This window comes from Anomaloglossus baeobatrachus, chromosome 5 (genome assembly GCF_048569485.1).
Source record: "Anomaloglossus baeobatrachus isolate aAnoBae1 chromosome 5, aAnoBae1.hap1, whole genome shotgun sequence".
Taxonomy (NCBI): domain Eukaryota; kingdom Metazoa; phylum Chordata; class Amphibia; order Anura; family Aromobatidae; genus Anomaloglossus; species Anomaloglossus baeobatrachus.
Genome location: NC_134357.1, coordinates 50,331,151 through 50,453,046, shown reverse-complemented (window position 1 = coordinate 50,453,046; position 121,896 = coordinate 50,331,151). Strand labels below are relative to the sequence as shown.

General features: G+C 46.8%; 1 protein-coding gene across 1 annotated transcript; it reads right to left on the bottom strand.

Annotated features, from left to right (window-relative positions):
* Nucleotides 1-4,002: 4,002 nt before the first annotated feature.
* On the bottom strand, nt 4,003-90,064 carry PPP2R2D (protein phosphatase 2 regulatory subunit Bdelta). Its single transcript, XM_075352259.1, has 10 exons — nt 89,874-90,064; nt 89,718-89,792; nt 60,458-60,555; nt 58,174-58,339; nt 49,458-49,570; nt 41,620-41,797; nt 32,850-33,014; nt 30,109-30,278; nt 29,458-29,549; nt 4,003-5,235 (listed from the first exon to the last, which is right to left on the bottom strand). The coding sequence occupies exons 1-10, from the start codon at nt 89,878-89,880 to the stop codon at nt 4,956-4,958; spliced, it is 1,344 nt and encodes a 447-aa protein (XP_075208374.1). The 5' UTR covers nt 89,881-90,064; the 3' UTR covers nt 4,003-4,955.
* Nucleotides 90,065-121,896: the final 31,832 nt, after the last annotated feature.

Here is a 121,896-nt window from a genome sequence, read left to right as displayed (position 1 = left end):
GCATTCATGGCGTAGGACGCAAACGCCGACGCCTGAGAGGTTAAGGACACAACCTGCGGAGTAGAGGCACGTGTAACTGCACTAATCTCAGACTGACAAGTTGAGATAGCTTGGAGTGCCCATACGGCTGCAAATGCCGGAGCAAAAGACGCGCCTATAGCCTCATAGATGGATTTCATCAGGAGCTCTGCCTGTCAGTGGCATCCTTGAGTGATGCACCATCTGCCACTGGAACTATGGATCTAGCCGCCAGTCTGGAGACTGGAGGATCCACCTTGGGACACTGAGCCCAACCCTTGACTACGTCAGGGGGAAAGGGATAACGTGTGTCATTAAGGTGCTTAGTAAAGCGCTTATCTGGAAAAGCTCGGTGTTTCTGGACTGTATGTCTGAAGTCGGAGTGATCAAGAAATGCACTCCGTGCTCGTTTAGGAAACCTAAAATGGAATTTCTCCTGCTGAGAAGCTGACTCCTCAATCTGAGGAGTTGGAGGAGAAAGATCTAACACCTGATTGATGGACGCTATAAGGTCATTTACTATGGCGTCCCCTTCAGGTGTATCAAGGTTGAGAGCGGCGTCAGAATCAGAGCCCTGATCTGCCACCTCCGCTTCATCTTCCAGAGATTCCTCATGCTGAGACCCTGAACACTGTGATGAAGTCGAGGGAAGCTCCCGGCGAGCCCGCTTAGCTGGCCTGGGACTGCGGTCCGTGTCATAGTCCTCACGGTGGGAGCTATGAGTCGCCCCAGGAGCACTTTGCTGCTCCAACCTAGGGGGGCCTGGGGACAATGATTCAACAGTGCCCGGGATCTGTGTTACTAGTCTGGACTGCAAAGCCTCTAGAATCTTAGCAGACCATCTATTCATAGACTCAGAAAGTTTGTCAGCAAATACTGCAAACTCTGTCCCTGTCACCTGGACAGTTGCAGCCGACTGTTCTACCTGGGCCGAGGGTCCCACCAGTGGCAAAGGCTCCGGCTGAGTGAGTGTCACAGGGGCCGAGCATTGCACACAATGAGGATAGGTGGAACCTGCAGGTGGCATAGCCGCACATTAGGTACAGGTTGCAAAGTAAACCTGTGCCCTGGCACCCTTGCTTTTTTCGGACGACATGCTGTTGTCTCCTTTTAGAGCAATCAGAGAGGGTATATAGCCAAGGCAACAGTGCGGCCGTACAGAGTAAATGTATACAAAATAAGGATATAAATATACACTTCTGCACCCAGGGGAGCAAGCACCTAGTAACAGGTGCTGCTTACCGACCGCCCTCAGCGTTTGTGTGACCACCAGATTCCCTGCCTGGGCTCCCAGCGCTGTTGGAGCTCGTCTCTGAAGATCCCCAGCGTCAGCCGTGCTGCTAGTAATGGCTGCTAGCGTTCTGAGAGGAAGAGGGAGCCGTGGGCGTGCACTAAAAAGTGCGGGAATCTGGTGCCCCACTGTGCACAGTGAGGGGGGAGGAGGATACAAAGTATGCTCCTGCCCTCAGCGCTGACGTTCCGTGCAGCGTCCCGCCCTTACTCCTGACTGGCAGGCCCGGGGGCGGGAATATGCGGCACTAGGCCGCAAAAGCCGGGGACTCGAGTTATAAGCGCGGCCGGCAAACAAGCGCGGCCAGCGCGGTAGTCCCGGCGCACCAACACACCCAGCAGCTGCTGCAGCGTGTATCAAACAGGCGCTCTATGCGCCGTCCCCAAGGGGACACAGAGTACCTCAGAGTAGCAGGGCCATGTCCCTGACGATACCCGGGCTCCTGTCCAGCAGATTCCCCCAGGGGCTGCGGAGGGAGCGCAGTCCCAGTGCCTGGAGACCGTTTAGGATCCCACTTCACCCAGAGCCCTGTAAGGGATGGGGAAGGAAAACGGCATGTGGCTCCTGCCTGTGTACCCGCAATGGGTACCTCAACCTTAACAGCACCGCCGACTCAGAGTGGGGTGAGAAGGGAGCATGCCGGGAGCCCTGTAATGGGCCCTCTTTTCTTCCATCCGATATAGTCAGCAGCTGCTGCCGACTAACTTGTGGAGCTTGCGTGCATGTGTGCCTCCTTCAACACAAAGCATAAAAACTGATGGGCCCGTGATGCACGGGAGGGTGTATAGCAGAGGGGAGGGGTTACACTTTTTAAAGTGTAATACTTTGTGTGGCCTCCGGAGGCAGAAGCTATACACCCAATTGTCTGGGTCTCCCAATGGAGCGACAAAGAAAATACGGTAACTAGTAACCTGAATACCGTGCGAATAGTAACAATTACACTTTCTCATCATTAAACAGGAGCCAACCATTAGGCTTAGTGGCCAGTGTGAAAAGGTTTTTTTTTTTTATCATTTATTGGTTATAGAACAATTGGTCATTTCTGACAACTCATTCCCTTTTAAAAAGTAAACTAAACTAATATATATATAAAAAAAAAAAGTTACCACATCGAAACAAGTTCAGGTAAACATTTAAAATTTATTAAACTTTTTTGGTCAAAATAATTGAACAAATATATACAATCCTGTTGTATAGGCCTATTTGCGTTCTTTTAATGTACGTGGTCAGATTTTATGGCCAGGAGAAAAGAAAAAAAAAAAAAAAAAAATATTCCGCAATTTTGCATTTGAACAGTGTCACAACCAATATACAAGATTTTTACCCCCCTTTAAAATCATACTTTTAATGATTTTTTTTTTTTTAATTTAAAGACTGAATTTCAGGTTTTATTGACGAGTGGCACTCTATTGACAATAATTAGGGATGAGGTACATATTTTGTTCTTGCATATTACCATAACCGACCACTGATTCCATCACAAAGACTGCAGGTCAACCCCATCATCTCATCATCATGGAGGAACTTGCTACCAAGTCCATGTTTCCCGCTACTAAAAACTGAATTTACGACTTAGTTTTAGGAAACAGACTTGAGCGTTAAGCTTTCTCATAACCGTGAAACCCATTTGTTCATTGAGGCTAATTTTTGATGTTTTAAGAAATATAGGAAGATTGAAAAAAAAAAAGGAAAAGAAAAAAAAAAATAGTTTGGCATTTGCAAAATTAAAAAAAAGAGAAACATTGAGTTGAAGTGCAATGACAGAAAAAGACATGAAAAATATATATAAAAAAACGAACAAAAACCTAGAAAAATATATAAATCATAAAATAATGCACATTAGGTATGATTAGTCAATTATGGTCATGTTATAACCTTTCTGCATAATACTGTGCAAATTCCCTGTATTTTTTCTCATTTATCAGGGCCCAAGTTCACAGGAATAACCATTGTTTTCTACAAAAACAAAAAAAAAAAAACCTTTAAATTTGATGTAGCTGACCATGCAGCATCAAGTATTTAGTTAAATATTCTAGAGAAGGTGAATGCCATAAAGGAGAAACTTTCCTTCATACTTCAACTGTGCATTTGGAATAAATGCATCATGCAAAAAAAAAAAAAAAAAATCCTAAAAATTGCACAAATATGCAATTGTTTAGCTGTGACCATGGAGCGAGCAAAGAAAAAAAAAAAAATAAAATAAAGACTGAATACGCAAGATCAAATTTTAAAACACTTTTTTCATACCTTGTCATTTTATTAAGTGGTTGCCACAAGGAAATGTGGTTATTGATACAGTAAATACACGGGAGAAAAAAAAATAAAAAAATAATGAGATCCAAGAACTGTTTAGACACAAGCCCAGTTTTTATATGTGCCAAAATATCTAAGGCCTGTAGAGAGGAGCGAATAGATTTGCGGCACCGTGGTTCAGTGGTCATGTCAGTATACTGGTGTCGCCGGATGGGAGTCCTGCAAACCTCCTACCCACTGGCATCACCAGCTTCTCTTGACTAGCTGACCTGGCATCACATTGTGTGGGTTCGGCTAGTTTCACACATCCGGCTTTTCGCCGGATTGACGGATCCGGCGCACTCCATTACAATGTGATACAGTACAATGGCAGCGCGACAACTTCCAAGTCACATGACAGCATGTGACGGGAGCTTGTCGCGCTGCCATTGTACTGTATGACACTGTACTGGAGTGCACCGGATCCGTCAATCCGGCGAAAAGCCGGATGTGTGAAACTAGCCTTACGCTGCAACAATGACCCAAGAATTGAGAAAAGGCGCTGGGGATTCCGGCAGGTAGGAGGTTTACAGGACTCCCGTCCGGTAGCCATGGAACCTAGAGTCCTGCAAATCGATCCGCAGGACCGTGGTTCAGTGGTCACATCGCTATTCCGGTGTTGCCGGATGGGAGTCCTGAAACCTTCTCCTACCCGCTGGCATCCCCAGCCTCTTTTGACTAGCCGGCTTGGCACGACATGATACAATGACCCAAGAAATCAGAAAAGGTGCTGGGATTCCAGCAGGTAGGTTTGCAGGACTCCCATCCGGTAGCCATGGAACACTGGCCTGGCCGCTAGACCAGGGTCCTGCACATCGATTTGCTCACCTCTAAAAGCCAGAGAAGGAATGTTGCAGACATTTACACAATGCACCTTTTTTTTTTTTTTTTTTTAGGAAATCCAAATAATGTAAAGCAGATAAATAAAAAAAAAAAAAAAAAAAAAAAAATTGTAGATAAGAAATTCTGATTTCCCTGTGGTAACGGTTTTGGTCTATGAAATGGTATTAAGGCTAAAAAAAAAACCAAAAAAACAAAAAAAAAAACCATTGAGCACCAGCCTCAATCGGATAAGCTCATACCAGGTTAGCACTTTGGGAAATGGATGTAGGGCCCTCTCCTGCACCCCACTGATAACAGTGCTGGCTTGAAATAAAACCCAGGTTATTTTTTTTTTTTGTTTTATTTTCTACAGAGGGAAGTGCATCCACGTTCTTTACCGGGAGGACTGTGAGGTCCAATGTCTTACTGGGTTTAACTATGCAAGAACAAGACTTTGTCCTCCAAAAAAAAATAATAAAAAAAAAAATTGGAAGAAAAAAAAAAAAAAAAAAAAGAAAAAAAAATGCCATCTTTAATTAAGTTTGTCCTGAAATATATACAAATTATTGGTGGCAGCAACAGCGATAATATTCTCTTTTGGGTGCCATGCAGTATGTAGAATCTTTTTGTTGAAATCTAGGCTGTCGACGTTGATCTCGTCTTTCTTCCTCTTACCGCCGGTACAGACTTTCCTTGGCTTTAAAATGGCACGTGGTTTGCTGCTCTCCCTCGATGCTTCCAAGGTGATATCCCGACGCGTGTTTCTGTCAAACATTCTGAAGAAGTTGTTGTAAGAGCCAGTCATAATAGCGCTGGGGAAAAGAAAAAAAAAAAAAGTATATCATTAAACAATCTTTTAAAGAGCTAATCCAAAACCTATAAATGCCCACAGCTTCCATCACTCACACTGCATCTATCACCGCCCCCTGATGACTGTTTCAGGCAAAGAGAAGGCAGTGGACTGAAGATGTGCTCACTTTGCGATCACCTTTAGTGAATCAGGGGACATAAAGCCAATTACGAAAGTGGTTGGGGCTTAAAGATGAGCTTTTTTTTAATAAAAAAGGCTTTACTGGTATTGGACCACCCCTTTAAGGGACGCATTCTAGTCTATGATCCTTTTCATATGCAAATTTTGGAGGGTTGTGGGAGTGATGCATCAAACAATACAAAACTCAAAATTTCAACAGAATGCATGAAAAAAAACAAAAATAAAAAACCCAAAACAATTTGAAGCCTTCTGTGTTGCATCCTATTGCGGTCCGTTTTTCCCTCACTGGATGGTAGAACAAGACGCTTGGAAATCTCCAAAGTTTTTCCATGTGAGGAGAACGGTTAAGACACAGATGGTGAAAACTATATCCAGCTGACTGATGAAAGAAGGGAATTTTGTTTACTTACCGAAAATTCCTTTTCTTCTAGCTCCTATTGGGAGACCCAGACAATTGGGTGTATAGCTTCTGCCTCCGGAGGCCACACAAAGTATTACACTCAAAAGTGTAACCCCTCCCCTCTGCCTATACACCCTCCCGTGCATCACGGGCTCCTCAGTTTTGGTGCAAAAGCAGGAAGGAGGAAACTTATAAATTGGTTTAAGGTAAATTCAATCCGAAGGATGTTCGGAGAACTGAAAACCATGAAACAATTGAACATGAACAACATGTGTACACAAAAGAACAACTAGCCCGAAGGGAACAGGGGCGGGTGCTGGGTCTCCCAATAGGAGCTAGAAGAAAAGGAATTTACGGTAAGTAAACAAAATTCCCTTCTTTGTCGCTCCATTGGGAGACCCAGACAATTGGGACGTCCAAAAGCAGTCCCTGGGTGGGTAAAGAATACCTCGATAACAAGAGCCGCAGCGGCTCAAAAGGCGGTTTCTGAAGAGCCCGTAGAACCCTGTTAAGGTCCCAGGGTTCAAGCGGGCGCTTGTAAGGTGGGACTATGTGGCAAACTCCCTGCAGGAACGTGCGGACCTGCGGAAGCTTGGCCAGGCGCTTTTGAAAGAATATTGAGAGTGCCGAAACTTGCCCTTTGAGAGAACTAAGTGACAACCCCTTATCCATTCCGGATTGAAGGAAGGAAAGAAAAGTGGGTAAGGCAAAGGGCCAGGGAGTAAAACCTTTATCAGAACACCAGGACAAGAAAATCCGCCAAGTCCTGTGATAGATCTTGGCGGACGTCGGTTTCCTGGCCTGTCTCATAGTGGCAATGACATCCTGAGACAACCCTGAAGACGCTAGGAGCCAGGACTCAATGGCCACACAGTCAGGTTGAGGGCCGCAGAATTCAGATGGAAAAACGGCCCTTGCGACAGCAAGTCTGGGCGGTCTGGCAGCGCCCACGGCTGACCCACCGTGAGATGCCACAGATCCGGGTACCATGACCGCCTCAACCAGTCTGGAGCGACGAGAATGGCGCGACGGCAGTCGGACCTGATCTTGCATAGTACTCTGGGCAGCATTGCCAGAGGAGGAAATACATAAGGCAGTCGAAACTGCGACCAATCCTGAACTAATGCGTCCGCCGCCAGAGCTCTGTGATCTTGAGATCGTGCCATGAAGGCCGGGAGTTTGTTGTTGTGCCGTGACGCCATGAGATCGACGTCCGGCGTTCTCCAGCGGCGACAGATCTCTCGAAACACTTCTGGGTGCAGGGACCATTCCCCCGCATCCATGTCCTGACGACTGAGAAAATCTGCTTCCCAGTTTTCTACGCCCGGTATGTGAACTGCGGAGATGGTGGATGCTGTGGCTTCCACCCACTGCAGAATTCGCTGGACTTCTTGGAAGGCTTGACGACTCCGCGTGCCGCCTTGGTGGTTGATGTATGCGACGGCAGTGGCGTTGTCCGACTGGATACGGATCTGCCTGCCCTCCAGCAACTGCTGGAAAGCCAATAGGGCCAGATACACTGCCCTTATCTCCAGGACATTGATCTGAAGGGAAGACTATCGGAGTCCAGGTTCCCTGAGCCCTGTGATGGAGGAACACCGCTCCCCACCCTGACAGGCTCGCGTCCGTGGTGACCACAGCCCAGGTTGGGGGCAGGAAGGATTTTCCCTGTGATAGAGAAGTGGGAAGAAGCCACCACTGAAGAGACGTCTTTGTTGCAAGGGAAAGAGAGACGTTCCTGTCGAGAGAGTTCGACCTCCTGTCCCATTTGTGGAGAATGTCCCACTGGAGCGGACGCAGATGGAATTGCGAAGGGCACTGCTTCCATCGCTGCCACCATCTTCCCCAGGAAGTGCATGAGGCGTCTCAAGGGGTGTGACCGAGTCTGAATCAGAGATTGCACCCCTGCCTGCAGTGACAGCTGTTTGTCTAGTGGTAGCTTGACTACCGCTGACTGTGTATGAAACTCCATCCCTAGATAGGTCAGAGATTGGGTCGGTGTCAACTTGGATTTTGGGAAGTTGATGAGCCACCCGAACTGCTGGAGGGTCTCCAGAGCGACGGTAAGGCTGTGTTGACACGCCGCCCGAGAAGGTGCCCTGACTAGGAGATCGTCTAAGTAGGGAATCACCGAGTGCCCCTGAGAATGCAGGACCGCCACAACGGATGCCATGACCTTGGTGAAAACCCGTGGGGCTGTCGCCAGGCCGAAGGGCAATGCCACGAACTGAAGGTGTTCGTCCCCGATGGCGAAACGCAAAAAGCGTTGATGTTCTGGTGCGATCGGCACATGGAGATAGGCATCCTTGATGTCGATCGATGCGAGGAAGTCTCCTTGTGACATCGAGGCGATGACCGAGCGGAGAGATTCCATCCGGAATCGTCTGGTGCTCACGTGTTTGTTGAGCAATTTGAGGTCCAGAACGGGACGGAATGATCCGTCTTTCTTTGGCACCACGAATAAGTTGGAGTAAAAACCATGACCCTGTTCCTGAGTGGGAACAGGGGTCACGACCCCTTCTTTTTTCAGAGCGCCCACTGCTTGAAAAAGTGCGTCTGCTCGCGCGGGGGGCGGGGATGTTCTGAAGAAACGAGTCGGAGGACGAGAGCTGAACTCTATCCTGTAACCGTGAGACAGGATGTCTCTCACCCATCGGTCTTGAACATGTGGCCACCAGGCGTCGCGAAAGCGGGAGAGCCTGCCACCGACCGAGGATGCGGTTCGGGGATGCCGTGAGTCATGAGGAGGCCGCCTTGGAAGCAGTGCCTCCGGCGGTCTTTTGGGGGCGTGACTTAGACCGCCACGCATAGGAGTTCCTCTGGCCTTTGTCCTGTCTATTGGACGAAGAGGACTGTGGCTTGGCGGAGGGACGAAAGGACCGAAACCTCGATTGTATTTTTCGTTGCTGAGGTCTCTTAGGTTTGGACTGGGGTAAGGAGGAGTCCTTTCCCTTGGATTCCTTAATAATCTCATCCAATCGTTCGCCAAACAATCGGTCGCCAGAAAACGGCAAACCGGTTAAGAACCTCTTGGAAGCAGAGTCTGCCTTCCATTCGCGCAGCCACATGGCCCTGCGGACTGCAACAGAATTAGCGGATGCCACCGCTGTACGGCTAGCAGAGTCTAGGACTGCGTTCATGGCGTAGGAAGAAAACGCCGACGCCTGAGAGGTTAAAGATGCAACCTGCGGGGCAGACGTACGTGTGACCGCATTAATCTCAGCCAGACAAGCTGAGATAGCTTGGAGTTCCCACACAGCTGCAAAAGCCGGGGCAAAAGACGCTCCCGTGGCCTCATAGATGGATTTCACCAGGAGTTCTATCTGCCTGTCAGTGGCATCCTTTAGTGATGAGCCATCTGCAACCGAAACCACAGATCTAGCCGCCAATCGGGAGACTGGGGGATCCACCTTAGGACATTGAGCCCAACCCTTAACTACGTCAGTGGGGAAGGGGTAACGTGTGTCAGTAAGGCGCTTAGTAAAGCGCTTGTCCGGAACCGCTCTGGGCTTCTGGATGGCATCCCTGAAGTTAGAGTGATCAAAAAATGCACTCCGTGTATGTTTGGGAAACCGAAACTGGTGTTTCTCCTGCTGAGAGGCCGACTCCTCTATAGGTGGAGGCGGGGGAGATAGATCCAACACCTGATTGATGGACGAGATAAGATCATTTACTAAGGCGTCCCCTTCAGGTGTATCAAGATTGAGAGCAACATCAGGGTCCGAGCCCTGAGCTGCAACCTCCGCCTCGTCCTCCAGAGAGTCCTCAAGCTGGGAACCCGAGCAGCGTGAAGAAGTCGGGGAAGATTCCAAGCGAGCCCGCTTAGCTGGTCTGGGACTGTGGTCCGTGGAGGAGTCCTCCACGTGAGACCTAGGGCCCACCCCGGCCGGGGTGTACCGAGAGGGACCTGGAGGCGCCGATCTAACAGGGTCCGGGGCCTGTGTTATTGACCGGTCTGGACTGCAGGGTTTCCAGCAACTTGGCAGACCATTTGTCCATAGACTGAGCCATGGATTGTGAGAGTGACTCAGAGCTTTTCAGCAAAAACTGCAAACTCTGCCGCTGCCACCTGGACAGTGGAAGCAGGGGGGTCTGCCTGAGCCGAGGGGCCCACTAGTGACCGAGGCTCCGGCTGAGCAAGCGTAACAGGGGTCGAGCATTGCTCACAGTGAGGGTAGGTGGAACCCGCAGGTAACATGGCCCTACAAGAGGTACATGTCGCAAAAAAAACCCTGTGCTTTAGTGCCCTTGCTCCTTGTGGCCGACATGCTGTTGTGTCCTAGGAGCGTGATCACTGAGGGTATATAGAAAAAAGGGTATACAGCCCGGCCGAACAGAAATAAGTATATATATACGTATCTATACCGGCACCCAAGGGGACCAACACCGAGTGACCGGTGCGGCTTACCGACCGCTAAAAAGCGGGGTGTGTGTGCTCCAGATTCCCTGCCTTGGTCTCCCAGAGCTGCAGAGCTGTTTTCTGTGATTCTCCACCGACAGAATGTCCTAAAGATGGCTGCCGGAGCTCTCAGGGGAGGAGTGAAGCCATGGGCGGCGTTAGGAAAAGTGCGGGAATCTGGGGTCCCCACAGTGATCAGTGAGGGGGGAGGGAGCATACAGGATGCCCCGGCCCTCACATCCGACGTCAGGTCGGCTGTCCCGCCCCTATCTCTGATAGACAGGCCTGGGGGCGGGCGTTTTGCCACTAGGCCGCGATGAAGCCGGGGACTAAATTTAATACCGCGGCCGACAAGCAGGCGCGGTCGGCGCGGTAGTCCCCAGTCTTCACAATTCAGCAGTCAGTTGCGGCGTCCGGAAACCAGGCGCTCCATACACCGTCCCCATGGGGACGCAGAGTACCTCGTGGATGCAGGGCCCTGTCCCTGAGGATAGATAAGCTCCTGTCCAGCAGATTCCCTCAGGGGCTGCGGAGGGAGCACGGTCCCAGAACCTGGATGACCGCTTCGGATCCCACTTCTACCAGAGCCCTCAGGGATGGAGAAGGAAACACGGCATGAGGCTCCGGCCGTCGTACCCGCAATGGGTACCTCAACCTTAACAGCACCGCCGACTTAGTGGGGTGAGAAGGGAGCATGTCGGGGGCCCCGTGGGGGCCCTCTTTTCTTCCAACCGATACAATCAGCAGCTGCTGCTGACTAAAATGGAGATGTGTGAGTGGATGTGTGCCTCCTTCCACACAAAGCATAAAACTGAGGAGCCCGTGATGCACGGGAGGGTGTATAGGCAGAGGGGAGGGGTTACACTTTTGAGTGTAATACTTTGTGTGGCCTCCGGAGGCAGAAGCTATACACCCAATTGTCTGGGTCTCCCAATGGAGCGACAAAGAAAACACATTTTTTTGGGGATATTTACTAGCGCAAAAAAACAAGCAAAAATCAAAAACACAAACTTGTGAATTTAGCCTTCTAGCTAGAACAGGCCTTAAACACTAGAAGTCCCAGAAATTTCGAGCTCCCCACTGAAGTCCTGAAAGAGGGTCAAATGACCCTTAGCCCAAACTGAATAGAACTAACTAGAAATTAAATGGCTAAACTCAATGGAAAACAACATCCTCCTGTGGTGCGACAGTAATGGCCTTAATTACAGAACAAAAGTCGGTGATTATAGGATGTTAGCTAAAATCCTTCAGGTCATTTGACCCGTCTCTGGGTTCCAAAGGTAGAAATGTTAAATGACCCCTCTCTGGGACTTCTAGTGTTAAGGGAAGGTGCATGGCAGTGCACTAGCATTTCTCCAGTCTGCAACCATCATTAAACAATAAAAGTTGGATTGCCACACTGTAGAAGGTTCTCACATAAAAAAAATAAAAAATACACCACAGCAGTAATCCTATAACCAGCACAGTTTCTGCAGTACGATAGCGTTGCGGTTTGGCAGTAGATTCCATTCGTCTATAACAATTGCACAATGAACAGCAGGTAGGTTAGTGCTACATAGTGAAATGTGATGCACTAAAGTATTTCCACAGCACTGCTGTGCAACCATTTCTGAGCTTTGATTTTGCAGAAAATTCAACACCTTTTGAAATATTTGTGACAGTATCATTTCATCCAGTGTTGCGCAACACATGTAGCCCTAGCCTTAGGGCCCTTTCGCACTGCGTTATGAACTATGTTCACTGGTTCCATCGGGGCTTCCATCCTAACTCCCCCCCCCCCCCCCCCAAAACTGGTTTCGGACGCATGCGCCGTCAGGGACATCATAGGGTTGCTCTACGGTTTCCTGATGTTGAATGGTGGGGACGCCCAAAACAGTTATTGTGTCATACCCTCCATTGATAGGCCCTAGAGGTCCCTACCTATCAGGGTCAGTTTCTTGAGGATTTTTTTTTTTTGAGTACCTATCTTATGAGTGGTATCACCAAATCTGAAAACTATTCAGGAAAAACGACTTTTTTCAGTGGGATTACAGCGATGGATCATTAGTGTCCTTCCCCTGCTACTACCTTATTGATCGCATTTACTACATCAAAAGTGACGGCCCCTTGACCTATTTAGGTACCTACTATCCAATTTTAAATTTGTGTGTCCTTGTTGGGCTTTTTAATTATATCTATTAAGTTAAATTTTAAAAAAGGGGTTTTTTTTGGGTGCTTTTGAGGTCTTTTGACTATATTTACCCTGTTGCAAATTTGCTGCAGCTGTGGTTTTTGACTTATTTCTGCCAATAACTGAAGTATTTTTTGGCACATAAGGCTGCTTTCACACTAATTTTTTAACATCCGTCATGAACTTTTTTTAACGCAAAAAAGGAACAAGTGCAAATGAGTTTTCATTTCAATGCATTTGCAATGGACTCGTGTCAACATGCGTTCACCTGCGTTTGCGTGCGTTATAGTGAGGATCCAGCGACTTGCAGTTTTTTTTTAACATTTTTCAAAAACGCTACTTGTAGCGTTTTTGAGCTGCATCCAAATACTGCAAATTGCTGCATCCTGACTATACTGCACGCAAACGTATGACAGGATCCTGCTTGCTCTACTGAGCATGCCCAGAAACCAGCCTTGGGTGATCAGGCCCACTCTCCTCTCTGCCCACTCTCCTCTCTGCCCACTCTCCTCTCTGCCCACTCTCCTCTCTGCCCACTCTCCTCTCTGCCCACTCTCCTCTCTGCCCACTCTCCTCTCTGCCCACTCTCCTCTCTGCCCACTCTCCTCTCTGCCCACTCTCCTCTCTGCCCACTCTCCTCTCTGCCCACTCTCCTCTCTGCCCACTCTCCTCTCTGCCCACTCTCCTCTCTGCCCACTCTCCTCTCTGCCCACTCTCCTCTCTGCCCACTCTCCTCTCTGCCCACTCTCCTCTCTGCCCACTCTCCTCTCTGCCCACTCTCCTCTCTGCCCACTCTCCTCTCTGCCCACTCTCCTCTCTGCCCACTCTCCTCTCTGCCCACTCTCCTCTCTGCCCACTCTCCTCTCTGCCCACTCTCCTCTCTGCCCACTCTCCTCTCTGCCCACTCTCCTCTCTGCCCACTCTCCTCTCTGCCCACTCTCCTCTCTGCCCACTCTCCTCTCTGCCCACTCTCCTCTCTGCCTGAGAGCTGCGGACACTTGTAACCAAGCAAAGCGCTTCTCTTAGTTACCCGATGTTTACATTGGTTACGTGTGCAGGCAGCCCGGCTCCTAGCACCTGCGGATGCTCGTAACCAATGTAAATATCGGGTATCCAAGCAAGTTACCCGATGTTTACCTTGGTTACAAGCCTCCGCAACTGTCAGATGTCGGTTCCCAGTCTATCACGTTCAGTTCCCCTCACTCCCGATCACATGACTCCAATGCCCACCCATAAACTTAAAGTGACAGGATCCTGCAAAGTAACACATGCGTTTGCATGCGTTTTTTTGCTGTAAAAGCAGGATCCGCTTTTACAGCAAAAAAACGTTCATGACGCATGTTAAAAAAACGTAGTGTGAAAGTTGCCTTACATTACATATTAAAAAGGGAACCTGTCCGGTCCCGGTGTTCTCCAACGCAGCAGCATTCACATCCCTATGACAAAACTCCCCGCCTAACCAGCCCTGTATGTTATTCACCAAAATCAATATTTAAAATAAGGATTTGTAAATTCCACTGTTCTTATGCTAATTAGGGTCTTGACTAGTGGATGGGGCATTAGTGGCCCAGACTACTTGGCCCTCTTTCCATGTCGGTTTGATAACTAATGAGTGAGCGTCAGATGCTCTGACGGGCTCAACTCGAGTAACGAGTATAATGGAAGTCAATTATTGGGCAGTCTGGTTTTCTGCCCACACACAGCCAGCCATGAACACAGCATTTCCGAGGGAAAAAAAATTAATTTTTTTTAATTTAAAACACGACATCCAAACATTTTAACCCCAGTGAGAGCCATTTAGAGACTGAACCCCAATGAGAGCCGCTTGCAGTCTCTGAATGGCTCTCACTGGGGTGCCGGCTCTTATTCACTCAAGAGATCCAGCTCTCCGTGTTGGATCGTGCACGAACGACACATCCGAGCACCCACGATACTCAGCCGAGTAACGAAAGTACACAAGCACCCCGATGCTCGATCGTGTATTGAGCACGCTCGCCCATCACATTAGTGATATGATTGCCACAAGCCAAAGTCACCGCAGCTCCTGGAAAATCTTGTGCATGCTCGTGGCTTTGAAATCGGGTGTATGACCCCCAGCGTCAGAGAGGCGCACTGCACGAGATCAGCTTCTGCTTTCCTGATCATGCACAATGCACCTCTCTGAAGCTGGTAAAATAGAAAAAATTCCAGCAACCGATCTTCTAAAAATCCAGATCCTATATTTTCAACATATTAAAATCACAGGGATGGTAGTACAGTAATACCAGACAGCCATGGTATCAGAAAAACAGACGCGTTTCGGAAAATTTCGTCAATCATCGTTTGTCAGAAACAATGATTAAGGACAATCTTCCGAAACGCGTCCGTTTTTCCGATACCATGGCTGTCTGGTATTATTGTACTACCATCCCTGTGATTTTAATATACTGAAAATAAAGGATCTAGATTTTTAGAAGATCGGTTGCTGGAATTGTTTTCTATTTTACCATATATCTCTGTTCGGCATTGCAGCATCAGAGCAAAAGATCTTCAAAGGGGTAAGGTCTCTCTTATCTCTGAAGCCGGGACTCATACACCTGGCTTCAGAGGCTCAATGTGAGCGAGCAAAGTCATGCGGATGAGCGAGATTTCCAAGAGGCGGCGATGAAGCCAGCTCGTGGATATCATGTTATCAAGCCCACCAGGGTGTGAACATGGAAAGAAGACCGACTAGTCACAGGCCCAATTAGCATAGGAGCTTTTAAATCCTTTTTTTAAACATGGATATTAGTGAATAACATTACACATTACAGATGTGAATGCTGCTGAGTTGGAGGGCACCGGGGACCTCACAGGTTCCCTTTAAGACACTGCTTTTTGTTAAGCCAAGCTCCTTTTCTATCCAAATCATCTACTCTTACCGAGTGAGGTGTAAAAGTGTCAAACACCTACGGCATATAAGTCTTTTTTTGGGGAGGGGAGACAAGCTGTAGTCCTGGTGCACATAGTTTAGTGAACCTCCCCAATATGTTTTGCGCAGAGTATGTAACATATCACCAAACTGGAAGCAAGTAGTAAGACAAGACCAGAGTCCATGTTCAGGCCGATCTAAAACATTATAATTGTATAGTATCATTTTGAACACAAGTGCATGCCCTAAACATTGCATGAGCCACAAACACCATTCTGTAAAAACGTACAAAATGCTCCCAAACTGGAGCAACTCCATTAACGCTGTGCAAGGTTTCCCTCTTCAGCCATATAATGGAGAGAAACAAGGGATCTCCGCCACAGCATTGGGACGGACAACAAAAGTGATGGGGCGTATAGGAAAGATTTAAAGGGAACCTGTCACCGGTTTTTCAGCATATAAGCTGCGGCCACCACCGGGCTCTTATATACAGTATATTAGAATCCTGTATATAAGAGCCAAGACCGCTATGTAGAACATAAAAAACACTTTATAATACTCACCTAACGGTCGCTGCGGTGGAGTTGGCTCTTTTCTCCAGTGTCGGCGCCGCCTCTTTCACCATCTTCATTCTCCTTCTGAAGTCTGTGTGCATGGCGCGTCCTACGTCATAAACACTCAACGGTGCACTACAATACTCTGATTTGCCTTGCTCAGGACAGATTGAAGTGCGCCTGCGCATGACCTCAATGCCGGCGAGTGTGGATGACGTAGGACGCGTCATGCACCCCGGCTACAGAAGGAGAACGAAGATGGCAGAAAGAAGCGGCGCCGGGCAACGGAGACACCCATATGGCCCAACTTCACTGCAGCAAGACCATTAGGTAAGTGTTTTTTTTATGTTCTACACAGTGGCCTGGGCTCTTGTATACAGCATGTTAGAACACTGTATATAAGAGCCTGGTGGTGGTGGCCGCAGCTTATATGCCAAAAAACGGTGACCGGTTCCCTTTAAATAAAAATATTGAGGCTTGAACATTCTCAGGAGTTACTAAGCATGTGGGTGAAAAAGGATGGCAATGGTGGCATTTCTGAAACCATTTATGCCACTTTTATGGTGTAAAAAGAAAAAAAGAGAATTTTGTTACTTACCGTAAATTCTTTTTCTTATAGTTCCGTATTGGGAGACCCAGACATTGGGTGTATAGCTTCTGCCTCCGGAGGACACACAAAGTACTACACTCAAAAGTGTAGCTCCTCCCTCTGAGCTTATACACCCCCTGGAGAGCAGACCCAGCCAGTTTAGTGCAAAAGCTGAAGGAGAATAGCCACCCACAAGTAGAACCGAGTAAGAACCGGAACAACCGGAGACTCTGTCCACGACAACAGCCGGTGATAACACACGGAACAAGAAAATTGCGAACAGGCAACAGGGAGGGTGCTGGGTCTCCCAATACGGAACTATAAGAAAAAGAATTTACGGTAAGTAACAAAATTCTCTTTTTCTTTATCGTTCCTTTGGGAGACCCATACCATGGGACCTTCCAAAGCTGTCCCTGGGTGGGAATAAACAGAAAAAACTAAGAAGTAGGCGGAGCCTAACTTCACAAGTGGGCGACAGCCGCCTGAAGGATGCGTCTGCCCAAGCTCGCATCTGCCGAAGCATGAGCATGTACTTGGTAGTGCTTCGAAAAGGTATGCAGGCTAGTCCAAGTGGCAGCCTGACAGACTTGTTGAGCCGTAGCCTGGTGCCTATAAGCCCAAGAGGCACCGACAGCTCTGGTCGAGTGTGCTTTGATCCCCGGCGGGGGAGGCACCTGAGTACTCTGGTAGGCGTCCGAAATGGTCGATCTAATCCAACGGGCCAAGGTCGGCTTAGAAGCAGAGAGACCCTTGCGCCGACCTGTGGTTAGCACAAAAAGAGGTGCACCGCCTAAGCGCAGCGGTGCGAGACACATAGATCTGGAGAGCACGCACCAGATCTAGAGTATGCAGCGCTTTCTCAAAGCGATGAACAGGGGCCGGACAGAAGGAAGGCAAGGAAATATCCTGGTTAAGGTGGAAGGGAGAGACCACCTTAGGAAGAAAGTCCGGGGTCGGACGGAGAACTACCTTGTCTTGGTGAAAAACCAAAAAAGGTGACTCCGAGGAGAGCGCAGCCAAATCAGAGACTCTCCTGAGAGAAGTTATGGCAACTAGAAAGGCCACCTTTTGAGAAAGACGATACAAAGAAACCTCCTTAAGGGGCTCGAAAGGGGGTTTCTGCAATACCGTGAGGACCAAGTTAAGGTCCCAGGGATCCAAGGGCCGCCGATAAGGCGGAATGATGTGAGACGCACCTTGCATGAAGGTGCGGACCTGAGCCAGCCGGGCGAGACGCCGCTGGAACAGCACTGATAGAGCTGAGACTTGTCCCTTGAGAGAGTTGAGGAACAGTCCTAGCTGCAGACCGGACTGTAAAAAAAAAAAAAAAGACAGAAGGGTCGGCAACAAGAATGGCCAAGGAGAATGGCCGGAAGAGCGACACCAGGACAGGAAAATTTTCCAAGTCCTGTGATAGATCTTGACGGAGGAAGACTTACGGGCCCGAGTCATAGTGGAGATGACTTCAGGAGGAGTACCAGAAGTCGTCAAAATCCAGGACTCAAGAGCCACGCCGTCATTTTGAGTGCCGCAGAATTCGGGCGGAAAAACGGACCTTGCGAGAGCAGGTCTGGACGGTCCGGAAGATGCCACGGCATCTCCACGGACAGTTGGAGCAGGTCCGGATACCAAGCTCGCCTGGGCCAGTCCGGTGCAATGAGGATGACTCGACGGCCCTCCATTCTGATCTTGCGCAGAACTCTGGGCAAGAGAGCTAAAAGGGGAAACACGTAGGACAGACGAAACTGGGACCAGTCTTGAACCCGAGCGTCCGCGGCGAAGGCCTGAGGATCGTGGGAGCGAGCCACGTAAACCGGAACCTTGTTGTTGTGACGGGATGCCATTAGGTCCACGTCCGGAGTGCCCCACTTGCGGCAGATTGACTGAAACACTGCCGGGTGCAGGGACCACTCGCCACCGTCCACGGATTGACGGCTGAGATAATCTGCCTCCCAGTTTTCTACGCCAGGGATGTGGACTGAGGATATGGTGGACTTGGAGTCCTCCGCCCATTGAAGAATGCGTTGGATCTCCAACATTGCCAGGCGGCTACGTGTCCCGCCTTGGTGATTGATGTAGGCAACCGCTGTCGCGTTGTCTGACTGGACTCGAATGTGCCTGCCTGCCAACAGGTGGTGAAAGGCTAGGAGAGCTAGAAGCACAGCTCTGGTTTCCAGCACATTGATTGAAAGGTCTGACTCGGACGGAGTCCAAGTGCCCTGTGCTCTGAGGTGGAGATGTACCGCTCCCCAGCCGGATAGGCTGGCATCCGTGGTGAGAATCACCCAGGACGGAGTCAGGAAGGAGCGCCCTTGGGACAGGGAGAGGGGGTCGAAGCCACCACTGAAGAGAGCTCCTGGTCCGTGGCGACAGAGCCACTAACCTCTGTAAGGAGGAAGGCCGCTTGTCCCAACAGCGGAGAATGTCCAGCTGCAGAGGACGCAGATGGAACTGGGCAAAGGGAACCGCCTCCATGGAGGCCATCATTTGACCCAGCACCTGCATCAGACGCCTGAGGGTATAACGGCGGGGCCTCAGGAGAGAGCGCACCGCCAACCGGAGTGACAGCTGTTTGTCTAAGGGCAACTTCACAAGTGCCGGCAAAGTCTCGAACTGCATCCCTAGGTACGTGAGACTCTGGGTCGGAGTCAGAGTGGATTTGGGAAGATTGACAATCCACCCGAATTGGGCTAGGGTGGCGAGAGTGAGCGAAACACTCCGCTAACAGTCTGCGCTGGATGTACCCTTGACTAGAAGGTCGTCCAGGTAAGGAATCACTGCCAACCCCTGGAGGTGCAGGACCGCAATCACTGCCGCCATGACCTTGGTGAATACCCGAGGGGCCGTGGCTAACCCGAAGGGGAGAGCCACGAATTGGAAATGATCCTCTCCTATCGCAAAACGTAACAAACGCTGATGTGACACTGCGATTGGCACATGTAGATAGGCATCTCTGATGTCGATGGACGCCAGGAACTCCCCTTGGGTCATAGAGGCAATGACTGATCGCAGAGACTCCATGCGAAAATGCCGCACCCGGACATGCTTGTTGAGAAGCTTGAGATCCAGGATGGGCCGGAAGGTACCGTCCTTTTTTGGAACTAGGAAGAGATTTGAGTAAAAACCTCTGAACCGTTCCTGAGCGGGAACTGGGACAATCACTCCGTTTGCCTGCAAGGACGCCACGGCCTGCGAGAAGGCGGCGGCCTTGGAGCAGGGGGGAGTTGAGAGAAAAAATCTGTTTGGTGGGCTGGAAGAGAATTCTATCCTGTAGCCGTGAGATATGATGTCTCTCACCCACTGATCGGAGACTTGCTTTAACCAAGCGTCGCCAAAGTGGGAGAGCCTGCCGACTAAGGACGTGGCTGGAGCGGGCCGAGAGTCATGAGGAAGCTGCCTTAGTGGCAGAACCTCCTGCGGTCTTCTGCGGACACGCTTTTGGGCGCCAGTTGGATTTCTGATCCTTGGCTGAGTTAGCGGGCGAGGCGGAAGGCTTAGAGGACGACCAGTTGGAGGAACGAAAGGAACGAAACCTCGATTGATTCCTACCCTGGGCGGGTTTCCTGGTCTTGGTTTGTGGCATGGAAGTACTCTTCCCGCCAGTAGCTTCTTTAATGATTTCATCCAGCTGTTCACCAAACAGCCGTGATCCAGCAAAAGGGAGCCCAGCAAGAAACTTCTTGGAAGAAGAATCTGCCTTCCACTCTCGAAGCCACAAAATCCTGCGGATAACAAGAGAATTAGCTGAAGCCACCGCAGTGCGGTGAGCAGCCTCTAGCATGGCAGACATGGCATAGGATGAAAAAGCTGAAGCCTGAGCAGTTAAGGCAACCATCTCAGGCATAGATTCCTTGGTGAGGGAATGCATCTCCTCTAGAGAAGCAGAGATGGCTTTGAGAGCCCACACTGCTGCAAAAGTCGGGGAAGAAGGGAATTTTGTTTACTTACCGTAAATTCCTTTTCTTCTAGCTCCAATTGGGAGACCCAGACAATTGGGTGTATAGCTATTGCCTCTGGAGGCCACACAAAGTATTACACTTAAAAGTGTAAGGCCCCTCCCCTTCTGGCTATACACCCCCAGTGGGATCACTGGCTCACCAGTTTTAGTGCCAAAGCAAGAAGGAGGAAAGCCAATAACTGGTTTAAAGACCAATTCAATCCGAGGAAACATCGGAGAACTGAACCATACCACATGAACAACATGTGTACCCGAAAAAACAGAAAAACCCCGAGAAAACAGGGCGGGTGCTGGGTCTCCCAATTGGAGCTAGAAGAAAAGGAATTTACGGTAAGTAAACAAAATTCCCTTCTTCTTTGTCGCTCCATTGGGAGACCCAGACAATTGGGATGTCCAAAAGCAATCCCTGGGTGGGTAAAAGAATACCTCATGATAGGGCCGTCAAACGGCCCTCTCCTACAGGTGGCCAACCGCCGCCTGAATGACTTATCTACCTAGGCTGGCGTCTGCCGAAGCGTAGGTATGCATCTGATAATGCTTGGTAAAAGTAAGTAGACTCGACCAGGTGGGTGCCTGACACACCTGCTGAGCCGTAGCCTGGTGCCGTAATGCCCAGGATGCACCCACGGCTCTGGTAGAATGGGCCTTCGGCCTTGAGAGAACCAGAAGCCCAGTAGAACTGTAGGTTTCAAGAATTGGTTCCTCGAGCCCCCGAGCAAGGGTGGATCTGGAAGCTTGCGACTGTTTACGCCGACCAGCGACAAGGACAAAGAGTGCATCCGGGTGGCGCAGGAGCGCCATGCGGGAAGTAGAACCTGAGTGCTCTCACCAGAACCAACAGATGCAAATCTTTCTGAAATTGATGGACTGGACGAGGACACAAAGAAGGTGAGGTGATATCCTGATTGATATGAAAATGGGATACCACCTTAGGGAGAAATTCCGGAACCGGACGCAGAACTACCCTGTCCTGGTGAAGGACCAGGAAGGGAGTTTGTATGAGAGCGTTGCTAGCTCGGAAACTCTCCTAAGAGACGAGACCGTTACTAGAAGGCCACTTCCCGTGAAAAACGGGAAGGGAGACATCCTTCAAAGGCTCGAAAGGCGGCATCTGGAGAGCAATTAGAACCTTGTTCAGATCTCAGGGCTCTAACGGCCGCTTGTACGGAGTGCTGAGAAGACAAACTCCCCGTAGGAACGTGCGTACCTGAGGAAGTCGTCGTTTCTGAAAAAATACAGATAGCGCTGAGACTTGTCCCTAAAGGGAACTGAGCGACAACCCATTTTCCTACCTAGATTGCAGGAAGGAAGGAAACATAGACGATGCAACCGGCCAGGGAGAAACACCCTGCGCCGAGCACCGAGATAAGAACATCTTCCACGTCCTGTGGTCAATCTTGGCGGACGTTGGTATGTTAGCCTGTCTCATGGTGGCAACCACGTCCTGAGGTAATCCTGACGACACTAGGTTCCAGGACTCAATGCCACACCATCCGGTTGAGGGCCGTAGAATTCAAATGGAAGAATGGCCCTTGAGACAGCCAGTCTGATTGGTCTGGTAGTGCCCCCGGTTAGCCTACCGTGAGGCACCACAGAACCGAGTACCACAACATCCTCGGCCAATTTGTAGCGACGAGGATGGCGCGGCCGCAGTCGGTCTTGATCTAGCGCAGTACTCTGGGCAACAATGCCAGAGGTGGCACCTAAGGTAGCTGGAACTGCGACCAATGCTGAACTAAGGCGTTTGCCGCCAGAGCTCGATGATTGTGAAACCGTGCCATGAAGCTGGCACATTGTTGTTGTGCCGTGACGCCATTAGATCGACGTCCGGCCTCTGTCAGCGGCGCCAGATCTCCTGAAACCCGTCCGGGTGAGGAGACCATACTCTTTCGGCCACACCTCAGCGACTTAGGAAGTCAGCTTCCTAGTTTCCACACTTGGGATGTGAATTGTGGATATGGTGGATGCCGTGTCTTCCACCCACATCAGAACCTGCCGGACTTCCTGGAAGGCTTGCCGGTTGCGCGTTCTTCCTTGGTGGTTGATGTATGCCACCGCTGTGGAGCTGTCCGACTGAAGTCGGATATGCTTGCTTTCCAGCCGCTGTTGGAAGGATTGTAGGGCAAGATACACTGCTCTGTGTTCAAGAACATTGATCTGAAGAGTGGACTCTTGCTGAGTCCACGTACCCTGAGCGCTGTAGTGGAGAAAAACTGCTCCCCACCCTGATAGACTCGCGTCTGGACCTTCTTTTTGACCAAGAGGTGAGAAGAAGCCACCACCGTAGAGATTCCTTGGCCGCCTGAGAAAGAACGACGACTCTGTTGAGGGACGTCGACTCCTCGTCCCATTGGCGGAGAATGTCCCATTGTAGTGGACGCAGTAAAACTGCGCGAAAGGAACTGCCTCCATTGCTACCATCTTACGTAGGAAGTGCATGAGGCGTCTCAATGTGTGCGACTGGTTCTTAAAGAAGAGCTTGCAGCCCGTAGTGAATGCTGTTTGTCTAGCGGCAGCTTCACTATCGCTGAGAGAGTAAGAAACTCTATGCCTAGATATGTTATCGATAGGGTCGGGGTCGGATCTGACTTTAAAAAGTTGATGATCCACCCAAAACTCTAGAGAGTCTCCAGCGCAACGTTCGGGCAGTGTTGGCATGTTTCCTAAGAGAGTGCCTTGACAAGTAGATCGTCTAAATACGGGACCACAGAGTGACCCTGAGAGTGCAGGACTGTGACTACTGCTGCCCTGACCTTGGCGAAGACCAGTTGGACTGTCGCTAGCCGGAAGGTAGAGCTACGAACAGAGGGTGTTCGTCTGCTATAACGAAGCGTAGAAACGCTAGTGCTCTGGATCAATCGGCACGTGTGGATAAGCATCCTTGATGCCTAATGATGCTAGGAAATATCCTTGGGACCTTGAGGCGATGACATGGCGGAGGGATTCCATCCGGAACCGCCTGGTGTCCACGAGCTTGCTGAGCATTTTTAGATCCAGAACGGGACGGAACGGCCCGTTGTTATAGGTACCGCAAAGAATTTGGGGTAAAAACCGTGACCTTGTTCCTGAAGAGGAACGGGGGTCATCACTCTTTCTGCCTATAGAGTGCACCCTGTTTGCAGAAGAGCAGCGGCCCGGCCGGGAGGTGGAGAAATTCTGAAGAATCGAGTTGGAGGACGAGAAGTGAGCTCTATCCTGTACCCGTGAGACAGAATGTCTCACACTCAATGGTCATTGACCTATGGCAGCTAAATATCGCCAAGGCGGGAGAGCCTGCTACCGACCGAGGCTGCAAGTCATGAGGAAGCCGCCTTGGAAGCGGGTTTTCAGACTGTCGCTTTTTTGGGCGAGACTGAGCCCGCTAAGAATCTTAGCTCCTCTGATCCTTTTGAGTCCACATTGGACGAGGAAAATGGGACCTGCCCGAGCCTCGAAAAGGCCGAAAACCCCGACTGCCTCTTGCTCTGTTGGGGTTTGTTGTGTCCGGGCTGAGGAAAGGATGAATCCTTACCCCTGGACTGTTTGATGGTTACATCCAACGCTCACCAAACAGTCGGTCAGCAGAAAAAGGCAACTGGTTAGGCAACCTTTTTTGGAAGCAGAATCTGCCTTCCATTCACTTAACGAGCAGACCAGGCTCTGCTTAAAAACACGGAGTAGCGGAGGCTACCGCCGCACGGTTCGCAGAGTCCAGGACAACCTGAATCGCGTAAGAAACAAATGCAGACAGTTGAGAGGTTAAGGATGCCACCTGCGGCACAGATGTACGTGTAACCGTGTCAATCTGTGTAAGACAAGCTGAAATAGCTTGGAGTGCCCCAAGGGAGAGAATGCCGGAGCCAACGGTGCGCCGACAGCCTCATAGATGGCTTTCGACCAGAGATCCATCTGTCTGTCAGTGGCATCTTTGAGTTTGCAGTTCCATCTCCCACTGCAACTATGGATCTAGCTACAAGCCTGGAGATTGGAGGATGCCGCTCGGGACATTGGGTCCAGTCCTTGACCAAGTCAAGGGACAGGGATAACGTGTATCCTAAGCCGTTTGGAGAAGCGCATATCTGGATAAGCGTGGTGTTCCTGGACTGCCTCTCTGAAGGCAGAGTGGTCCAGAAAAATACGTGAAGCTGACTCCTCCACTGGAGGAGCTGTGAGAAATAACCCACATTCTATAGATGGACGCTATAAGATTATTTACTATGGCGTCACAATCAGGTGTATCCAGATTGAGAGCGGTCTCAGGATCAGAATCCTGAGCCGCTACTTCCGCCTCATTACACAGCGAGTCCTTCTGTTAGGACCCTGATGAAACCGAGGCCGCTCATAGCGAGCCCACTTAGGCTGTCTGGGACTGACGTCCGTGCAGAGCCGTGACTCTGGGATGCGTGTGACATTCCCGGAGCTGTTAGTTATTCACACTGAGGGGGGCCATGGATCAATGATTCAACAGTGCCCATATTGTGAGAGACATGTCCGGACTGCTAGACTTCTAGTATCATAGCCATAGTATCAGAAAAACTGTCAGTAAATACTGCAGACACCGTCCTCATCCCCTGGCCATTAGTGCATAGAATGGGAGTCTATGTACCTGCCGGCCGTATAGCCGTACATGCTGTACCAGCTGTATAGAAAAACATGTGGTTCTGCACCTTTGTTTTACACAGAGAATATGCTGATAACTCCTCCGCATAATCCAGGAGGGTATATACAACGTGCGACCAAACAGTGCAATGTATATAGTACAAGCATATCTATAAGTGCACTTCTGCACTAGTGGGGTTAGCACCACAGGTGCTGCTTAACGCCTGTTACAGCGATTGTGTGACTATCAGAATGCCAGGGTCTTCCACACTTGTCTCTGTATCGTACAGAAACTGACACTAATGGCTGCCAGTGTCCTTGTAGAGAAGGAAGCCGTGGGCGTGCCTGAGAAAGTGCGGGAATCCGGATTCACAGTGCACACAGTGAGAGGGGTGGAGTATGCAAAACATACTCCAGCTCTCAGCTCTGCTCTATGCAGCGTCACGCCCCTACCCTGACTGTCAGGGCTGTGGGCGGTAACGAAGGGAGACTAGGCCCAGAAGCCGGGGACTCGAGTTAACAGCGCGGCCGCCGTAAAAGCGCGGGCCGCGCTGAAGTCCCCGGCGCACCACAAGTGCCAGCCGCGCCGCAGTTCCAGCGGCCGGCGCAACCGATTCCTAGAAGTGGCCAGCGTCCCGCCCCTCTCCTGACTGGCAGGTCTGGGGGCGGGAACGAACGGAAGCAGGCCGCAAAAGCCGGGGACTCTAGTTATCAGCGCGGCCGCCGTAAAAGCGCGGGCCGCGCTGAAGTCCCCGGCGCACCACAAGTGCCAGCCGCGCCGCTGCCAGCGGCCGGCGCGACCGATTCCTGGAAGTGGCCAGCGTCCCGCCCCTCTCCTGACTGGCAGGTCTGGGGGCGGGAACGAACGGAAGCAGGCCGCAAAAGCCGGGGACTCTAGTTATCAGCGCGGCCGCCGTAAAAGCGCAGGCCGCGCTGAAGTCCCCGGCGCACTACAAGTGCCAGCCGCGCCGCAGTCCCAGCGGCCGGCGCGACCAATTCCCATAAGTGAGCCTGCTTCAGCAAAGCTGAATGAGGCCATGGCACAGGCGCCGCAGCGCTGATGTCCCCCGGCGCACTACAACACCCAGCATGCTGCGGTGTGAGCGCCAAATGCACGGGGACACAGAGTACCTTGAGGAAGCAGGGCCATGTCCCTGATGTACTCCGCTCCATCCAGCATCTTCTCCAGGGGCTGTAGATGGAGCACGGTCTCAGTGCCTGGAGACCGGTAAATCCCACTTCACCCAGAGCCCTGTAAAAAGGGATGGGGAAGGAATCAGCATGTGGGCTCCTGCCGCCGTACCCGCAATGGGTACCTCAACCTTACAAACACCTCCGACATACAGTGGGGTGAGAAGGGAGCATGCTGGGGACACTATATGTGTCCTCTTTTCTTCCATCCGACATAGTCAGCAGCTGCTGCTGACTAAAAAGTGGAGCTATGCGTGGATGTGTTGCCTCCTTCGCACAAAGCACAAAACTGGTGAGCCAGTGATCCCACTGGGGGTGTATAGCCAGAAGGGGAGGGGCCTTACACTTTTAAGTGTAATACTTTGTGTGGCCTCCAGAGGCAATAGCTATACACCCAATTGTCTGGGTCTCCCAATGGAGCGACAAAGAAAACGCGGCCCCCGCAGCTTCATACACAGATTTGGCCAGAAGGTCAATCTGACGGTCAGTGGAATCCTTAAGTGAGGTGCCGTCAGCCACCGACACAACGGTCCGGGCTGAGAGCCTAGACACCGGAGGGTCTACCTTTGGGGAGTGAGACCACTCCTTGACCACCTCAGGTGGAAATGGAAACCGGTCATCAGAACCATGCTTTGGAAAGAGTTGGTCAGGGCAGGCCCTGGGTTTGGTCACAGCGGTCTGAAAACTGGAGTGGTTGAAGAACACTCTTCACTCTCATAGGCGAGGTAAACTGATGTTTTTCTGCCAAAGAGAGTTGCTCCTCTGACACTGGCGGATTGAGATCCAGCACAGAATTAATAGAAGCAATCAAATCACTAAGATCTGAGTCACCCTCAGAGAAATCGAAGGGATACATAGCCTCCGAGCCCCCAGTGAGGGCATCCTCCTCATCTTGAGAGTCAGCTCTTGAGACAGAGCCGTGGGATGGGGAGGGGGAGGAAACCCTGCGCCTTCTCTTAGAAGGACGGGGTCTGGGATCAGATGATGAATCCTCCGTGAGCTCCGATGGACGGAGGTCAGAGGATAGGAGTCCTCTGTCAAGAGTATTAGAGGCACCCTGTGAGGGGGGCTGATGCATATTCATCGTTGTCCTGGACAAAAGTCCCATGGACTCAGCAAATGACTGGGATATGGACCTAGAAAAGGACTCTACCCAGGCCAGGGGTTCAATCACAGGTGCAGCAGCAGCCTGAGAGACCACTGGGGGTGAGACTCCAGGCTGTGGCACCGCCAAGTTAGAGCAGACATCACAATGTGGAAAGGTGCTCGGCTCAGGCAGCAGGAGCTTACATGCAGAATAAAGCTTTGGAGCCTTGCTCCTTGTGTGAGACATGCTGCTGGAGTGGGGGCTTTGCAGAGAATGAACCCCAGGGAGAATATACAGAGGTCCACAACCGGAGACCGGCTGTGGCTTACCAGACCGCTGAGCGCGGTGTTGTGTGCCCTCCAGATCCCGAAGCCCGGTCCCCCAGAGCGCAGCACCTCAGCAGAGATGCAGAATGCAGGATGTCCCAGAGCAGAGTGAACTCTGCCTGAGAAGAGGGCGTTCCTATAAAAGAGCGGGAACTGGAGGGCTATAGAGACATGCAGGGAAGGAGGGACGCCCCAGCAGTGGGGAGTGTCCCTCCCCTGTGTAGAACGGCCGCCAGGAGGAGCCGAACCTGTCCCTCTGCATGAGTGACATGCGAGGGCAGGAAAATGAAACTAAGCCTCCGGCGAAGCCGGGGCCTAAATTTAAGCGGCGAGGCCGACAAGCAGGCACCATCGTCGCGGTTCTCAGGCAAAAGCTAGAGAACCCGCCGGAAAAGTTAAAACAATTACATACAGCATACTCTCCCCTTACAATAAAGAACCGGGACCCCCAACATAAACGTCTCAGGTACTTAGCTGCTGAGACGCAGGGCCATGTCCCTGGGGATGAGTGCTCCGGTCCAACAGAATCCTCAAGGGGCTGTGGATGGAGACCGGACTCCTGCCAGGCATGGAGACCGTGCTGGCTCCCACTTCAAGCCAGAGCCCAGAAGGGATGGTGAAGGAGCGCGGCATGTAAGGCTGCAGCCTTGTAAATCAACCTTAACAACACCACCGACACAGTGGGGTAAGAAGGGACATGCCGGGAGTCCAGACATGGACCCGCTTTTCTTCAAACTCTTTCCAAAAGTCAAACAAATCAGATGAGAATGCATGTGTGGATGTATGCCTCCTGACACAAAGCAATAAACTGGCTAGGACTGGCTACCAGGGGGTGTATAAGCTCAGAGGGAGGAGCTACACTTTTAAGTGTAGTACTTTGTGTGTCCTCCGGAGGCAGAAGCTAAACACCCATGGTCTGGGTCTCCCAAAGAACGATAAAGAAAAGAAAATTATATCTTACATAACTATGGTGAACACTGTATATGCAAAAGGATCCCTTCCCTACATCTTTTAACGCTTTTCCATGTGGCAATAACTCGTTGGGTCTTAGGGGTACTTCTCACATAGCGAGATCACTGCTGAGTCACGGTTTTTGTGACGCAGCAGTGACCTCATTAGCGATCTCGCTGTGTGTGACACGGAGCAGCGATCTGGCCCCTGCTGTGAGATCGCTGCTCGTTACACACAGCCCTGGTTCATTTTTTGGACGTTGCTCTCCCGCTGTGACGCACACATCGCTGTGTTTGACAGCGAGAGCAACGATCTTAATGTGCAGGGAGCCGGCTTCTGGCAGCCTGCGGTGAGCTGTAACCAAGGTAAATATCATGTAACCAAGCGAAGTGCTTTGCATGGTTACCCAATATTTACCTTAGTTACTAGCGTCCACCACTCTCAGGCTGCCAGTGCCGGCTCCCTGCACACGTAGCCAGAGTACACATCGGGTAAATAAGCAAAGCGGTTTGCTTATTAACCCGATGTGTACTCTGGCTAGCATTGCAGGGAGCCAGCGCTAAGCGGTGTGCGCTGGTAACCAAGGTAAATATCGGGTAACCAAGCACTTTGTTACTTGATATTTACCTTAGTTACCAAGCGCAGCATCGCTTCCATGCGTCGCTGCTGGCTGGGGGCTGGTCGCTGGTGAGATCTGCCTGATTGACAGCTCACCAGCGACGCACCAGCGATCCTGACCAGGTCAGATCGCTGGTGGGATCGCTGGAGCGTCGCTAAAGTGTGACAGTACCTTTAGTGGAGGGGCTGACCAAACAATTGCACTGGTGTAAGCTGAGAGCAGGGCAAAAGGTTGGCGAACATCTACCTCTGACAATACATAAAGAAAAGCCAAAAATAACTTTGTAAGTAGTGGGCAGAATCAGTTCTGGAGAAAATGTGCATTAACTAACCTGTCCGACCCATTCCAGCAGCATTCAAACTTGTCAAAGATGCAGTCGTTTTCATAGAGGGAGCAAAGCTTGCTTCGAAGATATTCATGAACCTGGGGAGCGCAGGAAAGATTAGCATCAATGAGTATGAATCAATTACAGGGGCTTCCCGCTTATTTACATATAGAAAGGTTGCCCCAATTACAAAAAGGGGTCACAGCAGGTCTGGTTTCTGTGTGTGAAGAGATTTGGCTACTGATTTTAATATATAAGCCAGCCCCCTTCTTTGTCTATGGATCAGCTCTGACTTAGAAGGGGGCTGGCTTATGTAAAATGCCATGGAATAGATGGCATAATATTAATAATAATTTATTATTATTATTATTATTATTATTATTATTATTATTAATGTAGTGAAGTGTTGCAATTGAATTGTGCAATCAATCCCCAACCCACACAGCTCCAATAAAGTGGTGACAGAGGGATCCCACTATCCTGCTTCAAGCATAAGCCAAAAATGGAACGGACGATCTTGCACTGATATTTTCAGATCAAACTATTACATAATAAAAATTATATCTAATATGTAAAACATTTTTTCTTCTATAGAAAAGAACAACAAAAAAAAACCCAACAAAAACCCATACAAACAATATCTGAATGAGTACAGACCTGATATGTTTCTACTGGTCGGCTCTCCATGTTGAGGTCCCACACTTTGACAGACAAGTAATCTCTCGTCATCATGTAGCGACCGCTGTTACTGAACTTGACATCCGATATCGAAGAGATGATTTCAGAGAAAAATGATCTGCTGCTCGGGTCCTCAGGTTCCTCAAAAACTGAAGAACAATATAAAAAAAAATAAATCAAAACCATCAGAACTGAACTACGGCTTAAGATTAAAATTTCCCATAGATTACTGCTCCATTGTTATATCCCATGTGTTAGCAAAGATTGAGATATATACAGTGCCTTGTGAAAAGTATTCGCCCCCCTTGAATTTTTCAAACTTTTCCCACATTTCAGGCTTCAAACAAAAGGTAAAAATGTTAATGTTCTGGTGAAGAATCAACAACAAGTGGGACACAATTGTGAAGTTGAACGAAATTTATTGCTTATTTTGTAACTTTTGTAAAAAATAAACTGAAAATCGGGGCATGCAATATTATTCATCCCCTTTACTTTCAGTGCAGCAAACTCACTCCAGAAGTTCATTGAGGATCTCTGAATGATCCAATGTTGTCCTAAATGACTGAATGATAAATATAAGCCACCGGTGTGTAATCAAGTCTCCGTATAAATGCAGCTGCTCTGTGATAGTCTCAGTGTTCTGTTTAAAGCGCAGATAGCATCATGAAGACCAAGGAACACAACAGGCAGGTCCGTGATACTGTTGTGGAGAAGTTGAAAGCCGGATTTGGTTACAAAAAGATTTCCAAAACTTTAAACATTCCAAGGAGCACTGTGCAAGTGATCATATTGAAATGGAAGGAGTATCATACCACTGCAAATCTACCAAGACCCGGCCGTCCATCCAAACTTTCATCTTAAACAAGAAGACTGATTAGAGATGCAGCCAAGAGGCCCATGATCACTCTGGATGAACTGCAGAGATCTACAGCTGAGGTGGGAGACTCTGTCCATAGGACAACAATCAGTCGTACACTGCACAAATCTGGCCTTTATGGAAGAGTGGCAAGGAGAAAGCTATTCCTCAAAGATATCCATAAAAAGTGTTTAAAGTTTGCCACAAGCCACCTGGGAGACACCAAACATGTGGAAGAAAGTGCTCTGGTTGGATGAAATCAAAAACTTTTTGTGCACAATGCCAAATGATATGTTTGGCGTAAAAGTAACAGCTCATCACCCTGAACACACCATTCCCACTGTCAAACATAGTGGTGGCAGCATCATGGTTTGGGCCTGCTTTTCTTCAAAAGGGACAGAGAAGATAGTTAAAATTTATGGGAAGATGGATGGAGCCAAATACAGGACCATTCTTGAAGAAAACCTGTTGGAGTCTGCAAAAGACCTAAGACTTGGATGGAGATTTGTCCTTCAACAAGACAATGATCCAAAACAAAGCAAAATCTACAAAGGAATGGTTCACAAATAAACGTATCCAGGTGTTAGAATGGCCAAGTCACAGTCCGGACCTGAACCCAAATCGAGAATCTGTTGAAAGAGCTGAAAACTGCTGTTCGCAAGCACTCTCCATCCAACCTCACTCGGCTCCAGCTGTTTGCAAAAGGAAGAATGGGCAAGAATTTCAGTCTCTCGGTGTGCAAAACTGATGGACACATATCCCAAGCGACTGCAGCTGTAATCGCAGCAAAAGGTGGCGCTACAAAGTATTAACTTAAAGGGGACTGAGGCTCTGTGCGCACTAGTGCGTTTTACCCTCGGATTTACCCGCGGATTTGCCGCGGAAATTTCTTGAGAAATGTCTGCAATCTTTGTGCAGACATTTCCCAGCAAATTCTATGAGAAAAAGAAATAGCTGTGCGCACACTGCAGATTTTTCTCAAGAAATTTCCTTGAGAAGAATTTCTCGAGAAAATGAGCATGTCAATTCTTTTCCGCAGGTACCCTGCGGATTTCGGCAGTACAGCCTGCAAAATCCACAGGGAACCACCCGCGGGAAAATCGCGGCAAATTCGCGGCTATTCCGCGGCAAATCCGCATGCGGATTTGGTGCGGATTTTTTCCGGAGGTCCGGAAATCTTTCACTCCCAGAAGTTTCTCAAGAAATTTTCTTGAGAAAATTCACATTTCTAGTGCGCACATAGCCTAATAATATTGCACGCCCCAATTTTCAGTTTGTTTGTTTTTTAAAGTGTAAAATAAGCAATAAATTTAGGTCAACTTCACAATTGTGTCCCACTTGTTGTTGATTCTTCACCATAAACATTAAAATTTTTATCTTTAAAGCCTGAAATGTGGAGATGGAGATCTATATCTATTTACGCACACATATGTGTAATATAAAATTATTATATTATATATATACATACATACATACATACATATACATACACATACATATATATATACACATACATATATATATATATACACACACACACACATATACATACATTATATATATATATATATATATATATATATATATATATATATACATACATATATATATATATATATATATATATATATATATATATATATATATATATATATATATATATATATATATATACATATACACATATACACATATATATATATATACACATATATATATACATACACATACGTATATATACACAAACACACACATATATAACAGTATATACACATACATACAGTATACATATAATTTTATATATACATATATTACACACACACAGTAAAACAAAATCTAATTTTATCAGGAACTATGAACTTACATTTTGAATGTCTATCGCAGAGCGCAGAATCCCGCATATCACAAAGTCTAATTGTTCCTTTGCTACTGCTGTAGACGAACACGTTACATTGGTGCGGGTGGAATTCAGCAGCGGTGATGACTTCTGTCAATTCCTCCATATTAGCAGGCTTAATATCTACAATGTCTGACAATATGGTTAAGGGCTTCTCTCATAAGAATACAAAAATAAATACACACATTAATGCAGGTATAAATTGCACCAGGCAGGAGAGTTAAAAACCAAACCCTTTGGAATTCACTCCCTATCATACAGGTAAGGCAGAGTCATCTATTGTCACTATTGGGGTGCTTTCAATGTCTTTTCAGCTTAGGGGCAGAACATTGTATAGTATCTGAAGGAGGCTAAAGCTTTGGGAGAAGCAAATTACAAATTTGTTACTACTGAAGAGATCCTACAGCTCTAAGTCTCCGTTCACACTAGCATGATCACCATTATGATCTTAAGAGATTGTACCAAGATCACAAGTTTCTTTGCTGGTAAGGCGGTAAGTGTCTGAATGCTCGGTCCCTTTCCAAATCACATGAATTGTGGTCAGAGTGTACAGGGATGATTGAGATAGCCAGTGCGGCACTCGCCTGTCAAAAATGGAGCAACAATGTACGTGATCTATCACTGTTCCACAAACAAGGACCGCAAGTAAGTGACCTCTGCCCAAAAGGATCAGACTCCCATCTGCTATTTTGTGAGAAGGTTGCAATCTTGTAAATTAAATACTATATAGAGCCCAGATCTATTAGAAGGGAAAAAAGTAACAATATTCTGGCCGGAAAGGAAACATACTGAGATCTCGGCCATTATGATCTTTTTTGTATTCATACAGAGCAATGAAAACCTTGGTCTCAAGCATATAGCCACAAGCAGTTCATTTGCGTCAGTCGAAAATGAGACATTTTTCAGGGGAAAACTGCTTCAGGAAATGCGCCTATGCAGAGTCTCCTTAGAGCTTGTTTTTTTTTTTTTATCCTGAATCATTCTTTTGATATAGAATTATAAACCTTTTAGCATTTCTTTCTGGTGGATGATAATAAAATATTATAATTATATATATATATATATATATATATATATATATATATATATATATATATATATATATATATATATATATAATGTCCAAAGACGGACTTTAGATTGTGAGCCCCAATGGGGACAGTGTTCCTGATGTATGTAAAGCGCTGCGGAATGTTAGCGCTATATACAGATGATATTTTTTTTATTTGAGAAAATATATTATAACATTATATATATATATATATATATATATATATTTATTTTTTTTGGAGACTACTCTAGAGCAGCTTTACTAATAATAAAAAAATTGTTTGGACAACTTTCTATGAAGTTAAATTGAAAAGCAATCTGGTTTTCAGAAATTCCAAGCACTTAAAAGACCTGAGCTTTTTTTCCCTTCTTAGGCATTTTTGCTTCATAAATTGGTAGTGTTCTGTCGATTTTCCGTAAAGATTAAGGTATTTTTCGCTTTATAAGACGCACTTTTCCTCCCAAATATTTGATTCCTCTTTGAAGGAAAATGGGGGGTGCGTCTTATAAAGCAAATATAGCAGTACCTGGGGGTCCTGTCTGTGCGGTGATTGGGCGGCCGGGTGCCTGTGGCTGCGTGCAAGTGGCCGGGTACCTGTGCTTGCGTGCGGTGGCAGCCGGGTACCCGTGGCTGTGTGCGGGCGGCAGCCGGGTGCTGTGTGCGGGCAGCGGCCGGGTGCTGTATGTGCGCGGCGGCTGTGTGCTGTGTGTAGGCGGCGGTCGGCGGCCGGGTGCTGTGTGCGGGCGGCGGCTGTGTCCAGGCAGCGGTCGGGTGGTGTGTGCGGGCGGCGGCTGTGTCCAGGCAGCGGTCGGCGGCTGGGTGCTGTGTGCAGGCGGCGGCTGTGTGCGGGCGGCGGCTGTGTGCAGGCGGCGGCTGTGTGCAGGCGGCGGCCGGGTGCCTGTGCGGGCGGCAAATGGCAGGTACCCGGCCGCTTGCATGCAGGGTGGGCGGCCAGCCTGCTGGCTGCCACTCTGTGCTTGCGGGGCGGGCGGCTGTGCAGCAACTTACCCGGTTTGTCCGCGGTCCCAGTTTCAAATGGTGGCAGCGGGCGCGTGCGCAGATGGAGCCCTTGGATGAGAGCTCCATCTGCGCAGGCGCCATTATTTGAACCAGGACTGCGGACACTGGGACACTCACTGCAGCGGCCTGCTGCATGACTCACCCGCCGACGCTGCTGCTGCCGCCACCACCACCACCACCACCACGGGCCCCGCGGCTCCTACCACCATGGATCCCCCGGCTCCTGCCACCCCGGACGCCGCTGCCACTGACCCGCCGTGCCTGCCAGCAAATCCGCTGCCTCCTGTGACCCCGCTTCACCACCACTGCTGCCCCCCTCTGGTAAGAGAACACCGGATTATAAGATGGACCCCATTTTTCTTTTTTTATGTCTAAGTTTGGGGTGCGTCTTATAATCCGGTGCGTCTTAGAAAGCGAAAAATACGGTATATATCTATACAGTCATATGAAAAGGTTTGGGCACCCCTATTAATATTAACCTTTTTTCTTTATAACAAATTGTGTTTTTGCAACAGCTATTTCAGTTTCATATATCTAATAACTGATGGACTCAGTAATATTTCTGGATTGAAATGAGGTTTATTGTACTAACAGAAAATGTGCAATCCGCTTTTAAACAAAATTTGACTGTTGCATAAGTATGGGCACCCTTATCAATTTCTTGATTTGAACACTCCTAACTACTTTTTACTGACTTACTAAAGCACTAAATTGGTTTTGTAACCTCATTGAGCTTTGAACTTCATAGGCAGGTGTATCCAATCATGAGAAAAGGTATTTAAGGAGGCCACTTGCAAGTTGTTCTCCTATTTGAATCTCCTATGAAGAGTGGCATCATGGGCTCCTCAAAACAACTCTCAAATGATGTGAAAGAAGGGAATTTTGTTTACTTACCGTAAATTCCTTTTCTTCTAGCTCCTATTGGGAGACCCAGACAATTGGGTGTATAGCTTCTGCCTCCGGAGGCCACACAAAGTATTACACTTTAAAAAGTGTAACCCCTCCCCTCTGCTATACACCCTCCCATGCATCACGGGCCCATCAGTTTTGGTGCCAAAGCAGGAAGGAGGAAACTTATAAATTGGTCTAAGGTAAATTCAATCCGAAGGATGTTCGGAGAACTGAAACCATGAACCAAAAGAACAATTCAACATGAACAACATGTGTACACAAAAGAACAACAGCCCGAAGGGAACAGGGGCGGGTGCTGGGTCTCCCAATAGGAGCTAGAAGAAAAGGAATTTACGGTAAGTAAACAAAATTCCCTTCTTTGTCGCTCCATTGGGAGACCCAGACAATTGGGATGTCCAAAAGCAATCCCTGGGTGGGTAAAAGAACACCTCGATAAAAAGAGCCGAAAAACGGCCCCCTCTTACAGGTGGGCAACCGCCGCCTGAAGGACTCGCCTACCTAGGCTGGCATCTGCCGAAGCATATGCATGCACCTGATAGTGTTTCGTGAAAGTGTGCAGACTCGACCAGGTAGCCGCCTGACACACCTGCTGAGCCGTAGCCTGGTGCCGCAATGCCCAGGATGCACCTACGGCTCTGGTAGAATGGGCTTTCAGCCCTGAAGGAATCGGAAGCCCAGAAGAACGGTAGGCTTCAAGAATCGGTTCCTTGATCCACCGAGCCAAGGTTGACTTGGAAGCCTGCGACCCCTTACGCTGGCCAGCGACAAGGACAAAGAGCGCATCCGAACGGCGCAGGGGCGCCGTGCGAGAAATGTAGAGCCGGAGTGCTCTCACCAGATCTAACAAGTGCAAATCCTTTTCACATTGGTGAACTGGATGAGGGCAAAAAGAAGGTAAGGAGATATCCTGATTGAGATGAAAAGGGGATACCACCTTAGGGAGAAATTCCGGGACCGGACGCAGAACCACCTTATCCTGGTGAAACACCAGGAAGGGGGCTTTGCATGACAGCGCTGCTAGCTCAGACACTCTCCGAAGTGATGTGACTGCCACTAGGAAGGCCACCTTCTGCGAAAGGCGTGATAGAGAGACATCTCGCATCGGCTCGAAAGGTGGTTTCTGAAGAGCCGTTAGCACCTTGTTAAGATCCCAGGGTTCCAGCGGACGCTTGTAAGGTGGGACTATGTGGCAAACTCCCTGCAGGAACGTGCGGACCTGCGGAAGCCTGGCTAGACGCTTTTGAAAAAACACGGAAAGTGCCGATACTTGTCCCTTGAGAGAGCCGAGAGACAAACCCTTGTCCATTCCGGATTGAAGGAAAGAAAGAAAAGTGGGTAAGGCAAACTGCCAGGGGGTAAAACCCCGATCAGCGCACCAGGATAAGAAGATCCTCCAAGCCCTGTGATAGATCTTGGCGGACGTTGGTTTCCTGGCCTGTCTCATGGTGGATGACATCTTGAGATAACTCTGAGGACGCTAGGAGCCAGGACTCAATGGCCACACAGTCAGGTTGAGGGCCGCAGAATTCAGATGGAAAAATGGCCCTTGAGACAGCAAGTCTGGACGGTCTGGGAGTGCCCACGGTTGACCCACCGTGAGGTGCCACAGATCCGGGTACCACGACCTCCTCGGCCAGTCTGGAGCGACGAGGATGGCGCGGCGGCAGTCGGACCTGATCTTGCGTAACACTCTGGGCAGCAGTGCCAGAGGAGGAAATACATAAGGCAGTCGAAACTGCGACCAATCCTGAACTAATGCGTCCTCCGCCAGAGCTCTGTGATCTTGAGACCGTGCCATGAATGCCGGGACTTTGTTGTTGTGCCGAGACGCCATGAGGTCGACGTCCGGCGTTCCCCAGCGGCAACAGATCTCTTGAAACACGTCCGCCTCCTTCAACACAAAGCATAAAACTGATGGGCCTGTGATGCACGGGAGGGTGTATAGGCAGAGGGGAGGGGTTACACTTTTTAAAGTGTAATACTTTGTGTGGCCTCCGGAGGCAGAAGCTATACACCCAATTGTCTGGGTCTCCCAATGGAGCGACAAAGAAACAAAGATTATTCAACATAGTTGTTCAGGGGAAGGTACAAAAAGTTGTCTCAGAGATTTAAACTGTCAGTTTCCACTGTGAGGAACATTGTAAAGAAATGGAAGAACACAGGTACAGTTCTTGTTAAGCCCAGAAGTGGCAGGCCAAGAAAAATATCAGAAAGGCAGAGAAGAAGAATGGTGAGAACAGTCAAGGACAATCCACAGACCACCTCCACAGACCTGCAGCATCATCTTGCTGCAGATGGTGTCAATGTGCATCGGTCAACAATACAGCGCACTTTGCACAAGGAGAAGCCGTATGGGAGAGTGATGCGAAAGAAGCCGTTTCTGCAAGCACGCCACAAACAGTCGCCTGAGGTATGCAAAAGCACATTTGGACAAGCCAGTTACATTTTGGAAGAAGATCCTGTGGACTGATGAAACAAAGATTGAGTTGTTTGGTCATACAAAAAGGCGTTATGCATGGAGGCAAAAAAACACGGCATTCCAAGAAAAGCACTTGCTACCCACAGTAAAATTTGGTGGCGGTTCCATCATGATTTGGGGCTGTGTGGCCAATGCCGGCACCGGAAATCTTGTTAAAGTTTAGGGTCGCATGGATTCAACTCAGTATCAGCAGATTCTTGACAATAATGTGCAAGAATCAGTGACGAAGTTGAAGTTACGCAGGGGATGGATATTTCAGCAAGACAATGATCCAAAACACCGCTCCAAATCTACTCAGCCATTCATGCAGAGGAACAATTACAATGTTCTGGAATCCCAGTCCCCAGACCTGAATATCATTGAACATCTGTGGGATGATTTGAAGCGGCTGTCCATGCTCGGCGACCATCAAACTTAACTGAACTGGAATTGTTTTGTAAACAGGAATGGTCAAATCTACCTTCATCCAGGAACTCATTAAAAGCTATAGAAAGCGACTAGAGGCTGTGATTTTTGCAAAAGGAGGATCTACAAAATATTAATGGCACTTTTATGTTGAGGTGCCCATACTTATGCGCCTGTCAAATTTAGTTTAAATGCAGATTGCACATTTTCTGTTAGTACAATAAACCTCATTTCAATTCAGAAATATTACTGAGTCCATCATTTATTAGATATATGAAACTGAAATAGCTGTTGCAAAAACCCAAATTGTTATAAAGAAAAAAGGTTAACATTAATAGGGGTGCCCAAACTTTTTCATATGACATATATTCACATAAAAAAAATATAAAAGACTACCACATACTCTATTTGGGGTACTTTGCTTTCAGGTGTACTTTCAGGATGAAGCTAAAATGCCCTCTAACCTCTTTGGGTGACCTTAATGTGTCCAACTGTTCAGTGTTTCAGTACATTTTGCTGTTCTCTGACATGGAGCTTAGTAGCAAAATTCACACCAATTGTTTGATCCATTAATACATTTCAGGGTTCAATTGTTCACATTTTGAAGTCACGTATACAAGATGACACCTAACAATTGATCACCAGTCCCGCGCCATTGCGAGGCTTCAAGTTGGATGTTCACAGACACAAGTGGCCACTGAGCTTAGGGTGTCAAACCGGTTGTACAGAGATACAGAGAGACTTGAAGAGTCACAAAAGTGGATGCCCTTTGGCCACATCCCACACTGATTGACAATGCCCTTCGGAGATGGATGATGAATGCCAGACAACGCCACGCACATTTAAGGGAGGTGAGAGGCACCAAGTGTCATGTCAGACCATTCAGAAACATTTACATCAGTGTGATCTGTGTACTAGACAACCTGCAAGGGTATCCCACCACACCATCAGGCACAGGCGTCCTCTACACTGCCTGGACAAGGGACCGATGGGCATCAATGCTGTTCACCAATTGAGTCTATTCAGAAATGATGGCCGCCGAGGTTGGAAACATTTAGGAAAGTGCTATACAATCAGCCACTCGTCACCAAATGAGCCTTTGGTGGTGGTGATGTTACAGTGTGGGCAGGTGTGTCTAGTCAATACAGAACTGCTCTACACTGTGTGAATGGTACAGTAACAAGCCCCTAATACTGGAATAATATCAATAATCCAGTCATTATGCCTCTGCATGTACAACACAAGCCTAATTTCATCTTCATGGATGACAATGCCCCAGTTCATCGAGGTCACATCATTAGGGAACGGCTGCTGGAGACTGGAAGACCTCAAATGGAGCGGATGCACTTTCTCCAGACCTGAATCCCATAGAAAACCTATGGCATCAGCCGAGCCGTTGTGTAGAGGCTGTAACTCTATACCCAAGAACCTCAATGACCTTAGGCCGGCCTTCAAGAAGAGTGGGATGCCATGCCTCCGCAGAGAATACCTCCAGCTCTGACCAGCAGGAGACTTAGTTGTCAGCAGTAATTGATGCTCTAGGCCAGGGGTGGGGAACCTTTTTTCTGTCGGGGGCCATTTGGAAATTTCTACCAACCTTCGGGGGCCGCACAAAATTATCAATGTTTAAATGACCCTGCTATATTGGGCGAAGCAATTAATTAACTGGGGGCATGGGGCTGGGGGCACAGACACCACTGGAGGGGCTGGGGGTGCACACAGGACATTGGGGGAGGGGCGCACACAGGACATTGGGGGAGGGGTGCACACAGGACATTGGGGGAGGGGTGCACACAGGACATTGGGGGGCACACTGCGCTGAGAGTTTTATGCAACTCTGGGGGAGAAGGTTTACAGAACTGGTGTGGGGAGGCACAAAGCATTGGGCAGGGCACATAGCAGCAGAGGGTCGGCGCTGGACTCACAGCAGCATTGCATTCACATCACCGGAGTGCAGGAGCCGGACACACTGCATCAGAAGAAGGCAGGTACTGATCTCCGGAGGGCAGGAGGCGGACACACAAGGGTGGAAGCTGTGAGGCTGCTGTGGACCCGCCCACAATTGGCACTGGTCGACGGGAGAACACATTGCAGCACAAACAGCAATGTGTGGATTTAAAGGGCTGGCGGCAGCAAGACCGCGGTGACAGCGCCAGCACTGCCTCCCCCGGGGCCACCCCTGCTCTAGGCCACATGACAAGTTATTGAGACATTGACAATTTGGGGGGTATACCCACTACTCTTGTTGGCTTTTGGTTCAATAAATTTTGATATGAGGAATTGCATGCCTCACCTTAAATGATCTACTTTCATGATAAAATATCACTATAGTGTGAACTTACATTTTCAATAAATTTCACCCAAAAGTCAAATGCAAATGAGTGTTAGGCTATGTGCGCACGTAGCGTTCTGTCTCTGCAGAAATTTCTGCAGCGATTTGAACAGCACACGTGCGCTTCAAATCGCTGCAGAATAATGGAAAAAAAAAAAAAAAAAAAGCTGATTCCATGCGCTCTAAGTGCAGCCCCTCCCGTAGACAGAGCGGGGGCTGCATGCAGAGCGCAGGAAAGAAGTGACATGTCACTTCTTAGAACGCGCGCTTCGGGCAGCAGCCGAAGCGCTGCGCTCTAATACGCCACGTGCGCATGTCTCCTGCATAATCTTCATACATTATGCTGGGGACGCAGGACGCATGCAGATCGCAGCGTAACTTCATGCAAATATGCAACGTGCGCACATAGCCTTACCCCTTATATTTACAAAACTTTTTATTTTTCTTTGAATGGAGTGAGTGGGTTCCCATAGAAAAAAAAAAATACAAAACAACAAAAAAAAAAAAAAACAACTTTGTTTTTAACAGAAAAGGATACTAAAACTTCTATCTGTAATTTCTAAATGCCATAAATTAATTCTCAGATCATCTGCAGAGAGGTAAGTTTCATGATCGCTATTAACTGAAATAGAGTTTATGTGATATGTATGTGCATTTGCAAATATCCTTCGTGGACTTGCTTCAACCATTAGGTCCATGGGCTTCAATATTGGCACCTAGTACGGAAAAGGAAAATGTGAAATAAGTAAAACAAATTAAAAAAAAAAATTATATAATATAATATAACACACACACTTATAGTAGCCAGCACAGCATACCAATACAGTTAAGGCTGCTTTACACGCTGCCATGTCGCTAGCGATCACACCCGCCCCAGTCGTTTGTCCGTCACGGGCAAATCCCGGGGTGTCACACGTAGCGATGTGTGCTGCCACAGGAACGACGAACAAACAGCCTTCAGCACGATCAACGATATTTTGAAAATGAGCGACGTGTGAACGATCCATGATCTGGTGAGTATTTGTGATAGTTAGCGGTCGCTCGTAGGTGTCGCACGCAACGACGTCACTAACGATGCCGGATGTGCGTCACGAATTCCGTGACCTCGATGACATCTAGTTAGATCCGTCGTTGCGTGTAAAGCGGCCTTTACTGTCCATTATCTGCCACAATATGGAGACTTTGTACATCCTTCAGAATTTGAACCCACTGCTATTTTTTTGCTTCTACTCATGCAGAATGCGCTTTTTCCATACATGAACATAGCGCCCCAGCTGTCTACAGGACAAGTGTAACATTGCAGCACAGCTTCAGTCACATCAATGGAGAGGATCTATAAGGCTATGTTCGCACGTTGCGTTTTTTTCCGCGTTTCTGCAGCGTTTTTAGCAGCAGCGTTTTTGCGCTAAAACGCATGCGTTTTTGATTGCCAGCAAAGTCTATGGGAAAAGCAGAAATCCTGTCTGCACTTTGCTTTTTTTTCTGCAGCGTTTAATTTGCATATTAGTGGTCAAAAACCATGCTGAAAAAGAAGCAGCATGTCAGTTGTTTTTGCCATTTCTGCAGAGTTTCCTTAACATTGGAGTCAATGAGAAATGGCAAAACGCAACCAAAATCAACTTTCCTGCGTTTTTCATGCTTTTTACCTGCTTTTCCACTGCGTTTTTGGCTTCAAAAACGCATGCTTTTCTGGCATAAAATTAAAGGGTTATAAATGTTCCTTTACACACAAACAAAAACCGAAAATTTAAATGATAAAAAATATTAAACTTTACCTATTTTTCTGTTAAAATGTGCATAACCGCTATTTCATTAAAATTGATAATGTTCCATATATTTTTATTAAGAAGGGAATTTTGTTTACTTACCGTAAATTCCTTTTCTTCTAGCTCCTATTGGGAGACCCAGACAATTGGGTGTATAGCTTCTGCCTCCGGAGGCCACACAAAGTATTACACTTTAAAAAGTGTAACCCCTCCCCTCTGCTATACACCCCCCCGTGCATCACGGGCTCCTCAGTTTTGGTGCAAAAGCAGGAAGGAGGAAACTTATAAATTGGTCTAAGGTAAATTCAATCCGAAGGATGTTCGGAGAACTGAAAACCATGAACCAAAAGAACAAATCAACATGAACAACATGTGTACACAAAAGAACAACAGCCCGAAGGGAACAGGGGCGGGTGCTGGGTCTCCCAATAGGAGCTAGAAGAAAAGGAATTTACGGTAAGTAAACAAAATTCCCTTCTTCTTTGTCGCTCCATTGGGAGACCCAGACAATTGGGACGTCCAAAAGCAGTCCCTGGGTGGGTAAAAGAATACCTCAATAACAGAGAGCCGAAAAACGACCCCTTCCTACAGGTGGGCAACCGCCGCCTGAAGGACTCGCCTACCTAGACTGGCATCTGCCGAAGCATAGGCATGCACCTGATAGTGTTTAGTGAAAGTGTGCAGACTCGACCAGGTAGCCGCCTGACGGTACACCTGCTGAGCCGAAGCCTGGTGCCACAATGCCCAGGATGCACCCACGGCTCTGGTAGAATGGGCCTTCAGCCCTGAGGTATGCACTGATAGTGTTTTGTGAAGGTGTGCAGACTAGACCAGGTAGCTGCCTGACACACCTGCTGAGCCGTAGCCCTAAACACCCTGTTAAGGTCCCAGGGTTCCAGCGGACGCTTGTAAGGTGGGACTATGTGGCAAACTCCCTGCAGGAACGTGCGGACCTGCGGAAGCCTTGCCAGGCGCTTTTGAAAAAATACTGAGAGCGCCGATACTTGTCCCTTGAGAGAGCCGAGTGACAAACCCTTGTCCATTCCGGATTGAAGGAATGAAAGAAAAATGGGTAAGGCAAAAGGCCAGGGAGTAAAACCCTTAGAGCGCCAGGACAAGAAGATCCGCCACGACCTGTAATAGATCTTGGCGGACGTTGGCTTCCTGGCCTGTCTCATAGTGGCAATGACATCCTGAGATAAACCCGACGACGCTAGGAGCCAGGACTCAATGGCCACACAGTCAGGTTGAGGGCCGCAGAATTCAGATGGAAAAACGGCCCTTGTGACAGCAGGTCTGTGCGGTCTGGAAGCGCCCACGGCTGACCCACCGTGAGATGCCACAGATCCGGGTACCACGACCGCCTCGGCCAATCTGGAGCGACGAGAATGGCGCGACGACAGTCGGATCTGATCTTGCGTAACACTCTGGGCAACATCGCCAGAGGAGGAAACACATAAGGGAGTCGAAACTGCGACCAATCCTGAACTAACGCGTCCGCCGCCAGAGCTCTGTGATCTTGAGACCGTGCCATGAAGGCCGGGACCTTGTTGTTGTGCCGTGACGCCACGAGATCGACGTCCGGCGTTCCCCAGCGGCAACAGATCTCTCGAAACACGTCTGGGTGAAGAGACCATTCCCCCGCATCCATGCCCTGACGACTGAGAAAGTCTGCTTCCCAGTTTTCTACGCCCGGGATGTGAACTGCGGAGATGGTGGAGGCTGTGGCCTCCGCCAACAGCAGAATCCGCCGGAGTTCCTGGAAGGCTTGACGGCTGCGCGTGCCGCCCTGGTGGTTGATGTACGCGACCGCCGTGGCATTGTCCGACTGTATGCGGATCTGCCTGCCCTCCAGCCACCGATGGAACGCCTTTAGGGCTAGATACACTGCCCTTATCTCCAGAACATTGATCTGAAGGGAAGACTCTATCGGAGTCCAGGTTCCCTGAGCCCTGTGGTGGAGAAAAACCGCTCCCCACCCTGACAGGCTCGCGTCCGTCGTGACCACAGCCCAGGATGGGGGCAGGAAGGATTCTCCCTGCGATAGAGAAGTGGGAAGAAGCCACCACTGAAGAGAGGTTTTGGCTGCAAGGGAAAGAGACGTTCCTGTCGAGGGACGTCGACCTCCTGTCCCATTTGCGGAGAATGTCCCATTGGAGTGGGCGCAGCTGGAACTGCGTGAAGGGCACTGCCTCCATTGCTGCCACCATCTTCCCCAGGAAGTGCATGAGGCGCCTCAAGGGGTGTGACTGACCCCGAAGAAGAGATTGCACCCCTGTCTGCAGCGAAAGCTGTTTGTCCAGCGGTAGCTTGACTACCGCTGAGTGAGTATGAAACTCCATCCCGAGGTAAGTCAGTGATTGGGTCGGTGTCAACTTGGACTTTGGGAAGTTGATGATCCACCCGAACTGCTGGAGAGTCTCCAGAGCGACGATCAGGCTGTGTTGACACGCCACCCGGGAGGGAGCCCTGACTAGGAGATCGTCTAAGTAAGGGATCACCGAGTGGCCCTGAGAGTGTAGGATCGCCACAACGGATGCCATGACCTTGTGAAGACCCGTGGGGCTGTCGCCAGGCCGAAAGGCAGTGCCACGAACTGAAGGTGTTCGTCCCCGTTGGCGAAACGCAGGAAGCGTTGATGCTCGGGTGCGATCGGCACATGGAGATAAGCATCCTTGATGTCGATCGATGCTAGGAAGTCTCCTTGTGACATCGAAGCGATGACCGAGCGGAGAGATTCCATCCGAAACCTTCTGGTGCTCACATGCCTGTTGAGCAGTTTGAGGTCCAGAACGGGACGGAATGATCCGTCTTTCTTTGGCACCACGAACAAGTTGGAGTAGAAGCCGTGACCATGTTCCTGAGGGGGAACGGAAATCACCACTCCTTCTGACTTCAGAACGCCCACCGCCTGAAAAAGTGCTCCGGCCCGAGATGGGGGCGGAGATGTTCTGAAGAAACGAGTCGGAGGACGAGAGCTGAACTCTATCCTGTAACCGTGAGACAGAATGTCTCTCACCCATCGGTCTTGGACATGTGGCCACCAGGCGTCGCAAAAGCGGGAGAGCCTGCCACCGACCGAGGATGCGGTTCGGGGAGGCCGAAAGTCATGAGGATGCCGCCTTGGAGGCAGTGCCTCCGGCGGTTTTTTGGGGGCGTGACTTAGACCGCCACGCATAAGAGTTCCTCTGGCCCTTCTCTGGCCTGTTGGACGAGGAGGATTGGGACTTGGCTGAGGGCCGAAAGGACCGAAACCTCGGTTGTATTTTCCGTTGCTGAGGTCTCTTCGGTTTGGACTGGGGTAAGGACGAGTCCTTTCCCTTGGATTCCTTAATAATTTCATCCAATCGTTCGCCAAAACAATCGGTCGCCAGAAAACGGCAAACCGGTTAAGAACTTCTTGGAAGCAGAGTCTGCCTTCCATTCGCGTAGCCACATGGCCCTGCGGACTGCCACCGAATTAGCGGATGCTACCGCTGTACGGCTAGCAGAGTCCAGGACGACGTTCATGGCGTAGGACGAAAAAGCCGACGCCTGAGAAGGCAAAGACGCTGTGGCTTCATAGATGGATTTCACCAGGAGCTCTGCCTGTCAGTGGCATCCTTGAGCGATGAGCCATCTGCAACTGATACTACGGATCTAGCCGCCAGTCTAGAGACTGGAGGATCCACCTTGGGACATTGAGCCCAACCCTTAACTACGTCAGAGGGGAAGGGGTAACGTGTGTCATTAAGGCGCTTAGTAAAGCGCTTGTCCGGAAATGCTCTGTGCTTCTGGACAGCATCTCTGAAGTTAGAGTGATCGAAAAACGCACTCCGTGTACGTTTGGGAAACCTAAACTGGTGTTTCTCCTGCTGCGAAGCCGACTCCTCTACAGGTGGCGGCGGGGGAGATATATCTAACACCTGGTTGATGGACGCTATAAGGTCATTTACTATGGCGTCCCCTTCAGGTGTATCAAGATTGAGAGCAACGTCAGGGTCAGAGCCCTGAGCTGCAACGTCCGCCTCATCCTCCAGAGAGTCCTCAAGCTTAGACCCCGAGCAGCGTGAGGAAGTCGGGGAAGATTCCCAGCGAGCCCGCTTAGCCGGTCTGGGACTGTGGTCCGTGCCGGAGTCCTCCACGTGAGACCTAGGGGCCACCCCGGGAGCACGCTGCGGCGCAGACCGAGAGGGGCCTGGAGGCGATGATCCGACAGTGCCCGGGGCCTGTGTAAGGACCGGTCTGGACTGCAAGGCTTCTAGTAGCTTGGCAGACCATTTGTCCATAGACTGAGCCATGGATTGTGAAAGCGACTCAGAGTTTCTCAGCAAAAACTGCAAACTCTGTCCCTGCCGCCTGGACAGGGGAAGCAGGAGGGTCTGCCTGAGCCGAGGGGCCCACTAGTGACCGAGGCTCCGGCTGAGCAAGTGCAACAGGGGTCGAGCATTGCTCACAGTGAGGGTAGGTGGAACCCGCAGGTAACATAGCCCCACAAGAGGTACAGGTTGCAAAAAAACCCTTTGCCTTAGCGCCCTTGCTCCTTGTGGACGACATGCTGTTGTCTCCTAGGAGAGTGATCACTGAGGGTATATCCGGGTGACCGGTGTGGCTAACCGACCGCCCAAAGCGGTGTGTGTCCACCAGATTCCCTGCCTTAGGTCTCCCAGAGCTGCAGAGCTCGTTCCTGAAATCCTCCACCGGCAGAATGTGTGTAAAAATGGCTGCCGGAGCTCTCAGGGGAGAAGGGAGCCGTGGGCGGCGACTAGTAAAGTGCGGGAATCTGGGGCCCCACAGTGATCAGTGAGGGGGGGAGGAAACCTAAAGTATGCTCCAGCCCTCACTGCCGACGTCAGGTCGGCCGTCCCGCCCTTACCCCTGACTGGCAGGCCCGGGGGCGGGAGTTATGGTACTAGGCCGCAATGAAGCCGGGGACTAAATTTAATACCGCGGCCGACAAACAGGCGCGGTCGGCGCGGAAGTCCCGGTCTTCACAAACCAGCAGCTACTGCAGCGTCTGTGAAACAAGCGCTCCATGCACCGTCCCCATGGGGACACAGAGTACCTTTAGATGCAGGGCCCTGTCCCTGAGGATACATAGACTCCTGTCCGGCAGATTCCCACAGGGGCTGCGGAGGGAGCCCGGTCCCAGTGAATGGATGACCGGTCAGGATCCCACTTCTCCCAGAGCCTCTAAGGGATGGTGAAGGAAAACGGCATGTGGCTCCAGCCTCTGTACCCGCAATGGGTACCTCAACCTTAACAGCACCGCCGACTTAGTGGGGTGAGAAGGGAGCATGCCGGGGGCCCTGTGGGGGCCCTCTTTTCTTCCAACCGATAAAATCAGCAGCTGCTGCTGACTAAAATGGGATGCATGAGTGGATGTGTGCCTCCTTCCACACAAAGCATAAAACTGAGGAGCCAGTGATGCACGGGAGGGTGTATAGGCAGAGGGGAGGGGTTACACTTTTTAAAGTGTAATACTTTGTGTGGCCTCCGGAGGCAGAAGCTATACACCCAATTGTCTGGGTCTCCCAATGGAGCGACAAAAAAGTTAATTTATCCTTTTTTTCCTCTTTTTTCATTCTTTTTGACTATTCCAACTTTATTTCTCAGTGTCTTGATCTACAAAACGCATCTGCAGAAACGCAGGTGAAAACGCAGGTAAAAAGCGCTGAAAACGCACTAAAAACGCGGTAAATACGCATGCGTTTTTAGCGCTGAAAAATGGCCAAAAGCCATTTGGTCAAAAACCAAGGGAAGGAAAACGTGCAGAATAAACTGCAGGTACTCCGACGCAACGTGCGCACATAGCCTAACATTAGATGCATCTAAGGCTAAGTTCACACTTCAGTTGTTTTCAATCCGTCAGGTCCGTCAGCAACGGATCAGTTGTTTTTTTAGATGTCAACTGATGTGTTTTTCACAGGATTCCTTTCACAGGAATCCTGTGAAAAAACTGATCAGTTGCGTCCGTTACATCCGCTGTGCATCCGTTTGACGGATCAGTCATGATCCGTTTGTGTTTAGGACAGCCCAGTGGGCGTGCCAAACATGCTGGGCATGCTCAGTAGAGCATGGCGGAATCCAGCGCTGGATTCCGTCGTAAGACGGATTACGACGGAATCCAGCACCATAGACATACATTGCAAGTGTGGCGGATGGCGACGGATTCCTGCGCGGCGCGTTAATTTTGACGGCCCGAAAAACGTTACATTCTGCGTTGCTCCCCGCTCGGCAGTCAGTCAAAAACGACGGACCGCGACGCAGCGGATGCAACGCAGGGTCATCAGTCGCAATCCGTCACTAATAGAAGTCTATGGGGAAATACTGGATTCCTGCAAAATATTTTGCAGGATTCCTTAATTCCTCAAGGCTACGGATTGTGACTGATGCAAAACAACTGAAGTGTGAACTTAGCCTTATATACAGGATTCTAACATGCTGTATATAAGAGCCCGGTGGTGGTGGCCGCAGCTTATAGACCGAAAAAGTGGTGACAGGTTCCCTTTAAAATAAATATATAAAACAACATTACAGTGGGCATCTCCTATGACTCATTTATTAATATTTTCTGAGACCACCTACATTTTTCAGAAAACACAATAAGTATCTAAAGCCATGCACTTACCCGTAGAGAAGTAATTCTAAAGGGATCGCGTAATCTGCCGTCTTCGTCCTTTAGGTTGTAACCTTCGGCCCTTTTATCACGTTCACTAATTTTCCACAACTTTATAGTCTTATCTGGAAAGAAACCGTGTAAAGATAACATGAGCCGTCCGTACGGAGATCTCAAATTTTATAATCAGTCAATAACTTGCTAATAAACTTCTGGTTTCGGTGTGTATAACTGCTGACTAAGCACCAGAAGAACATGTGTCATTAGTAGAGATGGGCGAGCACTAAAATGCTTGATTTGAGCTGGTCGGATGGCTCTCCCTGGGGCGCCTGCACACAGTGTGCAATGAAGGAAGCCTGTGCTTTGTGGTTGTTTCACGGATGACACACATGAGCACATGATAACATGAATCCTCCGTACAGAGATCCCATTTTAATAACCTGTTAATAAACTTCTGGTTTCGGTGTGTATAACTGCTGACTAAGCACCAGAATAACACGTGTCATTAGTAATGATGAGCGAGCACTAACGTGCACTTTACTCAAGTTGGGCAATTAGACGAGCTCAACTCAAGGCACGAGCATAGTGGAAGTCAATTATTGGGCAGTCAAGCTCTCCGTACACATACAGCCATAAAAAAGAGAATTTTGTTTACTTACCGTAAATTCTTTTTCTTATAGTTCCGACATGGGAGACCCAAACCATGGGTGTATAGCTTCTGCCTCCGGAGGACACACAAAGTACTACACTCAAACATGTAGCTCCTCCCTCCGGGCTATATACACCCCCTGGATGACAATCTAACCAGTTCAGTGAAAAAGCTGAAGGAGGACATCCACCCATAAGTAGAGATAGAGTAAAACTCGGAAAGACTGGAACTCTGTCTACTAACAACAGCCGGTGAAACACACGGAACAAAAAACTGCCAACAGGCAACAGGGAGGGTGCTGGGTCTCCCATGTCGGAACTATAAGAAAAAGAATTTACGGTAAGTAAACAAAATTCTCTTTTTCTTCATCGTTCCTTATGGGAGACCCAAACCATGGGACGTTCCAAAGCAGTCCATGGGTGGGAAATAAACCAAACTGAGAAGTAGGCAAAACCTAACTTCACAAATGGGCGACAGCCGCCTGAAGAACGCATCTGCCCAAGCTCGCATCTGCCGAAGCATGAGCATGCACTTGGTAGTGCTTCGAAAAAGTGTGCAGACTGGACCACGTGGCAGCCTGACAAATCTGCTGAGCCGTAGCCTGGTGCCTGAAAGCCCAGGAGGCACCGACAGCTCTGGTCGAGTGCGCCTTAATCCCTGGCGGTGGGGGCACCTGAGAACACTGGTAGGCATCGGTGATAGCCGACCTGATCCAACGAGCTAGGGTCGGTTTAGAAGCAGCGAGACCCTTGCGCTGACCAGTGGTTAGCACAAAAAGTGAGGTGCACCGCCTAAAAACGGCGGTGCGTGACACAGATTTGGTGCGGGCGCTCCGAATCTAAGGAATGCAACGCCTTCTCAAAGCGATGCACAGGGGTCGGACAAAGAGAAGGCAATGAAATGTCCTGGTTAAGGTGGAAAGGAGACACCACCTTAGGGAGAAAGTCCGGAGTCGGACGAAGAACCACCTTGTCTTGGTGAAACACCAAAAAGGGGGATTCCGAAGAGAGCGCAGCCAAATCAGAGACTCTCCTGAGAGAAGTTATGGCCACTAGAAAAACAACTTTCTGTGAAAGTCTAAACAAAGGAACCTCCCTGAGAGGCTCAAAAGGGGGGTTTCTGTAAGGCCGTGAGGACCAGATTAAGGTCCCAGGGATCCAAGGGCCGCCGGTAAGGAGGAATGATGTGAGATGCGCCCTGCATGAAGGTGCGCACCTGAGCCAGTCGGGCGATACGCCGCTGGAACAATACCGACAGAGCCGACACCTGTCCCTTGAGGGAATTGAGGGACAGTCCTAGCTGTAGACCGGACTGTAGAAAAGACAGGATGGTCGGCAAGGAGAACGGCCAAGGGGCATGGCCGGAAGAGCGACACCAGGACAGGAAAATCCTCCAAGTCCTGTGGTAAATCTTGGCCGAGGAAGACTTCCGAGCCCGAGTCATAGTGGAGATGACCTCAGAGGGAATGCCTGAAGCCGTCAGGATCCAGGACTCAAGAGCCACGCCGTCAATCTGAGAGCTGCAGAATTCTGGCGGAAGAACGGACCTTGAGAGAGAGAAGGTCTGGGCGGTCCGGGAGGTGCCACGGCACCCCTACGGACAGACGGAGCAGGTCTGGGTACCAAGCTCGCCTGGGCCAGTCCGGAGCAATGATTATGACTCGACGGCCCTCCATTCCGATCTTGCGCAGAACCCTGGGCAAGAGAGCTAGAGGGGGAAACACATTGGTCTCAGTTCCGTCTGGCCTATCTTGAACCAGTGCGTCCGCTGCGAAGGCCTGAGGATCGTGGGAGCGAGCCATGTAAACCGGAACCTTGTTGTTGTGCCGGGATGCCATTAGATCCACTTCCGGAGTGCCCCACTTGCGGCAGATTGATCTGAACACTGACGGATTCAGGGCCCACTCGCCGCTGTCCACGGTTTGACGGCTGAGATAATCGGCCTCCCAGTTTTCCACGCCTGGGATGTGGACTGCAGATATGGTGGACTTGGAGTCCTCCGTCCACTGGAGGATTCGTTGAACCTCCAACATCACCAGACGGCTGTGAGTCCCGCCCTGGTGATTGATGTAGGCAACCGCTGTCGCGTTGTCCGACTGAACTCGAATGTGCCTGCCCGCCAACAGGTGGTGAAAGGCTAGGAGAGCTAGAAACACAGCTCTGATCTCCAGCACATTGATCGAGAGGGCTGATTCGGACGGAGTCCAAGTGCCCTGTGCTCGGTGATGGAGAAATACTGCTCCCCAACCGGAGAGGCTGGCATCCGTGGCGAGGATCACCCAGGACGGAGTCAGGAAGGAGCGTCCCTGAGACAGGGAGAGGGGCCGAAGCCACCACTGAAGGGAGCTCCTGGTCTGTGACGACAGAACCACCAGCCTGTGCAAGGAAGAGATCCGCTTGTCCCAACAGCGGAGAATGTCCAGCTGCAGGGGACGCAGATGGAACTGGGCAAAGGGAACCGCTTCCATTGATGCCACCATCTGACCTAGCACCTGCATGAGGTGTCTGATGGAATGACGGCGGTGCCTCAGCAGAGAGCGCACCGCCAGACGAAGGGACTGCTGTTTGACTAAGGGCAACTTGACAAGTGCCGGCAGAGTCTCGAATTGCATCCCTAGGTAAAGAAGCACCTGGGTCGGGGTCAGAGTGGACTTGGGCAGGTTGACAAGCCACCCGAACTGAACGAGCGTGGCGAGCGCGAGTGAGACACTCCGCTGGCAGTCTGCACTGGATGAGGCCTTGACTAGAAGGTCGTCCAGGTAAGGAATCACTGCCTACCCCTGGAGGTGCAGAACCGCAACCACTGCTGCCATGACCTTGGTGAATACTCGAGGGGCCGTGGCTAAGCCGAAGGGGAGAGCCACGAATTGGAAATGTTCCTCTCCGATTGCAAAGCGTAGCCAACGCTGGTGTGAAACCGCAATAGGCACATGCAGATAGGCATCTCTGATGTCGATGGATGCCAGAAAATCTCCTTGGGTCATTGAGGCAATGACCGATCTCAGAGATTCCATGCGAAAGTGCCACACCTGAACATGCTTGTTGAGAAGCTTGAGATCCAGGATGGGCCGGAAGGAACCGTCCTTCTTGCAAACTAGAGAGAGGTTTGAGTAGAAACCGCTGAACCGTTCCCGGACGGGAACCGGAACAATTACACCGTTGGCCTGCAGGGATGCCACGGCCTGAGAGTAGGCGGCGGCTTTGGAGCAGGGGGGGGGTGGACAGAAAAAATCTGTTTGGCGGGCTGGAAGAAAATTCTATCCTGTAGCCGTGGGAGATGATATCTCGCACCCACTGATCGGAGACGTGTTGAAACCACACGTCGCCAAAGTGGGAGAGCCTGCCACCGACCAAGGACGTTGCTGGCGCAGCCAGATAGTCAAGAGGAGGCTGCCTTAGTGGCAGCGGCTCCTTCGGTCTTTTGAGGACGCGGCTTCGCGCGCCAGTTGGGTTTACGATCCTTGGCTGCGGTGGTGGACGAGGTCGAGGGCTTAGAGGATGACCAGTTAGAGGAACGAAAGGAACGAAACCTCGATTGATTCCTACCCTGGACAGGTTTCCTGGCTTTAGTTTGTGGCAAGGAAGTACTCTTCCCGCCAGTAGCTTCCTTAATTATTTCATCCAGTTCACCAAACAGCCGGGACCCAGAAAAAGGGAGACTCGCAAGGAACTTCTTAGAGGAAGCGTCTGCTTTCCACTCTCGAAGCCACAAGATCCTGCGGATCGCGAGGGAGTTAGCGGAGGCCACCGCCGTGCGGTGAGAAGCCTCCAGGATGGCAGACATGGCGTAGGATGAAAAAGCCGAAGCTTGAGAAGTTAAGGCATCCATCTCAGGCATAGAGTCCCTGGGTGAGGGAATGTATCTCTGCCAGAGAGGCAGAGACTGCCTTAAGAGCCCACACTGCCGCAAAAGACGGGGAGAACGAGGCTCCTGCCGCCTCATATACAGACTTGGCCAGAAGGTCAACCTGGCGGTCAGTGGGATCCTTAAGAGAAGTGCCATCAGCCACAGCTACGACTGTGCGGGCTGAGATTCTGGACACTGGAGGGTCTACCTTTGGAGACTGGGCCCATTCCTTAACCACCTCTGGTGGAAAAGGAAAACGGTCATCAGAACTACGCTTCGGAAAACGTTTGTCAGGACAGGCCCTGGGCTTGTTAACAGTGGTCCGAAAACTGGAGTGGTTAAAAAACATACTCTTAGCTCTCTTAGGTGAGGTAAACTGGTGTATCTCTACCAGAGAGGCTTGTTCCTCTGACTCTGGTGGATTGAGGTTCAGTACGGAGTTAATGGATGCAATCAAGTCACTAACATCCGCATCACCCTCAGACACGTCAATGGGGTACATAGAGGTAGCGTCTGAGCCCACAGTAAACGAATCCTCCTCGCCCTGCACCTCGGCTCGTGAATCAGAGCCGTGGGACGAGGAAGGAGAAGGGTCCCTGCGTCTCCGTTTAGGGGGACGGGGTCCTAGGACATGCTCTGAGAGCTCTGCAGAACTCAGAGCAGCAGAGGCACCCTGAGAAGGGGGCTGATGCATGGTCAGCAGTGTCCGGGACAGCTGCCCCATGGAGTCGGCAAAAGACTGGGAAATAGCTTGGGAAAAGGATGCTACCCAAGCCGGGGGTTCAGCCACCGGGGCCGGAGCGACCCCTGAGGAGGCTCCAGGCTGAGACACAACCATGTTAGCACAGGCATCACAATGTGGGTATGTGCTTGGCTCTGGCAGAATGCGCTTACATGCAGTGCATATAGCGTACATGTTTGCAGCCTTGCTCCGGGTGACAGACATGCTGCTGAGGTGAGAAGCTCTGCAGTAAGAATACACTCGTATAGAATGTCCTGAGAGTGTATAATAAAGCCCACAACCAGAGGTTGTGGCTTACCAGCCCGCTCTCTGTGTGCCCTCCGGATTCCACAGCTCGGACCCCCAGTAAAGCGTCAGCCTTCCAGGAAAGCAGCAGATTCAGCAGCCAGCGCCGATCAGTGTGATAAACGCTGAGAAAATGGCGCTGGGAGGAGGAGGGGGGGGCGGAGATTAGCCCAAGAGCGGGAAACCGGAGGGCTAAGGAGAGATGCAGGGGAGGGAAACATCTCCTCAGAGAGGCGTGTCCTCCCCTCTGCTGGATGGCCGGTGGGCGGCGCCACTCTATTCCCCTGCATGAATGACATGCAGAGGAAGATGAAACCGAAACTAGGCCCAAACAGAAGCCGGGGCCTAGATTTTAACATGCGGCCGACGAGCAGGCACCGTCGGCGCGGTTCTCAGGGGAAACCCCCAGAACCGGCCGGAATTTACAGTAAACATAAAAAACATACTGTCCCCCTAATAAAAGTACCCGGGACCCCTGAAAAACGTCTCAATACTTAGCTTTTGAGACGCAGGGCCAGTCCCTGAGGGGGGGTTAAACGCTCCTTCCAGCAGGAACCAGACAGGGCTGCGGATGGAGACCGGTCTTCTGCAAGCAGAGGACCGTGACGGCTCCCACTTCAACCCAGAGCCTCTCAGAGGATGTGAAGGAGCACGGCATGTAAAGGCTCCAGCCTTGTAAAGTCAACCTTAACAGCACCGCCGACACAGTGGGGTGAGAAGGGACATGCCGGGAGTCCAGACTGGACCCGCTTTTCTTCCAAATCTTTAAAATCAAAAAAATAAAAATGAAAAAAAAAAAAATCAGAGAATGCATGTGTGTGTGACCTCCTGAACACAAAGCATTGAAACTGGTTAGATTGTCATCCAGGGGGTGTATATAGCCCGGAGGGAGGAGCTACACGTTTGAGTGTAGTACTTTGTGTGTCCTCCGGAGGCAGAAACTATACACCCATGGTTTGGGTCTCCCATAAGGAACGATGAAGAAAAGAGCATTTCCGGGGAAAGTGGGATGATTTTTGTTTTACGCACACATGCAAACACTCTGTTTTTAGCCTCATTGAGAGCCAGAGACTGCAAACGGCTCTTGGGCCATGTGCCCACGGGAGCTCGTACCTGCGGATATATCCGCAGGTACGGCCGCAGGTTTTCCGCAGCTACTAGCCGGAATCCGCAGCTATTTCTAGCTGCGGTAGTACAGCGAAATAGCTGCGGTAAACCTGCGGGCATTCATATGGCTTACCTGCGGAGGTCCTGGCCTCTATCTCCATAGTGGAGGGCAGGTAATTCCGCAGAAATAATTGACATGCAATTATGTGCGGCTGCGGGACATCCGCAGCCACAAGTATCCGCAGCATGGACAGAGCACTCCCCATGCCCCATAGGATAACATGGGGAGTGTCTGTACATGCTGAAACCTGCGGATTTATCTGGAAAATCCAGAAAATCTGCAGATTTTCCGCAGATAAATCCGCAGGTTTAATCTCCTGTGGGCACATAGCCTTACTGGGGTGCCGGCTCCCATCATTCACTGAAAGGGGTCGGCTCTGTTTGTCGGACCGTTCATGAACGACACATACAGTACCAAGTGCACCCAAACACCCAGATCGACTATCGAGCAGTGGCGACCACGTTCCCTCCTCACCGTTAGGCCGGTTTCAGACGTCCGTGTTTAAATCAGGTATAAATCACACGCATGGTTATGGTCCCACGTGTGATATCTGTGTTTACATACGTGTCACACGTACCGGAGAAAACACGGGTCTTTTAAGTAAAAATATTTTCTACATTCACCTATATCCAGCGGCGTTTTCTGCGGCTCTGCTGCCTCCTGCTCCTGACCCTCGCTCATTATACTCCTAGAATATTCACCGCACTGAGGAGCTGGAAGCCGCAGTATTAAGGGGACAGCATCGCTGGGTACAGCACCGCTGAGGACAGCATTACGGGGACAGGTGAGTATTCACAAAGCGAGCAGTGTGTGTGCACTGACGTCTAGGAGGTCATTGGAGTTCCCAATGAACTCTGATAACATCCTGGCGACACCCCCGCGACACAGTGGGTGTCAGGACAGTGACTTCACGGGTTCATCAGAGTTCATTGGGAACTCAAATTACCTCCTGAACGTCAGTGCACACACACTGCTTGCTTTGTGAATACTCAACCTGTCCCTTGCAATGCTGTCCTCAACGGTGCTGTACCCAGCGCTGTCCTCTCAATGCACTGGCTTCCAGCTCCTCACTGCAAACAAACAAATATAGCACACACATGTATACACAGACACACACTGATACACCGAGCCCATACACACACAGCGCACATGCATGTATACACACACAGCGCACATGCATCTATACAATACACACACAAGGATACACCGAGCCCATACACACACAGCGCACATGCATGTATACACACACACCTGGATACTCACCTGTCCCCAGCGATGTTCCGGCTTCCAGCTCCTCAGTGCAGTGAATAATCAATTAATATAATGAGCGGGGGTCAGAAGCAGGAGACAGCAGAGCCGGAGACAGGCCCGCTGGATACAGATAAATATAGAAAATCTTTATTTAAAAGACCCACGTTTTCTCCGGTACGTGTCACACGGATCACATCAGTGTGCGATCCATGTGACACCTGTGCTGCTGGAGAAAAAAACAAAACAAAAAAAAAAAAAAAAAGGACAGACATGTATCAGTGTGTGAGTGCGGGGCCACGAGGGGTCACACGGTCCATGTGAAAACACGACCGTATAGAATAAATAAATCAATCTTTATTTTTATATAGCGCTAACATATTCCGCAGCGCTTTACATACATCAGGAACACTGTCCCCATTGGGCCTCACAATCTAAATTCCCTATCTGTATGTTTTTGGAGTGTGGGAGGAAACCGGAGACCCCGGAGGAAACCCACGCAAACACGGGGAGAACATACAAACTCCTTGCAGATGGAGTCCTTGGTGGGATTCGAACCCAGGACCCCAGCGCTCCAATGGGTATGAGTGGCATCAGTGTTAAAAACACGGACGTCTGAAACCGGCCTTAGTAATATCTGGTACAAGGAGTAAAACTGTCCAGCCTGTGGCCTCGTAACAGCAGGACGTCGTGCCACTGTGTACTGCAACAGCTCTGCTGGGATTTTGCACCCTTTATTAAGAACAGACTGACATACATCGAAAGCATTCATTTCATATCACAATCTTACCGTTGGTTGAAAGGAGAAAATGGGCAGCATTCTGCTGCGGCAACCACCTAATTTTGTTAATTTTCTCTTCAATTTCTAGACTTTTTAAGTAGTCGAATTCCGGTTCATGGCTCTGAAAGGTGCTGTAAACATTGTATTCACCCCTAGAATGAGGACGGCTTTTACTCTGCGGTGGGAAGAAGGACAAAAAACCATGTGAAGCATGCAGGGTACACGCGAGCCAAGATTAACATTGTATACAAACCATTCACTCTCTTTTGTGATATACTGTATAATCCGTACCAAAACAAAAGATTTTCCCAATTATTTATTTATTTATTTATTTTTTTTTTTTTTTAAAAAACGGAGGCAATACAATTCAACACTAAAAACAATGCAACTTTCCAATAGGTCTAAATTTAACAGTCGGTGTTTTTCTACAGCTCCCATGCAAAACGATGCATCCCCGAGAAATTGATGCAGGGGGGTAGGGAATAAACTTAGTAGACTCAAATAACCATCTAAAGACTATTACCTATCAGACCGGTATCGATTCCACTTGGGCCAGAGGTGGATGTTGGAGGAGTATTGGGGTCCCCACAAGGAGGTGAATGAGGTGGTCGTTAGGGCATATGACTTTGCTGGGTCTTTATCTATAGATTGAGGATTATGATAGTCACGGCCTTGGTCAGGACCATAGACTCTCAATTGGAGGGACATAAGGCTGCTTTCACACATCAGTTTTTTGCCATCAGGCACAATCCGGCAAAAACATGGAAAAACTGATCTGGTGTTTGTTGCCGCCGGATACGTTTCCCCCCCCCTAGATTTTTATTATCGCCGGATTGTGCCGGATGGCCTTGCGTTCCATCAGGTTTTCGCCGGGTCCGGCAAAATTTGCTTGTCCGGCGGCCGGATGGAACGTTGAAGTGAACATTTTTTGTCTCTGGGAAAAAAAAAACAAAAAAAACCAAACAAAAAAAAACACAGATCCGGCGCTGTACGGCGTTTTAAAATATTAGACTATGGCAGCCGGATCCATCGTCATCCGTCATATGGCGGAATCCGGTGCTGGGTTCAGTTTTCTTTAAACTGAGCATGCTCAGTAGCAAAACAGATCCGTCAAAAAATGGATGGGAAAAAAAAAAAAAAAAAAAACAAAAAGAAACTGATGCAACGGATCAGTTTTTTCGACGGATCCGTCGCATCAGTTTATTTGCCGGATTGTGCCTAATGGCAAAAAAACTAATGTGTGAAACCGGCCTAAGACTGACGATGTGGTGTGCACACGATCTGACAATCATCACATTCAAGGGAGAAGATCATTTTTTTGGAGACTTGAATGTCTCTTAAATTAGATTTATACTGAAAGACAGGGGAGGGAGGGAGCCGTGGGCGTGACTAATAAAGTGCGGGAATCTGGTGCCCCACAGTGCTCAGTGAGGGGGGAGGAGAACACCTAAGTATGCTCCAGCCCTCACTGCCGACGTCCAGTCGACCGTCCCACCCTTACCCCTGACTGGCAGGCCCGGGGGCGGGAGTTATGGTACTAGGCCGCAGAAGCCAGGGACTAAATTTAATAACGCGGCCGGCAAACAGGCGCGGTCGGCGCGGTAGTCCCGGTTGTCACAAAAAAACAGCAGCCGCTGCAGCGTCTGTAACACAGGCGCTCCATGCACCGTCCCCAAGGGGACACAGAGTACCTTATAGATGCAGGGCCTGTCCCTGATGATACCCAGTCTCCTGTCCGTCAGATTCCCCCAGGGGCTGCGGAGGGAGCCCGGTCCCAGTGCCTGGTGACCGGTTAGGATCCCACTTCTCCCAGAGCCTCTAAGGGATGGGGAATGAAAAAACGGCATGTGGCTCCAGCCTTTGTACCCGCAATGGGTACCTCAACCTTAACAGCACCGCCGACTTAGTGGGGTGAGAAGGGACCATGCCGGGGGGCCCTGTTGGGGCCCTCTTTTCTTCCATCCGATAAAATCAGCAGCTGCTGCTGACTAAAATGGGAGCTTGAGTGAATGTGTGCCTCCTTCAACACAAAGCATAAAACTGAGGAGCCCGTGATGCACGGGAGGGTGTATAGGCAGAGGGGAGGGGTTACACTTTTTAAAGTGTAATACTTTGTGTGGCCTCCGGAGGCAGAAGCTATACACCCAATTGTCTGGGTCTCCCAATGGAGCGACAAAGAAAAATAAAATTCTACCCTTGCAATTAAACAATTCAAGTAATGGAAAGTCTGAATTAAAAAGCAGTAAATCCGCAGAGACAGCGCACCACCACATTAGACAGACATGGCACAAACCTCTTGTTCCCTTTGGAATATGACGACTCTTCCGCCTTTGTCGCCCGTCGCTAACAAGTCTCCAGAAAAGTTGAACTCGACAGTGGAAATAATATCAGCTGTAAGAGGAGACAACAAGGAGATAGAGAATATTACGGAATCACAGATTATCCGCAGTGTCTGCTGGACATATAAAAGTCCCCACAAAAGCCACCGACTATAGAAAACAAATGGGAGGGAACATGTTGGCAGCTGCTGCTGAAATCAAGGTGACATTACTGAAAATGTATGTGGAAAGTGTCTCACCGAAGGCACCATGCATTTTTTTTCTAAGTTCATGGTGCCTACAGTGAGGCATGGTGGTGGCCATGTCCTTATGTTGAGCGACAGGTGTTGGGATCTACATTTCATTCATGATATCATGAATACACAGATTTGCTACACTATACTGAAAGAGAAGATGCTCCCATCACTCAGTGCTCTTGGTAGATGTACACATTGTAACAATGCAATGATCCTAAAACATCTGTTGCATTTCTGAAACACAGAGTGAAAGTGATTGTCTCCTAATCTGAACACCTGTGGGAGTTTCTGAAGAGACAAGTTGTCATCACTCTCTACAGCAGCCAGGCTCTGAAATAGGTCATTCTTGAAGGATGGAGAGAAAAAAAAAAAAAACACACATGGAAAATACAAGATGTAGCAGTTTTGATGAGGGGTATACTCAGTTTCAGCTAATCTGGTGCAAACTGAAGATTTTGCAATGAAAGTTATATTCTAAACTTTACTTTTAGGTTATGGGTTAAACCAGAGGTTGTCAAAATTTTTAATATGGTTATTGTATGTAATGAGATATGCGAGATATTGATGCAAAGTCTGACTTTCCAAAGGGGGAGGGGGGTGGGTGTGTGCGTGTGTGTACTCATTTATGCCAAGCACTCATCTAGTATCAAAAAAAACTGGCCTACACATCCAAAACAGACAAATGTGAACAGGTGCATACTGAAGGAACTAGTCCATACAATTAAAGAGAACACAGCTGCACACATACTATACTGGGTAGACATTAAATATAAGAAATTTGGAACTGTATTACCGCCATAGAGACTAGATTACAAATTAGGTACCGTAGTTTTTGGATTATAAGACGCACTCCAAATTTAGTAGGAAAAAAAAAAATAATGTTAAAATGGAGGTCTGTTTTGTAGTCTTAAAGTCCATTGTATAGACCGGATGTAGCTTAGGCTACTTTCACGCATCAGGTTTTTTCCATCAGGCACAATTCGAAAAAAAAAAAACTGAGAAAACTGATCCGGCGCTGGATCCGTTTTATCCCCATTGATGTGTACTAGTGCCGGATTGTGCTGGATGGCATTGCATCCGGCTTTTACCGGATCCGGCGTAATTGGCTAATACGGTGGCCGGAATGTCTCTTGTAACGTTTTTGTCTGACAAAAAAACGCATTGCGCCGGATCCGGCGTTATTTACAATGCGGCCGCCGGATCTGTTTTTTTTTTAAACTGCGCATGCTACAATTTATTATAAAAAAAAAAAAAACAAAACAGATCCGGCAAAAAATGGACGAAACGGATGCAATAACGGATGCACCTGAACCGTTTTTTTTGGCGAATCCGGTATACTGGATCAGTAAAAAAAAAAAAAAAAAAAAGAAAAAGAAAAAGGATCCGGCGCATCCATTTTTTGCATATTCTGCGCCGGATCCGTTGCATCAGGCACACGCCGGATTGTACCCGATGCCAAAAACTGATGTGTTAAAGTAGCCTGAGATGCGCGGTGGTCATAAAAAACCAGCGACAGCTCGAGTGGGGCAATGCTGGGAGAAGATATTGCGGCAGCGCGAGGCAGGCGACATTGCTTTCCAGCGACGGACTCCATGAAAATGGTGTTGGAGGCTGTGCAAGTGCAGACTGAGATCTCAGAGAGCAGAGATCTCAAACTGCGCATGCGCCATTTTCCTGGAGTTCATTGCCGGGAGATCACTGGCGTTATAATCCGAAAAATACAGTAAAAAGGTAGCCAATTTGTGATCAGCTCAACAGGCAGCGACAAGGTGTACCCTGTTGGGACCCTATCCTTGAATTAATTAGGTCTAGGACACACACGGCGAGAAAAACAATGTGTGAGTGGAATGCGGGGGGGGGGGGGGGGGGGGGGCTGGGGACACCAAGAAAACAGTCGCAGCATGCTACAAGTGGAATGCGAGCCTGTTTCACTCGCACCGCATCGTGTTACACCGGCTAAAAATCCCTCCTTCCCCTCCGCAGCTGTGGTCTGATCGCACGATCGGACCACAGTCACATGACACTCGGCCCTCACTGTGCTGCGAGCGTGTGCAGAGTGTCATGCGAGGACTCACACAACCCAGTGTGGCCTCAGCCTTAGGCCAAGTTGTGTATCAAGTGCCTCATTTTTACCCTAGCTTCTATGGCAGTAATGCAGTTCCAAATTTCTTATAGTCAATGCTTACCTAGTATAGCAATTGAGTGTGCAGCTATATTCGATTTACGTGTCTACATCTAGTGTCCTCACAATTCAAGTGTGCTCAGACATCATGAGAACGGGATCTTTGGGCACAATACTAATTGACTATTCATAGGCTAAGGGTACTGTCACACTTTAGCGACGCTCCAGCGATTCCACCAGCGATCTGACCTGGCAGGGATCGCTAGTGCGTCACTACATGGTCGCTGGTGAGCTGTCAATCAGGCAGATCTCACCAGCGACCAGCCCCCAGCGACGCGTGGAAGCGATGCTGCGCTTGGTAACTAAGGTAAATATCAGGTAACCAAGCGCTTGGTTACCCGATATTTACCTTGGTTACCAGCGCACACCGCTTAGTGCTGGCTCCCTGCACTCGTAGCTAGAGTACACATCGGGTTAATAAGCAAACCGCTTTGCGTATTTACCAGATGTGTACTTCGGCTACGTGTGCAGGGAGCCGGCACTGACAGCCTGAGAGCGGCGGACGCTAGTAATCAAGGTAAATATCGGGTAACCAAGCAAAGCACTTCGCTTGGTTACCCGATATTTACCTTGGTTACACAGCTTACCGCAGGCTGCCAGACACCAGCTCCCTGCACATTCAGATCGTTGCTCTATCGTTGTCACACACAGCGATGTGTGCTTCACAGCGGGAGAGCAACGTCCAAAAAATGAACCAGCACTGTGTGTAACGAGCAGCGATCTCACAGCAGGGGCCAGATCGCTGCTCAGTGTCACACACAGCGAGATCGCTAATGAGGTCACTGCTGCGTCACAAAAACTGTGACTCAGCAGCGATCTCGCTATGTGAGAAGTACCCCATAGCCATCAATATCAGCTTGGTGGGTCTGTGTGGAGATGGACCCCTACCTAGCCATTATGTAACAGGGCCAGAGGACACAGCCTCTTCCCTGGAGACACTGCTCTGTATGGTTGCACACCATAAATGTAGTAGCCATTGGGCTGGATATTGCAGCATTGTCCCATTGAGGACTAATCCACACTCCCGGATTGACAGTAGGTCTCGGTACCATAGGCCTGTAGGATGCTGTTAAATATACCGTATGCACCATGTGCACAGACCAAGGGTAAATTCACCTGCAACATGTTTCTTGCAAACAGTTATATTCATCAAAACCAGGGCTGTGGAGTCGGAGTCGGAGTCGTGGAGTCGGAGTCGGAGTCGGAGCTCATTTTGGTGGAGTCGGAGTCGGAGTCGGAGTCGGTATAAAATGCACCGACTCCGACTCCTAAAATATATAATAAATTGGGGACAGGAGTGCAATGCAGAATGTGCTGAATATTTTACTAAATAACAACATTTAGTATAATGCTTATATTTAAGTGAAAAATTTATTGTAGTACAATGTGAACATCAGACATTTAATTGTTTTTATGATACAATAATCAAGATATTTGGATAGAACATAAAATATTTATTGGAATACAACTTTAGAACACAAAAAAACTAATAAATTGTAAATATGTAATATATATAATATATATATATATATATATATACAGTGTATATACACACACACACACAAGATATATATGTAATCTACTGTATATTACATAGTGTATTACATATTTACAATTTATTACAGTTTTTTGTGTTCTAAAGTTGTATTCCAATAAATATATTTTATGTTCTATCCAAATATCTTGATTATTGTATCATAAAAATTATTAAATGTCTGATGTTCACATACACATATTCATGTACTACAATAAATTTTTCACCTAACTATAAGCAATATATGTAGGAGTCGGAGTCGGAGCCGGAGTCGGAGTCGGTGCAAGAGAATTTGAGGAGTCGGAGTCGGAGTCGAAGGTTTGGCTTACCGACTCCACAGCCCTGATCAAAACGGAGTTTGTATCTGCAGCAAGAATAGGATTTTCTCTTCTCAGATTGGACCATCCTCAAAATACAAGTCATGTTAAGGCCATGTGCGCACGTTGCGTAAATACATGCAGTTACGCTGCGCTTTGTAGCGCAGCGTAACTGCATGCGTCCTGCGTCCCCTGCACAGTCTATGGAGATTGTGCAGGGGCCGTGCGCACGTGGCGTTTTAGAGCACTGCGTTCTAAGAAGTGACATGTCACTTCTTCCGTGCGCTTTGCCGGCAGCTCCTGCTCTGTCTATGGCAGGAGCTGCAGGCAGAGCGCATGGAATCGGCTTTTTTTTTTCTCTACGGACATTTTCTGCAGCGATTTGAAGCGCACATGTGCTCTTCAGATCGCTGCAGAAATTTCTGCAGGGCTAGTACGCAACGTGCGCACATAGCCTAAAGGGTTAGTCCCAACATTGAACGTTAGGAGACTATGCTTCATGTGATAGGTGCCTGATCACAGCAGTGGTACGTATTCTGATGGGACACATCAAGACCCATTTTTTTGGGACAGATGGGGGCGCTACTGGTGGGACCTATGCCAATCAGCAAGTTATCACCGATCCCATTTACACCTTCCCTTTAAAGAATATGTTGGCAAATGGCAGTTTTGTTACAGAATATATGGTCTCTCCAAATGAATGGGTTTGTGTCTGCTGAAAGAACACAAATTTTACAAATCAATTTAAATTGGACTGCAGAAATTTTGGCAGCTAGAGGCATTAGACACTGGCTAAGGCTAGGTTCACATTTCCGTTAAAATGTATCAGTCACAATCCGCGTCTCTGGTAAACAACGGCATCCGTTTAGCGGATTCCGTTGTGTCCCATAGACTTGAATATTAGTGGCGGATTGCGACTGATGACCTTGCGTTGCATCCGCTGCATCGCAGTTAGTCGTTTTTTGACTGACTGCCAGGCGGGAGCAACACAGAATGCAACGTTTTTCTGGCCGTCAAAATTAACGCACCGCGCAGGAATCCGTCGCCATCCGTCAAGCGTGTAATGTTTGTCTATGGTGCTGGATTCCGTCGTGCTCTACTGAGCATGCCCAGCATGTTTGGCACACCCACTGGGCTATCCCAAACACAAACGGATCATGACTGATCCGTCAAAAAACGGACGCACAGCGGATGTAATGGACCGACGGATCAGTTTTTTCACAGGATTCCTGTGAAAGGAATCCTGTGAAAAACACATCCGTTGCGTCAGTTGACATCTAAAAAACAACTGATCCGTTGCTGACGGACCTGACGGATTTAAAACAACGGAAATGTGAACCTAGCCCAACTCCCCTATTCCCAGCGTGAATTAATGTACTCCTTGCTGAACTGAGCGTGCATGTGTACAAGGCTATGTGCGCACCAAGTGTTTTTCGGGTACGTTTTTGTGTGGTTTTGGGCTCAAAACTGCGTGACTTTGCTTCCCCAGCAAAGTCTATGACTTTGTTTTTGCTGTCTTATTTTTTAGCTGCGTTTGAGCAAAAAAAAAAAAAAACACACGTTAATTTTTTCCTGCGTTTTTCACCTGTGCAATCCATTGGAAACACAGTGAAGAAAAACGCAGCAAAAATGCATGTTTTTTTAAAAGTGCGGGGTTTTTTGCATTTTTTGCAGCCAACAACGCACAAAAACGCGTCAAGAAAACACTGTGCGCGCACATAGCCTAGGGTGGTGGGAAACATAGCAATCTGCAAGGAGTTTGTATGTTCTCCCCGTGTTTGCGTGGGTTTCCTCCGGGTACTCAGTTTTCCTCCCCCACTCCAAAGACATACTGATAGGGAATCTAGATTGTGAGCCCCAATGGGGACAGTGTTGCCGATGTATGTATAGCGCTGCGGAATTAATAGCGATATAAAAATGAATAAAATCATTATTATTAATTAGTCCAATGAACATCTTGAAAATTCCAGTTCTCACCATCAAATACCTTAGATGTGTTGCCGGACAGGTTCAAATAGAAGCCCATCAGGTTATTTCGCTACATATAGTGCCAAGTCATAAACTCCAAAAGGCAATAAAACAACTACACGAACCCGGGCATGCCTCCTGCCTCTGTAACAGACGAAAAACGAGACGACAAAGCACATTGTGCTGCAAATACAAGACCTGCAGGTTTACCACCACCCACAAAATTATCACCTCTGTTTAATGACATCACTGAAGTCAAGAGGCTCCACACCCTGCTCCAAATATTAAGAGGAGAAAAGAGACAGGACGACTCACCACCAATGCCAGAAAATAAGTGAATGTGCAGAATGGAAAGACATTAGATTTTTGAATATTTGATAATCCAGATGCTTCATCTGATGAATATCCGATCCCAGACTCCTGCCAGAGTGAGGAAGGAAAGGAGGAAGAGCGAGCGCACGCCACAGCTCTATCAGCCATCAGGGGGTGGGCGTACGTGTATAATAAAATTATAAAAATACATAATATTTTTATATATATATATATATACATATATATATATATATACATATACATATATATACATATACATACATATACATATATATACATATACATATATATACATATACATATATATACATATATATATATACATATATATATATACATATATATATATACATATATATATATACATATATATATATACATATATATATACATATATATATATACATACATATATATACATACATATATATACATACATATATATACATACATATATATACATACATATATATACATACATATATATACATACATATATATACACATATATATACATACATATATATACACATATATATACACATATATACACATATATATACACATATATATACACATATATATACACATATATATATATATATATATATATATATGCACACACACATATATAATTTTTAATATATTATACACATATGTATATATCATTTTTAATATATATATTATACACATTTATGTATATATATATAATTTAATATATATATTATACACATATATGTGTGTATATATATATATATATATATATATATATATATATATAATATATTTTTTTAAAATATATATTTTAAAAAGAAGGGAATTTTGTTTACTTACCGTAAATTCCTTTTCTTCTAGCTCCAATTGGGAGACCCAGACAGTGGGTGTATAGCTACTGCCTCTGGAGGCCGCACAAAGAACTACACTTAAAAGTGTAAGGCCCCTCCCCTTCTGGCTATACACCCTCCCGTAGGAGTACGGATTCCTCAGTTTTAGTACCAAAGCAAGAAGGAGGAAAGCCAATAACAGTTTCAAAAACAAATTCAATCCGATAACAAGATCGGAGAACTTAAGAAACAACATGAACAACATGTGCACCCGAAAAACGAAACCCTAAGAACAAATAGGGCGGGTGCTGGGTCTCCCAATTGGAGCTAGAAGAAAAGGAATTTACGGTAAGTAAACAAAATTCCCTTCTTCTTTTTCGCTCCTAATTGGGAGACCCAGACAGTGGGACGTCCAAAAGCAGTCCCTGGGTGGGTAAAAAGATACCACATGAACGGGCTGTCAGACAGCCTCTTCCTACAGGTGGGCCACCGCCGCCTGAAGGACCTGTCTACCTAGGCTGGCATCTGCCGAAGCGTAGGTATGCACTTGATAGTGTTTGGTAAACGTGTGCAGACTCGACCAGGTAGCCGCCTGGCACACTTGCTGAGCCGTAGCCTGATGCCGCAATGCCCAGGACGCACCCACGGCTCTGGTAGAATGGGCCTTCAGTCCAGATGGAATCGGAAGCCCAGCAGAACGGTATGTGTGAAGAATTGGTTCCTTGATCCACCGCGCCAGGGTGGATTTGGAAGCTTGCGATCCCTTATGCTGACCAGCGACTAGGACAAAGAGCGCATCAGAACGGCGTAGAGACGCCGTGCGAGAAATGTAAATCCTGAGTGCTCTCACCAGGTCCAACAGATGTAAACACTTTTCAAATTGGTGAACTGGATGCGGACACAAAGATGGCAAAGTGATATCCTGATTGAGATGAAAGGAAGAAACCACCTTGGGAGAAAACTCTGGAATTGGACGCAGTACTACCTTGTCTTGGTGAAACACCAGGAAGGGAGATTTGCAAGATAACGCCGCTAGCTCGGACACTCTTCGAAGAGACGTGACCGCCACAAGAAAAACTACCTTTTGTGAAAGCCGAGAAAGGGGAACCTCTTTCAAAGGCTCGAAAGGCGGCTTCTGGAGAGCAATGAGAACCTTGTTCAGATCCCAGGGTTCCAATGGCCGTCTGTAAGGAGGAACGATATGACAAACTCCTTGGAGAAACGTGCGTACTTTAGAAAGCCGTGCCAAGCGCTTCTGAAAGAATACGGATAGCGCGGAGACTTGACCCTTAAGCGAGCTAAGCGACAAACCTTTTTCCAACCCAGACTGCAGGAAGGAAAGAAAAATTGGCAATGCAAATGGCCAGGGAGAAAACCCTTGAGCCAAGCACCACGCTAAGAATATCTTCCACGTCCTGTGATAGATCTTAGCTGAGGATGGTTTTCTAGCCTGTCTCATTGTGGCAACAACTTTATGAGATAAACCTGAGGCCGCTAGGATCCAGGACTCAATGGCCACACAGTCAGGTTCAGGGCCGCAGAATTCAGATGGAAAAACGGCCCTTGAGACAGCAAATCTGGACGGTTTGGTAGTGTCCACGGTTGGCCTACCGTGAGATGCCACAGATCCGGGTACCACGACCTTCTTGGCCAATCTGGAGCGACGAGTATGGCTCGATGGCAGTCGGACTTGATTTTCCGGAGAACTCTGGGTAACAATGCTAGAGGTGGGAACACATAGGGGAGTCGGAATTGCGACCAATCCTGAACCAAGGCGTCTGCCGCCAGCGCTCGGTGATCGTGAGACCGTGCCATGAAAACTGGGACCTTGTTGTTGTGCCGTGACGCCATCAGATCGACGTCCGGCGTCCCCCAGCGGCAACAGATCTGCTGAAACACGTCCGGGTGAAGGGACCATTCTCCTGCGTCCATGCCCTGGCGACTGAGAAAGTCTGCTTCCCAGTTTTCCACGCCTGGGATGTGAACTGCGGATATGGTGGACGCTCTGCTTTCCACCCACGTCAAAATCCGCTGGACTTCTTGAAAAGCTTGGCGACTGCGTGTTCCCCCTTGGTGGTTGATGTACGCCACCGCCGTGGAATTGTCCGACTGAATCCGAATCTGCTTGCCTTCCAGCCATTGTTGGAAGGCTCGCAGGGCAAGATAGATTGCTCTGATTTCCAGAACATTGATCTGCAGGGTGGACTCTTCCTGAGTCCACGTCCCCTGAGCCCTGTGGTGGAGAAACACCGCTCCCCACCCTGATAGGCTCGCACATTGTAGAGGGCGCAGATGAAACTGCGCGAACGGGACTGCCTCCATTGCTGCTACCATCTTTCCTAGGAAATGCATGAGGCGCCTCAGTGAGTGCGACTGGCTCTGAAGGAGAGATTGCACTCCAGTCCGTAGCGAGCACTGCTTGTTCAGTGGAAGCCTCACTATCGCTGAGAGAGTATGAAACTCCATGCCAAGATAAGTCAGAGATTGGGTCGGGGTTAGATGAGACTTTGGAAAGTTGATAATCCACCCGAAACTCTGGAGAGTGTCTAGTGCCACCTTCAGACTGTGTTGGCATGCCTCTTGAGAGGGTGCCTTTATAAGCAGGTCGTCTAGATACGGGATGACCGAGTGACCCTGCGAGTGCAGAACAGCTACTACTGCTGCCATGACTTTGGTGAAGACCCGGGGGGCTGTTGCCAGACCGAAAGGTAACGCTACGAACTGTAGGTGTTCGTCGTGTATGACGAAGCGTAGGAAACGCTGATGCTCTGGTGCAATCGGCACGTGGAGATACGCATCTTTGATATCTATTGATGCTAGAAAATCTCCTTGAGACATTGAGGCTATGACGGAGCGTAGGGATTCCATCCGGAACCTCCTGACTTTTACGTGTCTGTTGAGCAACTTTAGATCCAGGACGGGTCGATACGATCCGTCCTTTTTTGGGACCACAAACAGATTGGAGTAAAAACCGTGACCTTGTTCCTGAAGAGGGACGGAGGTCACCACTCCTTCCGCCTTTAGAGCGGCCACCGCCTGCAACAGAGCATCGGCTCGGTCTGGTGGTGGAGAAGTTCTGAAGAAACGAGTTGGCGGACGAGAACTGAACTCTATCCTGTACCCGTGAGACAGAATATCCCTCACCCAACGGTCTTTGACGCGTGACAGCCAAATGTCGCCAAAGTGGGAAAGCCTCCCACCGACCGCGGGTGTGGGAATCGGAGACCGCAAGTCAGGAGGACGCCGTCTTGGCAACGGTTCCTCCGGCTGTCCTTTTTGGGCGTGACTGAGACCTCCAAGAATCTGGTGGTGGAGAAGTTCTGAAGAAACGAGTTGGCGGACGAGAACTGAACTCTATCCTGTACCCGTGAGACAGAATATCCCTCACCCAACGGTCTTTGACGCGTGACAGCCAAATGTCGCCAAAGTGGGAAAGCCTCCCACCGACCGCGGGTGTGGGAATCGGAGACCGCAAGTCAGGAGGACGCCGTCTTGGCAACGGTTCCTCCGGCTGTCCTTTTTGGGCGTGACTGAGACCTCCAAGAATCTGAGCGTCTCTGGTCTTTTTGAGTCTTTTTTGACGAGGCGAATTGGGACCTGCCCGGTCCTCGAAAGGACCGATAACCAGACTGACCCTTCCTCTGTTGGGGTTTGTTTTGTCTGTGTTGCGGTAAGGATGAGTCCTTACCCTTGGAGTGTTTGATGATTTCATCCAAACGCTCTCCAAACAATCGGTCACGAGAAAAAGGCAAATTGGTTAAGCACTTCTTGGAATGAGAATCTGCTTTCCAATGTCTCAACCACAGGGCCCTACGCAAAACAACGGAGTTGGCTGACGCCACTGCCGTACGGCTTGTAGCGTCAAGAACAGCATTAATCGCGTACGACGCGAATTCTGCCATTTGCGAGGTCAATGGTGCTACCTGCGGGGCAAATGCACGTGTGACTGAGTCGACTCGCGCAAGCCCGGCTGAGATAGCTTGGAGTGCCCATACGGCCGCAAAAGAAGGCGCTAATGACGCTCCAATCGCTTCATAGATGGATTTCAGCCAGAGCTCCATCTGCCTGTCAGTGGCATCTCCGTGGAGCCTGCCGGTAGAAAAGTCCCACATGCGGTGCAGGAAGCATATAATGTCTGTGCCTTGGCACCCTTGCGTTTTACGGACGACATGCTGCTGGCTCTCTGCAATGTGAGAGAGTCTATAGCCAAAGGGCGACCAGCGCTATGTAATACCAAGTATTTGTAGAAACAAAATACTAAGAATACTACTGGCACAAGAGGGGGTGAGCCCTGAGGACTGCTTACCGCCCGCTGAATAGCGGGTAAGAGGCGCAGAATTCCTTGTCTGGGTCTCCCCGGCTCCCCTCTGCAGCTCAGCGTGTCAGCAGGAATGGCTGCCGGCGTCTGTGGAGAGGGGCGGTCCGTGGGAGTTCCCAAACAAAAGTGCGGGAAACAGTGTCCCCTCTGTGCCTATTGTGAGGGCTGGAGTATGTAAAAACGACTCCAGCCCTCAGCGCTGATGCACTGACCAGCGTCCTGCCCCTCTCCTGACTGGCAGGTCTGGGGGCGGGAACGAACGGAAGCAGGCCGCAAAAGCCGGGGACTCGAGTTATCAGCGCGGCCGCCGTAAAAGCGCGGGCCGCGCTGAAGTCCCCGGCGCACCACAAGTGCCAGCCGCGCCGCAGTCCCAGCGGCCGGCGTGACCGTTCCCAGAAGTGGCCAGCGTCCCGCCCCTCTCCTGACTGGCAGGTCTGGGGGCGGGAACGAACGGAAGCAGGCCGCAAAAGCCGGGGACTCGAGTTATCAGCGCGGCCGCCGTAAAAGCGCGGGCCGCGCTGAAGTCCCCGGCGCACCACAAGTGCCAGCCGCGCCGCAGTCCCAGCGGCCGGCGCGACCGATTCCTAGAAGTGTGCCTGCTTCAGCGAAGCTGAATGAGGCCATGGCACAAGCGCCGTAGCGCTGATGTCCCCCGGCGCACTACAACACCCAGCATGCTGCGGTGTGAGCGCCAAATGCACGGGGACACAGAGTACCTTGAGGAAGCAGGGCCATGTCCCTGATGTACTCCGCTCCATCCAGCATCTTCTCCAGGGGCTGTAGATGGAGCACGGTCTCAGTGCCTGGAGACCAGTAAATCCCACTTCACCCAGAGCCCTGTAAAAAGGGATGGGGAAGGAATCAGCATGTGGGCTCCTGCCGCCGTACCCGCAATGGGTACCTCAACCTTACAAACACCTCCGACATACAGTGGGGTGAGAAGGGAGCATGCTGGGAGCCCTGTATGGGCCCTCTTTTCTTCCATCCGACATAGTCAGCAGCTGCTGCTGACTAAAAACAATGGAGCTATGCGTGCGTGTCTGACCTCCTGCGCACAAAGCTAAAACTGAGGAATCCGTACTCCTACGGGAGGGTGTATAGCCAGAAGGGGAGGGGCCTTACACTTTTAAGTGTAGTTCTTTGTGCGGCCTCCAGAGGCAGTAGCTATACACCCACTGTCTGGGTCTCCCAATTAGGACCGAAAAAGAAAAAAAAATTATATATATATATATATATAATATATATATATATATATATATATATATATATATATATATATATATATATATATATATATATATATATATATATATATATATATATATATATATATATATAATACATATATACATATATATACACACATATATATATATACATATATATATATATATACATATACATACATACATACATACATACATACATATACATATACATATACATATACATATATAGTAGAAAGAGAAATCACCAGCACTTGAATCCAGGCAAATTTCTTAAAATGAAAAAATTCTTTATTTTCTTGTCATTAAAAATCCATATAATGGTGGTTATGCCCTGTTTCAGAGAGGACGCGTTTCGAACGTCTAGTTCTTATTCAATCTCTACACCAACTAGTCAACGGATTGTTTAAAAAGGGGGCTAAACCCAACCACATAATCAATGGTAACAAGGAGCATGGTGTCTGCAAAGAAATTAACTCTATAAGGTAAACTAGTTTACATTTCAATGTATGAATTTGAGAAATCTCCATATATATACATAACAAGTTTAATAGGCAAACATTATTTCATTCCTTTTGTTCAAACCCTGGGGAAATCTTGTACCCATTAAAAAAATCCATTTTATTTCTCTTTGAAAAAGTATATCCCTTAGATTTCCGCCTCTCTTGGGTAATTTAATTTTCTCAATGGCATTAACTTTCATGCCATTGAAATTGCCCGCATGTGCGTCCCGAAAATGTTGGGACGCACCTGACAATTTTCTGGTAGTGGCATTGTTCACATCGTAGATGTGCTCCGATATTCTTTTTTTAAGGGATCTACAAGTACTGCCTATATATTGTAGTTGGCAGATCGTACAAGATATCAGGTAAACTACATGATCTGAGCTGCAGTTTATTAGGGACATAATTTCATAGGTTTTTTTATCCGTATAGGAGGTGAAATTTTTTGTATTGGACATGTATCTACAAAGACCACAAGCTTTATGTCCACATTTATAAGAGCCTGTGGTAGACAACCAACTGCCAGTATTTTTTTCTTTTTCATTGGAAAAGCCGCATCTATTAGTATGGTCACTAGGTGACAATATATATCCTAAAGTACTATTTCTTTTTGAAACAAATTTTACCCCCTCCTTCAGGATATCATGAAGAATATCATCAGTGGATAGAATCGGTAAGTATTTTTTGATAATTTTTATTACTTCATGATAATTTTTGCTATACATCGTGGAAAAAACCACTTGTGATTCCTTCTGGGGGTTAGTTTTGTTCATTTCCAAATATTGTGATCTACTTTTGGTATTAGCTTTAAATTTAGCTTTTTCAAGGTTTTTAGAACTATATCCTCTAGCTAAAAATCTTTTTTCTATGATGTTACATTCCGACTCAAAGCTAATTTCAGTGGTACAACACCTCTTGGCACGGATATATTCTCCAGTAGGGATGTTATTTATGACATGTTTAGGGTGGCAACTCCCCGCATGTAAAAGGGAGTTCCCTGAAATGGGCTTTCTATACAGACTACAATTTATTTCTCCATTAGTACTATTTCCATAGAGTTGTATATCTAAAAAATTAATTTTTGATGAATCTTGGAAAAACGTAAAGGAAAGATTGTGGGCATTGTTATTGATGTAAGATACAAAATCTTCAATCTTTTGGTTGGGATTTTGCCACACAATGAGTATATCGTCTATATACCTTAAATAAAGTGCTATATCCGATGAAAAAGGATTGCATTGGTTAAATATAAACTGTTCCTCCCACCAGAACATAAATAAACCTGCTAGCGAGGGAGAGAACCGTGCGCCCATAGAACATCCCTGCAATTGTAAATATCCGTTGCCAAGAAAGGTGAAGTAATTATTCTTTATTAAAAAAGTAGTTACTTCCAGTAAAAAATTCTGAAGTTCAAAAGAATAATTAGAGTATTTTTCCAGTAGATCTTTTAAGGCTAAAATAGCAAGTGAATGCGGAATAGAAGTGTACAACGATTGTACATCGCATGTTAGCCAACTATAGTTACTAAGCCATTTTATTTGTGAGATTATATTCAATACGTGTTTACTATCTAACACATATCCAGGGGACATTTTTGGGAGAAATTGTAGATGGTTGTCTAACCATTCTGACAAATGTTCGGTGATTGAATTTATACCTGAAACAATAGGTCTCATTTTTGGGGGGAATGTGTTTTTGTGTGATTTTGGTAGAGCATGTAGGAGTGGTATTAAGGAGGAAGGAGGATTGAGAAATTCTTTTTGTTTCTCACTAATTAGACCAAGATGACAACCATTCTCAAGAATTCTCTCCAAAGATTTTTTAATACCGGCAGAAGGATCGTACTCGACTCTCCTGTAGGTATTGCAATCTTGTAGCATTTTTAATACCTCTTTCTCATATAATCCCGTATCTAACACTACCACTGCCCCCCCCTTGTCAGAATTTTTAATAATGATGTTGGTGTTGTTACGTAAAGAAGAAACCGCATCTTTCTCTGATTTAGATAAGTTGTTGGCTATAGCTTTTTGTTGTTTGGAAAGAGCGGTCAATTCTTTTTCCACTACGTTCTGGAAATCTGACATCTGCTCACATCTTGAAGCAATAGGGTAAAAAGACGGATTGGGAACATTCATTTGAGAAACCGCACAATATGCATTGCCAGTAGTGTTATTATCGCTTGACAAATCATACAAGTTTTGCAAAGACATTTGTTCTTGAAAAGATGCAGGGGAAAAATATGTGTTTTCTGATGTATCAGAAGCAACAGGAACATTTTCATTATGAAAAAAGTGTTTTTTGACCGTTAATTTTCGAACAAATTTGTTGACATCTAATATTGTTTTAAAAAGGTCAAATTTTTTGTTGGGAACAAAATTCAGACCCTTTTTTAACACACTTATTTCACTGTTGCTTAAGATACATGCTGACATATTTATAACAGAATAACTGTTAACAACATTTATTTCTTCCTCCCCCTCGTGTAATGGCCATGTTGGTACGCATTGTTTTCTATGTTTTCGACCACCCCTCCTTGTTTTTTTCGGTTTTTTTGGAAAAAAGGTTGACTTTTCAAGTTTTTTGAAACATTGAGGGAGGTAGATGGAGTATCATGATTGGTATCAGATGTGTCGGTATTATAGTCCGTAGTATCAACGTCTGTGGTTTCAGGATCTGTAGATGAAAAATTAACGCGGCTGGAAGTATTGTGTTTTTTGTTATTTTTTAATATAGACTTAGGACCAGTCCGAGAAAATTTTCTGAAGTTATGCCAGTTATAGATTTTGTTGTCCTCATAATCTCTTAAGTCTCGGACAAATTTTTTTTCTTTAAATGTGGCAATTGTATCTTCTAAGGTCGTGATTTTGGCATTTATCTGGTCTCTCATATTTTTATATACTTCCAAGTTGTTGTATTGGACAAGAGAGATTTCTATTTCTTTAATTTTTGTTTCCAAATTTGATATTTTATTTTGTTCTTCCTCCACAATCAATTGAATAAGTTTTTTAGAACAATCCGATAGAATTATGTCCCATTTTCCAACAAAATCTTGATTGAACTCCACTGTGGGTCTTCTGTTTAGGCGGAGTCCCCTGGGGATCATGCTTCTGTCGAGATAAGCTTGTAAAGTCTTACTGTCCCACCAGGTGCGAATTCTCGCCATCATAATTTTTTCCAATTCCCACATGAGTTGATTTAGTTCAGCATGCGTTTCTGCAGGAGTGTCATGTTTGTTTAAAGAAAAAATCTTAGCAGCTCTCTCCATTCTAATTTGGTCAGACATAGAGAAATTTCCATGATTTTGTATGTCATCAACATTATTGATCTGGTTTTCCATTTTTTGTTAGGAACAGTAAGTCATATAACACATCATATATAGGAGAACTAATCTTCTTTGTTATATTGCAGTCCAAGTATGGAAATATGTGTGACTTACTTGAAGTTCCTGGTTAGAACAATCAGGGAGCACGGATGGAGTGGTTCACGGTAGGAAGTAACAGAGATTTTCCGGCTCACCTAATCTGGAAACAGCCCAGAAGCCATGGATGGTGCACGGAGAAGAAAGGAGTAGCCAGTCCTTGTAGCAATAGTAGAAAGAGAAATCACCAGCACTTGAATCCAGGCAAATTTCTTAAAATGAAAAAATTCTTTATTTTCTTGTCATTAAAAATCCATATAATGGTGGTTATGCCCTGTTTCAGAGAGGACGCGTTTCGAACGTCTAGTTCTTATTCAATCTCTACACCAACTAGTCAACGGATTGTTTAAAAAGGGGGCTAAACCCAACCACAATCAATGGTAACAAGGAGCATGGTGTCTGCAAAGAAATTAACTCTATAAGGTAAACTCGTTTACATTTCAATGTATGAATTTGAGAAATCTCCATATATATACATAACAAGTTTAATAGGCAAACATTATTTCATTCCTTTTGTTCAAACCCTGGGGAAATCTTGTACCCATTAAAAAAATACATTTTATTTCTCTTTGAAATACATACATACATACATATATATATATATGTATGTGTATATGTATGTGTATATATATATATATATATATATATATATATATATATATATATATATATATATATATATATATATATATATATATATATATATGTATGTATATATATATGTATATATATATATATACACACACACACACACACACATATATACATACACATATATACATACATACATATACATACACATACACACATATACACACATATATACATACTATATATAAAGACCTAATATGTGTGTATATATACACACACACATAGTATGATAGATAGATTATATATATATATATACACACATACATATACACACACACACACATACATACATATATACACACATACATACATATATTATATATACACATACATATATATATTATATATACACATACACATACATATACATACATACACACACAGTGGAACCTTGGTTTATCCGGTTTGTGAGTATTTTGCTATACGAGCAAAGCTTGCTGTAAGTTTGTAGCTCAGTTTATGAGCAAGCTTTGCCGTACAAGCAAATTCTCACCGCACACACTTCCAGTTCCATACCTTAACCGTGCTCTGACCCGATCTTGCAGCCCACAAAAACACACATTATGCTCACCTTACCTTCCCGTCCCCTCGCCGGCCTCCCGGTTCTTGTACTTTGCCGGTATAGGCTGTGTATCGGGTAACCATTGCGACCGCTGCTGGAGCTTCCGCTGTCAGCCGCTACTCAAAGGCAGTGCACTGGCCAATCAGAGGCAAGCGGCTCCTGCCTTTGACATAAGCGCTTTGGCAGCAGAAGCTCCGGCATCGGTTGCAATGGTTACCCGATACACATCCTGTAGCGGCGAACTACAAGAACCATGAGGCCAGCAATGGAACGGAAGGTAAGCATAATATGTGTGTGTGATGGCACAATAGGGGAGCAGGAGGGGACATTGAACAGGTTGTGGAACAAATTGTCTGAGCTTGCATTATTTCTTATAGGAAATCTTGCTTTGCTAGACGAGTAACTTGGTTTACAAGCACACTGCCAGAATGGATTGTTCTCGTAAGCCAAGGTTCCACTGTATATCCCAATCAATGGAATTGAGCCAATTGGAGAAAGTACCCAGTTTAAAATTAAACAAAATCCATTGAAAGGTTCTACAGTATTTAAGGCTACGGAGCACTCAACTGCGGTGTTGACAGGGCCTGAGAAGTACAGAAAAATTATTTTGACAAGTTTCTTCCAGATACTTAAGCTCTAAAAGCCTACAGATTTACTTGCATATCCTTAAGATAGCTGTGTAGAGTGCACAAAAGAGGTCAGACCGCACTCTCCGAAGTATACCAAATTATCTTATTTGTTAAAGGTGCATAGTAAAAAAGCAGGAGAGGAGCTAGGTGCAGGCACCCTACAGGACGATGGCCGTTTCGCGTCTAATTACGCTTCGACAGGTCCAAATGGACCTGTCGAAACGCAATTAGATTTCTTTATCTGACCGGACGTGCACCTCTGAGCAGACATCACGGAGTACATGATCTGATCCTCACTCCTGTGCTTTTTTTGCGACACCCTATCAAGGTAGCGCTTGGTGGTGTGGGACTTTTTTCTTCTCTGTTTTTGCTGCATATCCTTAAGAAAGGCCTCAAGAATCAGATAGCTGGGGGACTAATCGCTGTACCTCCTTCATACAGTCTTGTACCGTAGCGGTGGAGCCTGGTAATACAACTCATTCGCAATATCAGGCACAGCCACTATTAAAAGTATTGGGCTTGGTAAATAATGAAGGATCTCCCTTTAGCTGCTCAGTGGGGATGCAGGGGGTCAGATCCCTACCAAATGCATAATGATGACCTATCCTAAAAGGAGATAGAAAACATTGCCAAACCATTCTTGAAAATACATAAAATGGGCGCGAAAAGGAAGAGCAAGGAGAATAGAAGAGACCACCACTTTTTTAGAATAAGAAGTGAGGGGGCTCCTCCGTCGGTCACAGTGAAAAGCAGTAACAAGTCCGGGATACTCATCTACTTATGACACGATAAGGCTATTATCTCAGCTACGTTGAAGGTAGTCTCATTCTACCAAAATGCCGTTGTGCACAATTCTATGGCACTACCATTTTCTAAACTGGAGCAGAAAAATATAAATAATTTAAATTAAGTCCCCCTTCCCCCTCCAAAAGGAAACATAAAAAAAGGGGGGGGGGGTGCGCTCCAGTACTGCATTATATAGTCTTAATATCTGGCTCCTTTGACGCCCGGCCACAGGCAGAGCTTTCAGTGGAGTACCAATGAGACAGCGACGCAGGACTCCAGCAGGTTGTCATGACAACCCGTCAGCACCACAATTTAAATGCCACAGTCAGTAGTTGACAAAGGCATTTATGGAGTTAACAGCAGAACTCAAGAGCTGGCTGTGGCCGCTGAGGTCGGAGGCAGTTACAGGGTTTGCTACGCCATTTGGAGCGGGTTCAGCACCTGAGCCAGTTGCACACCCTTGCTCCATGAATTCATAGTACACCGTAGGGTTTGCATTATATTGCAAGTACAAAAAAAAAAAAAAAAAAAACCCCCACACATTTTAAGAGAGTCCCTGTTCTCTGTTTTGGGTGCATCTATAGACAATGTCAGTGGGATCTGACCTGCAGTACCCAAAAACTGCCACTACACGGTGCACTGAGTGATGTTACAGCTCTGTACATTGTGAAGATGCAGCGGCCGCTGGAGCTGAAGACATCTGGGTTGTGGACAGCAATGATCACATAGGGATGACTTTATCCAAGGGCAGTTCATCAATGTAAGTTATGGACAACCTGTTCCCAACATGCTCAAGCATTGGATATTGTGTGGCATATTAGCAGAGCTTTTTAAAGGCCACTCACATATCAGCATTAGTAAGACAAAACCGAGAGTGGGTCCAAATATGGACCAGGTACAAATAGTGCACTCTTTGTTTTAGCTTACAAATACTGATGTGAAATGCTGCCTTGGGAAGGAGGACATCAGGCGCCTCCAGATGTGACGCATGCAGATTGTACATTGTATGGAGATAAGGTGAAAACCCCATCCACTTCTATAGGTGCAGGAACCATGCTGCAAACCCAGAGGGGAAATTCACCCCAGGCCTGGATTATGCAAACGCAGCTTATTAATCACCATTTTTATTTAACAAGCGTTTTATTTGAGCGCATAAACCGGTAATTTTTAAATTCCTGATTTTTTATTTTTTTTTTAAACCTTTAGGCTACATTTCCTCAATCGGGATCAGTTGAGTTTTTGATGCTGCAGAGTTTTTGCACCATCTCCGCACCGTAGTTTGCCTTTTATATATTCTGTCTTTGACGCCGTTTTTTGTCTGTTTGGCATGCCAATATTTAAATAAAGCTGTTTTGACTTTGAAATATCCTGGTATTGACATCATTAGGTCCAGATTATATATTTTTTTTATGGTGCATTTCCATTGCGTCAACGCATCAAAAATCGCATGTGTCTTCCACCTGCATATTTTCCACATCTAATGCAAGTCTATGGGGAAAATCCACTCGGACTAATGCGGGCTTCACACGGTACGATCTATCATGCGATTGCATGAGCGATCGCACCCGCCCCCATCGTTTGTGCGTCGTGGGCAATTAGTTGCCCATGGCGCACAAAGTCGTTAACCCAGTCACACACACTTACCTGCTGAGCAACGTCACTGTGGGTGGCGAACATCCACTTCCTGAAGGGGGAGAGACGTTCGGCATCACACAGCGGCCAGTCAATAGAAGCGGAGGGGCGGAGATGAGCGGGACGTAACATCCCGCCCACCTCCTTCCTTCCGCATTGCCGGCGGGAGCCGCGGGACGCAGGTAAGCTGTGTTCATCGTTCCCGGGGTGTCCCACGGAGCGCTGTGTGCTGCCCCGGGTACGATGAACAACCGGCACCATGAAACAAACAATTTTTTTAAAAATAAGCGACGTGTACACGACTCACGATTCGTGACAGATTCTGCGTCGCTCGAAGGTGTCACATGAAACGACGTCGCAAACGATGCCGGATGTGCGTCACGAAAACAGACACACCCACCCCGCGCCCACACCCCCCCCACCGATGCATTGCGCGATAGCTCGTCTCGTGTGATGAACGCATAAGTGAGTACCCGTAAGAGAAATTAACAACACACAGATCAGTTTATACTGAGTATAAAGAAGCCCAGGGGTAGGTGATGAACACTGATCGTGGGAACATACCTTTAGAGGAGTAAGAAAAAAAAAATAATATACAAGATTCCATACCCAGTACTTACTGGGTTTGGGAAAAAAAGAAAAAAAAAAACCAAAAAAACACCTTGATGTATATGGTGTGGGGCATTTTATAGAGGTCTAAACTTGGAAAACCCTGTAATCTAAGGCTGCTTTCACACATCCATTTTTTGCCGTGTGGCACAATCTGGTAAAAACCGGAAAGAACGGATCCGGCGAGTGTTGCCGCCGGATCTGTTCTTTCCCCCATAGACTTGTATTAGTGCCGGATTGTACCACATGGTCTTGCGTTGCATCCGGCTTTTGCCAGATCCGGCGACCGGATGTAACGCTGCTTGCAGCGTTTGTCTCCGGTGAAAAAACGTAAACCGCCGTATGACGGCGCCAACAATGAAAGCCTATGGGCGCCGGATCCGTCATCATTCGGCATATGACGGAATCCAACGACTGATCCGTTTTTTTCAACTGCGCATGCTCAGTAGCACAACAGATCCGTCAAAAAACCGGGAGGAACAAAATGGAAAAAAAAAACTGATGCAGCGGATCCGTTGCATCAGTTTTTTGCCGGACGGCAAAAAGCGGATGTGTGAAAGCAGCCTAAGAAAAAGACTGATGGCACATCCTATGCTTAAAGGGAACCTGTCATCAGAAATTTAGCTATAAAGCTAAAAGTTCCCCCCTCTGCAGCTCCTGGGCTGCATTCTAGGAAGCTTCCTATACTTCTTGTGGCCCCTTTTATACCAAAATAAACACTTTGTAAACTTGTACCTTTTCTTATGCAAATTTCTTAAATCTTCCATGGGGGCGGGCTGCCTGGGGTCCGTTGCTGTCCTCCTGCCGATTTTACGCCGCCCCCGAACGCTGAATTTCAAAGCTCAGGACGCTGCCCCTGGGTGCCCATGGTCCCGCGCATGCGCTGTTCCACTGTAGCGGTGCCGTGCACTGTGTGCACGTGTGACCGCTGGTGACGCTTTGCGCGGGCACGAGGTTATGGGCGGCGCTGTGAGTGTCATCAGCAAGTGCCGCCCATAACCTCGTGACCGCACTTTCCCCTATTACTCCAGCGTTATGCGCAAGCGCTCGCTGGCCAGATGACCGGACGTCACCTCTTTCCCATCCTGCTCAGCAGCAGGTGACGTCCGGTCATCTGGCCAGCGAGCGCTTGCGCATAACGCTGGAGTAATAGGGGAAAGTGCGGTCACGAGGTTATGGGCGGCACTTGCTGATGACACTCACAGCGCCGCCCATAACCTCGTGCCCGCGCAAAGCGTCACCAGCGGTCACACAGTGCACGGCACCGCTACAGTGGAACAGCGCATGCACGGGACCACGGGCACCCAGGGGCGGCGTCCTGAGCTTTGAAATTCAGCGTTCGGGGGCGGCGTAAAATCGGCAGGAGGACAGCAACGGACCCCAGACAGCCCGCCCCATGGAAGATTTACGAAATTTGCATACGAAAAGGTACAAGTTTACAAAGTGTTTATTTTGGTATAAAAGGGGCCACAAGAACTATAGGAAGCTTCCTAGAATGCAGCCCAGGAGCTGCAGAGGGGGGAACTTTTAGGTTTATAGCTAAATTTCTGATGACAGGTTCCCTTTAATGTGAACAGGCGAAAACTGAATATGAAACATGGTAACAAAAAGAAGACAGTTGCACTCGGCACTGCTAATATATGTGGAGTAATGAATATGGGAATATAGACATGCATTACTGCTATGAATAAACATGTAAAAATTGAGATCCTTCGCACACAAAAATGGCCAGATTTTGAGATCCCAACAGCCATGCAGTAATGCATGTCTATATTCCCATAATCATTGTTCCACATATATTAGCACTACAGAGTGCAGCTGTCTCCTTTTTGTTATTATGTTTCATATTCAGTTTGCACCTGTTCACATTAGAATGATAGGAAGTGCAATCAGTCTTTTTCTTAGATTACAGGGTTATGCCTTCTGTTTGAGCACTCCTGCTCTTCAGCCTCATGAGATTTTAATTCTCCATTTGCAGGTTCCTGTCCACCCATAAACATTTTTTTTTTTTTTTACCCAAACAGGCATTAGTTTGATAGGGACCCAACAAAAATGAGGTCACCTTGCCATTGGCTGTTGGGCTCACACAAAATCTGGCCATTTTTGTGTGCCAAGTATCTCCATTGTTTCATGTTTTTCACAGCACTAATGCATGTCTATATTCCCATATGCATTGTTCCACATATCTTAGCACCGCAGCGTGCAACAGTCTCCTTTTTGTAAACTTGGAAAACATTTGGTAGTACATCAAAAGATATATATATTTAAAAAAAAAAAAAAAAAAGCCACTAAACATTCCAAAAAAACTTTTAAATTTAAGATTGAATGGCGGGTGAAACCAAACTAAGGGTATGTGCACACGATCAGAACATGCTGTGTCCTGGACGTAGCATGTCCTCTCCTGCGGGGTCGCGAGTGCTGTCCAAAGACCGCAATGGTCCGTGCCTAAGATCAGGGTTTGGGCCACTGTGGACTTTAGCTTAATTCTTCCTGTAGAGAACACTGCATCGTCGCAGAATAAATTGACATGCTGCGGCTCAGGAAGCTGCACTGCATGTTCATTTATGCTGCAAAGAAAAGAAGCACAGTCGGCAGATTTCTATAAAAGCCATTCACTGTGCTTGTACTGTACAACGCAGCATTTTGGACACTGTGTGCTATTCCTGATCGGGTGAACGTACCTGTCAGGCTTTGTGCATACACAGCATTTTTATCGCTGTGTGCATTTTTAAGTGCAGTTATGTCACAAAACTGCTTCAAATCCTTATGCCAGCAAAGTCAATGAGAATCCTGAAGTTTTGCACACATCGTTTTTTTTCCCCTTGCAGTTTATTTTCTGCTGAAAATCTGCATGACAATTCTTTCCGAATTTTTTCCTGTGCACTAACAAGGCAAAAATGCAGCTTTTTTCTGCAGATTGGGTGCAAAACTTTCTGCAACCAAATACTCAGCGTGCGCACATAGTCACGACAGTAATCTGCCCAGTGACAAACACCATGAATAATATATATATATTTTTTTTTATAACTCCTGCAATAAAAGGTATACTTCGTAGCACATATTCCACTATTTCACACCGGGCTGCAGCACTTTATTACAGCAAATGACGGACAAAAATAAGATAACACACTGTGTGAAACCACTCACAAGCCAAATATCATCACAGATCAAGCAAAGGTTCCCAACCGTTGTCCTATGTAAACACATGCAGAGACTGATCAGGGATAAAGTGCTTGTTTGCCATTGATTGCATCTTTTAGAATTTACTAACAAGTAGAAGTTGTCGGCCGTCTTCCCCTAGTGTGAACAGGTATCTGTAGCGATTGGTAATAGAAACAAGAGACTGGTTGTGCACAGGAATGGTGAAAGGAGAGTACTGGGACCTTATGTGACTGGAGCCTCATGTGCACTGCCGCTCTATTCTTTGTGAATGGGGTGGGGGGGGGGGGCACGGACACAGAAGCTTAAAGACAGTTTTGTCCAGCAGTCCTGGGCACAATAAATGGAGAGACTGAAATGTACGAATTTTCGCCTTTTTTTTTTTGCTCTAGTCTTAATTTTTAGCTGTGGATCCACTTAGTAACTTGTTGGGGATTTCTTGAATATTGAGACTGAAGATCTACAGCGTATTTGCTACAGGAGTATACACCCCAACTGCTTATTACTGATTGCACAGAGCATAGGACCATCAGTCTGGAAGCGCACATCGGGATTTAAGCATGGAACTATTTTCCCCATGGAGATTAGACTTACACTTTGTATTTTTGCCTACTGCTGTATTATGTGTGCAGCGTATACATTCAGCGCAGGTGCAGATTTATGGACATAGGGTGTCCACGAAAATGGAATGGAGGAAAAAAAAAATAAATTAATATAATATAATATAATATAATATAATATAATATATATATATATATATATATATATATATAATTTTTTTTTTTTTTTTTTTTTTTTTAAATGGTGCATTTGATTTAATGAAACTCCTCCACTCTGCTAGTACTTCAAATTGCAAACGATTCTACATATAGAAAACCATCATGTGTGAATTCTGCCATACAGGGTTTCTGATCTTGTTGAGCAGGAGTGCACCACTTCTCTGCCTCCCAAGTAAGACTATGGGCGCACTGAGCGTTTTTCGTGCTTTTTTCATTTTTTTCAAAACTGCATGACTTTGCCTACCCAGCAAACTCTATGACTTAATTTTTGCTGTCCACACAACTTTTTTTTTTTTTAACTCAGTTTAAGAAAAAAAAAAAAAAAGGGACATCAATTCTTCCCTGCGTTTTTCACTCATGCAATGCATTGGAAAAACGCAGCCCAAAACGCACTGAGACGCAGCGTAAAAAAACCCCACGGTGCGCACATAGCCTAAGGGTCTGTACACACCTTAAAGGGAACCGGTCACCAGTTTTCGGCCCTATAAGCTGCGGCCATCACCAGTGAGCTCTTGTATACAGCATGTTAGGATGCTGTATACAAGAGCCCAGGCCGCTGTATAGAACAAACACTTTATAATACTCACCTAAACAGGTCGCTGCAGTAGATGTGGCTCAGATGGGCGTCTTCGGCCTCCGGTGCAAGCGCCTCCTCTTTCGGCCATCTTCGTCCCCTTTCTGAAGCCTGTGTGCATGAGGCGTCTGCGTCACACACACTCACCGGTCCCGCGCAGGCGCACTACAATACTTTGACCTGCCCTGCTCTGGACCTGAATGCCGGTGAGTGTATGACGTCGGACGCGTCATGCACCCAGGCTTCAGGAGATTGAGGACAAAGATGGCCGAAAGAGGAGGCACCGGAGGACGAAGACGCCCATCTGAGAAACATCCACCGCAGCGACCAGTTTAGGTAAGCATTATAAAGTGTTTATGTTCTACACAGCGGCCTGGGCTCTTATATATACAGCATTCTAACATGCTGTATAAGAGCCCGGTGGTGGTGGCCGCAGCTTACTGGTGACAGGTTCCCTTTAAAAGGGGTGGTCTCTGCAATAGTGACCACATCTCTGTAAAACTGATAGGGAAGGCTTTTGTCAAATACCTTGTTCAGTCAATTCTGCCTCCGAGTGGCGCTATTGCGGTCCGCTCATCCCCATGAAGTGACCCCCGGCTCCGTGACCTCTGCGATCCGGTGATGCCACGTCAACTTTCAGTTGACCTGACATCACCAAGCCCGGCCCCAGTCTTCCTGAGTGACTGGCTGTGGACGTCGTTTCACTGCTCATCACAGCCCAGCATCTCGCGTGCCCTCTCCTTCACTGCAGAGCACCGCAAGCAGGAGCGATGCTGGGCTGTGACGAGTGGTGAAACTCCATACACAGGCCAGGCACTCAGGAAGACTGGGGCCGGCTTCGGTGATATCGAGTCAACTGGAAGTTGACGTGACATCACCGGATCTAAGAGGTGACGGAGCCCGGGGGTCACTTCATGGGGATGAGCGGACCCCAATAGTGTCACTCACAGGCAGAATTGGCTGAACAAGGTAAGGTATTCAGAAAAAGCCTTCCCTATCAGTTTTATAGAGATGTGGCCATTGTTGCAGAATAGTGACCACCTCTAAGTTTCTGCTGCAGAAATGTCTTCATCTCTCGGCCGGAAAAACACTGAGTGAAAGAAGAAGAGAGAAAAAAAAAAAATAAAAAAAAAAGCACCTATTTTTTATTTTTATCATTTCTTTTTAAAACATGCTGCGGATTTTTCCCCACTCATTAATTAGTATGGGTGAAATCTACAGCAAAAATGCAAAAAGAATTGACAGGGCACCCTGGAGCCATGAGACTTCAGGAATCTCATTCACTTTGATGAAACAAATCTGCGCATCAAAACCCCCCCAAAAAAATGCAACGTGTGCACAAGCCCTAACAGGTACACAGTGGTGGTGAAGGGTGCACTCTGAGGCAGCAGTGTAGAAGCACAGAGCTGGCCTGCAAGCTCTACTGGAAGGAACCTGTAAGCTCTGCGCTCCTTGCCCAACACCGAGCACTGCTGATACAATGCAGCACAGGCTGATAAGGGCCACATGAAATAGACAAAATGAAAAAAAATATTCTATTTATGATTTTAATATATATAAAAATTGCAACATTTACGCCTCTAATAGGTGTATTTAGAGCTGGCATGAATTTTCCTAGTCCACTGCCCCCGCCTGCCTGCAGCCATATATCCCCCCCGCCTGCCTGCAGCCATATATCCCCCCCCCGCCTGCCGCCATATATCTCCCCCCCGCCTGCCGCCATATATCTCCCCCCCGCCTGCCGCCATATATCTCCCCCCCGCCTGCCTGCAGCCATATATTCCCCCCCCGCCTGCCGCCATATATTCCCCCCCCCGCCTGCCGCCATATATTCCCCCCCCCGCCTGCCGCCATATATTCCCCCCCCGCCTGCCGCCATATATTCCCCCCCCCGCCTGCCGCCATATATTCCCCCCCGCCTGCCGCCATATATCCCCCCCCCGCCTGCCGCCATATATACCCCTGCAGCACTATATCCCCCCTTTCCCCCCTGCAGCACTATATCCCCACATCCCCCTTCAGCAGCACTATCCCCACATCCCCCTTCAGCAGCACTATCCCCCCCTTCAGCAGCACTATCCCCCCCTTCAGCAGCACTATCCCCCCCTTCAGCAGCACTATCCCCCCCTTCAGCAGCACTATCCCCCCCTTCAGCAGCACTATCCCCCCCTTCAGCAGCACTATCCCCCCCATCCCCCTTCAGCAGCACTATCCCCCCCATCCCCCTTCAGCAGCACTATCCCCCCCATCCCCCTTCAGCAGCACTATCCCCCCCATCCCCCTTCAGCAGCACTATCCCCCCCATCCCCCTTCAGAAGCACTATCCCCCCCATCCCCCTTCAGCAGCACTATCCCCCCCATCCCCCTTCAGCAGCACTATCCCCCCCATCCCCCTTCAGCAGCACTATCCCCCCCATCCCCCTTCAGCAGCACTATCCCCCCCATCCCCCTTCAGCAGCACTATCCCCCCCATCCCCCTTCAGCAGCACTATCCCCCCCATCCCCCTTCAGCAGCACTATCCCCCCCATCCCCCTTCAGCAGCACTATCCCCCCCATCCCCCTTCAGCAGCACTATCCCCCCCATCCCCCTTCAGCAGCACTATCCCCCCATCCCCCTTCAGCAGCACTATCCCCCATCCCCCTTCAGCAGCACTATCCCCCCATCCCCCTTCAGCAGCACTATCCCCCCATCCCCCTTCAGCAGCACTGTCCCCCCTATAGCACTATATCCCCCTGCAGCAGCACTGTCCCCCTTATCCCCCCTGCAGCACAGTCCTCGCCATCCTGCCTGCAGCACAATCCCCCTGCAGCAGCAGTGTCCCCCCAATCCCGCCTGCAGCAATATTCCCCCATCCTGCTTGCATCATGGTCCCCCTTATCCCCCCTGCAGCTCAGTCCCCTCCATCCCCACTGCAGCACAGTCCCCCTGTAGGCTGTTGTCCCCCCCCATCCCCCCTGCAGTACGGTACCCACCTTCGGCCACATCCTCGTCTATGGCACCTTTGACTTGGGAGAAACACCACTGGAAATCGTTCCCTCCGCCCACTCCTGCAAGAGAAGAGGAGAGCCGGTGAGGAGGCCGCGGGTCACCAGCAGCAGGCCGCAGCCTCCCTGCCTCCCTCCATGTACCTGCCATGGCTTCCCTCTAGGAGCAGGCCTCCCAATCCGGGCGTCGCTGACAAGGAGGCGGAGGCCGGGGAGGCTGCGCCCGTCACACTCTCCCCCTCCTGAGGAAGCGCCTCTGTGTGTCCGGGGCCGCTCCGGTGCCGGTGACTGGCGGGCAGGACGCGGTGCTCACGAGCCGCTCTCGGCTTCTCCGGGATGAGGTTTCAAAATGGCGCACATTGCTCGTCGACATGATTCGGTGACGTCATTTAACCCTCCTGCCGCCGGGCGCGGCACTGAGTCACACACAGGAGAAGCTTTCAGCTCCGGGCGGAAGCTCCGGCAGCGGGAGGGTTAAAAAGAGAGAAGCGAACACTACGGGAAATGTATGCGGGGTCCACTGTGCTCACACGGGGCTGCGGAACCACAAGTCTCAGCAGCGGGGCTGGATGCGACAACGGAGCGGTCACTCCATAATAACCAATCAGATTCCAGCTTTTATTATTCTGGTTCCTATCGGAGAATGAAAGCAGGCACCTGATTGGTTGATTTTAGAAAACTCCTTTGATTTGCCGTTCCTATGGGTTAGGGTGAACTATGTTAGGGGTGAGTGACTGGTGCTGTCATTATAGGGATATATGTATTATAGTATTATATGGGCACTGTATGGTGGTATTATATGGTGGTGTTATATTGGCACTGTATGGTGGTATATGGTGTTATATGGGCACTGTATGGTTTTATTATATGATAGTGTTATATGGGCACTATATGGTGGTATTATATGATGGTGTTATATGGGCACTATATGGTGGTATTATATGATGGTGTTATATGGGCACTGTATGGTGGTATATGGTGTTATATGGGCACAACATGGTGGTGTTTTATGGGCACTTTATGGTGGTATATGGTGTTATATGGGCACTGTATGGTGGTATGTTCTCCCCGTGTTTGCGTGGGTTTCCTCCGGGTACTCCGGTTTCCTCCCACATTCTAAAGACATACAGATAGGGACTCTAGATTGTGAGCCCCAATGGGGACAGTGTTGCCAATGTATGTAAAGTGCTATGGAATTAATGGCGCTATATAAATGAATAAAATTATTATTATTATTATTATTATTATTATTATTAGTATTATATGGTGTTATATGGGCACTATATGGTGGTATTATATGATGGTGTTATGGGCACTAAATGGTGGTATATGATAGTGTTATATGGGCACTATATGGTGGTATTATATGATGGTGTTATATGGGCACTATATGGTGGTATATGATGGTGTTATATGGGCACTGTATGGTGGTATATGGTGTTATATGGGCACAACATGGTGGTGTTTTATGGGCACTTTATGGTGGTATATGGTGTTATATGGGCACTGTATGGTGGAATTATATGGTGTTATATGGGCACTGTATGGTGGTATTATATGGTGTTATATGGGCACTAAATGGTGGTATATGATGGTGTTATATGGGCACTGTATGGTGGTATATGGTGTTATGGGCACAACATGGTGGTGTTTTATGGGCACTTTATGGTGGTATATGGTGTTATTTGGGCACTGTATGGTGGTATTATATGGTGTTATATGGGCACAATATGGTATATGGGCACTGTATTTTGGTATTCTATGGTGTTATATGGGCACAATATGGTGGTGTTATATGGGCACTGTATGGTGGTATATGGTGTTATATGGGCACTTTATGGTGGCATTTATTTAGATTAAAAGGTGTTGGTGTTTGAAAACTGTACACTATTACTTGGTGTTGGCGGCACGGTATAGCATTGTTATCTAGGCAGTTTTATGTGCTCAGTGTATATGGCAGTGTTTTTTGCATCTGTTGCTGACAGTAAGTTGCTCTTAAGTATAATGCATGCAGTGTTGGACAGTATATACCCTATAGAGGGAGGGGTGGGCACAGAAGGCGCCATACAGCGCAGCTTCAACAAGACACCACACCATTATTTATTAAAAAGTGCTGATCTGTAATTTACATCTGGATCTCTCAAGATATTAAATGGATAAAAATCGCACAGTGCCCTCTGCATTCTCAAGAACACAGGGATTTTTAATTTTAAAGTTTAGAGTTCTTTGCCTCAGATGGAGCAGCCACAGAGCAGCGCATGCAAGTCCTATAGCAAACTGCTGGCAAGCTCTCACTGTACCTACAAAACAGGCCACTAGTGATGAGCGGGCACTACCATGCTCAGGTGCTCTGTACTTGTAACAAGTGATGAGCGGGCATTACCATGCTCGGGTGCTCAGTACTCGTAACTAGTGATGAGCGGGCACTACCATGCTCAGGTGCTCTGTACTAGTAACTAGTGATGAGCGGGCACTACCATGCTCGGGTGCTCAGTACTTGTAACTAGTGATGAGCGGGCACTACCATGCTCAGGTGCTCTGTACTAGTAACTAGTGATGAGTGTGCACTACCATGCTCGGGTGCTCTGTACTCGTAACTAGTGATGAGCGAGCACTACCATGCTCAGGTGCTCTATACTTGTAACTAGTGATGAGCGGGCACTACCATGCTCGGGTGCTCTGTACTCGTAACCAGAGATGAGCGGGCACTACCATGCTCGGGTGCTCTGTACTCGTAACCAGAGATGAGCGGGCACTACCATGCTCGGGTGCTCTGTACTTGTAACAAGTGATGAGCGGGCACTACCATGTTCGGGTGCTCAGTACTTGTAACTAGTGATGAGTGGGCACTACAATGCTCAGGTGCTCGGTACTCGTAACTAGTGATGAGCGGGCACTACCATGCTCAGGTGCTCGGTACTCGTAACTAGTGATGAGCGGGCACTACCATGCTCAGGTGCTCGGTACTCGTAACTAGTGATGAGCGGGCACTACCATGCTCAGGTGCTCGGTACTCGTAACTAGTGATGAGCGGGCACTACCATGCTCGGGTGCTCAGTACTCGTAACTAGAGATGAGCGGGCACTACCATGCTCAGGTGCTCAGTACTCGTAACTAGTGATGAGTGAACACTACCATGCTCGGGTGCTCGGTACTCGTAACTATTGATGAGCGAGCACTACCATGCTCAGGTGCTCAGTACTCGTAACTAGTGATGAGCGGGCACTACCATGCTCGGGTGCTTGGTACTCGTAACTAGTGATGAGCGGGCACTACCATGCTCGGGTGCTCTGTACTCGTAACTAGTGATGAGTGGGCACTACCATGCTCGGGTGCTCTGTACTTGTAACTAGTGATGAGCGGGCACTACCATGCTCAGGTGCTCAGTACTCGTAACTAGTGATGAGTGGGCACTACCATGCTCGGGTGCTCTGTACTTGTAACTAGTGATGAGCGGGCACTACCATGCTCAGGCGCTCAGTACTTGTAACTAGTGATGAGTGGGCACTACCATGCTCAGGTGCTCGGTACTCGTAACTAGTGATGAGCGGGCACTACCATGCTCAGGTGCTCGGTACTCGTAACTAGTGATGAGCGGGCACTACCATGGGTACCATACCTACCCTTTGCAGCCCCCTAATCCTTACTATGACCATTTTGCAGCACAAAAGTTAGAGTCTCCATTTAAGTCTTGGAGGTCTGGGGTTAAGTCTGGGAACCAAACCATATTTTTAACTAAAGTTCGGCCAATCCTGGCGAACGCAAACATCCACAGGTCGGCTCCTTCCTAACCATCACGTAGTGCCAGTATATAACACCACCATACAGTGCCCATATAATAACACCATACAATGTCCAAATAATACCACCAAATAACAGCAGTATATAACACCACCATACAGTGCCCATATAATAACATCATACAATGTCAATATAATATCACCACTTAATAGCACCATACAGTGCTCAAATAATATCACTACATAATGCCAGTATATAACACCACTATACAGTGTCCATATAATACCACCACATAATAGCACCATACAGTGTTCAAACAATAGCACCACATAATGCCAGCATATAGCACCACCATATAGTACCCATATAATAACACCATACAATGTCCATATAATACCACCACTTAGCATCATGAGTTCTCAAATAATACCACCCAATAATGCCAATATATAACATCACTATACAGTGCCCATATAATACCACCACATAATAGCAGCATACAGTGTTCAAATAATACCACTACATAACGCCAGTATATAACACCAGCATACAGTGCACATGTAATAACACCATACAATTTCCATATAATATCACCACATAATAGCACCATGTAGTGCTCAAATAATACCACCAGATAACGCCAGTATATAACACCACCATACAGTACCCATACAATAACACCATACAGTGCCCATATAATACCCCCACATCACAAAATTCGGCCTCAACTGCAGGTCCTTGACCAGAACGAATGTCTTCTAGAAGATAGGAGGCAGTTTTCTCAGCGCAGGAGACGTTCTGGAGCTCATAGATGTGTGAATTTGGCTTTATAATTGGTGTTTCTCAGCTCCTTTGTTTCCACCACACCTGCAGCGCTGCAGCCAATCACTGGCTCGGCATATGTGGTATCCGCATATGGTATATGACCACTGAGGCCAGTGATTGGCTGCAGCGGTCACAAGAATGATTCACCTGACGTCAATGCTGAATTACAAGCAGTGATCACCAAATCTGCGGCGTTGACTCTGGGGGAGGCTTGAGCTGATGAGTGATTTTTATTTTTTTATTATTTAATGTAATTTCTTGCTTTTAGCCCAACATAAAACACAATAGAAATGAGATCAGCCTTTTATTACAGATGCAGAAATCTCGCCGAGCAATTTTGTAGCTGCACTTTTCTGTCTGCGTGCTCTTCTGTCTGCGCGCTCTTCCGTCTGCGCGCTCTTCCGTCTGCGCGCTCTTCCGTCTGCGCGCTCTTCCGTCTGCGTGCTTTTCTGTCTGCGTTCTTTGAGATTCTCCATCCATTAGTACATAACGGCACGGCCGCAAAACGTGCAGAATATTGTGCATTAATCACATCATGGCAGGCGACCAAGCTCCACCCGGATGATCAGGGATTACACAGCGCTGGCAGGAATGCAGGTAATCACGCAGGCTCCGGCCGCTGTCTGATCACCCGTCACACACATAAACCCACATATAGTGCATACCTCTCCGCACAAATAACCATATAGACGCAATAAATCCATAGTGAACACCGTCATATAAATGACCAGGTGCTCATAAACCACACGTGACTGGATAAGTACAAATCTCTGAAAGTGACGACTACGGCAAATATGCATCCAAGCATCATCTTTTATATGTGCCATATACAGTAGACCGCAAAAGTGAGTACACCCCTCACATTTTTGTAAAATGTTTTCATGAGAAAACACTGAAGAAATTTGATACAATGTACAGTGTCAGTGTGCAGCTTGTATAACAGTCTAAGGCTATGTGCGCACGTTGCGTAAATACATGCAGTTACGCTGCGCTTTGTAGCGCAGCGTAACTGCATGCGTTCTGCGTCCCCTGCACAGTCTATGGAGATTGTGCAGGGGCCGTGCGCACGTGGCGTTTTAGAGCACTGCGTTCTAAGAAGTGACATGTCACTTCTTCCGTGCGCTTTCCCGGCAGCTCCTGCTCTGTCTATGGGAGGAGCTGCAGGCAGAGCGCATGGAATCGGCTTTTTTTTTTTTTCACTACGGACATTTTCTGCAGCGATTTAAAGCGCACATGTGCTCTTCAGATCGCTGCAGAAATTTCTGCAGTGACTGTACGCAACGTGCGCACATAGCCTAAATGTGGTGCCCTCTAAATAACTCAACACACAGCCTTAAAGACGACCAACCACCAGGATTTTTCAATCTAATATATAAAGCTGTGTATGTGTGTGTGTATATGTATATATGAATATGTGTGTGTGTGTGTGTGTGTGTGTGTGTATGTATGTGTGTGTATGTCCGGGATTGGCATCTGCACCGTCGCCGCTACAGCCACAAAATTTTGCACACTCACACTTCTGGACCCCGAGAGCGTCATAGGCTATGTTTTGAGGGGAAATTTTAACCCCGCGCTTTATAGTTACTCACCAAAAAACCTGCCTCGATTAAAGCGAATGGAGCTGGGAGCCACAGTGCAGCCAGAACTTCAGAAGAATGCGCAGCCACGCCCTTATATGGAATGTTGGCGTGTCACAATGCAGCCAGGGAAAGAGACAGACACAGACAGGGAAAGAGGCAGACACAGACAGGGTAAGAAACAGACATAGACAGGGTAAGAGACAGACACAGACAAAGAGACAAACTGACAGGGAAAGAGACAGACAGGGAAAGAGAGACAGGTAAAGAGACAGACAAAGAGACAGAGACAGACACAGGGAAACAGACAGACAGGGAAAGAGAGGGAAAGAGACAGACAGGTTAAAAGACAGACCAAGACAGGTAAAGAGACAGACACAGGGAAAGAGAGAGAAAGAGACAGACAGGTTAAGAGACAGACACAGACAGGTAAAGAGACAGACAGACAAAGAGACAGAGACAGACACAGGGAAACAGACAGACAGGGAAAGAGACAGACGCAGGGAAAGAGACAGACAGGGAAAGACAGAGAAAGAGAGAGACAGGTTAAGAAACAGACACAGACAGGTAAAGAGACAGACAAAGAGACAGAGACAGACACAGGGAAACAGACAGACAGGGAAAGAGAGGGAAAGAGACAGGCAGGGTAAAAGACAGACAAAGACAGGTAAAGAGACAAACAAACAGAGGGAAAGAGACAGACAGGGAAAGAGAGGGAAAGAGACAGACAGGGAAAGAGAGGGAAAGAGACACAGGGAAGGAGACAGAAAGGGAGAGACACCGGGAAAGAGAGGGAAAGAGACAGAAAGGGAAATAGACAGACAGGGAAAGTGACAGATAGACGGAGAAAGAGACAGACAGACAAAGAGATAGAGAAAGATATACACAGAGGGGGAGACATACATTATAATTACATTTCTATCTATTTGTTTTGTGGTTTTTGTGTGCAGAATACATTTTTGTTAATACATTCTATTTTATTAACAGCAGTTATTAACCCGGGCGAAGCCGGGTAGTACAGCTAGTATGAACTAAATGCAGTGCTATACTGGTACTAAGATGGTGAATCCAGGCATATCTGATATAGAAAGATCGGATGCTCGGTTGCAGAAATATCTTTACTCAAAGTTGCGGAAATGCCCTGCATTTTGATTGACAGGTGCAACAGGGGCGGGTCTTTGTGTGTCAAGTCCTCGCTGTAACGTCGTCCTCCTCCTCCAGCGTCCTCTATGGCGTGACCCCTTTTTTTTATCTGAATCTGTCGCCACCATTGCTGTTGTTGGCGGCGTTTGTGCATTGACACAGTGATTCTGTCTTCATTAAAATGGCCCGCAGTCCGTGCCTGCACATACCGCGATCTCCAGTGGCATAATTTCTTCTATTAATTCAGATTTGTCCATGGACATTTTTTTAAAAGGGAATCTGGCACCAAGTTTTTGGTATGTAATCTGAGAGCACCATGATGTAAGGACAGTGATCCTAATTCCAGCAATGTATCACTTATTGGGCTGCTTGCTGCCGTTTTGATAAAATCCCAGTTTTATCTGTTGTAGAGTGTAACTTCTGTGCCGGCTTCTGCTTGCTGGCATCAGTATTGTTGTGGGTGATGCTTGATTTTTATACATGTTGTCCTACTCCAAGCTGTATAGGCTGAGAGCCAACTACCAATTAAGTAAATCCGGTGATGTGCATCTCTGTAATGAGGAGGGGTGTGCTGTAATGACATCAACACCCTATATAAGGGGGGCTTAATTATTAGGCAACTTCCTTTCCTTTGGCAAAATGGGTCAGAAGAGAGATTTGACGGGCTCTGAAAAGTCCAAAATTGTGAGATGTCTTGCAGAGGGATGTAGCAGTCTTGAATTTGACAAAACTTTTGAAGCGTGATCACCGAACAATCAAGCGTTTCATGGCAAATAGCCAACAGGGCCGCAAGAAGCGTGCTGGCAAAAAAGGCGCAAAAAAACGGCCCTAAAATCCTCTAAAATACAACTTGCCTAATAATTCTGCACACGGTGTATATAAACCCCAGAGTCAGCTCTCACTGCCAGTCAATATTCTATCCTGGTTTGTGCCTCTGTCCTGGGCACCTGTATTTTGACCTGATATTCTCATTCATCGACCTCAGCTTTACATTTGACTACCCACTTGTTGTTTGATTCTGCTCCTGACATGACCTCCTGGATCTGACCCGGCTTCCTGACTATCTCTATTGCCAGTTTGTGCCACCGAATAGCAGCTGACTCTGTGGCCCTTACCCAGGGACCTCTGTTTAAGTTCAAATCCCTGTACAGGGGTTAAAGGTTGAGGGCCAGGGCAAACTCGGGGTTTTCAAAAATAAATTTTGGGAGTTGTCGCCATTTTTGAAGACCTGTACCATTTTCATTTTTTCATTGTATGGTGCCGTGCGATGGCTTATTTTTTGCAGGGCGAGATGACATTTTTATTAATACCATTTTGGGATAGATATCGTGCCTTTTTAATCGCTTGTTACAGCATTTTTTTTGTCGTGACCAAAAAAATATAATTTTGGTTTTCTTAAAGGGAACCTGTCACCAGATTTTTCCCTATTAAACTAAAAATATCCCCTTCTGCAGCTCCTGGGCTGCATTCTATGAAGGTGCACCTTGGCCCTGACTCCCCTTCCAGACCCCAAAAATAACTTTATACACATGGCCATTAGGTATGCTAACTACCTTGGTTGGCCAGATGGGTGGGCTCATTTTCTGCTCCTTTATCCCCCTCCTGCCGCCGATAGCCGTCCTCCTTCCTTGATTGACGGGATGACGCCCTCCGTCATCTTCCTCATCGCGTTTTCAAATCTCGCGCCTGTACAGTTATGTCGGCTCGCGCAGGCGCAGTTCGCTCTGCCATATCGTGGCCAGAGCAGAAAACATAGCTGCCCTCGCGCCGGTGAGCTAAATGCAAAGGCGCGAGATTATGGGCAGGTACGAGCATGGCGCTGATGAGGATGGCGCTGTGCTTGACCTCACCAGCGCCATGTTCGTACTCACCCATAATCTCGCGCCTGCGCATTTATCTCACCGGTGCAAACTAGGGCAGCTATGTTTTCTGCTCTAGCCGTGATATGGCAGAGCGAACTGCACCTGCACGAGCCGACCTAACTGCACAGGCGCGAGATTTGAAAATGCGACGAGAAGGATAACGGAGGCGTCATCCCGTCAATCAAGGAAGGAGGACGGCGATCGGCGGCAGGAGGGGGGACAGGAGCAGAAAATGAGCCCGCCCAACTGGCCAACCAAGGTAATTAGCATACCTAAAAGCCAAGTTTTATAAAGTTATTTTTGGGGTCTGGAAACGGAGTCAGGGCCAAGATGCACCTTCATAGAATGCAGCCCAGGAGCTGCAGAAGGGGATTCTTTTAGTTTAATAGGTAAAAATCTGGTGACAGGTTCCCCTTAATATTTTGTTTTGTTTACCGATCAGGTTAATTTATTTTTGTATTTTGATAGATCAGACTCTTTTGAATGCGGCATTTTTATTTTTAAGGGGGTGATTTGACTTTTGTTTTTTAACTTTTCACTGTTCTTAATAGTCCCCTTAGGGGAGTATTGAACCTGCGATCATTAGATCTCTTGTGCTATATACAGCGATGCTATAAGTGTTATAGTAAAAATCACAGTCACCTTTGAAGCTTGTCCACAGGCAGGTTTCAAAGGAGCACAGCTATGACAAGCATGGAGATGTTCAGCAGATCCCCGGTTGTCATAGCAAAATAGCTACCTGCGATCACGTCACGGGTGTGTAGCGCCCCATGGGGCAGGTGGTTAAACTACTCATCGCCGGGCCGTTTTGGGTCGGGTCAGGCGTTGTCACGGGGTGGCCTTGCCCAATTTTGTTCCCCAAGGCGTACAGTAAATGGTGGGGGAAGCGGGGTATTCGGGAAAGTTTGTTGTGACGCCACCAGTGGTATGCGGCCAGGGAGTAGCCGCCGCTGCCGGGTTCATCTCCGGGGCAGGTGTTAAGGCAGCTTGGATGGTGTCGCTCCCCACAGGCGGAGCGGGCCCCGGGTGGATGATGAAGGTAGTAATGGCCGTTGGCGCCTAAGCGATGCGCGGCGGCGCCGGTAAGGACGAGCCAACACAGTCTCTGCGGGTTCAGGGTGTAGTTTACTCACAACTTCAACTGCCAGCCAGGTCACACTGGTCACTGCCGTGATGGGCTCAGGTCAATCCCAGGCAAGTAAAGGGGCCACCACCAGTGTTTGAAGAGAGAGAAAGAGAGAGAATGTCCTTTTCCTAGGATCTTCCCCTCAATGGTTAGGTACCCTGGCCGTGCCCCCTCCAAGCCCCTGGGCCCAGTATAGTCCAAGTTTTCCAGAGATGTCTTGCCAGAACTATGGTCCTGATGGGTCTGCTCTTGATGTGTGTGTGTTGGCCTATTTGTACTCCCAGGTGGAACCGGCCCCCAGGTGGCTGGCTTCAGTGACCGGAAAGTCCATGTTTGTATGGCCACCCCCCTGCCTACCCTGCGCCAACCTACTCTGTGTGAAGGCTCCAGAGCTATGTGTGGTGTGTGAATGTGGAACACCGGGGATTAACCCACTCCTTACCTGAGATAGATAGCGCACCCTAATTGAGGTGCAGTACCCTGTGATGACCAAAGCCTCAGGGGCGCCACAGGTGCACCAATGCCAGCTCTTGTTAAATGTCGCTGTCAGAGTTTGACAGCATTATTTAACATCCTCTCTTATAACATCCCCATTAAAATCCGTGTAGTTTGCCGTGCGCTGGACAGTCCTTTTCCTGTGCGCATCTGTCACGCCATGTTTTGGATACTCACTAGTCCGAGCATAACATAGTTCAGTCTAAAGAAGAACAAGGAATCTTAGAGGTGATGCTATGGCACCACAGATGCCGGATTTCAACATCATCAAGTCTATATGGAATAACAAGAAGACAAAGGATTTGCCCAAGAGACATCCACAGAAGATCTGTGGTCAGTTCGCCACGATGTTTGGAGCAACCTCCCTGCCGAGTTCCTTCAAAATCTATATGCAAGTACCTAGAATTGAAGCTGTCTCAAAGACAAAGGGCGGCCACCAGATATTGTGATTTTAGATATCTGTTTTGTTCTCTCACTTTCTAATTTGTTAATTAATGAAAAAAACTATTTACACTTCTATTTTTGAAAGCTTCCTACTTTGCAGAATGTTTTCCACACTTGTCTACAGCTTTTGCGCTGTGCTGTATATGAAAGGCATTAAAATAAAACAACATTTCCAAAAACAAACAAACAAGAAAAGCTTTATTTGTTGGGGTGGTCGTCTGCAAGGTGAGTTCTTTCTTTTTTTTTTTTGTTTCTAAAAAGTATGAAAATAGATTTGGTTCATATTGCAAATATCATGCATAGACATGGCCATTCCTAAAATTTGTTGCAACATTGAATAAATCAATATGTCACGCTGTACCAAGGGTTAGTAAGATGTAGTACAGCGTATTCCCCACTAGGTGGCAGCAGAGTAGTGAAGGAAAGACAAAGTCACAATGTAACAGAAAGGCAGCTGAAGTACAGCAGAGTAACTTCAGCAGGCAGTTACCAGGCAAGGCACCTTGGGGCAATAGAGTAGTCAAACAGTCAGGATCTAGCCAGAAAAGTCAAGCTACTGCAAAGAGAGTATCAAAAATCAAGTCAGCAAACAGAACCGAGTTGGAAGTCGGGAGATGAGGTATGCAGAGGGAAACACAAACAACAGACAGGAGAGGGAAGTCAGGGACCGGGACAGGCAGACAAACTGGGGAGGGTACAAGTCAGGACACAGTAGCAGGGAGGCAGAACAGATCAGGAACACTCGCCAGAGCCAGTATACATGCTGCAAGGCAGAAATATCACTGGCACTGAGCCATAGGTAGAGAGGCAATATATAGCGTCCTGGGATCCAGAACGAGGCAAGGGAAGTTAACTCCTGACATGACAACAACAGGGAAAAGGCATCCTGGGTCATAACACAATAGGTAATTGTTTGAGGTATATGAGAAGAGCACAACAATAAAAAATTGATGGAACTGGTGACAAAAACATTTGAGAATATGAAGGAAGTAGCTTGGAAGATCTTCATTGGAATAGGGGGTGGATCTGCAGTACTCGGCCTCAGAAACTATAGTTTTGATGGAGCTGCTATGTTTTATCTTTATCCAAGAACCTCATGGGGCTGGTAACAGCTGATTGGTGGAGGAGCCAGGTGTCCACCATCGATGATCATATCTAATGATGAGCGAGCACTAAAGTCCTGGGGAGCTCTTTACTCGAGTCGCGCAGGTTGGATGCCCCGACGGGCTCGACCTGAGTATCGAGTATAATGGAAGTTAGTGATTAGGCAGTCCATCTCTCCACTCATACAGCCAGCTATGAACAGAGCATTTCTGGGGAAGGGTGGGCGTTTGTTTTTTTTTGTTTGTTTTTTTTTTTTATATACATATCATCCGAATACCATGTATTTACCCCCAATGAGAGCCATTCAGGGAATGCAAGTGGCTCTCACTGGGGTGCCGGCTCCCACCATTCACCGAAGGAAGCTAGCTCTTTGTGTCAAATTGTTCACAAATACCCACGATACTCGGCCAAGCACCGAGCGTACCTGAGCACCCTGATGCTTGATTGAGTATCAAGCATTGGTGAGTATGCTCGCTCATCAATAAAAAATAACCAGTGATCAACCACTTTAATAGAAAGCAGCACAGACTGTGTGTGTTACAGGTGACAGTCATGTGGTTTCTCGCCATAGAAGGTCACAGCATTTGGCTGCGCAGAATGCTCAATGACTTTCCATTGTTTCTGTTGTCAGTATTCATTGGTATAGGTAACTTTCCTCCTGGATTCATCTCTCTCTACCTTTTGGACCCAGCAGGAGCTTGAATTCCATCCAGCTGCTGATCATCAGTATTACCTTAGTGTTTAAATACCTCTTCCTTCCTTTGGACTGGTGCTGGTGATATTCTTCAGTTTGTTCAAGCCCTGAGTGCAAGCAGGTGGCTTGTACTCCTCTGTGGTATCATTGCTGAAAATCTTGCTGAACTTCTACCTGAGTCATCTAATGATAAGAAGTTCATGCTCTTCCCCTGTGTGTCCTCCTTGTGTCTTCTCTAGAGTTTAGTGGGGTTGAAGAAGAGCTCATCCCACCATTCTCTATTTAGGGCCCAACACTAGAAATACCTAGGGTCAGGTATCCGTCTCGGCGAATAGGTGCAGAACCTATCTAGGGTGGTGAGGGACCCCAGGGACCAGTAGTAAGTTCGGTCAGGGGTCTCCATCTTCCCCTTCCCTAAACACAGGGTTTCCTTTCGCCGTGCACTTGGTACTTCCCCGTACCTAGTATCACATTGTGGTTGTCTACATCTCACTCTCCTCCTAAATCCACCCATCTCCATAGATTTCAATGTACAGCTGTAATCTGATCCCTCAGTCCTCTGGCAACCTGAGTTTAGCAGTTTTTCCATAGTGAAGGTTTAGGAGTCATAAGAAGAAAGAAGTGAAAAATTATGTCTAGAAAAAAAAAAGAATATATTTCTGATAACAAAGTTTCAATGGGATAATTCTAAACAGCCGAATAAGCATGTTTAGCGATTTCTAATGCCCCCATTCATTTCTATGCTTCTAATGCTCTTGACTTCTAAAAGTAAAATGGAAGTATAATTGAAACCAAAATAATTGATTTGTCAGCTTAAAAAATGTAAAGATGAACTAAATCTAGAAATGAATGAAAAGAGGTTTAAAGGATTATTTCCGCAGGAGCTTCTGCATCTTCCTGAAACATTAAGTCATATGAAGTCATATGGAAATTCTGCAGAGAACACAAGGGTTAATCTTTTTCATTTTTTTTTTATTTTTTTTTTAGATTGGGTGCAACCATTTTTTTTTTTTGTTTGCATCTTTTTATTAACATTTTACAATTTTAAAATCTTTTTCATTTTTGACAGAGGGGCAGAATTTAGCCAAAAAATTTGTGTCCTGCTTCAGCCAATTGTTTTACAGTCAAACACAGAATTGTGAGAAGGAATAGGACGGAGGTAACATGGCTTGGCTGGCCGGAGCACATAGGGATGATTTCTTACAATTTCTAAGTTTTCATTGTAATATTAAATTTTAAATAAAGTATTAACAAAGGAAGGGATCCAATTACTGAGAATTTTAATCATTTATTTTCTATGTTTATTATTCTTTAATTAATACATTTGTTAAAGTGTTGTATGTTCATTTATTTATTTATTTACAATTTATTTTTTGCTTTTATATAAATTTATATCCTATAAAAACAATATAAAAAGCATGGACCCTTACCTATCCCCATTTGATAGTAAGGACCAGGGGATTTTACTTTTTTTTTGCATGTTTGATTTTTTTTTTTCTGCCTCTTCCAAAAGCAATAGCTTTTGTATTTTTCTGCTGACATAGCCCTAAAATATATTTTTAATATATTTTCAAAAATGTATTGCTTTAGTTATGAAATGCACCATTTCTTCATTATTTTGACCTCCTGAATTAATTTCTGACAATAAAAATGTTTAGTTGGTTCTTGTTTCTATGATATCAAAGAGTTTTCCTTTTACTCCTACATATATTTAATGCATAAACCTTTCAGTACTTTAAAAAATTATTATTTTTGCAAATATAAAGATGCTGACTATTTTGTTATGTGAATTTCTGATATTTGTTTAGAGGAAACATCAATAATTCAAAAAACTAAAAGCTCTCTAAACACTATTGCGAATTAGAAACAGTTACAGAAATTGCCCTACAACATCTGCTCCTCATTCAGTGACATCTCTTTTTTGCTCGTCTCTTGTCCTCCGGCATCAGATCATATGTTAAGGTGGCTTTACACGCTACAAAATCGCTAAAGCGATCTCGTTGGGGTCACGGAAATTGTGACGCACATCCGGCCGCTTTAGCGATGTCGTTGTGTGTGACACCTATGAGCGATTTTGAATCGTCGCAAAAACGTTCAAAATCGCTCATCAGTGACATCACCCCCTATTCCCAATTATCGTTGCTGCTGCTTGGACGATGTAGTTCGACGTTTCGGCGGCAGCACACATCGCTTCGCGTGACACCGCAGGAACGAGGAACCTCACCTTACCTGTGGCCTCCAGCAATGAGGAAGGAAGGAGGTGGGCGGGATGTTACGTCCCGCTCATCTCCGCCCCTCCACTTCTATTGGGCGGCCACTTAGTGACGTCGCTGTGACGCCGAACGAACCGCCCCCTTAGAAAGGAGACGGTTCGCCGGTCACAGCAACGTCGCTAGGCAGGTAAGTAGTGTGACGGGTCCGCGCGATGTTGTGCGCCACGAGCAACGATTTGCCTGTGTCACACAAATGACTGGGGCGGGTACGCACGCTAGCGATATCGGTAACAAGATCGCAGCGTGTAAGGCGGCCCTTACAATTGTCCAGCAGTAATCTGCAAGCATTGGTGGAATCTATCTTGGTGAAATCTCTCACCGCGCTCAACCTCACTGTTCCACAGTTTGGTGGAATAAAGTCTAGGTGCGAATGTAAGAAATTAATCTTTAAAGGGAATCTGTCACCAGATTTTTCACTATTAAACTAAAAGTGTCACCTTCTGCAGCTCCTGGCGCCCTGACCTTGTGCCCTGACTCCCCTTCCAGACCCCAAAAATAACTTTATAAAACATGACCGCCACGTATGCTAATTTCCTGTGTTGGCCAGATGGGTGGGCTCATTTTCAGCTCCTGTCCACTCTCCTGCCACTGTTCGGCGTCCTCCTTTCTTAATTGACGTGACGACGCCTCCGTCATCATCTTCGTTGCATTTTCAAATCTCACGCCTGTGCAGTCATGTCCGCTTGCGCAGGCGCAGTTCACTTTGCCATATTGCGGGCAGAGCAGAAAAGATAGCTGCCCTCGCACGCGCCGGTAAGCTAAATGCTCAGGCACGAGATTATGGTCAGCGCTGTGCATGACCTCACCAGCATCATCCTCGTACCCGACCATAATCTCGCGCCTGCGCATTTAGCTCACTGGCGCACACGAGGGCAGCTATCTTTTCTGCTCTGCCCTCGATATGGCAGAGTGAACTACGCCTGCGCAAGCGGACATGACGGCACAGGCGCGAGATTTGAAAATGCAAGTAAGCAAGGAGACCAAGTAAGAGGGCAACCACCTATATCACCACAGCATAATCAACTGGAACTTAAAGCGCACCAACCACCAGGATTTTCCAGTATAAACTAAAGCCAGTGCTACACTGGCACTATCAGGCTGCTTCTATACATACCTTTAGTTATCAGATTGGATGTACAGTGGAACCTCGCTTAACGAGTAACCCAGTTAGCAAGTATTTCGCTTAAAGAGCAAAATTTGCTGTAAATTTGTAACTCAGTTTACGAGCAAGCTTTGCTGAACGAGCAAAATACTCACCGCACACACTTCCGGATCCGTACATCCACCGCACTCTAACCCGCTCTTGCAGTCCACACAAACACACACAAACACGCACACGCAAACACGCACATACACATATTATGCTCACCTTACCTTATTTCCATCACCGCGCTCATGGAACTTGCAGTTCGCCGGTACAGGATGTGTATCGGGTAACCATCGCGACGAGGGAAGAACTTGCTCTGGCAGCGGAAGTTCCTCCCTCTTCATGATGGTTACCCGATACACATCCTGTACCGGCGAACTACAAGATCCATGAGGCCGGCGATGGAACGGAAGGTACACATATTATGCTCACCCTACCTTCCGTTCCATCGCCGGACTCATGGACCTTGCAGTTCACCGATACAGGATGTGTATTGGTAACTATCACGACGAAAGAGGAATTCCGCTGTCAGCCGCTACTCAAAGGCAGCACGCTGACTAATCAGAGGCAAGTGGCTCCTGCCTTTGACGTCAGCGCGCTGGGAGCGGAAGGTCTGTCATCGGTCACGATGGTTACCCGATACACATCCTGTACCGGCAAACAGCAAGTTCCAGGAGGCCGGCGATGGAACGGAAGGTAAGGTGAGCATAATATGTTTGTGTGCGTGCATGTTTGTGTGTGTTTGTGTGTATTTGTGTGTGTAATGACACAATAGGGGACCAGGATTGGACATTTAACAAGTTGTGGAAGGATTTGTCTGCATTGCAATGATTTCCTATGGGAAATCTTGCTTTGCTGTACGAATAACTTGGTTAATAAGCACACTCCCAGAACGGATTGTTCTCATAAACCAAGGTTCCACTGTATAGTTTTTGAAATACAGGCAAGTACAGTTACAGAAATGTAGAGATTTTTGATTGGCAGCAGCTGCTGAATAGTTAATATGTGGATCGGGGTTGGCTTTCTATTGCTGCCCCTGTCTCTCAGGTAAGGAGAATTTGAATAAAAATATTTCTCCATCTTCTCCATTCTGTCAGTCCATGAAAATCAGACTGCACTCCTAAGTCATCCGAATGCAGTCCGATGTCTTCCATGTACTCATTGACTTGCCTGGCCAAGTGAGATCAAATGATTGGATCCAACTTGGACATGCCGAGAACATAAGTAATTGGTTTGTCTTTATCTCAGCTGATTAGACGTAATCTTGAATGATAAGCTGACCACAAAGTATTCTGCTGCTGGAAGCCCAATCAATCAGCCGTAATTTACTGGGAAACCTGGCAGTGTGTGTTCAATTTCTCTGCATTGCCACTACGGGGAAAATGAAGCATTACACAGTTCACATTTAAGTCAACGGGCTACATGTGTAATGCCGGACAGAACAGGTCCTCCAGACAGAGAGAGTCTGTAAGGAGCTGCTCATCTCTCGAATAACCTAGTATTCCCTAATACAATATATACAATTGTGTTTTTCGTAACTAGTGAGACTCTACACTGTGTGCAGAATTATTAGGCAAATGAGTATTTTGATCACATGATACTTTTTATACATGTTGTCCTACTCCAAGCTGTATAGGCTGAGAGCCAACTACCAATTAAGTAAATCAGGTGATGTGCACCTCTGTAATGAGGAGGGGTGCGGTGTAATGACATCAACACCCTATATAAGGTGTGCTTAATTATTAGGCAACTTCCTTTCCTTTGGCAAAATGGGTCAAAAGAGAGATTTGATGGGCTCTGAAAAGTCCAAAATTGTGAGATGTCTTGCAGAGGGATGCAGCAGTCTTGAAATTGCCAAATTTTTGAATCGTGATCACTGAACAATCAAGCGTTTCATGGCAAATAGCCAACAGAGTCACAAGAAACGTGTTGGACAAAAAAGGTGCAAAATATCTGCCCATGAATTGAGGAAAATCAAGCGTGAAGCTGCCAAGATGCCATTTGCCACCAGTTTCGCCATATTTCAGAGCTGCAACGTTACTGGAGTATCAAAAAGCACAAGGTGTGCCATACTCAGGGACATGGCCAAGGTAAGGAAGGCTGAAAAACCACCACCTTTGAACAAGAAACATAAGATAAAATATCAAGACTGGGCCAAGAAATACCTTTACACTGATTTTTCAAAGGTTTTATGGACTGATGAAATGAGAGTGACTCTTGATGGGCCAGATGGATGGGCCAGAGGCTGGATCAGTAATGGGCAGAGAGCTCCACTCCGACTCAGACGCCAGCAAGATGGAGGTGGGGAGGGACTGGTATGGGCTGGTATCATCAAAGATGAACTTGTGGGACCTTTTCGGGTTGAGGATGGAGTGAAGCTCAACTCCCAGACCTACTGCCAGTTTCTGCAAGACAACTTCTTCAAGCAGTGGTACAGGAAGAAGTCGGTATCGTTCAAGAAAAACATGATTTTCATGCAGGACATTGCTCCATCACATGCATCCAACTACTCCACAGCGTGGCTGGCCGGTAACGGTCTAAAAGATGAAAAAATAATGACATGGCCCCCTTGTTCACCTGCTCTGAACCCCATAGAGAACCTGTGTTCCCTCATAAAATGTAAGATCTACAGGGAGGGAAAACAGTACACCTCTCAGAACAGTGTCTGGAGGCTGTGGTGGCTGCTGCATGCAATGTAAACAGATCAAGCAACTGACAGAATCTATGGATGGTCGGCTGCTGAGTGTCATCATAAAGAAAGGTGGCTATATTGGTCACTAATTTTTTGGGGTTTTGTTTTTACATGTCAGAAATGTTTATTTCTAAATTTTGTGCAGTTATATTGGTTTACCTGGTGAAAATAAACAAGTGAGATGGGAATATATTTGGTTTTTATTAAGTTGCCAAATAATTCTGCACAGTAATAGTTACCTGCACAAACAGATATCCTCCTAAGATAGCCAAATCTAAAAAAAAAAACCACTAAAACTTCCAAAAATATTAAGCTTTGATATTTATGAGTCTTTTGGGTTGATTGAGAACATAGTTGTTGATCAATAATAAAAGAAAAATCCTCTAGAATACAACTTGCCTAATATTTCTGCACGCAGTGTATTGATAGAAGTCGGATCGTGTTTTCAGAAAACCATGACATCCTCCATGTTTTTTGTCAGCATTCAAAGACATCAATTGTTTCCTTTTCTGCTTTCTTACTATACAGTTTAAAGATTTTCACAGAAAATGTTCCATCACATTTTATGGTAGATTAGTTGTTTAGACTATTTTCTGTATAAGATGATAGTTTTGAAGGTTGAAGGTAGATATAAGGCTATGTGCGCACTAGAGATGTGAAGTTTCTCGAGAAAATCTTCTCGAGAAACTTCTGGGAGTGAAAGATTTGCTGACCTCCGGAAAAAATCCGCGGCAAAACCGCATGCGGATTTGCCGCGGATTAGCCGCGGATTTACCGCGGATTTGCCGCGATTTTGCCGCGATTTTCCCGCGGGTGGTTCCCTGCGGATTTTTGCAGTCTGTACTGCAGAAATCCGCGGGATACCTGCGGATTTAATGGACATGTTCATTTTCTCAAGAAACTTTCTCGAGAAACTTTTCTCAAGAAACTTTCTTGAGAAAAATCCGCACCAGTGCGCACAGCTTTTTTTTTTTCTCATAGAATTTCATGGGAAATGTCTGCACAAAGATTGCAGACATTTCTCAAGAAATTTCCGCGGCAAATCCGCGGGTAAATCCGCGGGTATTTTGCTCTAGTGCGCACATAGCCTAAGTCTATGGAGCTTAACCTATACCCTGACATGTTGATCCAGACGGGGCAGCCATCATCCCTGAGCTTCTGTGACCAGAATTTGGAGATTTACTTTAAAGCAACTGCATGGAGATATAGTCAAGCGATGACTCCTTGACTTCTACAGGAGAATGTTGTGGACATGCTCCATGACCTGGGCAGAGGTCATTGTGCAGGAACGAGGAGGAGGTGAGCTGTGACCCTCGCCTATTCTGAATGGTGAATCTTGTTTTATCAATATATACAGTCATGGCCAAAAGTGTTGGCACCCTTGAGATTATTCTAGAAAATGAAGTATATAACTTTACAAAATTATTGCAAATATACACATTTTATTATACACATATTTATTTCCTTTTTGTGTATTGGAGAAACATAAAAAAAAACTTAGAAAAAAGAGGCAAATTGGATATTATTTCACTCAAAACACCAAAATGGGCAGGACAAAATTGTTGGCACCCTTAGCTCAATATGTGGTTGCACCCTCTGGAATAAATATCTGCAATCAATCGCTTCCTTTAACCATCAACAAGCTTCTTCCTCCTCTCACCTGGAATTTCGGACTCTTCTTTAGAAACGGCTCCAGGTCTCTCATATTTGAAGGCGTCTTCTCCCAACAGCAATTTTAAGATTTCTCCACAGGTATCAATGGGATTTAGATCTGGACTCATTGCTACCGCTACAGAACTCTCCAGCTCTTTGTTTCCATCCATTTCTGGGGGCTTCACTAAGCGTTACATTGCGACCTAAAATCTGTTGGTAATCTTCACATTTTATGATGCTTTGCACACAGTCAAAGCCCCAAGCCTCAGAGGCAACAAACAACCCTAAAACATCTTTGAACCTCCACCATATTTGACTGTAGGTTCTGTGTTCTTTTCTTTGTAAGCCCCATTCCATGTTCGGTAAACAGTATAATGGTGTGCTTTATCAAAAATCTCTATCTTGGTCTCATCTTTCCACAAGATGGTTTCCCAGAAGTATTTTGGCTTACTCATACATTTTGGCAAGGAACAGTCTAGCTTTTTTATGACTGTCAACAGTGGGGTCCTCCTGGGTCCCCTCCATAGCATTTAATTTCATTCAAATGTGAACGGGCAGTTCGAACTGACACTGATGCTCCCTGGACCTGCAGGACAGCTTGAAGACAGACAGAAAATTGAAGACATACTGAACCAGCATGGCTACAACAGCATCTTGCAGCAGCATGCTATTCCATCCGGTTTGCGTTTAGTTGGACCATCATTTATTTTTCAACAGAACAATGACCCCAAACACACCTCCAGGCTGTGGAAGGTCTATTTGACTAAGAAGGAGAGTGATGGGGTGCTACACCAGATGACCTGGTCTCCACAGTCACCAGACCTGAAACCAATCGAGATGGTTTGGGGTGAGCTGGACCGCAGCGTGCAGGTAAAAGGGCCAACAAGTGCTAAACATCTCTGGGAACTCCTTCAAGACTGTTGGAAAACCATTTCTGGTGACTACCTCTTGAAGCTCATCAAGAGAATGCCAAGAGTGTGCAAAGCAGTAATCAAAGCAAAAGGTGTCTACTTTGAAGAATCTAGAATATAAGACATATTTTCAGTTGTTTCACACTTTTTTGTTAAGTATTTCATTCCACATGTGTTAATTCATAGTTTTGAAGCCTTCAATGTGAATCTATAATTTTCAGGGTCCTAGAAATAAAGAAAACTCTCTGAATGAGAAGGTGTGCACAAACGTTTGGTCTGTACTGTGTATATATATATTTAGTTTTTTAATATAGATAAAATTATAGAAGATAAAGACTATTATTATTAAAGACTACTATTAGACTACTATTATTATTAAAAATTGTTTGAAAAGATACTTTATTTGACATTTTGTAATAATTCATTACCTGTGATCTGCTTATTTTCATGGTGTTCCGTATTGTTTATTTGTAGTGTTTCGGCGGTTGCCTTTCACTATTCCTGAATGGAATTTGACAGATATTCTGCAGACAGCTTATCACAATTTGTGCCGTATTCTGTGATTTGTAACACTCAGGATCAGGAATAATAGGGTTAATCCATCAAGTCAGCTGTCTGGAAACAATGAGAAAATGTGGACTTGTACAGGAAGACAGGGAGGGGACAGCCTTCTCAGAACATTCTCCTGCTGCTATAAATAACCTGTTCCATTATCTGTGTACTCAGCATTTGGGTAAAGCTTTGCAAGTGCCTATTACACATGACGTTGAGAAAAAAAGGCTATAGTCTCTGAAGGTGATGGACAAATGTACACATACAGCATCTATGGGGGCCAATATCTGCTAGCATTTCATATGTATATCTAGATTTCTAAAATTTCATAGAATGGCGTAAGATAAACATAAGGGAAATCTATATATACAGTATATACAGTACAGACCAAAAGTTTGGACACATCTCCTCTCTAGAACAACTATTAGGAGGAGACTTTGTGCAGCAGGCCTTCATGGTAAAATAGCTGCTAGGAAACCACTGCTAAGGACAGGCAACAAGCAGAAGAGACTTGTTTGGGCTAAAAAACAGAAGGAATGGACATTAGACCAGTGGAAATCTGTGCTTTGGTCTGATGAGTCCAAATTTGAGATCTTTGGATCCAACCACCATGTCTTTGTAGAAAAGATGAACGGATGGACTCTACATGGCTGGTTCCCACCGTGAAGCATGGAGGAGGAGGTGTGATGGTGTGGGGGGGGCTTTGCTGGTGACACTGTTGGGTATTTATTCAAATTTGAAGGCAAACAGAACCAGCATGGCTACCACAGCATCTTGCAGCAGCATCCGGTTTGCGTTTAGTTGGACCATCATTTATTTTCAACAGGATAATGACCTCAAACACACCTCCAGGCTGTGTAAGGGCTATTTGACTAAGAAGGAGAGTGATGGGGCACTACGCCAGATGACCTGGCCTCCACAGTCACCAGACCTGAACCCAATCGAGATGGTTTGGGGTGAGCTGGACCGCAGAGTGAAGGCAAAAGGGCCAACAAGTGCTAAGCATCTCTGGGAACTCCTTCAAGACTGTTGGAAGACCATTTCCGGTGACTACCTCTTGAAGCTCATCAAGAGAATACCAAGAGTGTGCAAAGCAGTAATCAAAGCAAAAGGTGGCTACTTTGAAGAACCTAGAATATAAGACCTATTTTCAGTTGTTTCACACTTTTTTAAGTATTTCATTTCACATGTGTTAATTCATAGTTTTGATGCCTTCAATGTGAATCTACAATTTTCAGAGTCATGAAAATAAAGAAAACTCATTGAATGAGAAGGTGTGTCCAAACTTTTGGTCTGTACTGTATATGAAAGCAGATATTGGTCCCCATAGATATAAATATTAAAAATGAAATTATTCTACTGAATTTGCTCAGGGCAGATCAAAGTATTGTAGCTCAATAAATATAAAGCAGTTATGCTTGTTCATATTCCTCTGAATTTGGTGTGCAGCTTTCACTTCATATAGATTGTGTATATTTTGGCTAGCACCCTGTTCACATATACAGTGGTGTTCCAGCAGTCTTTTTGATTGTTATGCAGTTTTTTTGTCTGAGAACCCAGTCCTGCCCTTTAGCCATGATTATTCAACTTCCTATATAGCCAGGTCCCTTGCTTCCCATACACAGCAGGTTTCAGCCGCGCATAGAGGTAACCTTTGGTTAGGTACCTCATAAATAAGAGATTACCGTGAAGTGGTTATGGGGCAGTAATGAATTGATCAAAACATTAGCTAAATATCTCTTTTTTAAAATAATCCTCAGCAGTTATGCAATGTCACATTTCAAGTTTTTCAATTTTTCATATGGCTAATTGTATTTTTCATTCCTTATGTATTATAAAGCAGTTATGCTTGTTCATATTTCTCTGAATTTGGTGTGCAGCTTTCACTTCATATAGACAAAGTATTGTGGTGCGCCTCCATGCCAGCGAGTGTGGATGATGTAGGACGCGTCATGCACCCAGGCTTCAGAAGAAGGAGGACGAAGATGGCCGAAAGAGGATGCGCCGCACCCAGAGAATGGAGCCACCCATCTGACCAGTCTGCACCGCACCGACCATTTAGGTTAGTATTATAAGGTCATTTTTATGTTCTATACAGCGGTCTGTGGGCTCTTATATACAGCATGTTAGAATACTGTATATAAGAGCCAACTGGTGGTGGCTGCAGCTTATAGGCCCCAAATCTGGTGACAGGTTCCCTTTAACCCCTTAACGATCCATGACGTACTGGGTACGTCATGGATCGTGTGCCGGTAAGCCCCGCCCCCTGCCAACGGTAGGCGGCGGCGATCCGCGCACATATCAGCTGTTATCAACAGCTGACATGTGTGCCTGCTAGCCGCGAGTGGAATCGCTTCCACCCGCGGCCATTAACCCCTTACATTTCGCTGCCAAAATCTTGGCAGAGATATGTATATGGGCGCCGCCATGACAGTCACTTACCCCGCCCCCACCGGAAGTCACGTGACATGATCACGTGACTTTCGGCGGTTGCCATGGTAGCACAGGGTCATGTGATAACGCCTGTAGCTAACATGACTCACTTCCTCTCAATCCCGGGATACAGGCAGCATCGAAAGTGAAGCAGCAAATCTGCAGTTCTCAGCTCTGTAGCTGAGATCTGCAGATAGTGCAGAGCGATCGGATTGCTGATCGCTATAGCCCCCTAGGGGGACTAGTAAAAAAAAAGTTTTAAAAAATTAAAAAAAAATAAAAAAACCTAAAAGTTCAAATCACCCCCCTTTCACCCCATTGAAAATTAAAGGGTTTAAAAAATACACACATATTTGGTATCGCCAAGTTCAGAAATGCCCGATCTATCAAAATCTAAAATCAATTAATCTGATCAGTAAACGGCGTAGCGGCAAAAAATTCCAAACGACAAAATTACGTTTTTTGGTCGCCGCAAATTTTGCGCAAAATGCAATAACAGGCGATCAAAACGTAGCATCTGCGCAAAAATGCTACCGTTAAAAATGTCAGGTCGAGTCGCAAAAAATAAGCCATCACTGAGCCTCAGATCCTGAAAAATGAGAACGCTACGGGTTTTGGAAAATGGCGCAAAATGTGCGCCACGTTTTTTGGACAAGCTTGTGAATTTTTTTTAACCCCTTAGATACAAGGAAACCTATACATGTTTGGTGTCTACAAACTCGCACCGACCTGAGGCATCACATAGATACCCCAGTTTTACCATATAGTGAACACAGTGAATAAAATATCCCAAAAACTATTGTACGATCACGCTTTTTTTGCAATTTTTCCGCACTTGGAATTTTTTTGCCGTTTTCCAGTAGACTACATGGTAAAACTTATGGTTTCATTTAAAAGTACAACTCGTCCTGCAAAAAACAAGCCCTCATATGGCAAGATTGATGGAAAAATAAAAAAGTTACGCCTCTCGGAAGAAGGTGAGCAAAAAACAAAAACGCAAAAACGGAAAGTGCCCGGGGGCTGAAGGGGTTAAAGCCACCTTCCAAACAGGGTTGTCGTCTGTACAACATTTGGAGCCCATTTTTATGTGAGAGACAAAGGCCACTGTTTCCAAAGTTTTCCTATTCCGTTACTGTGCAGAAAAAATACATTATTGATAAGGGAATGATACAAACGTCAATTAAGGAAGGTCAAAAAAATTAAGGATTTGTTATTTTATGTGGAATATACAGCTAATTACTACAACAGAAATACTGAATCACCGGTAGTGACAGGTCTCTTCCCACCTCCGCCAATTTTCTCTTTTAGACATTCATTTTGTGCTCTCCTTCTTCCAAGATCCCTAACTTCTTTATACTGTCGTTGACATATCCTCATGAGGGTTTGTGATTTGCGGGATGAGTGGTAGTTTGTAATTATACCATTCATTTAACCACATAATTTACTGAAAAGCAAGGCAAAAGTTCCAAGTGTAATTCCACTGTGTTTTTTGAGTTTTGTTTTTACAGCATTCATTGTGTCTTAGTAATGACCTGGCGACACGAATCTACCGGTGAGGACAATTCCGATGACACCAAATATAGATTTTTTTTTTTTTTTATATTTTAGTGGTTAAAAATTTTTTAAACATTGTAAATAAATAAACAAATGTGTAGTATTGTTTTTCAAACTAATAAAATATTTTTTACTTTTACGTTTTAGGGCTCATTTTATAAGTGCTGAGTTAAAGTTTTAATTCATATAGGGTACATGTGATGTTTTTATCGCTTTTTATTGTATTTTTTGATGCAACCAAAAGACAGCAATTCTGGTGTTTTACATTATTTTTTGCTTTTTGTTGTTTAAAGTAAGGTTAAAAAAGTTTTATATATTGAATCGACACCCCACAGGGACCGCTCCATTTAACCTGTGTTCCCACAATGAGCTTTGGGCGAGTTGTTTATGCTGTGTATTTTTACAGCGTAAGCAAAGTGGATGGGATGTATAGTAATTTCATGTCCACTGTGCTTCTTTATTTACTCAGCATAAACTGACCTGATGTGTGTGTTTCAAATTTGCAACATGGCAATGTTTCTTGTGAGTGCACTGAGTTTTACGTGCACATTTTTCTCATTGAATTGCAGTAGATGCGGAAAATCCACAGGTAAAAAACGCTAGTGTTTTAGTGTGTTTCTGCTGTGCCCTTCCTGATATTATGTATCTCTAATCCTGATCTCCTTCCTGGTATAATATTCCCCATCCTGGATCATTTCCTGCAATAATATCCCCCATCCTGGCTCCTTCCTGTAATAATGATCCTCATCCTGGGACCTTCCTGTAATAATGTCCCCCATCCTGGTCCCCTCCTGTAATAATCTTCCCCATCCTGGTTCCTTACTGTAATAATGTCCCCCATCCTGGCCCCTCCTGTAATAATCTTCCCCATCCTGGGCCCCTCCTGTAATAATCTTCCTCATTCTGGCTCGTTACTGTAGTAATGTCCGCCATCCTAGCCCCTTCTTGTAATAATGTCCCTCATCCTGAGCCCTTCCTGTAATATTGTTCCCCATTCTAAGCAAATCCTGTATTAATATCCCAAATCAAAGCCCCTACTTGTAATAATGTGCCCCATGCTGAACACTTCTTATAATAATGCCTCCCATCCTGGCCCCTTCTTGTAATGATGTTCCTAATCGTGGGCCTTTCATGTAATAATGTCCCCGATCCTGGACAAATCTTGTAATTATATCCCACATCCTGGACCCTTCCTGTAATAATTTTCCCCATCCTGGACCCTTCCTGTAATAATGTCATCCACCCTGGTCCCCTATGTCAATAAAGTCCCCCATCCTGGCCCCTTCTTGTAATAATGTTCCTCCTCCAGGGCCCTTCATGTAATAATGTCCCCCATCTTGGGCAAATCCTGTAATAATATCCCACATCCTGGACCTTTCCTGTAATAATGTTCCCCATCTTGAACCCTTCTTGTAATAATGTTCCCCCATTCTGAACACTTCTTGTTATAATGTCCCCCATCCTGGGCCCTTCCTGTATTACTGTCCCCCATCATTGACCCTTCATATAATAATGTCTCCCTTCCAGATCCTTTTCCTGTTATTACACCATCCTAGGCTCCTTCCTGCCTTTAATATCCTCCATCCAAGTCCTTCCTTTAATACTGTTCCTCATCGGCCCCGTCGAGGTACAATGTTTCTCATACTGGGCCCTTTCCAGTAACAATGTCATCTATTCTTCTCCAACACATTTTAAGAAAACCCAAAACAATTCTCCTTACCTTCCTCCCCTCCCACAACGCTCGGCATCCTATTCTGTAACTGATGCATGAGCCAGAAGCAACTTCGGATTGCCCGCCAAGGCGCATGAAGTCAATGTCAGGTGCCTTTTGTGATTGGCACTCCGTCAGCTGCCGGCCTGTAATTGGCCAGCGGTGTGTACTGCAGTGCAAGGAACCGGCGGGTCTCTACGATGTAATACATTTCAACTGAATGTACATCCTCGGACACACATCCAGCTGAATTAGGCACCGGTGTCAGTGGACCTCCATCCAGCATGGGTCCAGTCTCAATTGCATCCTCTGCGACCACGATTGTTATGCCCTTAGAGGCAGGTGCTGGCTATATAGCACAGCTGGCACACATCGTATATCGTGAGCGACCTCCTGAACCTGCTCCATATACCTACATACAACATGTACAGCAGATGTTGGGACACTGTTAAAATATTTGGAGACAAGCTGTATCTGGTATTGCAATTTAGCCCCATACACGGTACCCTATAGACTAAATATATCAAACATGCTATCATAATATCACACTCACACCCAGCACAGCTGACTGTAATCTGACAGTTTCCTGGGTTGCTCATGTAAGTTTGCTCACAAAGGTTTTTGCCTTGACATTTGCTTGAATGACAGAAGGTATCAGCAACCCGATTGTGGAAGGATGTTTGTTAAGGACACACAGGTACTGTATATCTAACATAGCTATTATTTCACCTTTACCTATATACAGTCATATGAAAAAGTTTGGGCACCCCTATTAATGTTAACCTTTTTTCTTTATAACAATTTGGGTTTTTGCAACAGTTATTTCAGTTTCATATATCTAATAACTGATGGACTGAGTAACATTTCTGAATTGAAATGAGGTTTATTGTACTAACAGAAAATGTGCAATCCGCATTTAAACAAAATTTGACCGGTGCAAAAGTATGGGCACCCGTATCAATTTCTTGATTTGAACACTCCTAACTACTTTTTACTGACTTACTAAAGCACTAAATTGGTTTTGTAACCTCATTGAGCTTTGAACTTCCTAGGCAGGTGTATCCAATCATGAGAAAAGGTATTTAACCCCTTCAGCCCCCGGGCACTTTCCGTTTTTGCGTTTTTGTTTTTTGCTCCCCTTCTTCCGAGAGGCGTAACTTTTTTATTTTTCCATCAATCTTGCCATATGAGGGCTTGTTTTTTGCGGGACGAGTTGTACTTTTAAATGAAACCATAAGTTTTACCATATAGTGTACTGGAAAACGGCAAAAAAATTCCAAGTGCGGAAAAATTGCAAAAAAAGTGGGATTGTACAATAGTTTTTGGGATATTTTATTCACCGTGTTCACTATATGGTAAAACTGATGTGTGGGTATGATGCCTCAGGTCGGTGCGAGTTTGTAGACACCAAACATGTATAGGTTTACTTGTATCTAAGGGGTTAAAAAAAATTCACAAGCTTGTCCAAAAAACGTGGCGCACGTTTTGCGCCATTTTCCAAAACCCGTAGCGTTCTCATTTTTCAGGATCTGAGGCTCAGTGATGGCTTATTTTTTGCGTTCTTAACGGTACCATTTTTGCGCAGATGCTACGTTTTGATCGCCTGTTATTGCATTTTGCGCAAAATTTGCGGCGACCAAAAAACGTAATTTTGGCGTTTGGAATTTTTTTGCCGCTACGCCGTTTACTGATCAGATTCATTGATTTTACATTTTGATAGATCGGGCATTTCTGAACGTGGCGATACCAAATATGTGTGTATTTTTTATTTTTTTAACCCTTTCATTTTCAATGGGGTGAAAGGGGGGTGATTTGAACTTTTAGGTTTTTTTATTTTTTTTTAATTTTTTAAAACTTTTTTTTTAACTTTTTTTTTTTATTTTACTAGTCCCCCTAGGGGGCTATTGCGATCAGCAATCCGATCGCTCTGCACTATCTGCAGACCTCAGCTACAGAGCTGAGAACTGCAGATTTGCTGCTTCACTTTCAATGCCGGCTGTATTCCGGCATTGAGAGGAAGTGACTCATGTTAGCTACAGGCGTCATCACATGACCCTGTGCTACCATGGCAACCGCCGAAAGTCACGTGATCATGTCACGTGACTTCCGGTGGGGGCGGGGTAAGTGACTGTCATGGCGGCGCCCATATACAAATCTCTGCCAAGACTTTGGCAGCGAAATGTAAGGGGTTAATGGCCGCGGGTGGAAGCGATTCCACCCGCGGCTAGCAGGCACACATATCAGCTGTTGATAACAGCTGATATGTGCGCGTCTCGCCGCCGCCTGCAGGGGGCGAGGCTTACCGGCACACGATCCATGACGTACCTAGTACGTCATGGGTCGTTAAGGGGTTAAGGTGGCCACTTGCAAGTTGTTCTCCTATTTGAATCTCCTATGAAGAGTGGCATCATGGGCTCCTCAAAACAACTCTCAAATGATCTGAAAACAAAGATTATTCAACATAGTTGTTCAGGGGAAGGATACAAAAAATGTCTCAGAGATTTAAACTGTCAGTTTCAACTGTGAGGAACATAGTAAGGAAATGGAAGAACACAGGTACAGTTCTTGTTAAGCCCAGAAGTGGCAGGCCAAGAAAAATATCAAAAAGGCAGAGAAGAAGAATGGTGAGAACAGTCAAGGACAATCCACAGACCACCTCCAAAGACCTGCAGCATCATCTTGCTGCAGATGGTGTCACTGTGCATCGGTCAACAATACAGCGCACTTTGCACAAGGAGAAGCTGTATGGGAGAGTGATGCAAAAGAAGCCATTTCTGCAAGCACGCCACAAACAGAGTCGCCTGAGGTATGCAAAAGCACATTTGGACAAGCCAGTTACATTTTGGAAGAAGGTCCTGTGGACTGATGAAACAAAGATTGAGTTGTTTGGTCATACAAAAAGGCGTTATGCATGGAGGCAAAAAACCACGGCATTCTAAGAAAAGCACTTGCTACCCACAGTAAAATTTGGTGGAGGTTCCATCATGCTTTGGGGCTGTGTGGCCAATGCCGGCACCGGGAATCTTGTTAAAGTTGAGGGTCGCATGGATTCAACTCAGTATCAGTAGATTCTTGACAATAATGTGCAAGAATCAGTGACGAAGTTGAAGTTACGCAGGGGATGGATATTTCAGCAAGACAATAATCCAAAACACCGCTCCAAATCTACTCAGGCATTCATGCAGAGGAACAATTACAATGTTCTGGAATGGCCATCCGAGTCCCCAGACCTGAATATCATTGAAAATCTGTGGGATGATTTGAAGTGGCTGTCCATGCTCGGCGACCATCAAACTTAACTGAACTGGAATTGTTTTGTAAACAGGAATGGTCAAATATACCTTCATCCAGGATCCAGGAACTCATTAAAAGCTACAGGAAGCGACTAGAGGCTGTTATTTTTGCAAAAGGAGGATCTACAAAATATTAATGTAACTTTATATGTTAAGGTGCCCAGACTTTTGCACCGGTCAAATTTTGTTTAAATGCGGATTGCACATTTTCTGTTACTACAATAAACCTCATTTCAACCCAGAAATATTACTCAGTCCATCAGTTATCAGATATATGAAACTGAAATAGCTGTTGCAAAACCCCAAATTGTTATAAAGAAAAAAGGTTAACATTAATAGGGGTGCCCAAACTTTTTCATAATACTGTATATGCCATCCATATGCAATCTGTGTGTGCCATTGGTGTGCACCATCCATTTAACATACTTGTGACTTGTACCCGAAAAAAAGGCAGAACACTGAAAATAATAGTTTTTATATGTTAAAGATGTGCAAAGATGGATGCATACAGTCATATGAAAAAGTTTGGGCACCCCTATTAATGTTAACCTTTTTTCTTTATAACAATTTGGGTTTTTGCAGCAGCTATTTCAGTTTCATATATCTAATAACTGATGGACTGAGTAATATTTCTGGATTGAAATGAGGTTTATTGTACTAACAGAAAATGTGCAATCCGCATTTAAACAAAATTTGACCGGTGCAAAAGTATGGGCACCTCAACATAAAATTGACATTAATATTTTGTAGATCCTCCTTTTGCAAAAATAACAGCCTCTAGTCGCTTCCTGTAACTTTTAATGAGTTCCTGGATCCTGGATGAAGGTATATTTGACCATTCCTGTTTACAAAACAATTCCAGTTCAGTTAAGTTTGATGGTCGCCGAGCATGGACAGCCCGCTTCAAATCATCCCACAGATTTTCACTGATATTCAG

Coding starts and splice junctions, on each gene's coding strand:
- PPP2R2D (XM_075352259.1), bottom strand. Junction 33,015..41,619: donor AATTACAGATAGAAGTTTTA/GTATCCTTTTCT, acceptor CCATATTGTCAG/ACATTGTAGATATTAAGCCT. Junction 5,236..29,457: donor TGCTGGAATGGGTCGGACAG/GTTAGTTAATGC, acceptor TCTTTTCCCCAG/CGCTATTATGACTGGCTCTT.